Source organism: Agelaius tricolor, unplaced genomic scaffold (assembly GCF_023055355.1).
Source record: "Agelaius tricolor isolate 1412-34295 unplaced genomic scaffold, bAgeTri1.0.p SCAF_6, whole genome shotgun sequence".
Lineage (NCBI taxonomy): Eukaryota > Metazoa > Chordata > Aves > Passeriformes > Icteridae > Agelaius > Agelaius tricolor.
Genome location: NW_027269266.1, coordinates 52185696 through 52287288, shown reverse-complemented (window position 1 = coordinate 52287288; position 101593 = coordinate 52185696). Strand labels below are relative to the sequence as shown.

At 38.7% G+C, this 101593-nt stretch overlaps 3 protein-coding genes across 4 annotated transcripts; 2 read left to right on the top strand and 1 right to left on the bottom strand.

The window, feature by feature from the left end:
- The first annotated feature begins 36349 nt into the window (after positions 1 to 36349).
- YAE1 (YAE1 maturation factor of ABCE1) lies at positions 36350 to 43927 on the top strand. 2 transcript variants are annotated; one of them, XM_071429813.1, is made up of 4 exons: positions 36350 to 36485; positions 37324 to 37626; positions 39229 to 39350; positions 39800 to 43927. In XM_071429813.1, the coding sequence occupies exons 2-4, from the start codon at positions 37510 to 37512 to the stop codon at positions 40221 to 40223; spliced, it is 663 nt and encodes a 220-aa protein (XP_071285914.1). In that variant the 5' UTR covers positions 36350 to 36485; positions 37324 to 37509; the 3' UTR covers positions 40224 to 43927. The 2 variants fall into 2 exon arrangements, with proteins under 2 accessions (XP_071285914.1, XP_071285915.1); XM_071429814.1 differs by lacking the exon at positions 36350 to 36485 and adding an exon at positions 36521 to 36793.
- LOC139591358 (mediator of RNA polymerase II transcription subunit 1-like) lies at positions 42583 to 66752 on the bottom strand. The gene is made up of 17 exons (XM_071429919.1): positions 66734 to 66752; positions 57447 to 57550; positions 56203 to 56287; positions 55794 to 55848; positions 55238 to 55370; positions 54134 to 54162; positions 50422 to 50493; positions 50253 to 50327; positions 49025 to 49095; positions 48582 to 48647; positions 48073 to 48181; positions 47246 to 47370; positions 46769 to 46881; positions 44876 to 45071; positions 44468 to 44563; positions 43919 to 44027; positions 42583 to 42850 (listed from the first exon to the last, which is right to left on the bottom strand). The coding sequence occupies exons 1-17, from the start codon at positions 66750 to 66752 to the stop codon at positions 42583 to 42585; spliced, it is 1725 nt and encodes a 574-aa protein (XP_071286020.1).
- Positions 66753 to 70247: 3495 nt separating this feature from the next.
- RALA (RAS like proto-oncogene A) lies at positions 70248 to 100912 on the top strand. Its single transcript, XM_071429812.1, has 5 exons — positions 70248 to 70406; positions 89548 to 89702; positions 90516 to 90724; positions 94122 to 94296; positions 98963 to 100912. The coding sequence occupies exons 2-5, from the start codon at positions 89589 to 89591 to the stop codon at positions 99083 to 99085; spliced, it is 621 nt and encodes a 206-aa protein (XP_071285913.1). The 5' UTR covers positions 70248 to 70406; positions 89548 to 89588; the 3' UTR covers positions 99086 to 100912.
- The last annotated feature ends 681 nt before the right edge of the window (positions 100913 to 101593 follow it).

Genomic DNA, 101593 nt, shown 5'->3' with positions numbered 1-101593 from the left:
TAGGGAAGCTTTGAAGAACATACTATTAGCTGACAGATTTTAAAACTTTTCCTTGCATTAGTAATTATATTTTTTAATTATTTTCACTTTAATTCTTACCAGTGTAGGAAACAGCATAGCTTGATAGCTCAACCTTCTCATTTTTAATAACTAACAACACTCTCTGACAAAAATAGAGAGGGAATCATGCAGGGAATTAATGAAATAGGGGTAGAATTCTCACAGGTGGGGGTATGCACTTTCAGGTTTCATATCACAATGCATTGAGTTTACACGCCTATTTCTATGGAGATATTGCAAAAATTAGAATTTGAAACAGAAATTACAACAGTTTAAAATAACTACAAGTACAGTTTTCCAAGCAGCTTGGAAAAAAAGCTGTTTTAAATAACAGTTTTAAATAATGCAGCAAATGATACTTTTTAAAATATTTATGGGAAAAGCATGTCCATTGTTCATAGAGCTACCTTCTTCAGATAAAGAAGCTGAAATAGTAGTATCAAAATGCATTAAAAACACCTGTAATATGGGAATGTAAGTTCCACATTCTCAAAAAACCAAAGGAGGAATTCCATTATGAAGCAATATCTGATAATTAAGTGAGAGTGGTTCATGTGTGATTCTTCTTTAGGAAGGAAAAACATAACATTTAGATCAATTCAGCTGGGTCCCACTGACAATACTGAGGGATTACCACTGCATTTCATTTTGGGTGACTGTTCATTCTGAGCAAACAGCAAGGGAAATTGTATACCCTTGTTTAATTGCACCAATGGTAGGCATTTCAGTGAAAAGACTTGTGTAAATGAGTTAGGCAGATTTGCTCAGAAGTAGAAGGCTCATCAGGTATGGTGGACAGATGTTTCATATTTTGCCCTTACTTATTTTTGCAAAAACCTCTAGGAAGAGAACTGAAGCAGAGACTATGAGCACTTTAACCAAGGTCTCTGTAACTGAGTTGATGATTCCAGTAAGTCTATATCTCTTTCTCCAGGGAAAGAGATGTGGCCGAAGTATTTATTATATGGGCTCCAAGGACTGCCAAGAAGAGCAGCTCCAGTGCTGGCATAATCTGCAATGAAACACTCCTGTGTGGTGCACAGGACAGGCTCCCAAACTAGGGAAAACTCAGGAGAAGATGAGAAAGCCACAGGAGCCCACAGCTTGCATGACAGCAACAGAAATTACTGGAGTGGGGCCAGGAGCAACAGCAGCCAAGCCACCACACAGCTCAACCAGGGAGCCCTGCTACCCACCCAGCAGAAAGCCATGGTCTCTCTAAGCTCAGCATCCACCACAGCTTGTCCCAGTCTCTCTGCAAGCCTCTCAATGTCCCTGGGCCTTACCCGGGTCGGCAGAGAGTGGGGGGGGTGACCCCACCACGGCCGACTGCGGGGAGACACTCTCTGTGCCCCGAGGGTGCTGAGGGCACTCAGGCTGGTTGCCTTCGTTGCAGCAGAGACGACCGAGACGTCGGTGGAAGAGGAAAGGGGCCGACTCCCAGCAGGGGGTATTCCAAGGTTTTATTAAGGAGTCCCGAGCGAGCTCCTATACCTCAGGGGGTTCCTGCCGAGAGCGCTGGGGGAAGTCTGGAGCTCACATTTAAAGGGGGGAGGAAACTAACATAGATAAAATCCTACTGACCAATAGGTATCTCTGGGGGATGGGTGCTGGGGGGACAGACATACAAAACAGCGTATGGGGCAGGACTTGGGGGGTTGACCCTTGGCCCCTGGCTAATCACTCGACAACTTGGACCGAAACTTCTAGGTAGGGGGCTGGGATGTCGAGGTGACTGGCAGAGAGCCAGGGTGGGGGTTTTGGAGATCTTATCCCAGGAAAGGGATAACACAAAAGGAGGGGGGGGTGCAGTCTGGGATAAACCATTTGAGAAAAACATGGGAATACAAAACCAACTACTTCAAGGTATTACAAAATATAAGAACGCACTACAACAACAGCTGACCCAGCTTCCCAGACAGACCTCAGTGAGAACATGCTGCCACTTTGACAGCAGTACTGGCCAGCAACAGTGAGCACCTCTGTGGAACAGGTAGAGGGACTCCTTCACTTAGTGCAAGAGCTCTGAGAGGAGGTCAGTAAATTGAAGATTATCTGAGAATGATAGAGAGACAGACCACTCAAATTACACCCTACCTTCCCTGAGACAGGCTTGACAACAGACAGGATGCATGACACAGGTCCTCTTTCCACCTGGCTGAACACAGTGACAGAAGGTAGACAGGCAATGGCAACAAGCTCCTGCCCAGCACAGCAGGCACATCTCAGAATGCCCCACCATCCCAGGTGCCCTGGCATAACAGGCAAGAGGCTCTGCATGTGCAACCAAACAATAACAAGGAGGATGATTCACCTGGCATGGAGGTGTCAGTGAGGTTAAACTGGTCTATGTCCTGCATCAAGCTTGCTTCAGTAAAGAAAAACAGCTCAGTCACAGTCATAGTAGATGCCCTTCTGAAGGGATGAGGATGCTCAACATGCAGAGCAGACTTTTTAGGGGAGTCTGTTGTCTCCCCAGGGACCCAGGGTTAAAGATGCAAAGAGAAAGTTCCCCACTTTGGTACAACACTCAGGTTATTACTCATTATTGACTTTTCAGGTAGGCAGCAATGAAGTTGCAACAAGAAACCCAAGGCAAATCAAGAGAGGTTTCAGGGCCTTGGGACATCTGGTTAAGGAATCAGGATCACAAGTAACATTCTCAGTTTCATGGTATGATGAGGGAAGAAATAGGATTAATAGATCAATTCCTGGCTCTGAGCGTGATGTCACCGACAGAATTCTGGGGTTTTGGATCATGGGTCAGTCTACACAACACCAGGGCCTGCTGATGACAGATGAATTTCAATGGGGAAAAAGGATCTTTGTGAAGGAGTTAGCAGAACTCACTGAAAGAGCTTTTAATGGATCTGAAGGGGAAGAGGGGTAAATCCAGGCTCAATAGAGATAACCCTGTGAGCAGCACACCAAAGTTTGAAGGATGGTATGCTAGTGAGATCCTTCAGTCCTCTGTATCAGTGGAGGTTGGGTGTGGTGATTCATGTAATAGCAAAGTCACAAGGGTTCTTGATGTATTAGAAACCACAGAAATGCATCTGAATTGTCACGCAGGAATTAGAGTTTCTCTCACATAAAAGGCAGTGAGCTCAATAGCCCAACTGGACTGTATCTACAACAATGCATGGAGCACAGACAAAATCCAGGAGATGGAAGTGCAGCAGGAAAACTTTGTGCAGCGATGCAGTTGATTCACCTTCCCTGGAGGTATTTAAAAGACGTGTGTACAGTGCTTAGAGGCATAGTTTAGTGGTGGATTTGGCAGTGCTGGGTTAATGACTGGACTCAAAGATCTTAAAGGCTTTGCCCAACCTAAATGATTCTATGATTCTATGATTGAACATTCATTTGGAAATTATTCATTTTCATTCTCATCATTCCATATCTTCTGTTTCATTTTGTTTAGTACACATACTTTTTTTTTCTGGTCAATGAACCTGTTTTACTAGAAACTAGTGAGTACATGAGAAATTAACGCCATAGTTAAAGCCTTCCGGTCTCTGGCTTCAAGTTCAAATGCTGAAAAATATTTAAGGCAACTTTCCTCATAAAATTTAGCACTCAAGTGCCTTTGAGAATCTTGACCAGACACACTAATTATTTTTCCTAGTGATTGTTTCTAGGCAATCTCTGAAAAAAACTGCTTATCTACTCTGTAGAGACACTGTGAGAATCGACTGATCACTTTTTAAAATTCTATAAACTTTAACAAAAACTACTACAAAAGGACTAAATAAGGAAAAATTACAGCACTTGAAGCCCCCATGACTACCAGCCATGTGGTCTTCTTCAAAATGGATGCTCTGCCTTTTATACCTCTAGCCCCTCCTAAAGTCTTGTCAGCCGACACCTTCCTTGCCATCCAGTGGTGGAGATCACTTTCTTACATTTTGGTTGTAGGTCAGGTGTTACTATAGTAACAAGCCAACCCTCCCCAAATGCCCCAACTACCAAGGTCATCCTGTGATAACCATGCAAGGGGGAAGGCATGTTACAGTAACATAACCATACATCTACGAAACTTCTCTTAACATACACATAATGTTCATCCATTAATTGTGAGAGCCAACCATCTCATTACTCATCCATGACAACACTAATAGGAAATTCAAAGAATTAGTACTTGCTCAGAGTGGGAAAGAATAGAGCAAGAACTCAGTTCCTTCCTGCTCTCAATTTCACCAGATTTTTTTTTCCAATGTAATGCAATTGATTTTAATACCACAGTGTTGTGGTTGAACCCCAGCCATCAGCCAAGCCCCACTCACTCACTTCCCACCATTAGGATAAGGGAGAGAATTGGAAGGGTAAAAGCTGGAAAACTCATGGGTTGAGATAAAGACAGTTTAATAGGGAAAGCAAAAGCTGTGCACACAAACAAACCAAAACCAGGAATTATTTCACTGCATGCAGGTGTTCAGTCACCTCCAGGAATCAGGACCTCTCACATGCAACAGCTACTTTGGAAGACAAGTGAAATCACTCCAAGCATTCCTCCTTCTTCCATCTTGCTCCCAGTTTATATACTGCAAATTATGTCATATGGTCTGGAATATCCCTTTTGTCATTTGTGGTCACCTGTCCCAGCTGTGTCTCCTCCCAGCCTCCCATGCACCCCCAACTTCCTCACCAGTATGGCAGTAAGAGAAGCAGAAAAGACCTTGGCTTTGTGTAAGCCCTGGCCAGCAATAACCAAAACATCTCTATATTATCAACCTTGTGTTCAGCACAAATCCAAAACACAGTGCCACACTAGCCACTGTGAAGAAAATTAACTCTACCCCAGCCCAAACCAGTACACACAGAAATGAAATTACTTTTCTACTCACATCACAGAGCTGAGTCCTGCCTACATACTGTATGGAAATCCAGGTAACCTGTGAAGCTCCACTGTTGAAAGCTCAGATATTTGTATTTCTTCTATTCATGGCTTTAGCTGTTCTGACCACTGTCATAGAAGTGAAGATGTGTTAGATGTTACTATGTTTTTTAAAAAGAAAAAAATTCCCTAGGCTTAAAAACAATAGTATCTAAGTGGTACAAATTACCATCCCAGCCATTCACACCTTACCGAGGTAATGAAGTGGAACCAAAGTTGCCATCTGCTACCGTTTGGCTCCAGACAGTTTTCTGCATGACTAATTTAACTGGTCCACAGCACATCTGTTTTTCCTGTGATCTGTGATGTCTGTAATTGTCCACTGCAAAAATATAAAAGCATTATTTTAAGATGACAATTGAGATTTTGCAGCAGATTACTGGAGTCAGTGGAAGCTGGCAGGGCATCTCTGAGATGACAACAATTTCCTGGCTGGCATCTTGGAAGAACTGAGTGTCCATGTTTCAATAAGACACTGTGGTCTCAGCCTTATAGGCTGGAGAATTAAAATTTGTAGTGATTCTAGAGCTTAACATATTCCTTAGGTTCGTGTTTTTCCAATGGGCTAATGTTTGTCACAGCAGAGTTCAGTTTTAATAGTGTGCTAATAGCAACTCATTATCATAAAACACTCTCAGGAAGAAGTCAGAACTATTAGTAAGATTTAGATATCTAAGCAGAGTCAGAAGAAATTTTAATTCATCAGCTTTTAATGTTTTTTTTTTAAGAAAAGGTTTTACCTTATTAATAAAGGATATTTTCATGTTATGTTTCAAAACCCCTCCCTGCTGTAAAAAATTTCTGTGGCTATAATAGGGAATTCCTTTTGATATGGGATTGGTTTTGGAGGGAATGTTTGATTTTGTTTGCTTGTTTTACCAATATGGATGCTGGGAGGGGTGAGGTGGTGGTAGTGGTGGTGTGGTATACAGAGAATGAGAGGTTTAAAGTAGTGGATTTGCAGGGATTTATGAGGTCCTCTTAGAGGAGAGGTATTGCCTTTCACACTTACAGATTTATTTTTTTCCAAAGATAGGAAATGATCTTTCTTTTCAGAGGCAAAATATATTTCCAGGAATCTCAGCAATGGCCTGATTTGCACAGGTAAAGCTGAATCTATGAGAAAAATCACATTGACAACACATCTTTGCCCATCTACATATGTTAGGCATCCACTTTAATCAAAAAAAATAAAATTTGGACCAAAGCTGAGAATTAATGATTTCAGTATGGCTGTATTACTAAAGAAAACATCATATAATAAATAAAATATTTGGTCTTGTTCACTGCAGAAAGTACATGCTATATTATACAGGTGTCTGTGACTAATTCACTTCTCTCAGATAAATATATAGGCAATGAGGCAATGTTTGTCTTATTCACTGTAACAAGGGAGAACCAAGTAAGTTTGAAAATGGAAATAACTATAGCCATTCCCGTAGATGAGTTTCTTGTAGCAATGGGTAAAATGGGTAACATGTAAGTTTCTTTTTCATGTACATGCATGAAAATTGCTAAGGGAAGTTAAACTGAGGGGATCAAATCTTAGTAATTTTTTATGTCTGCTTTAGACTGGTTTTCACAGGATAGGTCCAGTGGGGTGTAAATTTCATCTGTCTTTTAACTGGTGGAAATCAGAAATGTTAGATCATTGTTAGTATGGGAAACAGAGTATCTGTGAGGAGGCCCTGCTTAGAACACTGAAAGAATAGCGCAGAACTATTTTTTGTCAAATAAATTGTTTGGGTGTTTTGGTTTAGGGTAAATTTGGGAGAAAATTTTTAGACGTATTTTTTAGAAAGTAAATTTAAGTGGCTTTTTTTAAGTTGATCTGGGAAAAGATTTTTTGGAGAAAAGTGGAAAAAATTGGTTATTTAATAGGTATTTATTAGTATAAAAAATTAGTAATATAATAAAACTTTTATCTGCTTTGAAGAGATAATAATTGTAGAAAACTTATTTCCTGGTTTGTATTTTGACTTATTTAGTTTTTTATTAGGTTTTTGGGGTTGGAAATGTTGTGGCCCAGGCCTGGCCAGGTGGGTCATAGATGTGAGTTGTTGGTGTTTTTTTGGGTTTTTAGTTTAGAGTAGGTTTAAATAGTTCTAAGAAAAGAAAAAATATAGTTTAGGGAATTTTTTGTTATAACTAGTTAAAAATTAATTAAAAGTAAAGGAGAACTCTGTTTTGGTTTTTGTTTGTTTGTAGATAATAGTTTAGGAGTAAGAATGTGGAGGAGTGAGTGTAGCATTTGAAAATAAATTGTGTACTTTTTTTCTTTTATTTTTGCTTTTAGAACTAATTTTAAAGGTGTAAAATTTATTTTTGAGTCACATAGATGAATGGGGATATAATTTATTATTATAAAATTATTTTTGGCGATTTCATTTTTATTTTTATATTGTTAGCTTATTATTAAAATTATTATATATTTTAATTTCATAAATATATATATGTTGTATATAGTTATATATAGATAATGACAGTAATATTTAGTAAATAGTGAAATTTATATACAGTTTAATTTAATAATTAGATTTTTTTAGGTATGTATTGTTTTGGGATTTTTTGTATTCTTTATTATGTGTAATTTTGTTTTTAAGTAAAGATAATTTTGTGGATGGGTTCATTTGTATTTGAGTTAGAATTGATTTAGATTTTTTTTTAGTACATTTTTTATATGCACTATTGGGATTTTGTTTTTATTTATTGTATGTAGGGGTTTAGATTGGGTAGGGTTTGTTTGGTTGGTGGAGCCTTGGGTGTTAACTAACTAGGTGTCTTTTGTTAGATGTTGGTTTTAATTTTTGAAAGATTTTTTATTTAGGTGGTTTTTCATAGTTTATTGGGTTTTTTACTTCATTAGTAGTTGGTGTATGTAGGGGATATGGTACACTTATTTAATGTTATGTTTTTTAGCTTAGGTGTTGATAAGGCTGTTTTTGAAATGAGTCTTATTTTTTGATTTAATTTTTTTAGGGGCATTATGCTTCTAAAGGATTTGGTTTTTTAGGCTTAGGATGTGTTAGGTGTTATGGGCCATAGCATGAGGTATAGAGTAGGTTTTTAGTTATTTAGTGGTGGTTTTTATTATTGTGAGTATGTAGTATTTGCTTTGGTGAGTTTGAGGCAGTGTGATGTAGTTAATTTGTTAGGCTTTTTTATATTTATATTTTGATTATTCTTTGTTATATGGGTTTTAATTACTTGGCTTGTTTGATGTTATTGTATGTTTTATGTATCCTACATTTATACCACATTTATACTGCATACATTTTATTTATGGATGATTTAAGAAATATTGTTTATTGTTACATTTACTTTTTGGGTTTGTCCTTATTTATAGGTGGTATTTTTACTTTGATGATTTGAGGTATTATGGGCTTATTGAGCTAGGAAACCCCAGTACTCCCTACCAAAAGTAGCGAAAATATTTTAGAGGAAAAAGTAGACAAAAGTTCTGGGATTTGGCCACAAGGAAAACCTGAGTGACCATTAGGAAGAACTAGCTCCAATTGAGTGCTGGGCTCACAATTAAAAAGACAGTAGTGAGATGAAAAATGGGAAAAATATCGAGGATTTAAGTGACTGATTAAAGAGGAAGGGTTGTCTGAACAATGCTTGCAAAAACATTGTATACTTTTAGGAAAGGAAAAACATTCATTTGTGAGATAGCTTCTGTACCAGAGTAGGCGAGCCAGCTGTCTTATTTTCCAGCACTAGCTTCTATGGCTCAAAGTAGAGTTTGCAGTACAGGAATTGAATAGAAACCCCAAATTAAAGCAGGTGTTAAATGACAAGGGAACAAAACACTTCTGAGGATTATTTAAAACTTATGTAGAACATATATTGTATCATATATTTTACAAATAGGCTTGCATGAATACCACAGCAGGATTTGTTTGACCACAAAAAGGAGAAACAGCACACCTAATTTCCAAGCAGATACTGGTAGCTTCAGAAGCTATATAGAGGACATCATCTTGTTACAATATAAATCTTTGCCCCCCACCCACTGATGCTCCTTGTTCCAGTAATCATTTGTAGTGAAATTCCAGGGAGAACAACTAATAGAGTCACAGCAGTACACCTGCATTATAACAGGAGGGGACTGCGATTACTGGAGGAGAATTTAAACAACTCAGGATTATGTGGTAACCTAGCTGCTCTAGTTCACAAAAAGACCTCAGTGGACTTAGGTAATTTTTTTAAATCACCCACCACCCACAGCATTCTTCAGTTCTCTGTGTAGAATAATGCACTGTTGGCTCATGAAAAAAAGGAAAATGACTGATACTCCCCCAATTAGAGGGTATGACTGTCACTTTTGCCATCCACTGATATCCAGTATAACAAGAATATCAATATGACTTCAATTGAACTATCACACTGTGTATGTGGGCAGATTAAGCAGTAATAAGAAACACTGGATGACATTAGGTAGGGTTTGTTCTGCCTATGTTATGGAATATTGGAAGGGGGCAGCTGTTCAATCAATACTTGTTTTTTCCAGAACCTGTTGACTGGGAAAGATGCAAGAGGCATTTTTAAAGATATAAAATGTAGGGGAGCAAGTCTATACTTGCTAGTCTTAATGTCATGTTATCCATAGTTAAAGCTGGACTAATAGTGCTGCATATAAATGGATGTTTCCACCTCTTCTTATGAATGTAAACATAGGTTATCTCAGTAGGCTACAACTAAAAATTCCTCTTTTCACCTCTCCAAAAAAAAAAAAAAAAAGAAAGACCTCATTGGAATAGATGATGAGCAGACTAATGTACCTGACTTGAACACAGACATTAATAGGCATGTTCTCAGTACATTTCCTACAAGATCTGGTGAAATTTTTGTGAAAAATCAAAAATTAAAACTATATTGCAGATATTCTTTTAACTGAAGCACTATCACCTGCTAATATGAGGTAAAATTGACGTATGGCTGATTCTATACTTCAGCTTTATTCTTGAGTTCTTAAGTGCATATAAATGGAAAGATCATGACCTAATGCTGATCAATATATATATAAATTGACTCATGTCTAATGCAAGTCTAATGCAGTCTAAAAATCAAGGTTGGAAGGCAAAAAATGTTTTTTTAGGGGCAGAATGCAGAAGCTTAAATTTGTCATAGATAGAGCTAAGTCATTTGAAAAATGTACCTATAAAGGAATGTGAGCAGAACAATGAGATAGAATTTAGAACAGACAATAGAAGCATACCTTTATTTTCCTTTTAGATTTGATATTGAAATGAATGGATGGCATAATAAGCAAATTCTTGTCATGTCTAACTAGATATACAACTGTGTCATGCAAATTTTCATAACAAGGTCTTATCCAGAGTAAGGCAAAGCTGGATTTCTGACTGCTCATTTGGTAGCCATGAAAGGCCTTGATAGATTTCAGTTCTTTCTGAGACAGTTTTCTATCAAAAAAAAAAACTGATAAAGGAAAAAAAGCCCTCTGATTCTACTTACCAAGCCTCATAATTTCTCCATACATGTAAGACTTTCCAACTCAATGGCTTTATAATTTCTACAATGTCAAGGATATATCAGAACACTGTATATACCCTGGTATTTTCTTCTTCCACAGTAGCCTATCAAGAGCTACTGAAAGATAATGAACCATTTCTGTGTTGAGCTAGGAACAAAACATATAGAGGTGCTATGGCTTTCCACATTCTTGAATCTTTCTGTAGGGCTGTCAGATGAAAGAAGATTTGAAATCACAGCCCTTAAAAGGCTTTTCTAAAGTATTTATTATTATTATTATTATTATTATTATTATTATTATTATTATCATTATTCCTGAATTCTTAGAGATTTCCTGCCATTCCCAAAATTTAACATTGTCATTCCTTAAGCAATATTGTTGTCAGCAGAGATTTGGATCCAAAGAAAATCAGAAGCAAAAATAATATCAAGGTTTTCTTCAGGTCAGTCTTCTAGATGATCAAAGGAAATTATTATGTGGTAAATAAGCATGAAAGCCACCATTCAAGAAGAGACTATTTGGCAGCTTAGGACTGAACTAGATGTTTATGTTTATAGAGAGGTTGATAAAAACCATCCTGGAACTGTTCCCTAGCTATTTTCCTACCCTTGCTCCTTTGTATCTGTTTATGAAGTTATGTGATAGCATTACACATATTAAATGTGTTTTAGTTTACCATTGACATGATGACAACCAAGAGCTCTTCTCTGATTAGCAAGATGGATTGGGAATGCACTCATGTGGCTTCTCTGTGCTGAAAGTCACAATCTCATCTTGCAGAATCTCTTTATGAGCTGCTGCTGAATTCATCTTTCCAACCCTTATTTAGGGCTCTGTGTATCTTGCAGATTAGATGCAATTCTCTCTCCATAATTCAGAATTTCAAGGAATCTTTGCACCATCTTTTTTATCTCTCAGAGAGAGATGTTAGTGATACCTTCAGCTTTATTGTGATCTACATGTACATTTCTTCCACCATACAGGATTTAAGTTTCCTTTAGTTTAGTTCTGATTCTCTCTGTGCCTCCAGCTATGTTCAGCTAGTGTTTTTCCCAGATCAAAACGTCATTCCATTAAACCTTCATGCCTTCCATCCCATCAAAATATTGATGAATTTTCCCAGAAAACACCCTGGGAGCTGAACACATGCCAGTTCCACTTGCTGTTTTTGCTGGACCAAACTTTGAGCTCTGCATAACTTTCTGCCTCAGGTGACTCTTAGTGATTTAGATTTTCTTATGTCTTCAAGTTCAGAGCACTGACCATCCTCCATAGTATTATTGTGGACTGGTTGAATTTCTTTTCCTGGTGAGCTCAAAATATTTCATGAGGATTTAATTCTGATTTTTTTCTGTAGTAGCTCCCAGAATTTTTTATTCCACTCACAGACTCACCTCCTGCTGGGAACATATCTAGTCCTTAAAAATTGCTCTTAGGTCTCAGTTCTGGTTTCATCTCTCTGGTTTCATCTTCAGTTTTTATTTTTCATTGTTTGCAGCTATCTGGTACCATACTCTTCAAATTTCCTTATAACAGTTGTAGGATTTCTTTCCTTTTGTCTAAATTACATTGAAATTATTAGGCACATAGAGGACTTCAAAGACAACTATTCTAGAAATAGGGCAACCTTCTAAATCATTTTCTCTGTTGCTGGCATCCTAATACAGATGCTTGCAAGCACAGCGTGACAGGCTATTTAAAACTTCCTGTGAGTTTTCCAAATCTCCTGAGAGTTTTGGCTCCAATGAAGCTTTTAGTTACTTTAATCTTTCACTCCAGCTCTTTTCTTGTTCCATTTTACAAAGACCAGGAGGTGATCAGCAACCATTCAGAGCCTACCATTCCCACTAGAGTTCTGCTTTATTTGATTGTTCTTGCCCGCTGCTTTGTGGACAGTCAGAGGGAGAAAAGAAGCAAGTACTCTTACCATATGCCATGAAGGAACACACAACTGCCAGTGTGAAGGAAGAGGTGACAAAACTTACTGTGAACTCTGAAAAGAAGCAGGCAAGGAATCGCAGCTCTCAGTGGGTGAGGGAAAGGGCAGGTGCTCAGCCCTGGCTCTGACTCAATGCCCTCAAATCACTAAAGCATGCAGATCTTGGTGTCTCTTGTTTCATGTACATCAGATCATTTCTTATCTGAAAGACACAAGATTTGCAATCCATGCTCTCGTCAAAAGAGCCAGATATTTAGCTGCTACCAGCAGGCTCCTGTGGGTTCTAATAGCCCTGATCAGCTTCTCTCCACACCCTTGGACCATTGGTCCAGGAGCCTTAGCTCAGTTCAGCTCATCACACCCACTTGTAGCATAGGCTGAGTCACAGGAGTGCCTGTCTCTAACCTTGAGTCTGGCCTTGTTTCCTGGTTGAAGCTAGGATGTGTGTTGTAGGTAGCTGCCATCTAGTCCCATGTTCTGGGTGAACTTGGGACCCTCAGTGCAGCCTTGTTTACAGGCCTTCTCCAGTCAGACCCTGGACATGGCTGATTTCCTCACTATGCCACAGGCTGTTGATAGACCCTGTATCAAACCTCCAGCTTTGCTCCTTTAGTTTGAGCCCTGTGGGATGGTACCCTGTCGGCGAGATGCTGTCCTGCTCTGGGGTCAGCCATTGCTCCTGGCTTGGCTCCTGTCATGATTTAGCCCTGTTCATGTTGTTCCCCAACAGGTACAATCTCTTCTCTCCCTGCAGAGAAGAACAGCCTTACAACATGAAGGCTCTCGATGAAACAAATTGTACAGATAAGTCAATGCAAGGAGTTTTATCTCTTATTACATGACTTTACTTATCCTGGATCTATGCAGGTGCCATACAATGCAAATTTTCATCTGTGCTTTTTCCATAAAAAGATCTAAACTTGCCACATTAAGTGACCCATAGCCAGACTGGCTGGTCTATACTTTCCCACCATTATATTGGAGGGGAATATGTCCTAAACATGTTCAGCTCAAACACTTCCCAGATGACGAGCATTGAGCTGAGATATAACAAAAATCAAACTAGCAGAGGGCTTAGTCAAAGGAATCAGGAAGGCAGGAAAAGTTCTGTGACAACTTTCTCCAATCCAAAACTGTATTCTGAAGTCCCTAGAGAAAACTGTCAAAGCTCACTCCACAAGCACGGAAAGGGATGAAAGCAAGCCGCTGTCCCTAATGTAACAGCATCTGCAGAAACAAGGCTAACAGTTGAGAACAGCTGAGAGAAAAGACAAATAATATGTAACAGTTTCTTCTAAATGTAGTGGGGAATGATGTTGCAGTACACAGACTTCACCTATAACAATGTCCCGGGTAAGACTCCTGCTGGCATGGGTGTTTGCCCAGCAGGGAGAAGTCACAAGCAGTTAAAAAGCTGTGCAAAAAAGGGAAGAAAATTACACTTCTAATTTCAAATATCATGTCTGAACATTTAGTTACAGAGCTACCAGAAATAACAGTACACATAGTGTACTGTTTCCATAGCAGTGGAATTCTGCATTTAAACACATGATTTTCTGCTAATAGGGGTCTACAAGGAAGTTTCCTATGACATGTAATTAAAAGCAGTCAGCCAGGTAGACTGCTCTTCCAATTAAGAAATTTTACACGAGGTTTACTTCAAAGCCATGTGAAAAACTTCAGTGAATGCCAAAGGAATTCATAAATATTTTCCAGTTTGTTTCTAATGTAAGAATGTATGACTGATTACCTCCAATATTGTTGCATCAACATAAGGCACAGGAATTTTCAGTTGATGATAAAATGTTTTAATATTTCTCTAAATCATTGGTTGCTTCAGTATTTTATCATAAACAACAAAACTTGATCAAAGAATGATATTGGTAGTTTTAGTTTGTGATATTTCCCTATGTGTTTGTTCTCTAGTTGAGAAGTTTGTGAAATTCAAACTTTTCTGTTTCCTCTTTAAGTTAGTACTCACCTGAAAGAAAGTTTTAATTCTTACTTTGTAAAATAGACATTGAATTTTCTGTGAGTGATTTTGTTTAGGAGCAGAATTATAAACAGTTCTGGTTTAGGGCAAAAGTACTGAAAATGTTGCTGTACCTCTGTTTTGATTTATTTTTTAAATGCAGATAAAAACAGACAAAAACACCCCAATCACCACTAATGCAATCTATATATTACTTTTGTTGGAGTCAATAGATGTTAAATAATTGTAATCTATTAGCACTGTTAATAGATCAGTCTGTGTTTTACAGTTCTGCTCTTATAGGCAAATAAATGGAAGATAAAGCATTGTAACTGTTGCACTGACTGAATGCATTTCTGAATTATTCAAGTTAAACTCAAGGTTTCATGCCTTTCCTTGTCACTGCCTATGTCAATGATCTATTGAGTACTACTAGAAAAAGAGGAAAATTATTAATTTTTAATTGACTTATTTATTTTAAGTTACTATGAAACAACATTGGCTGATTGGGTGGTTTTGTCCCCTCCACTGGTTTTCTTTATAAAGACTCTCATCCCAATGTTTTGGATATAAATACCCCAATTTTAGTATATAAAGGTATTTTTATGCATGTCTACATGGCATAACATTTTTAGCAGTTACTAAAAGCTGCATTTTTTGCTGCTGAGGTTTTTCTACACTGTAGTCCACAGAAATAATCTCTGTCTCTTAAATTGTAACACATTATTCTACCCCATGTAAAGGCTGAGGACTAGCGTAATTCCATGGGAACTCAGTGAAGAGCTCAACATAGGGTCCTCTAAAGTGCAAATTAAAACCTGATTTTTAATGTGGTCACACAAATTAAAAATCAAAGTATTACATTATTTTGTGAAACTGAGTAAAGAGCAAAACTATACTTTGTATTACACTAGAGATCAGGTGCCTGAAGAGACAGGAAATAAGCACTGTGCTAATATGGGTGAAACAGCAATACTTTTATAATTGATATGATTGATTTGTTATTCTCCTATGTACCATGGAAACAGACAGAAGAACATGTGTGTAAGTGCAAGAGACATGGAGACGAAAATTCCCCTTTTTTTAACCAGATTTGAAGGCAAGAAACTTCTAATTCTTGTCCACTTTTTTTTTTTTTTTGCTTGTTTGTTTTGTTTCTTCTTTTTTTTCACAGGTAAAAATTCACATTGAGACTGAGATTACTATTTTTCTCATAATATCTCCCAGATGAAGTTTTAACACAAGACCAAAATTAGGGAACAGAGAGGCCTTCTTTGAATTGTTCTGACCCTGTTAACACATTTTTCTGGGATATAAAATACATACATAAATTATTGGTATAAAATAGCTTAGCATTTCTTCCAGTTTCTGAGTGCAACCATTTTAGTCTGAAATTATATATTATTATGTTATTATCTATTATATATATTATATCAGGTCTATAATCTGAAAGTATAGACCTTTCTTACACAGAGAAGAGGAAAATCTCAGTGTGTTTTCCTCACTCTTCAGCAGCAATTGCAGAGAACTGGAGTCCAGACAGAGCATAATCCCAAGTCCTATAGCATCACCTGCTGTTCATAATATAGATATCAAAAAATAAATTCTGTTTAGTTTAGTTTAGTAGGGGAAAAAAGCCCATACTTAAGGCCTGTATGAACAGGAGTCTGCATTATTGTGAGGCTGGAGTGCAGAAAGTTTGACACTTTGAAAGTCCAGGGTTTTGTAGGCTAGACTTCCAGCCATGGCTTGGGTAAGGCTGATGCACTGTGTAAATAAAAGTTCTTCATCCCTGAGCTGAAGGAACTGTAGTATCTGGTCTGCTCTCTGCCTCCTCCACCATGTTATTGTGAGGAATGATCACTCTGGGATCTTTCTGTCCACAAAGTATTCAGTGGTAGAAGCAGTAGTCTAAGTCTCAACGTCTTGAGGTGGATTCTACTTGCCGTGGCTGACAGTCCTCATGATCTAGATAAAAAGCTTTGTTTCTTTTTGTGTTCTCTTCTCTGTAAAATGTAAAGTAGGCAATGCTTGGACTTGGAAGATCTACAGTTCCAAGCTCCATCATTTACCAGCTGCTTAATTTTGGGCACTGTCTAGTTCCCCAGTTTCCTAAGTGTAAGACATGACCAACAGTTTCTACTTTGCTAAGAATAATTCAGCTATGCATTGGCCTTTTGCTAACTCTCTGGAAGTTATGACATGTCAAAGACTGAGATGCTTAGGTAGCCAGGTGCTGAAGAAATCTACCTGCATTTGATTGAAGAATCTATACAGTTGGATACATTTCAGCTTTGTCACTGCAGAAAGCCCTCCCTACACCCGGGATACATGAAAGGCCTCAGACTACATTATGTTCAGTAGCAATTGAGGACAATGAACCCATGAGATGGGTGAGAAAGACCTAACCTAATGAACACTGTTGTATTGCACCACAGAGATTCTGTGAAAAAATGTTAAATGCAATGGTTCTTATAATGTAATGAATTAATGTGTGTACTTGAGTAAATTTTCTCTTTTTAAGAGACATGTAGGATAAATTTAGACAAATAAGACATGCTACATTTCTGCTTTCAAAGACATTCCTTGCACTCTTACATGAATTGCTGTATTTCACTAGGTTTCATTTCTTCACGGCACATTGACAGTGATCTTCCCATTAGTATTGCCTGTTCAGTGGTTTTAAAATGAAAATAAGAGTCTTTGCATTTATTGTTGCTGTTATGCCACTAACTAGGGGTTAAACTACAAAATTAAATATTCTTGCTGGATCCTGCTAGTTAGTATCAAAAGACCTTAATGTTTTTAGTCTGTAGGTGCTACCTGATGTCAGTACTCCATAGTCAACACCCAGGAACAGTTGTACAGAATCAAAGTTATGATGTCATCCATTTCCATACGATGTCAGCAGTCCTGCTGTTAGCTACAGTAAGAGATGCTGGAAGCATCTTTGTGTACCAAAGAATCTGTGAAGTCTCTAATATTGCATACTTGTATTTTATGATGGTGCTGGAGGTCAGGTAAATGGTGGCAGAACAACATACAGTATTACTGATTTGAGGAGGTGGGCCCAAGATAACCTAAGCTATCAAATATTAGGCCTCTGTGGGGCATTAAAATATTAAAGTAAAAAAAAGATTAATCAATGATAGATTCAAGCATCTTAGTTATCTTGGTGATCTTCATTATACTATTATACTTTATTATACTATCACTATGGTGATCTTTATTATACTATTTCTGAAGTAATATTCTGCTTTCATGAACACTGAAGGTATCAAACAAGATTATTTTTTAGCCATGGCTATTTTAGTCAAAGGGGATTCACTTGAAAAGCTTCTTCACAGTGATTTTTCTTAAGGCCAGCTTAGGAAATCCCACAGCTGGGCTGTTTGGGGTTTTTTTGTTGAACCCTTAAATTTTCATCTTAATACTGCATTTGCTACCATACAAATACAGTTATGTAAATCTTTTCTTGGGTCTCCAAGTCCTTCATTGTACACTCGAATTGTCAAAGAGCTTAGCACTCTGTCATTGACCCATGTCCTCATTTTTGATTATCCTTAGTGCACTTGTATTATATTGTTAAAACACAGGGCAGTTACTACAGGTATAATGAAGGAGTGTGGAAAAAGAAAAAAAAAATTAATAATCTTACAGCAAATATATTTGGGCTCATGATAAACATTATGTATTTTGGGTATTCTGCTGGGAAAAGGGATCCCCTGAGCAGTGTTGATCCAGGCCACTCTCCTCTGCATGGCAGGCCAGGGATAGGCCCCTGAGGCCAGGACCCTGGGCAATGTAAAGCCACAGAGCTGCAGGTCCCTCCAGGCTACACAGATGAGCCCCATTTAGATCCTCTGGGGGGATAGAATTCCTGCCATTTGGTGACCTGCAACCAGAGGTCAGCCATTGCCTTAATATCAGTCCAAGTCCATTTTAGCAGGATTTAACCTGAACCATGAAAACATAATTCATTTCTTGCAGCTTCACAGGCTCTCTGGCATTGTGTTCATGTACCTATTACTATTTTCTAAGTCATTAAAACAATCTTTGTTTCTTAAATGACAGCAGGAGACTTTGATTCTCTCCTTCCACCTGTGAACATAAAAGAACATAAAATAGGCATGATTCTCTTCCTTTACTGAAAATCATGATCTACAGACAATCACTCTGCAGTCATTCCCCACTCTTAATATACCACTTGTCTTTATTCAATCCAGCACCTGATCCCCAGCAGTACAGGATGCAATTTCATATTCCAAACAGATTTCTTCCACTCTGCAAGTACACGTGCAGCACACACATATGGCTCACTGGCGTTTTCATATCAGGAATCTTCTCTTTCTTCAGCAGTAATGGGTTCAAGCAAGCTCCTACATCCAAATAACACAAGGTTCTCCTTTTGTCCTCATGAATTTCAACTAGTGTGTGTTGCTTTGAACTTGAATAAAGAAACAGGGAAAACAGAGCTACAGACCAGCATACCTAAAACAGACCTGTCCTTTTTCACCTAAAACAAAAAAACTTTATTAGAACCTGTCAGATATAGACAGACAGATTCAGGAGATTACAGCTTCATAGGTCAGTAGGAGGGAGCAGCAGTAATAAAAAAGACAGATGACCTGTGGTACTCCTGATAGTTGCTGCTATATCAACAGAGGTGCAAGTGTTTGCACCACATCTGGGCAGCTGATACCATTGTTCTGGAGGCATTGACTGAATGATGAGTGACACCTCCCTAGACAATGCACTGTGGGGCATACGTGGGGACAAATGTTGCTCCCCATAAAGTCTCCCTCTCACACAGGGCTGCCTTATCCTTTGTGGTCCAGCAGGGACCTCTTTGCTGCTATAACCCTACATGTAAAAAAACTTGTTACAGCAAACATTATGCAGTCTCTTACTGATAAGACCAGTCTCTTTCATGCTCAGTTAGAGCATTTTTGTTATGCCAAGAGTTCTGAGAGACACACTGTAATCAAAGAGTCTTGACAGAAACTTCTCCTTTAATAATGATCTTGCTTCCTTTTTTCTGCTCTCCTACAATGAAAGAAGTGACATTTTTCCTTAATAAGAAGGACTGGAGGCACTGAATACCACAGTACGCTGCTGCTGTTTCAGTGCAAGCTTTGTCTCATTGACAGTTGCTGTCACAAGCATCAATAATTTAAAGCCACAGACACTGTGAAATTGTAAATAATTTAAAAATGTAATTCATGTCCATTCTTATTGGTGCAGCTCAGTCAAGATCCCAACATTTTTATACCTGTGTTTATACTAAGGAGCAGACACAATAAGCAGCCTGTAGCAGTTCCCTCAAAACAGCTCCTATTATTTTTATTTAGTTAACATTTAAATATTATGTACTTGAGAGCAGAAACTCTAAGATACTGTAGCATATTGAAACAGCAGGTTCTGAAGCTCATTCAGTCAAAGGTTCCCCAGAAGAATGGGAATATTACTAACTCATAGAAAACCCCTAAATAAATACTAATTTTACACACACATGCCAAAAATCCCACAATAAAAGCAAGCAAGAAAAAAAAAACAAAAAAACAAAGAAAGAAACAAACCAAAACAAAACCCCAAATCTAGAGTTCTCACTGCTTGCCAGAATGTTATACAAAAATATACCAAGTCAAAGGATGACTAAGATGTGCTGCACCCAATAATTCTTCCTCAAAGGAACATTAAAATAAGCAAAACCTAAAAAATACCCAACAAAACCCCAACCCACAAACAACAACAATAAAAAATAATTCTAAAGTTACCAGCTCTCTTGAAAAAGCTACACAGGTTTTTTTTCCTCTCCACAGAATTAAGAAATATTGGTTGCAAAGACACTTTGTAAAGTTCTGCTTAAGGAAAACTTCCTGACGAGGACTCTTTTGAACAAATTTCGATTCCTTTCCTGATGTGAAGCATTCATTAATTAGATTCTAATTACTTATCAGGGTTAAAAGTGATGGAGCTAGGCAAGTCTCCTAAGTGACATGTGCCTCAGAACCACAGGCATTACAGTATTATTGAGATTTTTGAGGGGTTACGTCTTATTTGTAAAAGGAAACATCAAGAATAAGTGCAGTTACGCTCATGAGAATATTTCTGTCACCAATGTAATTTGCATGCATTAATATTTTTGCCCTTACATGTAAAGTTACTGAGTAAGGTTGTTGAACTCGTTACTCAATTACATTAGTTTTCAAATTAAAATTATGGAAGTCTTCTAATGTGAGCCTCATATAGGGTTTGGGCTTGTTTGTTGTTTTGGTTTTTGTTTTTCTTGTCTTTCAATAAAGGAAGAAAAAGTTGTGAATTTGTCTAAATGTTGATGCTATTGCTTTAATTAACTGTCCTGGGGAGTGGGAAACCTTGTCTCTGGCAGAAAGTCTTTGGTGCATCTCTCTTTAGCAGCAACAGTTAAGTTACTGTGTCTGCAAAAATAAATGTGACTCATATGCTGACTAGCTATGAAAAAGGTAAAACAGTTACAAGGGCACAAGAAATACCTAGATTCAGAGAGAAATAAAAAGGCTTCACAGTTTCTAAAGAAGAAAAGAAAATATTCAAGATATTCAATATTCTTTGTTTTCTACAAACTTTTTCCAAGCTCTTTTCATTCCACTTGTTCTCCCAGCACCTTATGAAGAAAGCTTTCTCTTTTCATCAGTAACATCTCAATCCTAAAGAAGAGCTTCCCTAAAGCCAACTTAGGAGGGTCTAGTTAGATAATGGGGATGTTTTTCATCCTGATATAACTGATTGGTTTTCTTACATTTTTTAAGCAATCTGTCCTTGGTTGCTCTTACTGCAATTTAATCTGTTGCCTGGCCTATTCTAACCAGGCTGTTGTCATTCTGGCAGAAGTCAGTTATAATTTTAAGCACACAAACATACAGTAAGATTACCATCATCCAACTTCATTTTTTTATCCATTCAAACTTCCCTGAAGTAAATGTTCCTAGCTATTTCATTGCTTGTGCCTAGACTTTTTTGTTCAGTTTATGTGAGCAAATGCAGGTTTACCTCTGAGTTAATAACCTTGAGCACCTTTAGAGTCATGGAGAAAAAATAGACACAATTTTGAAACATATATCTGTGTCAAAAATCATGCCTTTAAAGTGTCTTATTTATACCCAATATCTATAAGGGGAGCAAAGTATGACTTCTTCAGATGTGTAAATATCTATACAGAAGAAACATAAAGGTGTATATTGTAAGCCATATCATACCTCTGCCACTCTGAAAAACATGGAGATCTTCCCTGGGGCAGAATAAGAACCATGCCTTAGATGTGGCCTTTAAACATAGGCAGAGCCCAATATGATTCCCAATGCCACTCATACTTCTAGTTTAGCCAGAGTGAAACTTTGCATAACAAAGTTAAACACATTTCTACAGCAGATGGACAGCTTGGCTTGTGTCCAGCTTTTCATCCACCAGAACCCCAAGTCCTTCTCATCATCATCATAGTTGCTCTCACCAAGTTCTTCTCCTAGTCTGGACTCATGTCTGGGATTGCCCTGAGCCAGATGTAGCACTTTGCATTTGGATTTGTTGAACTAAATGAAATTCCTATGGGCCCACTTCTCAAGTTCATCCACGTCCCATGGATGGCATCCCATCCTTCTGTTGTGACAACGACACTGCTCAGCTTCATGGATCCTTAACTTGTTGAGGGTGCACTCGATCTCACTATTTCATTGATAAAAATATTAAAGAGCACCATCCCAAGACAGAGCCCTGGCGGACCACTCACCGCTGACGTCTTCCTGGGCATAGAGCCATTGACCCCAACTCTCTGGTTACATCCATTCCTTATCCACTGAAAAGTCCATCCATCAAATCCATGTCTCTCCAATTAGGAGATAAGGATGTCTTGTGCCACAATGTCAAACGCCTTACAGAAATCTTGATAGATGACATCTGTTGGTCTTCTGTTGTTGACTGTTGACATCACTCCATCATAGGATTGGTCCTGACCACCATACTGGTCAGGCAACTTTTCCTAGCATTCACTGGTGCTTCATCCTGTGCCTTTAATACACCTAAAGTCCAACACTCTATGCCTAGAATAGAAACATGCTGCTCCTTAATATTTTCAGTCACTTCTCTGGGTCTTATCTGACTTATATATTAAGAAGCAAGGGTGAAAGATAAATGGACAAAGAGCAGGATCAAGACAGGCAAGTTCAGAGCTGGAGGCATCAGGTTAAGAATCCTGAGAAAAATGTTTTTTTACCTGAGAAACATGAGAAACTTCATCTTCATAGGTAGAGAATGTGCAGTGAAATCCATTATATTTTATGCTTGTTTACGTACTAGAGTAATTTTTCCACTTCCAAAACTTCAATAAATAACAGTACTTACCTAACAAGAACATTGCTTTCCAGAAAGTTATTTCAAGTAAGCAGACAAATCTTTATCTTTTTCATACATATTGTGACTATGACACCTACAGGCCAGAGGCGAGCTGTGCAAGAGAGTGAAAGTTATTTTTAGAAGAAAAAAAATTGTTGCCCACTCCAACACAAGAAAAAACATTTATGATGAAGTATATACCACTCCAGTTATTGAGCTAATAACAGTGCTGAATTCATATGCTTTTATTTCTTTTAATTTGAAGTGGAGCAAACAACTGCTTTCCTAAATCTCTCCAAGGATATCTTTAATAACATTGCTGTAGATTAGTGAGAAAGAACTTTACAATAGGGTTGTGTAATTCCTGAAAAGTATACATTGTTCCATATAAGAAAGCACAGAACATCAAATATAGTGCTTTTCACTAATGGCTAATTGAAAGGTTACTGCCCAAAGAGAACTGTGACAGTTTTTATCTTCAAACTGAAAGAGGCTAGGAAAAAAAAGAGTTTTAACAGGGTCAGGGACGCTGTAATTTATGTTTGCCACTGGGTCCCACAAAAAACAATGAATTTAAGTTGCCTTGGGCTGCTGAGGCATGGTGTTCAACCCAGCTGTGATTACAGCTTTGGTAGTGACTCTACAAAATGAAAATTTGTTCAGGAGAACTTGACCATATGGGGACAGAGGCAAAGTGTCAAAACAAAATAAAGAAATTGAAAAGGCATGATAAAATTTTTATCTGCCGAGGGACAGAAAGTTCACCAGTCTTTTTTTTCCCCTGTGATCTCCTTAAACATGTCACATTACTGGGAAAACTGCTTGGATGATACATTACATCCAAAATATTAACTTGAGTTAACACCAGTCACTAATACATATGGCTCTTTATAATGTACAGTACAGACACAACAGTCTTAATCAGGCATCTGAGCTGCTGCCCAACACTTTTGCTCTTTTTGTTGTGTATGGCAATTATCTGGTGTCTGTTTTCAGGGTTTCCAGATCTTCCAGTCTTTGTTTTGTCCTCCTCTTCTTCCTTTCATAGAACAATTTCTGATTCTTCTTAGGTACCCCTCAGTACTTCCCAATGGTAAAAACCATATCCTGACAGAGAAAATAGGAAGTTTATTTCAATCTACTCTGGGAAAGAAGTGGAGACTACAGTCAAGACTATTTATTATAGTGAGAGACTTCTAACCATGACAGCTATTAATATTGCCATTACCAAAGACAGATTGAATGATTGGATATCTTTCGCCACCAACTTCATCTACGATCTTCTCTGGTTACTCTGGATTTAATTTGGCTTACCAGAAAACAATTTTCCTCTTCTAGTCTACACCAAGTAATTGGTACCACAGCCCCCTTTTATTCATTGTTAAACTTTAACAAATTGCTATATATAGATATAACTAATTCTTGTTTGTATTGTGTCTTTTGAGACAATGGTCCATGGCCTCAAACTCAATTTACTTTAGCTTTCCTTCAGCATCTTTTCTTGAGACTTACAGATTCACAGTTGAAGAAAAATAATTCAGTTAGCTTTAAGACAGAAACAAAGGACTTTTTCAACTAGTATTTTTGTCTTCCAGGTTTACTAAGATTATTATTTGTTTTTATTCTCACTATATATATTTATGTAGCTGTGTTAATTATATTTTGGGTTGACTTTGCATGAAGGGCATATCTCTGATTATTAGCTGAATTTTGCAAGATTAACAGACCCAGGAATTTTTTCTGTCTGTTTCTACATCTGTATATGGAAGGATTATAATTTCTAGCAAGGTGTCCTTTTGCTGGAAATTTGTCAAAAGCTCTTCCAGTATCCTCTGTGGGAAAAATCTTTTTGAGGACATATGACCCAGCTTCTGATAATAAAGCTTCAGCCACTAAAGATTGAGAAGGACTACTCCATTATCTGAAATTATGAAAGATTTCTCACATGGATTCCAAAATTTTTGTGTGTCTTTACTATTCCAGGAAGTGATTGGAAAAGGAAGGGGGAGGGGGTGGGATGGAAGGATCAGTATTGCCAGGGGAAACAATACTATAATGTCAGTGTCCCCTCCTGTAAATGAAGGGGTGAAATTTGTTTCTCATACAAGAAGCCACCTTGCTTCAACCAGTTCTCACCTCAATATTGAGGGCTGAGCCTTGGCTCAGTGGATCTAATACAAATCAGTCTTCTCTTCTGAGGTGGAGAGACTGAAAGAATTAGGCAGATATTGCTTCTTATACAGTTCCTGTATTATGCTTATAATCCAAAGTTAGGTACTTAGGGCATTTCTGTGTAAATTTCTCAGGCAATGAGATTTTAAAGACCTGTGAAGAAGAAAAGAAGTCTTGCTACTAAAAAAAATCTTAGAAAAGGATCTACTTTAGCTTCTTTCCTAACTTTAAATTCCCAAATTCAACTCTAGGAACACACTAAGATACACATTTTGCTTGAAAATCTTATCCCTAGAGCCAAAATTCAGATCAGTTCAGGTTTTTCTCTTACACTACTATTTACAATCATAATGTGCTTTCTTTATGCTTAGCAATCAATTGTCTGTGATGTTTAATATTGCTCAGTTTCTTCTTTCACATCTTCATCATACAGACACTCAAATCTGAGATAGAAAAAGAAATTCCTAAGAAATACTATGACAAATGAAGACCATCTGGTAGGCATAAACATAAATGAGATGCAAACCAAAAATCTCATTAAACATTGAATCAATCCAGTACACATGCAAAGTCTCAAGACAACAGAATTATTTTGCAGTGAGTCATGCGTACCAGTGGGGTACTATGCAGAGTGTGATTAATTTTCACAGTCTAATGAATTTCCCCACAAAAAAAGAGTCGGTCCAAATTTATTTTGCAGTATCAGTCTTAAATTTCATTCATTTATTTACTCTAAAGTACATTTGTTGTGATTTTTATTAATGACACTATACTGGGAAATATGTTTCATAAGCCTAAACATATTCTCATTATTTTAGTTTCAGAATCTGAAAAGTTACTTGTTTTCTGTTACAGAGTGGGAAAATGCATACAGCAAGAAGAGAGTAACATATTTAAGTTAAGGCCACTACTTCCGATCCAGCAAATTGGCCATAAAATTGGACAGAAGGTTCTTTTTGTTGCAGACATAAAATGCTACTGAACATTTTAACAGTTCACACCTTAACATCGAGGACTACTTGGCTGGGGCACATGGGTTGAAATCCTGCATACTGAGTCAATTGTTCAATCGATGTCAGCAAAGTTGCATCCAAGGCCCATGTCTCAGTACTATACCTTGCAGCTTGAAAACAGGGCAGGAGAGATAGCAAAGGGATGGCTGGACTTTTTGCAAGTCTGCTAAGAGCCAGGGGAAGGGAGAACCTCATATGTAAATAAGGTTTAGCAACCAGCAGCTAATCTGTCAAATAAAGGGTTTATTCTCACTTTAAAGAATTTTTCTGACTTCCACTCCTGATATTCATTCAAATTATGGACCATCCACTGATCTTCCATTTTCTCTTAATCGGCATAAATAAAACTTTTCAAATCAAGAGTTTAAACCAAAGAAAGCCCATAAAACTCCCCTTGCAGAAAAAACAAAACCAAACCAAAACCAAAACCAAAACCAAAAACCACAAAAACAGGAACAAAACCAAAAACAAAACCAAAAACATAAACAGAAACAAAAACAAACCACCTCAGCAGAATGGATTAAATTTCAGGTGCATGCCAAATTACACAAAATTTTAAATTATTTATTGATATTTAATGAATGAGGGACACTCACTATTACATAATTTAGTAGCAGAGTGTTCTTTTGCATGACTTTAGATTCTGTAGATAGTACCTCTACTTTTCTCCCCCCCCCCGCCCCCCCCAAAATACTTAGGAAATGTCCACTGAACGGAGTAGAAATAGAACATCTTATGAACTCCCTCATTTTTTGATTGGGTTCAGCTACTTTGAATCTACTAAGTTCTAGCCATATGGCAACATGGGATCCAAGCCCTCAGTGGTTCTTGAGACTGTCTTTCCTCTCAGCTAGTGGTAATGTGGGGGATTAGTCCTTTTCTAAGTTCTCAGCTACAGAAGTCACAATGAATGTTTCATCTTACAAATAGTTCTCTCACCACGCTCAATAGCATCTGTCAAAGCCACATCATATACATAGCACCTGCTGTGAAAACCTCCTAGCTTTTACCAGGTTTTTGATGCATTTTAGAAATGTGGTAAACTATAAGTGTGGAATAAATTATCGGTTTCTTAGTGCTTATGCTAGAGTTCATAATTGTCTAATTCGACAATACCATCTCTACCTCAGCTGAGCTCTAAGGCTTTGTGGTCCTCACAATTACTATCTCATAAATATCAAGGAGTGCTAAAGAAGAGGATATGTCCTGTGAACAGGAGAGAGATACAAAAATGCCGGGTTTTGGGGGTTCATTTTACCACACAGTCTGCACTATGCTAAAAGGAGCATTCAGTTGTGTATTCACTATTAAAAATACCACCTGTACGACAGGAAAATATTACCACATCCTTCTCCTAACACTTTTCCCCATAAAATTGCATTTATCTGGTGGCTACATTCCATGTTCTGTGCCCTCCCATATAATTCATTGTATTCTCTACACATAATATTTGCTTTTATTTTCCCACGTGAAGCAAGATTTTTCCCAGTCTGCCCTCTTTCTCTCTTTATTTTATGCCACATCAGTTCTTCTGTACTAATTCCAAACACTCTTTGGTCCCCATTCTTATGGAAGGATCAATGGGTACCAGTGGCCCTTCATCACTTTCATTGTTTCCCAGTCTCTGGTTAGAGCTCATTGCATGATTCTTGCAAATGATGCATTACAGAAATTCTCATCCTTTAGTACTAAAATAAATTATTCATGTTCTTTATAAAAAGAGCATTTTTATTGCTGCTGATTAAATAATATGCCAAAAATATATAGTCTGCAATATATTTTGCCCATCAATCATTCCATGAATTATTAAGAAATATTTGTATTAGGATGTCTCTGGAACTGGTTCTTTGGAGTCAGAGAGATAGATAAATATCCTTTTAACATAGAATCTTGGACTGGGAGATGTGGGAGGTGGTGTTGGTTCCTTGCTGTAGGTATTATGGAAAATACCGAAGAGCTAAAAAAAAAGAAAATATGCTTTTCTTGTAATTACAGGGTGATTTCTTCTTTCCCCTTCCTTTCAGAGAGGGAAGGCACTGCAGTTCAGTAATGAATTTGTTGTACACTGAATCCAGACTGAATCTCCAGGAGAGGGAGACAATGAATAGGCCAGTAGAAAGGATTGAATGCTGATGTCAATTAGACTGAAACCATGAAATAAATGAGGGGCTTCAGTAGTTGTTCTTCATAGCCACTTCAGTTTAGTATGCAAGGGAATGCTTCTGTTTTATTGCAATAGTAAATTTCAGAGCCCGGAGAAAGAGAGAATATTGGCGTTTCAATCAGGGCAGCTTCACACACATGCAGCCCACTCAACTCAGTGTTGAAAGCTTTATGAAGGCGAGCCTGTAGGATGTCCAAGAGATTACTTACAAGATTCTAAAGGATGGATTTTTACAAAATCCTTATAACACTGCCTGGTGCCCTTGTTGAAGTGAATTTGAAATACACTCGTGAGCTCCTCAGAGTCTGCAGACAATACTCATAAGTATCAGTGTGTACATGCCTACCTACATTTAATACAACAAACAGACAAATGCTTGTTTCAGATACAGTGATAAGGTGTCAATATTTGAGATTTTTTTAAAAATCTATGGTGCTTGTAAGGGCTACTAATAATTTTCATTACCCCATCAATCAATCAGGAAGTGAGCTTTGTCTCTGTTGTTTTAGCTTCTGAAAGGAAGCTGGAAGCATTACACAGGAATATGGCAGTAGCAACCACAAACAAGACAAGGTTTTATGGTCTCAAGGAATCACAGACTACACCATCTTATGTCTTAATATATTCTGAGGACCTACTTGAGAAGCTAATATTGCATGAGGAGACAATGTAACCCTTAGCACTATATACTCATTCATGCTAGAAAAAAAAAGGAAACTATTCTACTTGTGCTAAAATGATTCTCAGAGGACATGAAGATTTTCCTTGGCCAAATTATTAAATAACAATCTCTTTAATAAACTGTAAATTACTTTGCCAAACATTGTGATAAAGGGTGCTCCTCAACAGAATCCGATAATAGACACACACAAAAAAATTTTAATTAGTTACTTAATTCAGAAAAATATTCCAAATGTGAAATTTTTATAGAGTCCTGGGAACAGGAGTGACAGTTAATTTAAGTTTATACCATGTTTATAAATAACAAGACTGGACCTTGATATTAATATTCCGCAGAAAGGTAATATTTATAAACCTAACAATATGCAATGTGATCAGTTTGCAACTGCTACATCATTAAAATTATAGCACAGTTCCCATTTTTCACCTGAGTTATGTATCTGAACAAAGCTTCTTCGAGAGATTGATGCCTGTAAGTGAGTTAGAAAGAGAAATTACTGGAATCTGGGTGAAGGAAGGAATAAAATTAAGTAACCCATTTCTATAGAGAGCTTTTTGTCATCTCTGAGCACAAATTGCCTCAAATCAGTTTCCCTTATATTTCATCTCCTGTAACTTGGAGTTCCTGACATGTTACAATGGAATTTGATTTCTTGCCTTCACATGGTGCTGAATTCGTTCTGGTTATTCTGGTTTTGCTTATGTAATTGCTGCATTATTTGTAAAATTGTTTAGTTGCAATTAGTCAGCTGATGCACTGAGTCAGTAGTAAAATACAATCCAATTTTGCAGATGTAACCTCATTTATTTCACAAAAAACAAGTATAGTTCATAACTCTTTTTTCTAGTTCTTTGAAGAACTTTGAAGCTCTTTATTGCTATTTAAAATATAAGCCAAGCCTGCATGGCGTGCCTCACTGAGCCACTCATTGCTGCTTTTGAATGAGCAAAAAAAGGATTTTCTCAGTGTAAGTTGGGGTGACAGAAACTGACTACAACAATTCAATGAAAAAAAAAGTACCTAATGTTACTTGTTTACATGGCAGTTGATTGTTGGGTCAAATTAACTGCATTTGCTTGTTCCTGAGCAAGATACTGTGGCAAAGTTTGGGCAGGTAACTGCATGTAAATTTACATAGTTAAGTCCTGTGAAATAAATCTAGAGTAGATGTGAGAAACCTTGCTCAGTCTCTTCCAGATTAGTGAGTAATGCTCAAGACATGTCCATGGAACATTTCATCTTGTTTAAATGACAAAGACCTTGTCCATTTGGCTGCATGGCACCTGCACTTGCTCTTCAAGATAGCACCTTCCACTGACACCAATGATAATTGTAAAAGAGGAGCACTGTACTCAGAGATCTGAGAAAATAACCCATGGAAGTGATAAAATCCCATTCAAGGGAAGGCAGGAGAATAAATCCCTATTTAGCTACTATCTGAATGCTATCACCTTCAGGTAGTTGAGCATAACTCAGAGCCAGAAGCATACTTGCTCTTCCAGCACTGGTTAAGAGGATAGGACTAAGAATGGGAGAAGAAAAGGAGCTAAGAGAAAGGAAAGTCACTGCCCAATTGCCCTGCCAGGGATGGTGCAGTAATGTCAAACACATCATTTTGCTGTGGCAGCAGTTTTAAGGTAAAAATGGACAAAAGGGGCATAAACATTTTTCCATGCCCAGCATTATACTGTCCTGGACAATTGTTTTTGTCTCAGCTAGCAGGGCCATCATCTGGGACCTTAGGTAGCCATTTACAGGTGACAATGGCTTTGCAAGAGACTGTAGCTCCCTGTAGAAGGGAGTCCCAAGAGGCCCAGCAATGCCAGCTCACTTTCTTCCTTAGCTGAGGTATAAGTTGCCCAGCAGCCTTTGTTCAAGCACAGTCAGCCAACCAATTATATGCTGCAGATATGGCATACATGCTGTTCTGGAATTGCTCACAATCCACATGTAACTCAAAAGTCACCATTTAACCACCCTTGTCATAACCTCAACCTTTCTGAAACTGTGCATTGCCACTGAAACAATTGTTTTCTCCTGGTTTCAGGTGCTAAGAAAATCAGTGCACTCCACAAGTTTTATGACTTCTAGCAGTTCTATTCACTTCAGACAATTGGATCAGCATTGTACAGCTGCTATTCCTGCAGTTTGTCAGCATTTGCCTGAGTTTATACAAGCGATAACAGAGAGAGCAATTTGTCTCTTTGCCAAAAGAAAAGAGCTGGCATTTCTCTCCTGTGGAAGAAATGAAGTGTGACAAAAATTCTGCGAAATTTGAATAGAGATGCAATTCGCTGGGGAAATCCATAAGCGGAATACAGCATTCTTCTTGGGCCAATTTCATTTACAGTAAACATTTGCATATTATGATCAAGTATTATGCAAACAAAAAAGGCAGCTCTGCATAAAAAAAAAATCTTACTTAAGGATATCTGAGTCAGAAAGCTTTGGAGTCCTGATTTATTATGATCCAAACCCAGTGAGACTCATCTCTAATATTACAATTTCAGTAGATACATGATTCAGTTACACAACTAAAATGTAGAACTTATTTCATTTTCTTGCCCTCACTGACATAACCTTTTTCTGTTCATGGGGAATTTCACACTGTAAAAAGCTCATTGTCAACAGATTGAAGACAATTAGGAATATTCCTTCCTTATTTCTCTGTTGTGTATTCTAAAAATAATAGTGTAGTCCCATACTACACTCTGTTCTGTCAACATTAATTTTGAGCTGTGATGTGTATACAGCTCATTTTTATCTCAGTTATACTATCTTTTTTGTAGTGTTAGAATTGTTATCAAAACTCCAGAATTAAAATATGGGGTACTTCTAGGGACAACAAATTTTTCTTATTTGAGGAGCAAACTATGGAAAATGACAGAAGAGAATTGTTTTGGTGCTAATAAAGTGTACCTTTTGCTCTGCTTAGTATGCAGTAGCGCAGAGTACAGTTTTCCAGACTGCAAGCCCTGAGGACATTCAAAGAAGTCTGGGGAAAGCAGGGGAGACAAAAATACTCCTTTGCTTTGCCACTTCCACTCACAATTGAGCTTAAGCCCAGCTGCTGGCAGTTCATGAAATAGACAGGAAAGGTTTCTTTGTGAGGATCTGAAATGGTAATGATTCTGCAAATAAGAAAACTGTCCTGTTGTAATATTTAACTATCAAAATTCTGTTGCTTTGGTTATACTGGTGAAGTAAGAGGTAGAAAAAGTATCTTCTCCCTTGAAAATACTTGTGTAAGAAGTAATGGCAAAAGAGCTACTAAGACTCCTGTGGTGCTTGGAAGTAAATGTTAGACATTCACCTTTGATACATTCTTTTCCATATTCTTCCATTTTCTTCTCACGTTAAATGTGACATTTTGACCCAAAGAGTTGTTGCTGCAATATTATTGTATACTATTAAAGAAGAGAGAAGTGATTTCACAAAAGCAGAGAAGTAATTCATATGTATTAGTTACCTTCATCAGAAGAGGGTGACAGGGATTCACTAGTAAATTGTATTAATACCCTGCATGAGAGGTATTACAGGAAAATACAGAAGTGTAGGTTTATTACCATGCCCTGGTAATACTCATTGATCCTAGAAGTTTATTTTAATCCTCTTCTTCAATTTAGGGGCATTATAGTCTCCTATGCTGTGAGCTGCAATATTTAAAACCTCATTAAGCCTATGACCTTGCATTTAACCTGTTTGCTCACTGTTTCATTCTCTGTGGTAGCAAAGTATGTGCTGTAGGTCACTGTATTATTATTGAAATTTAGCCAGCAGTGCACAACCCCATGAATGGAGAAAAGATGCACAGATCCAAGATCAGGACAGAGACAGAGAGGTGAGTATGTCTTTCTTGATGCTGTTGTAGGCAGTCCTACCAATGCCCTCTTATCATGATATTAATAGAAAAGAGCCTAGAATTTGACTAGGCAGTAGAGACAGATACCTGGAAAAGACTACAGACCTGACCATAGAATATGTACACATTTTGGGAGAGACTTATGGTTTAAGGCTCTTGAGAAACATTGTGTAATGTTTGGTGACAACGCATATACCATCTTTATTAAATATTGACAGTTTCCATTTTCCTTACATTTTGATAGCTTGTTCTTTTTCATTATGTTTTTATCTTGTTTTCTATAGAAGACAAGTAAACATTTAAATGTTTAAATGATTTAAATGTTGGTGAAATTTATCCAAATACCATTTAAGAACTGTGATTTCTTAAAAGAATTATATTACTCCCAAAGTTGGGGTCAATGAAACATGGCTCTGTCAGTCCATAAGCAGTGCATGACTGAAGAACAATTTACAGTATAAATAGTCCTCTGCCTTGGGTCTTTTCACAAGGCTTTATTCAATTCTGCCAGAGACAACATCACACAGCAACAGAAGTTGTTGTAGTGAGAATGAAAGGAACCTGCCCCACAGAGTGGCCCATATACAAGTCCTGGCCAAGGTAATCAACCACCCTTCAAAAAAGTTTGAATTCTTGAGGCATCTGCATTATGACAAAATCTAATGGATGCTCCCACCCATTTCTGTTTGAGAGACAAAGCTGTATAATAATGATCTGAATAGGAGCAATGCTTTATCTGAAGTATTATATACAGTAAAAATGGCGCAAAGGTGCAAAGGTGCAAAAACCACCCTATGACAATATGCTAATATGGTTCACTTTTGGGGATCACTCGGGGCTGATTGCTTAATGGCAAACCATACTGCTAAGATGAAGCTGGCAGAATTCCTGTGTAATGATCTCCTGAAATCTCTTGTTACTACTAAGCTCTGACTGTGTACTGACCCCTCTAGAAGCTCTCCCAGCACACCAGGAAAGCGGGAAGTAACTGCTGAGACATGCATGTTCATGTTCCAGAAGTATCTTTGCTACATCAGATACCCTAAGCCTAAAATTAGCCCAGTTTTAAACTTAGATATGGCACTGGCAAACCTTACAATGTGTCATTGTAGTAAACCCCATAGATTTAGGAAAAGCACCATGGAGGATATGAACAATAGGAATGCTGAAACAGCAAAAGAAAATTCCTGTTTCCCTGTCCTCCACCCTTAACCTATCTCTGTAACCCTATAAGGCAATGTCATGTTAACCCCTTACCTATTGGTCAAGCTTGGATCCTTTCCAACCCTATAAAAGAAGCATACTGTACTCCATTAGGGGAGAAAGAAGAAGAGCAGAGACCCTTCACAGACCTCCCCAAATAAAGCCATCTCCGTGGAACAGCCTGCGCCTTCTCCTTCTCCTCTCTCTCCGTCTGCTGCAGCCTCAAGCCCAGGGCACCACTACCTAGCAAGCAAAGCTGAAATCCTCAGAGCTTGTAATCACTATAGAGCTGATAATCACCATGCTTTCTAGATGGTAGCCCCGCGGCGTTGGCATGAGCGAGCTAGCCTCGGGCACCCGGTCCCTACTCAGGGACTGAGCTCCTGAGCCCTATTGCTCTGCTTTATAATAACACCAAATGAGAGGTTATTAGGTCACAAGTCAACTACTTTGCTTTTCAGGCAACTTTATTGTGCAAAAATATCAGAACTGGCTTTTAGCCAGTGAAATATTGCTCTCCTGTTTTGATCTTCTGTTATATATCTTGACAGTGTCACCATAAAACACAGACACTGTCCCATTTAGAACACACATAAGTGTGGAAAACATCCACACCCCGACGCATCACACCTCACCCTCAATCCCAGCACTCCTGTCCAGGCCACCATCAACATAGAATCAATTGTCTTCAAGTTGCAACTGTACTTCATATCCCAACAATGTTGCTCTATATATACAATGATTCACCTAATTACTCAGCCACAACTAATAACAGAAAGATTTCTTTTTTTTTTCCCCTCACAATTATAAAGACTCATTCTTAAACATCTGTGTGGGATGATCAACTTTGTTAAATTTAAGACATTTAAACTTATAGTGTGAATATGGGAAACTCATAGCTTCCCTGAGCCATGACCTGTGTATCTTTTCCAGAAGAGCAAGAGGCTGATGAGACAGAGCAGAAGATGATAGGCAAAGGGTTAACCCAAGTTTAACAGTGCTGTTGCCAGATGAAGAATTGTTTCCACCTGGTGAATTTTTGCTGAGTGTCAATGTGACCAGTTAAAGTTTTTGTTGCCAGAAGGGATTTATAGATTTATAGTTATGTTGTACCCCCTCATGTGGTTATCAAGGGACAGCTACAATTGGGACATCTGGGAGGGCTGGCTTGTCACTATGGCAACATCTGACCTTCAATCAGGATTTGAGGAAGAGATCTCTACCACTGGACAGTGAAGAAGGGGTTGATGGACCGAACTTTAGGAGGGGTTAAAGGGTTAAAAAGGAAAAAACCTCCATTGTAAGGGGAGCTGAGCACATGGCGGAGAAAATATTTTGCTCCCAGTGCCATAACCTTTTTTCTTTATTCAGTCATCTGTTGTATTTTGGTAAGGTTTAATAAACCTTCCTAAACTATGAAAAGTGAGTAGCTATTTCTCACAGTGGGCCAGGAAATCAGCAATCATTGACATGTGTAGTAACTGCTGAGGAACAGATAGGCAGTTGTGGCCATCCAGAAGCACCGGTGTCATTTTGACACCTGACACACGAATTTCTAGACATATTTGGTTACTTGGCTACTCCTACCTCAGCATTCAACCATCAGCGAGCATCCAAGATGGGCCAGAAGCAGGAGGACAGGCTCTCTGCAGACCAGAAGGGCTGATGGAATGGGGGTGCAGCGGCTGCACAGTTTGCAGCGCACGCTCGTGCGTCTCCCTGCAGAGCTCAGACAGGCCCTGCTGCTGTCCATGCAGCGTCCCAAGCCCAGCTGTAAGGAATGTCACCAGCCACCCCTGGGACAGGAAACGGGACACCCAACACGTGTAAGTGGCTGTGGGGAGTGTGGTCCCACGGGGAATTGGGGAATCGGGGAGTCGGCCTCTCGGATGTTCCGGCTGCCAGGGGCCCGCAGGGCACTCAGCGCACGGCGGCGTTTACTGAACAGTCTCTGGCAATTTGGACAAGCAGGCACGTGAATTCAAGCTTGATGTACTGTGTCTTCATGAAGATTAATCAGCTTTAAACTTATGCTCATAAGCCAAATGCAGCATGCACCAACATTATTGTACTTATGTTTCATTTATGTCAACAGGATATTCCTGTTTTCTCTAGTCAAAGTCAGCAATGATACACTTGACTCCTGCTGGCATCTTTCATATTAAAAAGGATTTCTCATTGTACTACCTGGGTCTTATACAGTATAGCTTAAGGCCGTGCTTCACATAAAGTGCTTGACGATTCTGAAGTCAACAAGGCAGATTTTTTTTCTAAAGTCCACCGTTTATAACTGAAAAGACGATGAAACCTTTGTGCCCCGAGGAATGCGTTGACCTAGGGTTGTCCGGCGGTCACTGTGGGAGGCCGAGGCAGCCACATGCCGCTCCCTCCTGAGAACGCCGGTGATGTTGGAATAAGAGCATCCCGACTGCGGCAGCAGCTCCCGCCCCGTTGCCGCCCGGCGGCCCCGGGCAGGACCGGGCAGGGCAGGGCTGAGCCACTGGAGGGAGCTGCGCCCTCACTCAAGATGGCGCCTCCAGTGTCTCCGACGGGCTCTGACGTCATGGCTGTCGCTGCCCAATTACTTCCGCCGGCGTCCTTTTGCCTTCAGTGTAGATGGCCGAGCGCGGCGCGGGGTGCCGGCGGCTGCGCTGAGGGTCAGTGTGCGGGGCCGGGCTGGCGGCGGTGGCTGTGCGAGCAGCGCGGAACGGCGAGGCGAGGGGAGGCAGCGTCTGAGGCCGGGCGGGGCAGAAGGAAGGCTCCTCGGAGCGCGGCCTCTTCTGGCCAGCTGGGCACATGCGCGGCCGTGAAATGGCGGCCGGGCCCGGCCCTGCCTGCGGCCCGGGCCGGCTGTGGGGTTGGGCGATGCCCCGCTTGCCCACCGCAGGCTGCAGGACCCCAGCCGGTTGTGTCCCAGAGCCCTGGGTTCTCTGAGAGCCGCCGGTGTCTCCGCAAGGAAGTGTCGGTGTGTTCTAACAATTTAGAGGCAAATGAATTAGTTGTAGGACGCTTCTCAAAGTTTTCGTCATAGGGAAAGATTAAATAACCCAAAAATTTCGCCTTTCCACTGCAGCAGCACTTGCTAATTCTTTATTCAAAATAGAAAGGACTGCTTCTGTTTTATAAGATAGTTAAGTATTTGGCATAATCAGAAAACTGTAAATCAAAGGTGAAAGTACTTCCCAGTTATTAACTGCAAATATTAACCTGCGTGCAGTAAATTGTGTACACAGTGCAAATACACAAAGTTGTGTGTATACATACAGCTTGTTTTAGAGCACCACGTGGCGGCTGTATGGGATTGTTTGTCAGCCGCTGTTGGAAGTCATAAGGTTGTTTCTGCCAGCTGTCCTTGTACTGGCAGTATTCATAAATGCTGCGTTGGCATCCATATGTGTGTCAGTGCCGTAAGCTGGGGAGGAACTATCATAAGTTGCCCTAATATATCTCAGAAGTTACTTTACGAACTATGATCTGACTTCCTTTTCTTGACAGATGCACCCCAATGGCACACAGCACCGAGTTCCCATGTACAGCTTGAATAATCAGCTCCATATCTGGCTTCTCTTCAGAGCTCACAGTTTTTTGCCAACTTCTAATCTGACACTTCACCAGAAGCACTTCTGAGAGTTTCTAAGTGGTTTTTTACCACATAAACAGGGGTCATAGGGCACTGCTATTATGTCCTGGGTACAAGTAGCAGTCAGCCAATCCAGTGAGGATATATTTGATGAAGATGCAGATGAAATGTATCTACTACAGAAGGAATGGAACAGCACTATGACAAAGAGATTGAAGGTATTTTTTTAAAAATTATTTAATACACTTTTTAGTATTTTAGATTTACTGACATTTAACTTAATATACATGTGAATGACTTAAAGGGAAAAGTAAAACTAGCTGCTTAAAAGTTATTGTGGTGTACTTTCTTCTGAATATCAAGAAAATATGGCAGAAATGTACATAAACACTACTTAGTAGTCACCAGAGGAAAGTACTGTTCTGCCTAAAGACATTGACTCCTTCTGCACAACCATGTCCATTTATAAAAGGCAGTACTGAATTGTGATGCAAGCTACTTGCTTTGTACTTGTAGGTATACCCCTATTAAATGTAGGCCAACAGAGCTGAACAGTGCTAATAAAGAAATGTGAGACGTTTTGGGTTTTGAGTAGAGTTGCTTATCAGTCAGAATGTAGGATGTGTAACCCCACGTGCAACCACACTTGGGCGTTGTGGTCTGTGTAGATCTTTGGTTGATGTATTCTCCAAGTGAAATACCCATTTTCTGAAAGCTGGTTTCCACAGCCCTTGCCGTTCTGCAGGGAACAAAGCAAGTTCATAAACAGATGAGTTTGACAGATACTGTGTCATGCAGAGTGGGCCTCCTCGGCTCACAATTGAGCAGCATTTGGCTGAAGAGCATGGATGAAAACAGTTGTGTAGGCAGTTGATGAGGAATGGTATTACAGCAGACCCAGTGTAGTTTCCTTCATCTGAGTTCCATGAAATGACTGGTTTTCTTAAGGAACTGTTTAGTGTTCTTACAGAAATCCCTCTGGTATTTTTGAGTAGATACTGCAAAATTACGAGGTGTTATTGAAGTTAAGAGTTGTATGTTGGGCAAAATAAATTTTTGTGTTCCAGACCGCTTTTCTAGCAAGCCCACCATGAGCAAATAGGAGTTTTCACTTTTGTAGCTTGTAATTTTGATATGAAAAGAGTTAGGAATTATTCTAATAATCTTGTAATGTTGTTATAATATAAAGAAAGTAATTTGCATTACAATCATTAGCTGTTTACTTAAAGAAAGCAGTCCCCATGTTAAGTGTATTTATATATGACTCAGTCGATCACCAATCACCGTCTCTTTTTCTGGTATAACTCTTGAATGGAGTGAGGTCCAGCAAATAAAGGAGCAATGCTCAGCAGTTAATTTTGTGAAAATAAATGGATTCCATGTAGATGGATTACAGAGAGTACCTCTGCTAAAGGGGAAGATTGGCAGCCTGCATATCTTTTTAGATAGAAGTACCACATACACTTCTTTTTTTTAAGTCCATTTCTCACAAAGCAGTTGATAATCATTAAAAGCAAACATGGGTGTTTTTTTTTGATCTTTCTAAAAGAAGTTTCCCTCTTTTCTCACTTTCTGGGAATCCTTTTGGGAAAAGTAAAAAGCTGCATCTTACAGGTCAGTAAATCATAGTATATTGCAACAAGCATGTTTTGGTTTGGCAGTGGGGGTGTAGCAGTGAAGGATGTTCAGATATAGAAGCTGTAACTTAGGAGATGTGATACTTGTTTAAACTTTTTTTATTATTATCGTTATGTATTTGTTGGAGGTCCATTTTGTCATGTTGTGACATTGAGCAACCTTTTTCACTGCTTTTGTTACAGGAAGGCTATAGGGATGGAATTGAGGCTGGGAAAGAACTTGCACTCCAGACAGGCTTTAATCAAGGTTACAGACACGGTGCCGAGCTGATGATTAAATGTGGCCAGTTCAAAGGAACCCTGAAGTAGGTTACAAACTCCTTAAGGTCAAGTATATGTGGAGGGTATGTAGCAGGGGAACACACATACAGGTTTTTGTTTGTTTTAATTAAAAAACAAAACCAACCAAACAAAAAACAAACAAACCCCCCCCCCAAAAAAAAACCCCACATTTTGAAACTGTCCGAAGTGAGCAGCCTGAGAATTCCCACATCTTGAGAACAGGGAATGCCTGCCTGGGTGTAGAAGTATAATTTCTAAAAATTCTCTTTCAGTTATTCTTCCAAAATTGTCTGAATCTATGTATTTAAGCTTAATACTTAGTTCTACTGCCTGAATTTTCCATAAATCGTGAATTATACATAAATGTATTTATGATGCATAGATATCTTGTCACATTGCTGTCTATCTACCTCCACCAAGCGGAGATCTACGTAGATAAATATAATCACTTTTGTTGTTGTTCACTTTTCAGTGCTCTGTTATCCTGGTGTCATTTTAATGGACATGATTCTGCTCTAAGTATGATAAATAATCTTCTTGATATGGTTGGAAAGCATGAAGATGATGTGCTTAAGTATCTGAATTCTACTGAAGAACAGCCACATCTTGGACACATTTTAGACTCGGTTCAGGACATGGACCTTAATCACACAGCTGGGACAGAGTACAGGGAAGTTAAAGATGGAAAACACAATGACTGTAGCAGCTCCCGTGAAAACATTTGTAGGAATAATGGTGAGGTTGGTTCCTTGCAGTCTGAATGCAGCAAGGCAAACCTCTGCACAGATCCTGAAAAGTCAACCCTTGCTTGGGTTAAAATGCAGACTGTTTGGTTAGTAGAGCAACTGGGCTTATCACTGGATGTACTCCATCATGTCCAGCAACTGGAACATTAGTTTTTCTGTCTCATGGTACTTAAAACTATCACAGTGGATTTTGATTCTTAGTTTGTGGGCCATGTACAGGCTGATGCATCACTTTTGCTTTAGGAAAATCTAATTTGGATGCTTTATAGTAGAAGTCATTTTTGTAAATCCTCGCCATGATTTTGGCTCTGGGCAAAACCCTTCACTTTCAACTTTAAAAGTAACATTCACAGAAAGGGACAGTAACTTTAAAGCTTTACAAAGAGTTGCTAAACATGTTTCTGTTTTGTGTCAGGAGGTCCCATTTCACCCTCTTTTTTTTCTTGGCAGTAGCTTGGAAATGAGGCGGGTCCATTAAATAACCCCTCTAAATTGGTCCCCTGCAATATCAAAAGAATAACTGCTCAGTGCTCTGGAAATGGTCAGTGTTTTTGCAAAATAAGCTGCTGTTGATGATATGCTGTGTGCAAAATAGAACATGATATGCTGCTGATTCCTAGAGTGCTGTGACTCTCTAGTCATGTTTTGTCAAATTCTATGTGTTATCTTTTCTACCCATGATGCAATGCACTTTCATGGTTAAAAACTATTTTTCCCTCCTTGTATAGTTATATTTGTCACTTTTGCTGAAAACATACCATTTTCCTCAAATACAGAATTGCTGACAATTCACTGTTTTACTTTTAGACATCTACTCTTACCATGTCAGACCACACTAAACATGCTTCCAGTCTAATGAACATCCTTTTGTTATTTTTGTATTTATTTTGTCAGTCCATCTAGCCTGAACTCTTTCCCGCATTCCAATAATGTTTTTCTCAAACTCTTCAAGGAAGCCAAGCTTATTCACTACCTTTTAGAAACACATCAGCCACACATGCCTATTTCTGATCATTTTGTATTTCAGTAACTATTCTATATTTGACTTGCTTTCCCATTGCTTCCCTTCACTGTAGCTGTAAATTGCTCTGTTCAGGAAGTTTTTTCTTTGTAAATGCCTCTGTTTTACATTAATTAAACTGATTTATAGTAAGTTCCCAGCTTACTTGTTGGAAGTTTCCTGTAACTTGTTCATATTGGAGACAAAGGAAGTCCAGACCTAGGCAAAGTAAGATTTTGAACAGTAAACTGTAATTAAAAAAAAAAAAAAAAACACACAAAGCCATTTCATACTTAAAGGCAGAAAAAATCTAAGGCAAAAATTCCTTGTTTTTCAGAGCCTGAGTTTATACAACATTCTTACTAAAGACTCCATTACCCTGTTAGTGTTGACAGACTGTAATTTTGGTTTCCTTTCTGTACCGCTTCTTCTTTAGTGGTAATCAGAACTGCAGTTCAGAGTCTTAGATTGAATGCATTTATGAAATAGTGTACAAAGGAGTGTCTGTATTAATTGTGTATATACAAAAATCGTTCAAGTATTATTTAGCATAATATTGACAGGGATAAACATTACTTTTCTTCAAATGCCTGCATTGTGTTATAGACTGTATCATGTAAAACACAGATTTCTTCCATATTCTGGTAGAATATGGTGCAAAAAGTGTTGGAATATATATATAATTTTCCTAACTAATTTTTAATTAGTTGTTTTATCTAATTGTAAGCAGTGCCCACTTTTAGCCAACACCAGTTAAGTTTCTTCACAGACCTACTTTGATCATTAAATCACTGAAGCCTTGAGTTTGTTAAAACTAAGCCTGACTATCTTCAATGAACAAAGCAAAGGAATTTGAAGATTGGGCATCTGGGATCTTAAATTTATGGCCCTTCAAGGACATTAGAGTAACCAGAAGATATGGAGGAGATTAAGGCCTGGAAAGTTGGAGAAAAAGATAAAAGAAGGAATAAAGGATGTGGACCAGATTAGCATGAAGAGAAAGAAATAAATAACTAATAGGGGGTAGAATACTAATTAATGAAGAGAATTATGTAAATTAAACCAATGAACATTAATGTCTTAGTTCACAAAAAATGCATAAATAAGCAAAAAAGTTTTGTATCGGGATCAGCATTGAAGCTGGAACTTTGTCAGGAACACATATCTCTTGACCAAGAATAAAGTAATGCCTTACCTTCTAACAATAAAAAAGACAGTGTTAGAGGGAATCTTGTTTACCACTACAATTTTTTAGGCTTTCAGTAACAAGACAAAATAAAAGTTAATAGAACAGTGTTAGACTTTACAGATTTGGATGTTTTAAAATGCAGATTCAAGGGAATTACTTTCCCATATTTAAAAGTTTGCAAAGAGGAGATACCATTCACAAATTACTAAGTAGGCTTCATTTTTGTTTATAAAACCATCAGGTTTTTTGTTTGTTACATCAGCTTCAGTACTAGCTAAGGAATTACTTTTCTACACAAGGTTTCAGTGCATAGTGAGGGGTTACTTTTTTTCCATGTTATCACCTAGAGTTTCCGGTTTGGCTGTAGAGAGATTTTCTTCTGTACTCTCTGTATCATTTGGCTTATCTTTCACTGCCCAGTCTTGCTGACTAGCACCAGAAGGGCTTTCTTTGAGACTGTCAGAATCTGTAGTTTGCTCCAGTTGTGGTTCAGGCTGTTCTGTGTCCATATCTTGTGTTTCACTGTCAGCTTTCACCTTGGCAGCATTCCTGAAAACAGCTCTCATGACAACTGGGACTGACATGCAACTGAAGAAGGAAATGACATATTAGTCACAACTACAGACATTATACGATGTTCTTTAAAGTACTTCTGTTTTTTTAAACTGTGGCTGACACCTGAATGAAAACCAGCATTAACTCCATTCTGGTTTTGTCTTGTACAACCTGGTGTTACTTTGTAACCATAATACAAACTACATGTGCTGTACCAGAAATATATTCATAACACTGAAATTTAGTGCTGAGTCTTTGAAGTTAGGTGTGCACAGAAGCTTTGACTGAAATGTGGGAGGTCTTTCAGTCTGGTCAATCTGGTAAACAAAAAAAGTCATAAGGGTACTTCTAGTGAAAACCAAAACTAAGAATATTGAAATATATTAATTCGTCTTGAGTTTTGTAATTGTAACCTTCATGTTTTGTGTAACACAGGTACAGAAGGTGTCTTTTCTAAAACACTGTCTATACTGGAGGTATTTTCCCACTCTTAACCTGGTTCCAAAAATAGTACCTTATTTAAATTCAGGTTCAAAATCCAACCTGCATTGGTTTTGTTGTCATCAAACAGATAATAGATGTGTACTAGCTTATGCCAAATCACTTAGTGCTCTTAGACTGTTCTGAATCAGTTTGTCTAGCCTATGTTCATGTATCACAACAACTCACTCTCTTGGAATTTGTTCAGAAAACAAGCCAGAGTCAGTGTTGTAGACATGCCATATATAACTGACTTTCTGAAGAGAAGCACTGATTGCTGTTAGGTAGATGTGTAAAAAGACCTTTCCATGCTATTCGAAGTTACACTAGTCATGAGACTGTCATCAGCTAGAGTCTTCAGAAAAGCGTCTTCATAAAAAGTAAAACTCTTTACTCAATAGTCTTTCCTTGCTTCCACATGCTTTCTACTAGAAATATTTCATCACTGTTAATGTTTAAAATTTTTGAAAGAGATACTTAAGACACTGAAATAACTTATTCCCATTATTGTATTACAGCATTTTACTAAAGTGAAGTTTTCCAGTTGCTGCGTTCATGGCATTATGAATGCACATGATATTTCCATTTGATGGACATCTGTTAGGAAATAAAAGTACTTACCGTTTCACAGCTCTTGCTATGAAGTCATCAGTAGAATTTAGAGTTGGATCTTGAGGATTTAAATGAAGGTGACATTTGACTTCTCTAGAGCTTATAACATCAATTACCACTAAGGAGGAACAGAACAAGAAAAATCTTTGGTTTGAAATACTTACAAACATCAAAAAACATCCTTTCATTTTGATGCTTGAAGAGATGTAAGACTGAAGACAGTGGAAAGAGGTTTGCAGCAATATATTTGCATGAGTTGCTTTTCCTTAATAGACTTAAATCAGAAATAGTGGAAATTGCAATTTATTAATTAAATGCAGGCCAAGACAAAACAGGACTTTAATATTTGCATTTACTTTCTGTATTATTCTGAGTACAAAACACCTTCTAGTAAGCAGTTTATACACAAGTGCATGCACTTGGTGTTTTTCCTGGGCTGAACGCTGCTGAGTGGCCCTTAGACTGTTTGTAACTGAGAAACATAGTGCAAGAGCCTAGGTAGAACCAAGTCCCCTGTCAGCTCAGTAAAGAGGACAGTAGCAATTATTCCATACATACCACAGGCTAAATTCTCTTTCACAGGATGAAGGAAAAAGACAGAAAAGCTGGTGTTCTTGTGTGGTACCACTTCAAAGTAAAGCAGTTCTGAATCATCTAAAAATAAAAATACTGTTTAGTGATATCCACCACTGAAGCTGGGTTCTTTTTGGCTGAATTACATGCCAGAATTTTAAAAATACTGATTCAATAGTCTAATTTTTCATGACTTTGACAACTTAATTTATGTACATAGAATGAGCATAGAATATTTGTAAAAATCAATACAGTGTTAAGAATTTTTTATCATTTACTGTACTCCACAAGTAATGACAGTTTTGGCAAGGGAGTAGTAAAATCTGTCAACACCCAATTTAGAAACTAGTTTGTCTCTAATACTGTGCCATCACTTCCAGCCACACAATTTACCTTCATTTATATGCTTCTCAGAGACACAGCTGCTAATAAGAGTGTTATATGCCACTTGATGTCGAAGAATCTCTATTACATCAGGCACACACTTTGGATGGCTAAATGGGATTTTACTGACCAAGGCTCCTGCTAAAACTGATTTTTCTGAGCCCTTGTTTATGAAGTAACAGTGCTTTGGATGATCTGGAAGAGACTAAGCAACAAATAATGGTGATGTTTCAAGGACTGAAAACAGGAAAGTAAAGCTTGATGTTATCAGGGAATTGTACAATCTACAACAAAAATATTTTTGAAAGATACATTTCTAGCATGTCCATGGTACCTATGCATTTCTAGTACAATCCTTAGTGGAAGCTAAATGAGATCCACTCTCCCTCCCAAATACATCCAAATTAGGCAAATATACCCAGAGCCAAGTGGTCAGGAGTTCAAGTGTCATCAGTTCTTCCAAATACTTTTCAGAGCCCTATAGGCTATAAAAATGTTAGTGACCAAAATAATAATATCAGTAATGCTGCTTGACAGTGGCTTAAACAGGATAGCAGTTTTGCTGCAAATCTCTTCTGGACATCAGATGTTGTTCCAACCTCCATCACTACTACTTTTTCTTTGGAGAGATATGTTTGGCTGGAATACCTCCTGATGATTCACTTGAAGATGAGGAGGAAATAGTAAGAAAAATTTACCACCTGTCCATGTTAACAGTGATTCTATGACAAAATTAGAAATTGAGTATGGTATTATCTACTTCAGGATGCCAAATGGAATGTCCCCTTAAGAACAGGGCAGGGCAGTTAATGAGGAGGACCTACATTAACAAAGGCTAAAGAGCTTTTCCTTGTGTGTTCATGGATCAAACATATTTTCCCTACACCCATTTCAAGGTTAGAATGCAATTTAGTAATTCTAGAAATAAAATCTTAAAACTCAGAAGCAAAACCTCCCACCAAGTACAAATATTTTAGGGAATTGTTGAAAAGTTACAGAGCCTTTCATGTGCATCTAATAGAATTGAAAGATTAATTCCATCTTACAGAAGAAAAGAGCTATGCCAAACATTATTTTAGCATGGTGCAAATTTACTACTACCTTCTGTACCACCACCTCAAGGTCCAAGAACTAAGCAGGCAATGAGCTCTACAAACACTAGTAGTAGAACAGAAAAAAAGTACCCTCTTCTTTTGCTGCCATGAATTGCAAAATTAATGTTTCCTAGCAAATAAAAAAGTAGATCTTTGAAGCTTGTCGTGTAGTTGCCCTGTACATAAATCTGGCAGAACCATCTTAGCTGCAGCTTTCTGTTCTAAAACTTTACATCCAATGCAGCCTAAGCAACTGTATTTCAATAATGCAGTAATTAAAAGGAAAGCTCTCTTGAAACAACCTTGTCTCTAGATAGCAGTTGGCATCACTGTTGTAACACTTTATATTTTTCTTCCTGCTAGTCCCTTTAAGAGAAATCAATAGTCCCACTGTTACCTAATTAAGAAACCCCTTTTGTTAAAACAGTGTGACATGCAGCATGATAAAGATCTTCAAAAATCTAGGTAAGTATCTTCTTGGGACTTGCTCCTCACACCAGTCAACAAGTTTCTTTTTTTAAGGCATTAATGATAAAGTTCTGAGCAATTTTTAGAAGAGTAAATATTTGGGTTACACAGAAAAATTAGCATGACTTCAGCAGCCAAGCACACAGTGTTTTATTAATGAGCATGAGAAGCTCACTTACATGAAAGGCTCTAATACTGCTTCGTAAATTGAGCTATTTCCTAAAGAGCACTTTTGTTGGGATTCTGGGAAACCTACATTGTTTGCTTATGGGAAAATGGTAATTCAGTATATATATCTTGCACAACAGCACAGTGTGTATCACATGGACACTATACTTACCACAAAGAAACAAGATTTATTTGTAGACAAGTCTTCACTGCATTTTTCTTTAAGAGTAGACTGAACAATTAGCTCATACAGTGGAGCTAGTTTCAAGCCAGAAATCTGAATTCCTGAAACCAGGTCATTATTTTATTAGCAATTAGGTTAAGACAGTAGGTTATGAAAGCTACTATTAAAAACAAACCAAATATTTTGAAAAGATAAAAATACTGATTTGCTTTCTTATTCCCCTTTTTTGCTACTGGGAATTTGAGGTAGAGTGTTTAACTTTGCCTTTGTCACATCTTTCTTAGAATTTTTCTGTTAGAGTTTTTCGTAGAGTTTTTCTGTTTTGTTACACTTGGACTGGTAGAACAGAATATGTTCTGCCCAAGAAGCAAATTCTTCTTGCAACTTTAACATGGGGAAGCAAAAAGCAAATAAGCAATGCATACTCACAGAAGTACTTAGTGTTAAAAAACAATTATAACATGCCTGTGAGCTTCTGTATCTCTTCAATACTGGATGAAGACATTGGAACAGGCTGATGAAACTTCAGAACAAAATGAGCTGGCAAATCCATGCTGAGTTCATCAGTCAGTTGCAAAAAAACAGGGTTGCTAGGAAAAAAATTGTCAGAATGAAAGGCTTTCTACAGAAATTGCCATAACAAGGACTCTAAATGCAAGGCCACTGTTAGATCCCTATAAGTTTATGATGTTCCATACATTTTCTGACTTGAGAAGTGTTTTGCTTTATAAATGCAACTTTATTAGTTTAAAACATGGTTAATGTGAAAACTGACAGAAAGGAAAAGTGAGACCCAGAAACTGAGTGGTGTTTTTTACAAATAATTTTAAAGTATTTTAGTTTGGAAAGTTACTTCAGACTTCCCCTCCAGACAACACTGAGGTAGAGAGAGATGAGGTGTCAGTTCCCATAGTGGGATGACAAACTATTTTGTGTATTTTAGGTGTAATATCTTTCAGCATATGCTTTCTTTACTGTGAATCTATGAAGGACTTGCTTGTTGAATACTAGGAAGTTCAGTAATACTGTTCCAGTGCCTCTTTCTGGCCTCAAATCTATGAATAAATTCATAGTTCAATGCAACTGACACAGTTAAATATCAACACAATACCTTTGAAGTCCATTTGGGAAAACTGTAAAAGCCACAGATTATAGATGGTGTAGCTGTGGAGCACAAAGCCATAAATAAAACAGAACTTCTGTTTCAGCAGAGGCTAAATATAAGTTATGTGGAAGTCAGTGGCAGGGACTTGTAAATCCATTTCTGTATTGACAAGTGTCCAGAGCCTCACCTGTCCTCTCCAGCTTGAGGATCTATAATTAATGGAGAAAGAGGCAGTTTGTGGAGTGTATCTGTACCTTCAACAGTTACAACTGTTTTTGTTCCACATACCTGGGAACCTTAGGGAGAAATAGAATGGCATTATTTTCCTTAATTTAGTGTATATTAATCCTATGCATACAAAATATACAATGGTAAGGACTTGGAAGGTCAAGTCAAGCTGACAGCCACAGTGGTGTGGGCAGTGAAGAGAAGCCTACATTGACCACACCCAAAAGGCCAAAGTTGCCCAAAGATGATAGCAGCAATAGCTGAATCAACAACCAAGACATGGAAAGTAGTTTCCTGATGGACATTAAAACTGTGCTGAAATGCATCACATTTGGTTCTACTAAACTAGAATTTTAAATTTTAATTCTGAGTTTTCATTAATTAACTTTGCTTAATGAAACAGGTAGCATTGAAAAACTCTTGTTAGCTATTTCTGCTGAAACAGCAGAATAGCTGAAATAGCTTTACCATTATTTAGTTCTTCTTCCAAAACTTGATAGGGAGAAATGTAAAATTCAATGTTCATTGGGGTGCCTGAGGAATAAAAAAAATAATGGTTACTACACAGGTCAGTAGAGGAAATATGTTGGGTGCCTTGACACAAAGATGAAAAAACCAACACTGTAGATGGTCAGAGGGGATTCCTTGTAAGAGTACATCTCTACTTACAATATCTGTTCAATATTGTTCTGTATATCTGTATGTTATCTGAGATTACAGGTACAGTAAATCCCTACAGCAGATTTTATTTATAGCAGAGGATCTTTCCTGTACACAAAGATCAACTCAGTAGTGTGTTTTGATTACAATTCTTTAAATTCAGACCCTGGAAAAGAAAAAAAAAAAAAGGCGGGGGGGGGGGGAAAATGAAAATGGGGGGGGGAAAGGGAAAAAAAAGGAAAAAAAATCACCTCCAGTTCTTGGCACCAGGTGTCCTACTTTTCCATTAAGTACTTCAGTAATTCTGTTTAGATCCTGTGTTCTATTTCAAAACACATCTTAATTAGTGTTTCCTGCATTGCAGTGCTAGCTAGGCTAATGTAATTTCTAATTTGTATCCTTAATCAAAAGAAGACAATGTTTTCTTGGAAGTAGATTGTATGTCCAGCTTCCAAAAGACCACAACTCCACACATGCATTACTTCTGGGACTTGGGCTTTCACTTTCCCCATATCTGAGCTCTTTCATGTTGCACTTTGGTGTGCTATTCACCAGAAATAAAGGGGGTCAAAAATATTAGAGTGGCAACTGGTTGAGCAAAGAATGAAGAAATAGCCTGGTTAACTAACTTGGACAGAACCATTCTCTGACTTAAAGTGTGTTCATATAGGTAAATATATACAGCCATACATTTACATAGCTGTGTACTAACTCTGCATAGATGGGACAAGTAATCAGTTTAACTTATAAATAATATTTACTGAGATATCTGTGACCAGTGGGGATATAGTACATTAGTTCATAGTGTTATTATGCTTCATAAGGGAAAACTGCAAAAATAATCCAAGAGGGTGTTTCAAGTTACAGGAGGCCATACCTGCCAAGGTATGTGCGTATGTAACTTAATAGGCAAGGTATCAGAGAAGATATATCAAAAATCCAGAAGGAAAGCACTGCCCTCAACTCTTCTTTATTGAAAACAATGAAAATCCTTGTACAATTACCAGAAGGTTTAGGAAACTGTTCCCTATCTATCTGTAATCCTACTCTATGAAAGAACAAATGAGAAAAGGAAGGAGAAAAGCTGGCATCCACACCTCCTGATCTTAAACCTGAGGACAAAATGAGACCCAAACAGCAGAACTCCAAAAAGTCTATTTTACTTCTGCCACGGGGAGATCTAAACATGACTGCTGACTTTCAGACACACTGTTTGCTCCCAGTGGGTGGTCATGTGCACACACCCTCAAGCTTTGTAACCAACCAGTTTCCCAGGAAGTCCCTGAGATAAAGCACAGGAGTTCAACAGATTAACTAGTTTGCTCGTCTGGGGTTGACAAAGGCTTCAGGCTTCCCAGTGAGAGAAAACTCATTAGCCTTCCACATCCTGCTCTATAATTAGATCAGTTAACTTGTTCTTTAGTGAAATGAAGGGGTGTGGGTAGAGGCAAAGGGACAAAGACATAGACTGTAAGTTACCTGTGAAGAAGTGACATTAAATAAAGGTCTTTTTCAAGGGCCTGCAAAGCAAGATATCCCTTAGCTTTCATTTCACTGGGAGAGAGAAAAGACAATTTATTATTTTTGTAAGTAAACAAAAGTTAGGCTATGAATTTCAAAAGTTTTTGAGTAAAAAAATAACTGCAACCTGTTTCCTGGAATTTGATACATATTTGACAGGTCTTCTAGAATCTTGCCAAAGGCATCATAGTTCTTCATCCTAAAAAAAATGAAATAATGACTATCACTAGTAAATGAGATAGAAAATAACTCTTTTATACACAACTTAATAGAAAAGGCACCATTTCAGAGTGACAGTGGCCCCCTCTTTGTCAGATCAAGTAGCAGTACTGATTTAAATTTTCTTAGAAGATACCAGAAAATGTGAACCTTTGGTTTTGTTGCAAGCACTGTAATTATAGCTGAAACTGGCACTGAAGTAGGCACTACTGAAAGCAATAATTGTACGTGAAACACAAATATGACAGCTCATCAGCTGCAAAACACTTTTCCTGATGTTCCAATAAAGCTAATCATGTAGTACTACCTCCCTAAGACCTTGCATGCATACATTGATCTTAAAATATCAAAATTGTATTAATGCCGCACTTCACAGCACCATGTGAGAGAGACAGACCTTAAATATAACTGATAGATACATCAGTCAAAAAAAAAGAAAAGGAAAAAAAAAAGGGACAAGTGCCTTGGTTTGTAAATGAATGGTTCAGACTGCTCAAACCCCAGAACTGCTGTGGATTTCAACTTGGTGAGGCAGTGTGGAGCAGTGTTCAGACTAACCCACCTGTGCTTAAGTAGATTTTATGTGAGTTTTATAAGCCTTACTAGACTCTGGTGCTGCAGTCACACAGACAGCTCTGTGACTGCAGTGTGAAAGATGTGACCCATCTTTCCTATGCAGATGTGGCAGTAGTGTGGATCAGCAGAGACAAAATAAGCCTGCCTGAACTTTTACACTGGGACAAACTCTTTCAAACCTGGAACCTAAACAAGTCACTCAGCTCTCCTCTGTCTCTTTCCAGCTAGACTAATGCGGAAGCAGGGAAAAAGGAGGGAAGCACGCATGTGTGGTACAGGAACAGACACAGTACTAGCCTATGCATTAGCTGGCTGGTTCTTAAAATCTTAATTTTATAGTTACTTTGAGACTCATGGGAAATATTACACATATAACAAACTGCCTTACAACCAAATAAAATACTACACCCAGAGGTGTAGAAGGGATACCCATGCTTTGCAACAAATCTTAACAAAGCCAGGAAGGCAGAAAAGTAGCACCCACAGTACCAATGGTAACTCAAGAGCCAAACTGCTGGCATTAACATCACTGGAAGTCAAAAACCTAGGAAAATGTAAGTTCAAGTTTTAAGTCATAGCTGTTTACACTCATAAAGCTAATATAACTTCATTTCTGAGGAAGAAAGGGGGCTGAAAAAACTGATGATGAATAATACAAAAGAGAGATTAAACACTGTCCTGGTTTGAGAGGAAGTGAGTTTTTTGGGATGCTGTGATCAAACCAATAGATACTCAGATTTGAATATTGGCACCTGGTGTGGCCACTGAGGACATGGATACGCCTCTGAGAACACAGGGGGTTAAAAGCAGAGAACTCTCAGGAAAACTTTCTCTCTCATAGAAGCACTGACGTTGCGCCAGCATCAAACTGTGACAGGTGCTGTCCGTGAAAGAGGTCAGACCTCCCCTACCCGGCTGCGGGCTGGGCAGGGGAGGGGAAGCCATGCGGCTGGGTGAGGTAGGCCAGGCCCTGAGGATGGAAGGGTGGAGGAGCACCAAGAGGCATCGGGCAGCCACCCCACCCCCCCCCCCCACCCCCCAGGGGGGAGAGAGAGAGAGAGCGCTGGTGTCTGTGCTTGTGCCACTTTGAAACTTGATAGCATGGCCAGCCGAGAAGGAGAAGGGGGGGTGTGGTGAGAAGGTGCCTGGCAGGGCAGCCATGGGAGTTCTGGACAGGCAGCGCCTGAGATTTTTAACCCTTTCCTTGGATGATGGAAACCTTACAAATGCTGATCCTCCTGGAGTTTGAATGAGAAGAGAGATAGAGATGAGATAAGAGGAAATGGGCCACAAGAGAAGTGGTGAAGAATCTTGGGTAGGCGGAGGTGATGGAGTGGCCTTTGGCTGGACTTTTCTTGTATAGCCATGGACAGAACCATTTTTCCTGTGACACAGAGACTGCATTTAGGGGGTGGCAATGGCTCGGAGCCAAGAGAGTGCAGTGATGTTATGTGAAGGAGTGCGTGAACAGAGATGACGGGTGAGGAGGGTGGTGGTGCCCTCCGTCTTCGGGGATGAAGAAGATCTCTGTTCTCGAGACCCCTCGGCCCCAGGGGGGTGAATTTGGGGGGGACAGGTGTCCTGAAAGTGAGAGACTGTGCTTTTCTTGGAACTGGGCAAAGCACCCTTAAGAGGAGAACCCTAGAAGCAGCTCTGGTTCATGCACAGTGGTGAGAGCACTGGGCATGGAAGGAAGATGTCATGATGGCAAATGATCTCCAGGCGGTGCCATGTGTGACATGGAAACACAAGAGGTCTCAACTGTGTTTCCAGGGGAAATCTATGACACAACAGGGACTCCTCACTCCTTGATGAACTGAGAATTGATTATCTAAAGGGTGGTGATGGACTGAGAGTTGGTGATCTGAGGGATGGATGTATTGGAAATTTGGTGGGGGGAGGACGAATGCTTTTGGAAGGTTTTCATCCTTTCTGTGTGTTTCTTTTTACATATAGTTGTAGGTTAATAAAGTTTTCTCTTCTTTATTCCTAAGTTGGAGCCTGCGTTGCGCTATTCCTGGTCACATCTCACAGCAGACACCAAGGAGAATGTATTTTCATGGGGGCACTGGTATTGCGCCAGCGTCAAACCGTGACAAACACTAAAGGTCAATGATTATACTTTCTCTTTTTACCTTCCCTATCTACTATTTGGCCACAGGATTAAAGAATCCAATTTCCTAAATATACTCATTATTATTAAAATCTGGAACCTTGATCACATCCACTGAAGAACCTGTAAAATAGACTTTTAAAGTGGTGGCCTGACCTGGAACAGCAACTATTCAAACAGAACAAAAATTGGTAATAATAAATATATATATATAGTGCCCTACTGCTACATGATAAAATTAGGGTCACATCTCCCCCTATGTATTTGCAAAGAAACTCAGGCCATGTGATACCATCTTGCTTTCATTGCTTTGAGAGAAGCCTGAAGGACATGCAGTTAAAGTATTTGCATAAGGACAATACGAGGGCTATTTAGTATTTGATGGAAGGAGGACAGGAAAAGTAATGCCTAGTTTGTATGTGTAAATCTGCCAGTTCTGAATTGTCATCATCAGTCCATTACCAAAACTATGGGTCCAAGTAGCTCTATAATTCTTACAATCAAGACAGAGGGCAGTATTCCAAGGCTGTGTTTGACTGGCAGCTAGAACCAACATCTTGGGGATTACTCTTTACCCTTGCTCCATTGAAGCAGATGCATTCGATGGAATAACTTGAGAATAAATAATGCCTGGAGTATCTTTACAAAATTATATTTGCTGCAGTTTTAGCCTGAATTTACAAATTCAAAGCAGATAATAATAGTTACAAAGACAACCAACTTCCAATATGGAGGATTGGAACCAACTTCCCACAAAAAATGGAATCCAAAACAGTGTCAGTTCTATTGTCTTCTGGATTCATGTTATTGTACCCTGATCCTTTTTCCTTTTTCTTTTTTTTTTTTCCCCTCTTCAGTTTTTACCCTGGAATGGTTCTAGCATGAGGAATTCCTTTCCATTCAACATGAAACCCTATATGTGATTCTTTACCTTAGAAGCTGGACCAAATCATCACAAACCTACAGGAATAAGAGACAGGAGTTTCATCTTTCTTGCAATTTGTCACATGTTCTATAAGCACTTCATTAGTAATTATAATCTTGATCCCCATTACTTTTAAGTAGCTGTATGGTTAGCATAAAAAAAATCCCCAACACTCAAAACCAAGACAGTGCAACAGTTAAAAAATATTACTATAATAATTGGAAGAACAAAAGCTCTGTGAAAGAGGATAAAATTAACAGAAATATTTTGTTGATAACTCTTTCAGAAAAAAATGCATCTTGGCCAGTTTTTCTTTTACTGGTTGTGTTTTCTTTTACTAGAATTCTCTGAATGTGCATTTTCATTCTAATGATATTGTCCAGCACTCACTGATCAACAGACCTGTGCAGGTTAAATGAACAAATTGAAATTTCAGGGCTGATTTCAACTAAAAATAATGGACAAAATTAACTCCAAAGTAATAATTGTAATAATGTAATCATTTGGATACTTAGTGACAAAAAACAGAGTTTATGTTCCCCAACTCCCCCGCAACAGTTGGTTGTTATATCTTGGACCTGAAGGGTTGTCTGTAATTCTGTAACAACTGCAGAACATGATATGTGAACTTCAGGTTGATATTCTGTAAATAATTTAATAGAAATTTTGCCCGAAAAACATCCCCACTAGTAGAAATACATATACTCCTAAAGAAGGCAGAATGAAAAACAGAATAGCTCCAACACATCCACTGAGTATATATATTGCACTACACCTTGGTAGGAAAATATTTTAAGCCCCTGTTATTTACTGTATACTGGTAACATTGAAGCATGAAAATAAAAATATTTATGCATGATACCACAAAATTCTTGGAAGGTGAGTCTGTCAGCTGACTTTTACTGTAATACTTAGCACTAGAGTATTTAGTATCTGTAACCAAGTTGTAAGTTTAGGTGAGAAATTCAGATGCCTAAAGAGGTAGCTAGTGTCATGAACAGGCTTGCATGTGTGACAAGACCAAAAGGAAGTCAAAACCTTTCTGACATGACAGCTGGAAGCCAGGTGGGAGACTACAGGGTCATAAGAGACAGAGAAAATTAATTTTACCACAGGAGCTTCTTCAAAGTGAGCCAGCTTTACATCCATCACATCTCCATCCTTCTCCAGCTGAACTTCTACATAAAACATCATTGATGTTATGTAGCAGGTGGTCCCACTGGGGCTAACATGAACAGTAAGTCTGAGAAGGATGAGAAAAAGAAAAAAAAGCTTGTATATATAAAAATTCTGTCACTTAAAAAAGGAAATAAGTATAGTTCACTTGGTCATGGGAAGAGACACCAGGGATGCTTCAAAAATAACTCTTCCTTGGCTCAGCTTCTGAAAACTATCCAACCAGGCATGTACTTGTGCTCTGCTGTTTGCATTATCATGTTGGTCAGCTCAAAACTATTAACCTTGGTCTGTAGCTTTGGGACGTCGGCATTTATACCCTCTCTTTACCCAAAAACCTTCTCCACAAAGGGCTAATCAAAATAGGCAAATACACTCCTTTAGAACACTGAGCTAAAAAATAACATTGTTGACAAGCCATCCAGATGGCATTCCTCTCTGGACTTGAGGCCATGCCTGCTCATTTGCATTTATTCATAAACAAACTTACCCTTTTTGTCTGGATAAACGTTCCAACACGTTCATCACAGAAAACATGGATTTAGCTGCAAAAACCAGAAAGGCAATTTAATCAAACTGCAATGATCAAGAAGTAGAACCAGTATTTTCTTGCTTTAAAGAGTATGATTTAGGTAATAAGAAAATAGTACCTCTTGAATGACTTGTTATTAATGACAACTATTATGACTAGTAAGTGCTGTGCTGTGTAGAAAATATTCTCAGGCTTTAAGACTACTATAGCCTGAAGGTTTAGCCCAAAGATGAGTTGCAAGTCTCTTGTCTCTTATCCACCTCTGTGTACATTTGACCTCTTTGTGAAGAACATCAGTAGAGAAGGATTGGTAGATTCCACACAATATTTTTAAAAATGTACTTTGAGTTATCCAACAGCTCATTACCATTTAGTGTCCTCTCTATCTTCTCCATGCATGAAAGCAATAGACCGTCTGGAGCACTACTGACAGGCTTTCGCAGTGGGTTCTCCTAGCACATTTGTGAAAACAAGAGACAAAGAAAGATTCCTTAAATTACTAGCTAAGAGACAGAGCACACAGATGCCCCATACAACAAACCTCTGTTTATTTGTTTTTGTCAAACACAGAGGTTACCTACGATTGGAGCTATCTCTGAAATGGCTGCACTGAATGGATTTGTCAAGATATTATTGTGCAGTAATTACATACCAGATGCCTTTGGAGCAAGGACTGGCTTTCCATTCCCCTGTCTTTCGAGCTGTTCACTAGATGTGTCAGCTAATTTCATTGTGAAGCTAGAGATAAACTAAGAAAATACTTCTGGTTTTATTTTAGAAAAAATCTGCCTGAGTGAATAGAAGAAATCAGTAAGTGCCACTGGAGTACTTGGTGAGATTAGAATACAAGTTTCAGCTTGTGAAGCCATTCACTTCAGTAGCAAGCAAACTCTCCCAGGTTCTCTTCAAGCTCTTGCCTGAAAACTTCTCGAATTCCACATTTCAAATAACAAAGAACACTCACCGATGAAGAGTTTTCACTTTGTTCAAATTCAGGATATTGTTTTCAGAGTAAGGCTTGAGTTAAGCATTAAGAAGCATGGAAACAAATTGGAATTTTTATACTGAGCTCACAGCAGTTGTGCTAATCTGCTCTTTACGACAATCATTCTTAAATTAGCTACTGGAAGGGCAAGAAGCATGGAATGGTATATTACAGCAGCAGAAAGTCTAGATAGCAGATATCAGACCAGTTTCTAAAATACAATATTTCCTCCCAGTCCTATAGGCAATAAATTCTCTTTACATACTATGAATATAGTAATGATAGTGAATGTAACCTCAGCTGGTAGACAATCAGCACTAACTCCTGAATAGTTAAAACAATGTTAAAACAATGTTAAAACAAGTTAAAACAATGCAAGAAACAACACCTAAAGTGTTAAAATTATACAGGAAACTTTATAAACCATTGTCCTAAGAAAAATGGGGAGCCAGGCTATACTAGGCACCAGGTTTTTCTGAGGATTATCTTTTGGTTGGTTTTGGATTGCATGGGGTTTTTTGGTTGGTTGGCTTTGCTTGTTTTTGAAAGTCAAGCAATTTTTTAACTACCTTGGAAAAATATTCTTATACCACATATCCTTCTCTCACCTAACCTGTGATTCTTACCATGCAAAAATAAACAAGTTTCAGAGTTTCAGTCCATGGCCTTTGTTGGTATTTTAAACGCAACTGTTCCATTAAAGCATTTGTAGAAATAGCTGTCACAACACCTGAAAAACATGTCAAAATGTTCTAAATATAATGGCAACCAGAAATGCTGGAGGAGGACAAATGTAGAACCTTGCTAAGGTCATAGATGTTATACTTCAAAGAAGGAATAAAAAAATGTTTTACTGGAATTTTGCACATACAAACATTAATTTTTGTAAGACTTTGACAGAAAAAGAGCAGGGGGAGATTTGTATAGGCAAGTATTCTCAATATTAAATACAGATATGCAGCCAAATCTTCAGTTTGTTAAACCATTAGGCTTTCTTTACCTATGCACAATTTCTTATGTGTATTCCTTATAAATACCAAGGCTTTGCCACTTGTATCCAGATACACCCACCTAGAGCTCATTAAAGCTCACTTTAATTAGAGATAAAAAATAAGAGATAATTTTTTATGATGAGGGTGTTAAGACATTGGAACAAGTTGCTCAAATAAGTGGTGCATGCCCCCTCCCTGCAAACATTCAGGGTCAGATTGGACAGGGCTCTGAACAACCTGATCTAGTTGAAGATGTCCCTGCTTATTGCAGGAGGGTTGGAGTAGATGGTCTTTAAGGGTCCCTTCCAACCCAAATTATCCTGCACTTTTGCAGAGGATAATCTCAATGAAGTGGTGAAACTTTTTTTTGTTTTGTTTTTGGGGATGGCAAGGAATGAGAATGAGGCTGGGAGAAGGAATATATTCAGTCCTTCATCTATCTCCCTATAAATATTCTTTCTGGCCTAACACAGAATCCAGATGTACAAAGAAAGTTTTTTGCTGAGGTGTGATACTTCCATAACCATTACCTCCATCAGGAGAAAAACAGGAGTGAATTTCCTAATACATCAGTCTGAGACAGGTAGGAAGACTCCAATGTTATTATTAAGAAGAAATTGAGTCCTGCAAGATGCCACCCACTTTGCTCTGCCCCAGAGCCAAAAGAAATACTACAAAGGGCTTCTTTGACTTAGTGGGAACAACAGCTGCAGAGATCTGGCCCCTTTGAGCCAGAGGCACTACATGGGAAAAGACAGATGGACTAGGAGAGGGATGGCCTTTTGCATACACCAAGGAGGGATAGTGAGAATGGACTGGCAGCTTCTTCCACCTTCAGGGAGGATGACAGAGCAGCAACCACAGTTCCCTATAAATCAGGCCACTTCATCCAGCTGGAGGAAGAGGGAGCAGTGGACCCCAACCAGCTCTTGCAAGCACACTTGCTGGGAACATGCCCCCACTCTCCCATGCCTTCATGCTGATAGAAGGGCTGCAACCCACCAACCCTGTATCTCCATTCACACTGCAAGAAACCAAGGCTCCTATTTGTAGCAGCTGCAACACAGCACCCATAGGTGCTGTGCAAGGCAAAAGTCTTGCTCCTTCAAAAAACTGGTCCCCAGGGATTTATGTTTGAATTTGGGGCTTGATAAGCACAGCAACATCACCTCTGCTACTTTTTACAAGAGGTATCCTGTTAGCCCTGTTCTTCCATATCTAAAGCATAATGTCTATCCCCATCTTTTAAGAAGGTGTAGTATTCTCAGAGACTGAACTTAACTGGGAACAAAAGCAGGGGGAGGTATGATAGTAAAAATCACTCAGCAAAACAGGAAAGCACTCCAAAAGGGGGAGTTTGTCTTGCTTTTTAGTGGAGGGAGTTAAAAAACAGTATCAATAATGTTTTCATTGTATTTCTACAAAAATGTGTATATTTTGTGGCCACATTTCAGGTTGCAGTCTGCTTGTACATAGGAATCAGTGCACAATGGCGATGCGAGGTTCAAGGGTTAATCCTGGACCTTTGCACAGGCACTAGCTCGAAATGTGGTTACTTGGGAATGTCCAGGTCTACAGCAAGAAGAGCATATCTCCTACATAACCCCTGGGTGGCACTGTTTCAGGATACCTTACAGCAAACCTTCTGCTTCCAGCTATTATCCGTCATGCTGCAGTACTTGAAGTAGTCTCATACCACATAAAATAGAGTATTTTTGACTTGTATGTAGGAACCTGAGTAGAAACTGCATAGTTCATTGGCCTCAATAAGATTACAGAAAAAAAATGGCATGGGCCTAGGAATTCCAGGAGAAGTATATGTCAAAAAGTGGTATTTGTCTCCAGACAGGTGTCAAGCATACTAATTAGAGAAAGTCAATGCAGCTGAGTGAGTTAAATATATTTGCACTTCAGCTTTTACAAAGGAGGTGAAATGTGATGAAGTAAATGGATAATGTAATTCCACACTTGTGGTAAATCACACTTCTGTAAAATTATTCGTTTGGTGTATGGTATTAAATACTAATTTACTTTTTAACCTGACATTAGCAGTCAACACAGGTATAATCATAGCTATAATAATAAGCTTTACCTGTTAATTGGTGCATGAATTTAAAAACATGTTTTCAGCATTTCTAGGGAGTCATTTTAGCTTAGGTTTGTTTGAACAACCTATTGAAATGTTTTCTGCTGAGCAAGAACATGTAGGTTGCCTCAGTCCAGATCACAGGAATGGGTATGTGCAAATATGACATACCACAGCTTGGTAGTGCTTAATTCTTTTATGGCATTTTTCATAAATGTTTGTCCAGAGCTCTTTGGAGTCTCTGTGATCTTGATACTAACTCCAGTGGTTTGATCATGTCCTGAATAAGCAGAAAAGTAAATTATTTGCTGATTATCTTGAAGAGAACACTTCCAAAATAACAGAAGGAAACATGGCTTACCTGATCTGCATAATAGCTGCTTTGCAAATAAACAGAGGACTTCGAGTTTAGTTAGCCACAGTAAAGTATGGCTGATAGGCCTAAAATACACTTTAACTTTTAAACAAAAAAAGCCATTTCCATTGTGCTCAAATGTATGTATTTAGGTAAATAAAAAATGTATGTTTTTAGGAAAAATGGTAAATTTGTACCATTTTTCCAGGATAGAAATAGTGCCAGATTTTCATAACAAGACAAATATTCCAAGACAATTATTAGTCTTCACATAAAATTGCAGGATTGGAAAAAAATCACATATGAGAAACAGAAGCTTAAGTATTGTCAGAAAGTTCCTCACAACAAGGTGCTGTTACAGTATTCAGAACTGTCGTATTGAATTACTGCACTCGAGAGAAGAGTTAAGAGTGATTAATAATTAAAAATGGTCTAATTATAGCTTCTCAGGCATATTAAATACACAAATGTTTAACTGGGTCAGTTCGTGAAATAAAAAAAAAACCCAACAACTGGACATGCATTATCATGAGTATAGAAAATAATCGGAATTACCGCATGAATCCTACATGCCCACCTGCTCTGGATTACTCTCTCTGACTGTTCATCAAAAAGTGCTTCTGAAAGAATCTTTCATGTGCTTAAGTTACTTAATAAGTTTTCCCCAGATTAAACCCTCTTTTGCTCTCAAATAATTGCAGGTTATCTTATTCCCTTTTAAAAGGTAAAACAGGTATGCTTCTTCGGGCACCTTTTGAGAAATTAATTATTATTACTACTTGGTTGATTTTTGTCATGGTTGTCTGCATCTTGCTAAATTCCTGACTTTTTAATATGCTTCACAATGCATTGCCTGGGCACATTGTGATTCATATGAAAATGGCATTTTGTAATTTCATAGTTCTAACATTTCTGAAAATTTTTCCATTTCTTTGAATGGTAATTTTTCTGAGAAAGAATCAACGTATTGCTCATTCATATTCTTGCATTAATTCAATTATTTTTTTCAGTGAAGATACTCTAGATTTATTATAGAACATAAGAAACCTTGGCTTACTTTTTATGTAATGGATGCATTTTAGTGACATCATTTCAGAAAATATTCCAGTATTCCATAATCAGTGCATTATTGGTGGGGTTTTTTGTTTCTGGTTTCTTTTGGCACACTGGGAGTTGCTTTTTTTCTATTATTCCTATATTCAGTCTTGATTCTTTTTCATTTAAAGCATAAAATAAAAATAAATCACCAGCAATACATCTTAATGGGCCTGCATCCAGCATTTTATTGGAATTGCATCTTTCCAGAAGCCCTCAGCAGAACTGCTGACCAGAGAAAACAGCAGCTACATAACAGCCTACAGTAAGTCTAAATACAGAACTGGGGCCTTGGGCACTCAGTGAAAACCAGTGGTTCCAGTTAGAACTGCATGATGTGTAAGAGATGTTGCTGTAATTATGAAGTCAGAGCTAAAACTGTGTTCTTTCACAAAGTGCCATGGGATTTTGAGTGATCAGCAATGACAGCTATAAAATGGGAACATGAATCAGTGTTTACAAAAAATGATGAGCATTCAAATAATTCCTTTATCTATCCTAGGTGCTCTTCCATCTAAGGCAGGATGGAAGCGTTGCTTAGCTTTTATGACCTATAGTTTAGTCTGATATGGTCTATAGTTTATGGCTTTACAACCCATAAAAACTACAATATGCTTTGCCATCTTTCATTCAGTCTCTACATCCTCTCCTCATTTACACAGTGTGAATATTTAGCTCCTAAGAGTAACATCAGAATGTTAGTGGCTGCATTTTATTTCACTACAGCCATATAGACTGGGCCAGTTTTACTTGACAACACTGAATAGCACCTCTGGCACTTAGTCTGAGACACTTAACATTGGCAGCATTTGACTGTTCCCTGCTTCTTCACTGAAAGTGATTAAAATTCTTCAAAGCCAAAGGCTGTATAAACAAACATCAGAAAAATAGGTTCATAGCAAATTACTGTGGATATAGAAACATATTGACACAGACAGGGCATATCTTTTCCTCATAGTCAAGATATGGCAAACATTTGATTTGTGCTTGACATTAGCATTTTGATCTCCAAGTAGTTATTGTATAAATCTTTTTCCAACGGCCCTAGATCCATGTAACCACAATTTAAATAACCTCATGAAAGAACATGTGAGGGCTGCCTTCACGTGTGTGCATTTGCCCTTTACAGGGTTTCATAGGACACCATGATTGCTATTCAGAAATGAACATTTTTGCTTTTTCTACATCTCTTATATTCTCAAGAGTCTTGTGATCATTTTTATAACTAAAATCAGGTGTTGCACCATCATTCATGTTCTTTACTGACATCAGTCAGCATGAAATCAATGGAACTAATCACTTGAGAGCTGCCACAGCTCTCCCTGAAGAGAGAGATAAAGTGAATGTAGCTGGCACATAATTTGCACAAAATGGCAAAATTAGTAATACCCATACTATGCTGAAGGACTACATTGAAAATGTTACTGGTAGATGAGGATGGAGGAGGAGGGAAGGAGAAGTGGGAGCTAAGAATTAGTTGAGGAGCTGAAAATAGTGATGAGCACTGGGGAGATCACTGAGGTAGAGAAGAGGTGTAGTACAGAAAGACAATAATTCTACTTAAAGGAGCTTTCCACCAGCATGCCTCAAAGCTAACCACACAGGAGCCAGCTTATTATCTTGTTTTTCCATACTGGGATGCAGAGAGATGCGGAGAGGAAGTGACTCCTGAAATACTGGCCACAGAACTAGAAACCAGACTGCAATTTACCTGACTCTATTCTAGCACATCCTTAGCGCACAGAAGAAAGAAGGAAACTAGCAATGAAAGAAAGAGGTGGAGAAAGGGACTAGAAAATCACAAGAAAAAGGCATGAAAAGAAACATGATATAAGTATGAAGCCATATAAAGTATGAAAACCAGAATTAATAGAAAAAGGATATGAAAAGCAGAAAATACATAAGAAGGAAAATATTAAATAATTATATAGACAACACCAAAATCTGAAAACGATACAAAATTTTGTGTTATTTTAATAACAGAAAAGTGAGATGAGTTTAGGTCTACTTTAAGCTATTTTAAACCAATATTCGTTTGGAGACGATTGTTCAGCTTAAGGGTTCTGATTGAATATATACAAGGATATGGATTATATAACATGCAGACTAAAAAAGAAACAGTGCTCAGTGGCAAATACTGATTTCAATAAAATAGCATGTGGGAAGGACGCATTTTTCAGGAAAGGCAATACCATAAAGGAGCTCAACCCCAACAAATGCCAATTGAAGATATTACAGTGGTGCTATGCAGACAGGAACTCCATATAAAGTACACATTTTACGTCATTCTATGTTGGTTAAACAATTTGACACTGTTTTTCGTATCTTATGTTTTAAAACTGAAACTAATTAAACTATGAAGGCTTGTTATAAATACATGCAATACACATTCAATTATACATTTTAGTGCTTTTATATTTTTAGACACCAGCTAATTCCTTAATGACATTCTTAAAAATGTTTAGTCCATTCTTATGTATTATGAACCAACTTTGCTGTAACCCTCAACTCTCAGATTTCCAGATTCCTAGTCATCTACTAGAATGATATAGTTTGTCTTAGCTCTGTTGAACGACAAGATGAATGACTGCAAACTCATCATTACTCATTAATTCCTTGTTATACAAGTCACTTAACCTCACTTTCTCTATAGGGATGATGCATTTGGGGATGAACTTTTTGAAATTGGTAAGAAAGCTGTAGGTGTTAAGAACCATGACTAGCTCAGATGGAGTACTGAGAATATTGTCATTTGGACAGGTAATAGAGCGAAGGAAATACAAGAATCTTATTGCCCAAAATCTTATTACAGTCATACCACTATGTTTTTTTAGGGTGTATATATTTGTTCGCAAGTGTAGGGATACACATGTGACAGGTTTGGAGTCAGCCACAGATGATGCGAAGCTTCTGGGAAGCTGATAGATTATGTCCTTGCACTGGGCAAGGAAAATATGTCCACAAAATGTCCACACAGCCTCTGTGTGTGTTGATTTATAGCATCCAAAATCTGTACTGCATTGCATATTTATTTATCTGTGCACATCACAAAAACATTCCCCAGGTTGTATGTGCTGAAAAAAGCATAAAGAAAGGTTGTGCATTTCTGAAAATTTTGTGTAATTTTCAGAAAGACTGTGTCTACAGAGCTTGACCTCTAATTGTAAAAGGCAGATAAAAGCTGGGATGGGAAATGGAGGGACTGGCCAAGATCAGAGCAAATTAGCGACACTGTGAGGGTATGCTCTGGTTTAACACCAGCTGGCAAGTAAGTATCTTGCAGCCCCTCACTCACTCCCCTGCAGTAGGGGGGGGGGGGGGGGGGGGGGGGGGAGGGCAGGGAGAACCAGAAGGTGAGAAGGCTCCAGGGTTGAGATAAAGACAGTTTAATAGGGAAAGCAAGAGCCACGCGCTGCGAGCAAAGGAAAACAAGGAATTAATTCACCACTTCCCATGGGCAGGCAGGTGTTCAGCCACCTCCAGAACAGCAGAGCTCCACCATGTGTTACTTGGGAAGAGAAATGCCATCACTCCAAATATCCCCACTCTTCCTTCTTCTTCTCCCACTTTTTATGTATGGCTGAGCATGACACTATAAGGTATAGGTCATACTGCATATCTCTTTGGACAGTTGTGGCCAGCTGTCCCAGCTGTGTCCCCTCCCAGCTTCTTGTGTGCCCCCGGTCTCCTCCCTGGTGAGACAGTGTGAGAAAAGGCCTTGAGGCTGTATAAGCACTGCTCAGCAGTAACTAAAACATCCCAGTGTTATCAACAGTGTTTCCAGCATAAATCCCAAGCATAGCCCCACACTATCTACTGCAAAGCAAATCAACTCTACCCCAGCCAAAACCAGCACAGAGTAGAACTAGGATTATATGAATTCCAATCCAGTAGTCTGTCATTTAAGACCTGGAGTTGTACTGCCTAACAGCAGGCACCAAAATAAACTTTGTGATATCAGATTTTCCTGCTAGTTTTCAGAGAGAAACAGGCCCACTCAGAGGGAGATCTGACCACCTCCCAACCAGTAGATGCACCACTGCCTCAAGGCAGCCATCACTCATTTGTGTAAAGTGGGAGCCACATCCCAAATCTGTCCTTACGCGTGCCAGTTATATACCTCAAGAGTATATGTCCTTAAAACCTGACTATTCCTTACAGAACAGCACAGAAAAGCACACAGTTACAAACTTGAGAAGTATGAGTATGTTAATAACTAGTCAAGTAATTGTTTAGCATATTCTTCACACATTGTTACTTATGTTTTCCCACAGCTTATGTGTTTTTTTTATGTTACTTATGTTTTCCCACAGCTAGTACAAATTGAAGGTGGATGAAAGCTTCTAGCACTTTCCTTTTTTTGGGGGTTGATTCTGGTCAGAATACATGTGGATTTGGGCTAGGTGATTTCTTTTCAACTGGCCTGCTACTTAGAAACTCCATTGATTCACAAATACATTTTATGCATCTTTACACACTGGTAATAAAACGTTGTCTAATAAATTTTAATTTCTTCTCTCTAAAAGAGAAGAAATTAACCATAATACCAGGAAATCCTACCTCCATGTATTGATTTGAGTTCAGCAATACTTCACAACACAAAAGCCCATACACCCACAGACCCAGCAGATGCCAACGTAATCAATTCTGGGCTGTAATAGGAGGGTGCCCTCAAGAACCAGTAAGTGGTTTTGTTCATTTACTCTTTTGTCCCTTCGAAAAATTAAGTCTCTTTCACCCTGGAAGATTTATTGAGCGCTTGAAGGAAGAATGGATGTTTTATGCATGATAAGATGGTTTTCCAAAGAATGTGGTTCATTTATTCATGTCAACAGAAATCTAAGATAAAATTACAGTGTTAAATTATGCATAGTTTATATATAAATTGTGTGCTACTAAATGTGTTCCAACGGGAACAAGTACTTTTTGCTCTGTGGGAATGGAAGTTGCACATCAATGTTTTTCCCAAAGCTTCAGACATGTTTTGTCTGACATGTCCACTGTATCTTTAGCTTTTTAAGATAAATGAAATATTTGTCAGTTGATTTCTTCATTGTATTAAGGTACATAATGCAAGTACTATTAGCACACAATTAATTACATCTCTACTTAATTATTCTTCATCATTTTTCCCTTCAAGAATTTTATGTGCAGCACTGAAATAGCACATATGCTAATACATAACAAAGGACATTCATTATCTACACCTTTTATAACCACATTGCAAATGTCTACTACACAGCCTGTATGGTTTTAGGTACCTGTTGTAGCATTTGAACACCAGAGAGCAATTCAAACCTCTTGTTGCCTTGGGCTGTGTCTTGTACAGACAATGGAGTGAAGTAGCTGCAATACCTACTCTCCTCTGACCAGTTGCTCCCTTACACGGATGAGCCACAGTCATGCCGTAAAATATTCCAGGTGCACCAGAGATGCTCTCACTATGGTCACTTGTTAGCAACTGAATAGGAATTATTAATGTAGTGCATTTTCATATAAATACTTCTTTTAATTTTGGGTTAAAGAGTTTATTTTTTCCACTTGGTTTATGTAAGGTGCCATAGGACAGATCCAAGCAAAAAATGGAAGGTGTACTATAAACTGTTTTTTTCACTGAAAAGTGAAGAGCAGGTTCAAGACCACCTGATGAAACTGAATAGCCACAAGTCTGTGGGGCTTGATGAGATGCATCCCAGGGTCCTGAGGGGAGTGATTGATGCTATTAAGACATATTTGGAAAACCCTGGCAGTCAGGTGAAGTGCTCAGTGACTGGAAAAAGAGAAACATCATTCCTATTTAAAAAAGGGGAGAAAGGACAACCCAGGGAAGAACATACCAGAGACCTTCCCCTTCCTGGAAAGACTGTGGAGCAGATATTCATGGAAAAATGTTAAGCACATACAATACAAGGAGATGACCCAAGACAGCCAATATGGCTTCACTGAGGGCAAATCATGCCTGACCAATGTGGTGGCCTTCCATGATGGAGTGACAGTAACAGTTGACAAACAAAGATTGACAGATGTCAATTACCTAGACTCCCGTAAGCTGGTCCCACATGACATCCTTATCTCCAAACTGAAAACATAGATTTGATGTATAGAATATTCAGTGCATAAGGAATTGGCTGGATGGATGCAGCCAGAGTTGTGGTAAGTGCTCTTATGTCCAGGTGGACGCTGGTGATGTGTTGTGTCCCTCAGGAGCCTGTCTTGGTACCAGGGCCCTTTAATACCTTTATCAATGACACTGTCAGTGGGATTGAGTGCACCCCAATAAGTCTGCAGACCCATGAAGCTGAATGGTGCAGTTGGCACAACAGAAAGAAGAGATCATATCCAGGTGGGCAAACTTGAGAAGTGAGCCCATAGGAACCTCAAGTTCAACAAATCCAGGTGCAAAGTGCTGCACCTGGGTCAAGGCAATGCCAGACGTGAGTCCAGACTGGGAGAAGAATTTTTTGAGAACAATTGAGCTGAGAAGGACTTAGAGAGTTCACTTGCAGCCCAGAAGGCAAATGGTATCCTGGGCTGTATTAAAAGAGGGGTAGCCAGCAAATCAAGGCAGGTGATTATCCCCCTCCACTCTGCCCTCATGGGACCCAAAGTGGAGCGCTGTGTTTTCAGGTATACAGTCTTAGCATAAGAAAGATGTGGACCTGTCAGATAGAGTCCATGAAAATGGTCAGAGGACTGAAGCATCTCTCCTACAAAGGCTGAGAGAACTCAGGTTGTTCAGCCTGGAGAAGAGAAGGTTCTGGCAAGAGCTCATTGAGGCCTTCCAATACCTAAAGGGTAAAAAGAGCAATGTCTTGTATGAGCATATTAGGGATAGGACACGGAGTAAATGGTTGTAAACTAAAAAATTAGATTTAGATTAGAGCTTAGGAAGAAATTCTTTATTTTGAGGGTGGTGAGGCACTGGAACAGGTTGCCCAAAGATACTGTGTATGCCCCATCCCTGGAAAAGGCCAGCCTAGATGGGGCTCTGAGCAATGTGATCTAGTGGGTGTCATCTTGCCCTTGACAGGGAGTTTGGAATTAGATGATCTCTTCCAACCCAAACCATTCTATGCAAAGGGGCATTTCCAGAGAGTGAAACAGCTGTTACCAACATCTGGGTAAGTACACTAGATGTCTTACAGGGCAAAGGTTATTTTGGACTAGCTCTAATATTGAAGGAATGGCTGCAGACATCAGTATTAATGAGACCTTAACTAATACTCACCCACTCTTTTGCAACAGAGGCATTCTGGAATAAGTATGAAAAAGTAATACAGCACAGAGATACTCAAAGGGCTGCTGAAGTTGAGCCAGGATTTCTTGAGGACTCCTGAATCATTATTTGTACAGGATCATGCAAAGACTCTTCCAACCTTTTTGTGGTCTCATGAAAAGTCTAATCATAGATACCATGAAAACTTTTCCATTTCATGAAATATCAAAAATGTTCTATTTTGGACATTTGGTTGACTCAGTGTTACTAGCTTTCCTTTCCTCTCCTCCTTTTTTCCCTGCCCTCTCCATTTAACAGAATCCAATAATTCTTTGTGTAAATGGACGTACTTTGATATTTTAATCAGAATTAATTGCATCTGGATTGCTATCAGTTTCTCAAACTCTCAGGAATTTGCAAAAATTAGCTTATGTTGAAATGTGAGACCAACAAAATGAAATTCTAGAGGAATATGGACTAAACACTGGCTAAATTATGTCAAAATGTCAAGATGTCAAAAATTTCAGAAAACAGAGCACAGAGAACAATGAAGATTTTAAAGTGCACCTGCTTTGCAAGCAAAGTGCAATGGCTCCATGAGGTGAACACTGAGGTCAAAATTTTCATCTCAGGTGATAAAATCTGGAATTTCCAGACTTGGAAACTACCTTCAGCCAAACACTTATGTGGAGGAGGGGATGCTTCAAAACAATTTGTATTGTCTGTGAATGGTTATAGTGTGAAAAACAAAGACACACACTGAGCCGTCAGTTTTGATATAAGCATATTATGCTTAGGTTTCATTACATCATTTACACCATGAGTTTAAATCATGTTGTGTTTGCACAAAGCTCCTCTTGATGTCCACAATTTTGCAGTAAAAGATACAGTTATTAAGGCACTCTTGTTATTATTATTTGAATGATTGCAGTTAACATGGAAATGCTCGTATCTCCCTGTTCTGTTTGGCATCTGTAAAATCCTCCATGCATGGAATGGTCCATTACTATATAAAAGAAAAACTCTTAAGAGGTTCACTGCTTCATGTTCCCTTCTGCCAGTGACCGTTTTCCTTAAACTCAGTATATTAAATGCTTTCTCAACTTACACTTGTGCCCTGAGGAAAGCTCCACGAAAAATAATTGTGTTTATAAACCTAGTGACAGATGTCGGGAATTTATCTCCTTACCATGGCAGGACACGCCCCCTCTATTCTCCAGATGGGGGATTAGCTGGGAAGAAGGAGGGACAGACATCGAGCTACAATGTTTTCTCACTATCTCCCTTAAGAGTTTCGGCTGAAACAAAGGAGGAGATGCAGAAATGGACAGCAGCTCTGCCGTTTGAGGCTCGGAGTTACGGTGCCGCGGGACAAGGGGGACACGACTCCACACCGGAATGACCCGCCCGGGGAAGGCGCCAGCGCCGGCCCGCCCGTTACCCGCCCCCGCCCCCGCCCCCGCCGCGCCCCGCCCGGCCCGGCCCCGCACGCGCCTCAGACGGAAGCAGCCGCCCCTTTCCGGGAACCGGGCCCGGCCGTGGCCCACCCCGCCCCGCTCCGCTCCGCCGGCACTGCGCCTGCGCACCTCGGCGCCTGACAGCGCCCTCCGCCCTCGGGGCGGGGACGGCGGGGCCGCACCCGGTGACGACGCTGCGGCCCCTGCGGCGGCGCTCCCGGCCCCGCCCCACCCCGGCCGGGCCCGCCCTCCGCCCCGGGCCGCGCGCGCGCCGCCGGCCGTGCGCGCGGAGGCGGCGCCAGGGCCTCACCTCGCGCGCTCCGCCCCTCCCCGCGCGCTCCTCGAGCGGGCAGCGGTGCGCGCGCCGCCGGCACCACCGCCGCAGGTGAGATGGGGGCGCGCGGCCGGGCCGGACCGGGCCAGACCAGACCAGATCAGACCAGACCAGGGTGAAGCCGCCGCCACTGCGGCCGCCGGGGCTGGGGCCGGGGGGACCGCAAGGACCCGGCTCCGCCGGCGTCGGGGGAGCTCTCCGGTGTGGGGGAAGCTGCCGTGCGGGCGGGGGCTTCCGGCGGCTCCTTACCCGCCGCTTTGCGCCGCCCGGGAATTAGCGTCGGGGTGCGGCTGCCGCCTCGCCGTCCCCGGCTGGCGGTGTGCGCCTGGCGGCCCCACCCCGGGGTATTGGGGACGGGCGGGCGGCGCCCCGAACCTCCTGCAGGGGCCTGGTGGCCGCTCCCTGAAGGTTACGGGCGTCGACCTTGGCGACCTCCGGCCGCAGCCCGCCCGGGCGCGGGAACAGCGGGGAGGGGGCGGTGGGGCCGCGGCGGGGTCCGGCCGCCTGTTGCGGCGGGGGGCGGGTGCGGCTTCCCGGGGCTGCGGGGCGCCGGCGGGCGCCGCCCGTACCTGCGGAGGGCGGGGCGCGGCCGCACCCTGAACAAAAGGGCCGCGCCCCGGGGCTGGCGGGGAAGGGGGTCGGGGCGCTCGCCCGGCGGGACCGGGCGGCGGCGATTTCTGCCCCGGCTGGGTGCCGGAGACCCTGTGCGTGTGTGTGTCCGCTGCGGTTTCTAGGGTGAGTAAGAACAGGGCTTCTGTAACATTTAATAGCTGCCCGCTTTCATGCGCTGGGCTTTTCTGTAGTCACTGATAACTAGATCTTGTGTTTGCTTGTGACACAAGGAAGAAGTACGAAGTATGCTATTAAGTTCCCCAAATGAAAGAGCCTTTCGATGCTCACCTATTTGGTTAGGCATGCGATTTGGTGTTTGCTGTTGGGTTTCGTTTAAATGGAAGTTAATAGCTTCAGCTCCTCCTTAATTGAGTCTTTAAAATGAAAATGTTAAGTGGGCCATGAGTATCCCGAGAGCCACCTGAAGAGCGATCTGTGTGTTTGTTTTGTAGCATCCCCAAACGGTCCTGGCAGGAAGACTGCCAAAATGTTTTTATTTCATACTCAAAATGACCCTGATATTTTGTTTCATGCTTGCATTTCCAGTTCTTATTGGAAAGAGACTTGCATTCTGCACTGCAAAACATTACACTTCTGTAAGTCCAAGCAATATGTGCCTCTGCTTGGCATTTCAGTTCACATACAGTTTTATGTTCAGATCTCTCCATAACCTATCAGTTGTTCTTTGTCTTTTCCACTGAAAGTTAAACTGAAAAGAGAGGAGTTCCTGAGAGAGGGGCTGCACTGGGAGAAGATCCTGCTCTTCTGTTAGTTTTAAGAGTAATTAGTAGTGATTATACCTGGATTTTTAATTAAAAATCCACTTATTTTTGGCTGACTTGTTAATCTAATAGCATGTACCTCAACATTTAAGTCCTGAGAAACTGTGAGCATTCTTAATAGAGTGAAGAATAACTGCTTGATATGTCAATCTCTGATGTAGATTTAAATCCTTCACTCTCTGCTTGCATGACAGTTTGTCAAATGTTTTTTTGTGGAAGCCTCTAAATGGTGGAAATTTGAGAAATTGATAGTGCTAGTCATGTTTACCCTTTATTCTTTTCTACAGAAATAGGAGAATATGACATAGTGTTGCACAAAAATATCAAAAAAAGCCTTCAGTCCACTGCATGAGAAGTCAGCTGTGAGGTTAAATAAGCTGTGTTGCTGGATAGTGAGTATACTACTCCACTATTGCAAATTCCTTGATCTCAGTCTTTCCTTTTTAGTGCTCTTTCGAATTTGAGTGAGGGAAAGATTACAGACATCCTAAGGTGAAGTATTTTGAGTTGAGTGTTCTTTGACATTGTTGTAATAATGTTGTCTTTTTTTTTTTTTTTGGACCTTAAGGAATCTTTAGCAATGAAAGTGAAAACTGGAATGTGTCCTAGCTGTGTGTCCTTTGTAAACTCTGTCACCTGTGGTCACGTACTCTTAGATAAATAACCCATAGAAATAGTAGCCTAGTGAGGGGAAGGGATGGGCTTGGGGAAGTGGGGCAGGGAGAGATGTGGCTGCGAGGATAAGGCAGTGCTGGATAAAGGTGACCAAGGAGGAGCACAAGACTGTTAAATAAGTGTAGTTGGAGAACTTGCAGTGGTCCATATGTGTTCTGTATTCAGACTGACTTCTAGTTCCCATAAGAACAGTTGTGTTCTTAGCCTCAGTTACTACTAAGTCATGCACCAATATCCCTGTATCTACTTTTTCTGAGGGATTACCCTGAAACAAAGGTGTTCCATCTAAGAAGTGGTTTTGCTCCTGTTAAATTTCAAGTGTATCTGATTTGGAAGAAGATAATTGATGAGGCAAAAGATGCTGCTATCTTAGAAACTGATATATGGCAGTCTCGGATATCAAAGGATACTGTAGATACAGTGTCTTCTTATGTGAAAAGTTGTTTAGGCACTTCATTTCAGCCAACTGACAACAGCATTTTTTTTACTGCAGTTTCACAACTGAAGAAGAAATAATTATATGAGAAAAATCTTTTAACTTTGTGATTAGATTTGGCTGCTTTGCTGTCCTAGCAAGTAGTGTAGGATGTAGTGGTCCTGGGAATCAGTGGCTGATGTCTTCTAGACAGGGAACACCCCACCCCCTTGAAAGTGCTTATAGCCAGCTTCCAGTAAACTTCTAATGGCTCCAAGCTATGGAAATTACTTTGCATCTAAATTGAAATCTGTTTTATGTGAACAAGGTAGTTTGGTAGGCTAGTGACAGCATTCTTGTGAACATATTGTAGGCTGCCTGCCTCAAACACACAATTACAGGACAACCGTGTTAAGCTTCCTTTCTACCTTAGGAAGAATTTATGTGAGGAACCAAGTAAATAGAACAGTTCGTATTATGTATGTCCACTAAATGTTCTGCAAATTTTGCATTTTATAACTTGCTAAGTAGGGAAGAAACTGTTACATTTTATTAGTCTGTTGCAGTACTTAAAATCAGCTCTCAGGATAGTTATAAAAAGTTTTTTTTAAGGCTTACTGTCTGCAGAATCTGAAAATGGTCATAGTCATTGTGGATATAAATAACTTAGAGTTGCTTTATAGCAAATGTACCTTGCAGACTAGGGGACTATTGAATCCTGTTTTGCTACTCGTCCTGTTTTCTTAACTATTGTGAGTCAGAGCACCTAAAGCCCAAGGATTTATCAGTGGTTACAGCTGCTTGTTGAATCACTATGGTAGTTGTGCAAACCATAATCATCAGGTTAGGCTTATAGGTTAGAGCTATAAAAAAAATCTGAAAAAAAAAAATCTGAAAAAAAATCTGTGGTTCCCATAGAAAAAACAGTGAGATTGAAAGGTAGGAATAAGTTGGAAAGAAATGTAGTGTAGATTAGGTAATGCTGCCTTAGAATGAACCAGTGAGAGAATGCATTGCCTTTGCCCAGAGGAGGGGCTTAGTATTTACTAGTCATATTTTGTTTGGGATTCAGTTTGTCTCTGTCAAAATTTCCAGCACCTTTGGGACAATAGATTGGCAACACTGAAGTGTCCAGGCTTTGCACAGAGGGGTAATAATGGAGAAAGGTGTGTTGAAGATGTTAAATGACATGGGCAGTTACTACAGAGAATTCAAAGTAAGCTATGCTGTAATCAGTTTGTAACGGAGAGGAGCCAAGAACGTAAAGAAGGTAGAACAAACAAGAGATGTAGAATTGGTTGCATGGTAACTCAGCAGTTGTTACTTTAGTGGAATTGATGATGCTTATTTTGTGATGTTGGCTCCTTAGTTGAAGTAATTATAATGTACATTGAATTCCTACCAGTAAAGTTCATGCATTGTATGTATGCATAATGCATTGTATTTTTCTCTATAATAGTGTGTTTACATCATTTGATGCAAGAGTGTGGAAATGTCTGTTGCAGTGGCCCACAAGGTTTCATTAAAAATTGGCATGTAAATATACTGTACCAGCAAACAAGTATTTCTGCAAATTATGGAAAATGCTATTTATGAAGGTGCTTTGCACCTGTGCTTAGTAGGTAGGCAGTAGGGATCAGCCATGCATTCAGGCCTTGGTACCTGTTTCATCTTATGGTCTGAAACACTAATTTAATAGCCTTCTGTACTACTGTAAGACTTGATCTTTAACTCCGATCCTTGTTTCTGAGAGTCTGAGAATGCTGTATGCATAGCACCTACATACAGGCAGCCAGAAATGTTTTTGTCAACATGAAATAGATTGCAGTAAACATGGAAGTCTTGTAAAAATGAAACATCTGTGAAGAAAGTAAAAAGCCAACTATGTGTGGAACAGTCCATCTCTTTACTAGTACTCCCATTCAAGCCTGTCAGGCAGTGTAGAGTAAAGGAGGTTTGTCATTTCAAGATGTAGCAGAGTAGTCCTGTTGGTATAGCTGAGTGTCCTGACAAGGCTTTTAACACAGAAGTAGTTAATGCCAGCAACACTTTGCCCTCTGGGATTTATTTCAGATCTCAAAATAGAAGAAATTATACAGACAGGAAAACAATGTTAATGTGCCAGACATTAACATCTGTGGGCATGCTGTGTCAGTCACAAAACCCACACTTGATGGGTGAGGTCATGCAATATGAGATGTTTGAGTAGATGGACCCGAAGGCCTTACTCAAAGCAACTCATCATTAACCATCTGTCCCTGTTACCTTTGGAGATCAAAGTAAGCAAAATCAGTGAATCCAGTCACTGAATCCAAGTGTCTGTGTGTGAAAGAGCTATTTTGGGATGACGCCTCTAAATCATAAAGTTCTTGCACACTTAAACACCTGAATTAATTTTACCTATTTAGTGTAACATGCACATAAGCTTCGTTCCAATCCTCAGAACACTTGTATTTTAAGAAATAACACTGCACACTCATGAGAACTGATTTTTGTAAGGTCAAAATGTATAATGTCCAAATTAAGAGTTCATTGCCATGCTTCAGTGACTGGTCAGTAGAGTCATGACTGGTAGCCTAGTGCAGTTTATCGCAACTTGAAGTCTCTGATTTTTTTAATAAATTAACATTTTTTAAGTTGTTACTGATTTGAAAATGAATGTGAAATTTATTTTGCATTGATGTAGTTTACATATTGAAGTCAATGATACAGCATGGGCCTTTATGAGTGTGATTTATTAAAGCATCTTTCTTTACTGGTCCAGATTGCATATTTTTTGTCTGTTGCTGATTAGACCTGATGGCTTTGAGGTTCCAGGCTTCATATTCAGTAGAAGTAAAGCATATAATAAATCAGGTAAACTTAACCTAGAAAGAAAGCACTGTGTTCGGGATCCCTTCTCTATACAGTCTAGTATTATCACTCAGAATTTAAGGAGCAGATGCATTAGACTAAGTATCAGAAACTGCTTTCAGTTCAGCAAGTTTACCATCTAAAATGTTACTAAATGGTTAGTATTGTAAGGAAGAAAATATAGCTACAGGTAATATTCATCATTAATTCCAGGTCTTCTGGAACATCTCAGAGTACCCTACCCTGTAGGAAGAGACTCACTAATTTGAGATGTGTGAAATGAATAGGAGTACTTGATTGTTTTTCCCTATTTAATGAAGACTGTGTTAAGAAAAATAATGAAAAGGTACTCATGAAGAACAAGAAGGCTGCTCATCTGAATTATTAATTTGGTTTGCATCAGTTTTTGCACTCAATTTTTTTTAGTGTATAGTGTAACATGAAGGACTTTTAGAAAAAAATCATGATAATAACTTGGATCTTAAGTCATGATTTAAACTTTTTATCTTTGTTCTTCTGCTTTTAGGGGAAAATACTCAGTTTGGACCGCTATATATTCCATATCTTAAATGCCTCTGTGCTTTGGTAAGAAATCCCATCGCAGGCATTGCCAACTGGTTTTTCTTGAGTTGAGAGCATGGGAAGTCATAATTTATAGGTTGATGATGCTGGAGAGGTCAGTAGCTGATTCACAAAATATTTTAGGAAGGCATGTGTGTGTGTATACCCATGTAACTGTCTCCCTGTGGATCACTAATTTTGGCCATGTAGTTACTAGTTTACTGATGGGCTTAAAGTGACAATTACATTTAAAGATTGTATAGTGGAGCCACTCACAAAAATGCTGGAATTTCTCGGCTCTTCTTTGCCCCAGAACCAGAGTGAGATATGAAATGTTTCGGTTTGGAATAATTCTGAAACCTTAGGAGGTCTGGATTTTTGAGAAACTTCTTCACTGTCCTGCCTCTTTAATGTTGTTCATTGGATCTTAATGAGAAAGTTGTTTCTTTTTAGGTAACTTTGTTTAGTACATGTTGAACTTCAGTAGAAGAGCATCTTTTTCTAAAAGTTACGTGAAAGTTAAGCTGTATCTGTTGTATTTGCTGTCTTGAGAAGTTTGAATTTTATAGCTCTTGCAGTCAAAGCGGATAGAGGAATGAAGTAAACTAACTTAAATATTCTCTGCAAGATGTATGAGTTAGAACTGAGACCATGTTTATAACAAGCAGAGTTTGTGATTTTTTTCAGATTGGAGTATTTTGAAGAGCATTGTAAAAGCAGCCTTAAGATCTAATGATCTTAAGAGTAGCTTGGAAAATATGAGGAAAACAGTCTGTTATTTGAGGAGTAAAGTTCGTGTAATCTTTCTAATAAGTTTTACTACAGTTTTAGGAGAGAAGAGTTTTTTTTACGAGTATGGGGAAAAATATGTTTCTCTGAGGGAAAACTGAAACAGAAACAATCTTGTAGCCAAGTACTAGGATTTCTTTTAAGATAGTATGAACAATGAAGTACAATATGATAAAATATTGAAACCTAACCCAGTCAGAATGTCATAGATGGTCAGGGGTTTGAAGGAGATATTAAAACTGGAACGTAATTCCAGTTTTACTACAAACTAAGACAAGTCATACTATCATCTATGAACAACAGGAATGGGTTTTAATAATGCTAAGTTTTCCAGACTTTATGCAGGACTCTGACTGCATGTGCATTAAGGTAAAAGAAATAAACCCCTCAAGGAGAAAAGCAGTAAAATTAGCTTCTGACTCTGTGGTGAACTGATGCTAATACAAGTACTGCCACTGGATTGAAAGCTTGCAAGTGACCAGCTGAAAAGAAGGTGTTTTCATAAGTCAGAGGTAGTAAAGGTTTCTTAGGCCAGAGAAAGCCATGCAACATTGAAAAGGTATTAGATCAATTACTTCTCACAAGAATTTGAAAGGTTCTCTGTACAGAAAGGAAAGCAGTTCACACTTGGTACTGTTTAACATTGCAACATGTGTTAAATTAGAATTAAATTAGTTAAATGTTGATAAAGATACTGGATTTCACTGTAGACAGACTTCTGTAGTAGTTTTTCTGTGGAGAGACTGGCCTTTAAAATAACCTGAGTTTGACCACTGCTGGAATGCCTTTAGCTTTTGCATTCCATGTTAGGTCAGAGGAAGAGAGACTCACTTGAGATCCATCCACCTTAATGGTGCCTTTTCTGAGAGTCTTTGCCTTTGGAGTATGATTAAAAAACTAATTTTTGTTTATCAGAAGTTTTTGATAGCTGCTTCACTTGGTTCCCCAGATAGACAGAAATGAATGTTATGCTTGCTCCTGTGTTCTGAAATTGATCTATGATTTTAGCATACGTTGCTTTGGAAAGAACGTTTTTTAGATAGCCTGTTCTGCTAAAACTTGGAACTTATGCACATTCTTGTAAAGTCATTTAACAGTTCCAAGTTACTTTGTGCATTGTAAGAGCTGTAAGAATTGAAACAGGAGCAAAAAGCAATTTTTAAGTTTGTGAACATTCAGTTTGAAAATCCCTTCAGTGGTACTGCAAGAAAAGTGTGATCAGTATTTTAAGCAGGAAATGATGAAAACCACCTTGCACTGGCACTTGATGTGAAAATTGTTAAATTGACATGAATGTTAATAATTTCATATTAATTTAATGAACTGAATGCCCTCTGTTTCTAGCCATTGCAAATTTAATGCCCATAATATGTGAAATAGCCATGAAAGTCTATCGTGTATCGTGATTGGCAAGCATATATTGAACTAAAAGACAATTCATTGCCCAACTGGGTCCTTTGGGTCTATTAGATTAACTCTATCAATTTATCAAATCATATATCTAAGAATTTTAGGATAAATGGCATCTAAAAATGGGGAGAGATCCACCTTACAGTGTTTCAGCTTTATGTGTATTGTATTACTGTGCAATATCAGATCTATAACCACTTGTGTTCTTGAATCACCTATTCAAAAGGTTTTTGTGTATTTGCAAACCAGTCTCATTCAGTGAGTTGTGCCTATGAAATCATTTTTCTCTGAATAAAACAGAAAAATTATGATTTTAGGAGGAGAAATTTGTACTGCATAGGATATAAACAGGAGACATTACTGGAACAAAATACGGCTGCAAAAGTAATGCTCTTGCAATAATACTACAAAAAAACCCCAACTTGTGCATTTCTAATTAGATGGTAAAACAGATGGCAAAGTCATAAAATGAATGAAGTAACTTATTTTGCTAAGTCAGATTTCACTGAAGAAATTTGCTGCAGCTGCATGGTTCCTTAGAGGAATAAAAGGAAAATTTTGAAGTGCAAAATCCAACATGCTCATATTTCATTAGATTCCATTTGGCTGGTGTATTGGTGCAGTCTGCCTGTGGGAGAGAGAATGCTTGCTTGTATTTGTGAAGAGGAGACAGAGAACTTGGTAGTACCTGCTTCTTGCTGTCTCTCGTTAATGCCCTGCATTCAGTCCTGTGCACTTGTACCATTTGTGCTGTGGCCTTTGATGTAAATGTGCTTGTGCCTGCTGGAGCACTCGTTTCCTGCATCCTTCATTATTAGAAGCTGTTTTATTAGCCTGAGATGTGAAAGATAATGTATTGCAGTATTCCTACTCAGTTTTTGCTGAAACTTCATTCACCTAGGCACTGACTTATGGAAGAAGGCAGTGCCTGCCTTGAAAATGCATTATTTGAAAGCTTAGACTTTTTCTTTGTCAAGAATTTCATAGGAGTGTTACTCAAACAAGGCTCCTGTGTTTGTTCTGTCTGTACTAATACTTGAAAGAATTTAAGGGTGTTCATGTGAGTTTTCACCATAGTACTGTTATGACTGGCTAACAAGGAAAAGTAGTTGTTTGAGCAGGATAAATTCCCTGAGCTATCAGCATCAGAACTTTTCTTGGTGTGACAAGAGAAGCCTGCAAAACAACAAGGCTGCTTCTACCAGATGAAGTCCTAACCTATAGAAGGGATGCTGTCTGCATCCCTTCTATAGATTCCATAAGATTGTTAGGTGCAGTCTGCCATGAGCCTAATGACTATTTTGCTTTGCAGATACCATTTGTTTCTAGATTTCTCTGTCAAGAGTTAGCTTTCCTGCCTGTAGAGCAGTGAAACTGTCTGGGCGCAGTTTTATGTTTAGTCAATATGGATCTTGATTGTCATTCATTCTGGCTGTAAAAATGACCATGCAAATATATGCTGTTTCTAGAAAATGCACATCTGACATTCTGAACTTCTAAAGGAAGACTAGGGTTTTTAACAGTTAGAAAGATAGATGGGTTAGAGGAAAACCTATTTTTTCCAAGAATGTCTTGGAAAGCTACCTTCAGACATTTCTTAAAGAATTTACTTCATCAAGCCAAGTCAACATTTAAATCTTCCTAAAATTTCTATAGTCTATATCAAAGTGTAAATGTACAGGGGCAGAAAGGACACACTAATGTGATTGAGATTGCTTTTGAAATACGATTGACCAAAAATCCCTGAATTTTTGATACTGAATATGCTGTGGACAAGTTTTGAATGCAGTGCTCTTGAACTGCTTTTAGTAGTGCACTGCTGAAGCTCATGCTGCAAGCTCTCAAGCTCTGACATAGTGCCTTCAAGGAAACTGCATTCTTGTTGCTGTCTAGAACAGCTGGAAGCAGCAGCCCTGTGCAAGTGTCAGCGAAGCCTAGTTTATCATTAATCAAAAGTTAGCTTCCAGATGTGCTTTCTTGTACTTGAAACATAGGATAAGAATGGCTGTATCTTGTATATCTTAGGTGACACTAACTTGTGTCCTTAAAATGTTTCACTGAGTTCTTATTGGAACAGCACTAGTTAAGAGCCTGAGCTGTTGATTCTGCATTACTAAAATTCATCCTTGTAGGCTCTATGTTGACTCTTACATTTTGGAGGGGATGGGGGTTGGGAAGAGTGTCTTTGTTCTATATCAAATGCATCTCCCATGAATGTAAATTGACTTTTGATTATGGATAACTGATGTGGGAGGCTCTTCCACAGATGTCCCTCTCATCTGTTTCAGCCTTTCATGGTAAAAAATCAGCTGTAGTACCTTAGTACCTGTTTGTCTGCCTTCCCTCTGAATCCATACAAGTCTGTGGATAGCTTTGACAGGCTAGTGGTCTGTAGTTGTAATTGTTCATTATTCTGTTGTGTCTGCTGCGGCTGTTAATTCTTTCCTCATGGTGTATAATCTTAAAACAATACAAAACAAATGTCTTCTGTTAATATGCTAGATTACAGATCTTCATGTTTATAAATTGAATATGGAAGAAGACATGACCCTTACCCTTTGGGTTAAAGCACTTCAGCACTGTCAGCCTCAGAAAGCTAAGTGCCCTCAATGATTACAATAGACTGAGAGAGGGCACCAGCCACATACTGAACTTGTAGAAGCAGGCACAGTATTCTAGACTCTAATGTAAATGTGTATATTATCAAAATTATTTCACAGTGTAACTTTAGTCTGTTGAACTATGAAAGCAACCTTTAACCTCGTGTTAACCTTGGTGGTGGGCTTGAGTTTGCTGCTCTTCCTACTCATATTTGGATCAGTCCAGATATGTGGATATGACAGTCTGGTCAGAGAGAGAGAAAGCTAAATAAGCTTTCCCATGAATTGGAGTGGGAAGCTTTAGGGACCTGGAGAGAAAGAATGATAATCAAATGATAAACAATCTGCAGGTGGTGTTTTTAACGAGTTGTTTTTCTCATAAAGTGGGTGTCTTCTTAATTAGCCAGTCATGTGACATGTGTTGATTAAATGACCAATCAGGTCCACCTGTGGCAAACCAGTGTATGAAAGAGGAGGTCTGAATAAATGCAGGGCTTCTAGCCTCTTAGCTTTCTGATCTGGAACTCTGTCATCTATTCCTGATTTGGTGGTGACACAGATAAACCATTGCAAGTATCTAGAATTCTTCCCAGTGTTTTGTAATAACCATCACATAACTTGAAAAAAGTGAGATATCTTTAACAGGTGCTGGGCTATGGTTGAGGAGCCCTAGAACACTTGCATTGTTTTGCCACAGTGTTTATAGGCTGGAAGTGTCGTGGTTTTGCTCTCCCTCTGCTCAGCTATGTGTTGTTCTGGGCTGTCTTTGGTACCAGAAGACTTGATTAGGTAACATATCTGTTCAAAAAACAGTATAGATTAGTTTTTGTCTGGAGCAATTTCTTAAGTGGTTTATCACCTAATAGTTGCACCAGTGCTATTGGGAGAAACGACGTGGGAATATCAGACAGAGTGTTGGAGGTTCAGTTTGTATCAGCGTTGCAGGTACACACACTTGGGCTCAAGGGCTGTATGTTTTGTCAGCTGTTTATGTGGACAGTGATGTAGCTGCTTCATTTTCTTTTCAGTACACTACAGGGTTTGAAATCTTAAGACTTTCATTTTGTTCTAGACTGTTTCTGTTGTTCAGTTTGTCAGGGTTTTCATGTGCTGCTCCGTGTGGGTTTCAAGAAAGTTTCTTATGAAAGTACTTACCCAGAAGTCATCTTGCAGGAAGCTGAAGAGGCCTTTTAGTAAGAAAATGCTGAAATGATTACTTAAAGCATAAGAAGTACCTATCTGTTCTCAGTTCAGAAAGTGCAATCTAGTTCATGGCCATGCCCAGAAGTTGGCACTAAGGCCCTGTGGAGCCTCTGGGAGACTCTTGGAAGTCTGTGAACTTGTTTCTTGTGTTTTAGTGACTTCTTGTTGGAGAAATTGCAATTCTTCTGATGACGTCTTAGGACTCTAAAGCTGTGGGCATGTGGGAACTAGTATTCTTTATAACAACACAATGGAATTTATAGGATGGATGGGCCTCTGTTACTGGGTGAAGAGCTCACTGGTTGACTTTTCCAGTTTAAGTGCCTGGGTATGGTTATGATTTGAAGTACTTGTCTCAAGGAGCTGGGAAATTCGGGCCTTTTGCCTGAGGAAATTTGCTTCTGCTGACAGATAGAACTGAAGTCAGTCTTCTACCCTTTACTTTCGTTAGTTTATGTGTAGTCAGTCACCATAGTAAATATGTTCTGTGGGTGTGGGAGGCATAAGCACCTGCTAAGGTGTGCCCTAGAAAGCTTTGGAAAGAAGGATTCTTACGAAACCTTGAATGCAATTTAGGTGCTTGTTAAACTCATGGGAAGCTTCATATTTAATTCCTAGTTCAACATGTTTATGTCAAAGGATCATTTTCAAGACATAGGGAAATACTTGCTGTGAAAGTTTCTAACTTGTTATGAGGCTGAGTTTCAGGAGGCCTGTTTCATTATCTAATGAGATTACTCATTACTAAGATAGGTTTGAACATTTGGATTCCTTCTTCTCTTTCTCTAGTCTACTATTTAAAGTTTGTAGTGATTATTTAACATTTGAAATACTTGTTTTACCTGAATAAAATACTGATATTACTTTGTGCAGAGTTTGGATATTGTGCATTGAAACTGTAATAAAACACCATCAGACTTGATGACACAATAATAATGCTGATCTAACTTTTAAAACTTCCTTATTCTCTAGTTCTTAAAGCAGCTGGTATCGTGTTCCATCTGTGTCCTCACATATCCTATCAATCTCTGGGTCATGGAGTGTTTCTGCTGATCTGGTTTGAATGTTGTAATTGGAACCAGATGCTGGGAGGGTTAGATTCTGCTTGCCTGGAGTTGCTTCCCTCCTTTTCCAGGAATGCTTTTGCTGCAGAAATATCTGAATCATTTGTGAGGAGTCTTCCAGATATTTGGCACTTAGTATGCTAGTGCTATTTTCAAACAATGCATTCTCAAGTATACTTTTGCTCTTGTTAACCAAACTGAAACTATGGGACTCAATAAACAAGTAACTGGTTGAATTTGTGATATTTTCACAACAGATAAGATTATATTGCTTCATGGTCCTTGGATGTGAAATATGTTGCCACTTTTCAAAATTCTTGTTCCTGTGCTTTTTCTTAGAAAATTGAATTTGGAGCTTGTAGGTCACATAAGGCAACAGAGTTTTGATACACTTCAGGAAATTACAAAACTTTGGAGAATTTTTTAACTCACTTTAGCAAATAATTACCATAGATTTTCACTTCAGTGAAATAAGTTGTGGATTGTGTTTCTAGAGGTGATAAATACTAAGTGTAAAGTGCAGAGTTGTGCAGGCATTAATTTCTTCAAGTAAAAAAAGTTATTTGTTTAGAGCAATATGAGTTTCCACTGTAAAATTTTCTTTAATTATTCACTAAGTAATTGATAATTTTTGCCTCTCTGGAAGTATTTTGGTCAAAGCATATTAAGTAGTTCTTAATATTGTGCAGGCAGCTCACATACTGCAGTTAAATTATTCCTGTTCCTTCAAATGTATCAAGTTCTAGCTCTGTTGAACAGAGTAAAGGCGGGTGCAATAATGTATCAGCTAGCAGTTGTAATTGATGCTTATTATATAAAGCAGTCTTCAGGGAAGAAACTTACTCATCTTAAAAGTGAGTGGGTAATGAGGTTAATATGACAGACTTTCAAATCTTTATGTAATCTTCTCTTAAAGGAAAGGAAATGAACTAGGATTTAGTTTTGATGTATTAGTTTTATGTAGGCTATAAAGTTGACAATAAATTGTTTTGCAATTGATGAAAGGCACCAGTATCTCCACTTATTAACTAGAATCAACTATGCTAACTGTACCAGCTATCTGTAAATACAAGCTATGTTTAACTAGACCCCTTCAAACAAATGTCTGCAGCAAATCAAAGTCCGCCTGTTAAGGACAACTGCATATTCACAAGGCCTGCATTCAGCTTTATGCATAGTAGTGAAGAAGATGCCAGCTGAACTTGTGCCTGTAATGATGCGACTTTGGTGTAATGCTTTTCTTTTACTGGTCTGTTCTCATTTACATTGCATTTACAAGACTCCAAGGAATTAAAATGAAGGGAATAGCTTCTAGACTTCTTTTGGTCACCTTGTCTAAGACAATGAGACTGATCATATGCTTTGTTCTTTGTTAGCTTTTGGCCTCTTGGCCAGTTTTGGGTACATTTTGACAGAGATGTAGGTATCTTGGATATGATTGTTTCTGTACATTTCTTCAGTATTTGGTGCTGGCTAAATATGGGGAATTCTGTACCCTGTGATCCACAGTGAAGGAAAGAAAGCAATCTAAATTGGTTGTCTTTTGGCCTTTTTGGATGGTATGCAGCTGTTCTGTTGGCCACTTTTTTGCTCTCCTTTAGTGTATGAACCTTGGGATTATTGTACTGGGGAGGAATGTAGAGGACAAATGGAATGGATATTAAGGAAGCATGCTTTGATTGGTTTGGAGCAAGTTATTCTGTAAGAAAAAGCCAACTGAAGAATAGGACAGCTTAAGAAGAGTCATCTCAGTTGAGTAAGGGATAAAACACATAAGATTTTTTTGCCCATAAGTATATTTTTATCTCCATTTATTTGGCTGAAATAGTAAATAGGAGGACAAAATAAAGACTAATAGAGAGAGACCAAGGATTCCTGCTTTTTGGTTTTTTTCTTTCCTAACTTGTATTTGCAAAATTTTCTCCCTGAAAATATTGTCCCTGGAGATCAAAACTGCTTTTTGACTTGGCACCTGATTATCTCTCTTACTCTTTTGGAGCTGGAGGTAACCATTCTGTGTTTGAAGACTTTATGCAGAAGTTAACACGATACTGTGTCTAAGTTGCGTTACACTATCCAGTTTGCTCGTCTAGTGGGTGGAGCTGCATGTTGTGTTTAAATCCATGGGGGACTAGAGGTAACATTGTAATTTTTGTGCAGATGACCTGTGCGGGCTGTAATGTATAAAAGTTTCTGAGAAGTATTGATACAGGTAGAAGCCAATCACTCAAGACAAGCAGCAGCTTTACAACTCCAGGTGGAAGTTCCTTGATGATCTTAATAATGTAAAAATAACTTTAAAAGTTATTTTGCTACCTACTCTTATTTCCTTTGATCAGATTTCTGGACTGTTGGACAAGACACTGTCTTGTCCAATATCACTGATGCTAACATGAATTATAGTTCCTACTCCTGCAGTTCTTAGTTAATCTAATTGCTTGCTAGCCTGACTCAAAAAAAAAAAAAAATCCTAGCTCCAATTGGAAAACTGCCATTAAATGGAGCACAGAATCATGGGTGTGTTTATCTGCAAGCAGGCAATAAAACAGCTGTAGGAGCTTTGAGAACTGCTTACTTTGTCTGAGCAGTCAGAAATTCATTTGTTTGTGTCTTTATCTGCTCAAATATGTTGGAAAAGGGCAGCTTCCTAGGAGTTTATCTGCAGTAGAGGTGAGGACTGATCCATAGCATGGTGGTTAGACAATGTTCTTGCCCTTCTGAATGAAGACACTGCAATACATTGCTGAGCCAGTTAAGCTTTTGCTTCCATTCCAACTTATTGAACCACATGAAGAACTGTTTAAGAATAAACTTTTGTATATGTTACCATCTGAATTGATGTGCTGGGATTTCCAATGGGTGTGATAAAAAGCTGACTTGTATAAATGGATAATGTAGCTGTTGACAACACTGTGCTTGGCTCTTTGTGAACATCTTTCTTCTGTAGGTGACGTAGGATTTGACTGTAGGATAATCCTGTGTTTATCTTCTGACCTGCAAGTAATTTTGCACTTATTAAGCAAAATTAAGCAACGCCATGGTATGCTTTTTTGAGCTTCATACAGCAGGGTTCTTGCCATAATCTCTGTCTGTTTTATCATAATTATAAAGTAGGACAGTTCGGTAACTAGATATGACCCAAATTGAAACTTCTTATAGAAATAAGTCAGGCTACATAAATTACAGGCAGAAAGTCTTTGCATGAAACTTTATCTCAGGTGCTTTACTGTTAAAATTGGAATCTAGGTTCTTCTTTGTTTTTCAAAGCACACTGAAACAGGTAGAATTGTGCCAATAGCTTAGAACTTATCCATTTCAAGGTCTTTCTTCTCTCTGGCACAATATTTGCTCTGAAGCAGTCTCTTCGGATTAAGTGTTGTTTGCACAGTATCATATTGTATTGTACTTGCATTGCTTGTAACTTATTTCTCTCTCTTTCCACATTGTCTACTACTCAACAGACCTAAGTTTTTGCCAGCATTATATCTTTATTGGCTTGTGAAGAACTTGGAAGTAAACTGACATCCCTGAGCCACTCTCCTACTCCAAAAGGTGGCATAGTTTTTATGACAAGCTTATCTTGAAGATTTCAAGTCTGTGGTAGTGTGAAGTTTTCCTATTTTCAGTATCTTAATGGAATGTTGTTTACTGACAATTATTTGTCAGGATCAAATTGGAAATGGAAATGTTTTGGGTTTTTTATGGGTCAGCTATTGCAGAGAGTACAAAAAGTGGTAACTTGTTTGTCACACTGGGACACTACTTGTTAAATTGTAAGTGGAAGTAAAATATGAATTTTCACATTGCTCAATCTACTTAAAGACTGGAGATTAATTTGCACCAAAATTACAGTGAAATATTGCTACTGTGCATTGAAATTTTTTTCAGACTGTAGTATTGTTAGCCCAAACTCACCCGAGTGAGGTCCTGCTGGGTTCATTTGGACTTGTTCCAGTATTGGAGTACTTACAGAAGAATAGTCTATTTTCATGCTTAGTAAGCTTAGAGTAGGTCACATCCAGGTGGATATTGTAATTTAGCATTTGCAAACTGAGCTGTTGTCAGTTGATAGTGGAATTCAGATGAATTTTCTTTCTTACTTGTCTGACATACATACTAAGAAGCATGATTTTCAGGACGTGTTATTCCTTTTAAGAGAAAAGTGCACAAAGAAAAACAATGTAGTAGGTTGAAAGCGTGACTTGGAACTGTTTATTTATATATGTTCCTTGTACTCCCTCTTGAGTAAAAAGAAAGAAATGGTTCTTTTTAAGCCAAAACAGAAATGTTTGCTGTTTTCCATCTCCTTTTAAAAAGAACTTGTACCATGATACTAGTTGTATTTCTCTGCTATATCTCTGTACTGAGTATAGCACCTTACTTATGCTTATTTTGCTTAGATAATCTTTCCAGGGAAAATAATTACTTTTCAGTTGCATTTTCAGAATTCTTTGACAGTAGAATGGGTAGCTGTGCTGATGTGATCTCAAGAGTTTTCCATATAGTTTGGATTTAGCTTGGTAGGCAGATTAGTCCCACTGCTTGCTCACTCCCCCTGCCACTGGTGGGAGGGGGGAGAGAATTGAAAGGGTAAAAGAAAGAAAACTTGTGGGTTGAAATAATGATAACTTAGTAAATCTCTTTTAAAAAGGAAAACAAACCCAAGAAAAGTTATTAAAAGAAAATTTGCTTACTGCTAGCTGACCAACGCCCAGCAGTTCCTGAGCAATGGCAGTGTTGACAAACTTCAAACCTCTCTGACAACTTTTATTGCTAGGCTGTGGCATGGTGATATCCCTTTGGTGGTCCAGCCGTAGCTCTCCTAGCTGCTTGCTCATCCCCAGCCTGCTTGTTGGCATGGCAGTGTGAGAACCTTGATGGTGTGTATTTATTTTACTTCCATGAAGGATTGGCTTCATCTCCGATGAAGCTTTAGTCATGGTGCTTTTATACTACCTGCATCACTGCTAACAGAGCCTTAGTGCATGGCCTCAAATAGGGTTTTTGATACAGGTTTGAAGAAAGTTGTCGTGCTTCACATTCTGATTTTTTAGGCTGCACAGAAGGGTAATTCATTATGCAGTAGGATGTAATTTTAGTGTGACGTTATCAAATAATCATGATGGCTAAAGGTAACAAGGTAATCATGATAAGTTACTATGCTGCATTATTATCTGGTAGTTACATAACTGAGCCATGTGAATGTGCTGTTTTTGAGTTTTTAATTAAAATATGAAAATTACATTTGGTTTTCCATTGCTACCATAAATCTTCCTTGTATTTATATATGTAATCTAGGTGTCATTGTCTCTTTTGGAGTTCAGACCTTGTTTTGACCTGAAGTCTGTGGATGAGAGCACATTCTGTCACTGTAGGGGGACTTCCCTGTGTTTTAAGAACTGTGCAAGCATTCACAAATACAGTTTTATTACTATTGAGATAGGTAGAGAATGAAACAAAAGTGTGGGGAAAATAGAGATCCACTAAAACTATAGCACGCGTGATTTTTTTTAAAGTTAATGGAGTTGCTACTTTTTGTGCTTGTGGTATTCTCATACATTAAACTATGTGAATTAGCTGTCATAGAGCCCCTTGGTGTTGGTGAGATGCAGAGATTTGTGTTTAAACAAGCAGTCACAGGACTGAGACAACTACTCCAAATTTACCAAATAATTACATTTGTAGGCAAGTTGAATCTTTCCACTCTGTCTAAACTAGATTGTTATTTTGGTTTCTGACTTACTGAAACTGGGTATTTTTAGATCTTAAGTTTGCTTGCTTTTCCTGTAAAAGTACTCTAGCTAATCCTTGCTGCTGTATGTTAGTGCTTGCCATTTAAACTGGAAATCCCTTCAAAAGTCAGTTTCCTTCCCCTCCAGCTGTCAAATCATGTTTTCTTATATGGTGTTGATTCACTGTGGCTTCCTTTTTCAATTCTTATAGTAAACTATCAAGAATTCTTGACACCTACTGTACCACTAAAAGAAAATACTACATACTAAAATGCTGCTTCCAAATGGTGAACGATTTCTTTGCTTAATTAAAAAAAAAAAAGAGATGAGCTCAATATAACTTGTGGAATGGTTTCCAGTGAAAGAGCGGGTAGCTTTCACTAAAGCAGAACTGAAATTAAGTCATTAAATATGTAGGAATTTGAAAAAAATCCATTTTATCAGTTCATGTGGGAGAAGGAAAAGAAAATTAACAAAGAAATATTTTTTCTTCTAGATTTTTCCATTTGATACCTGTGAATTTTCTGCAATCCAAAGATGGCAGCAAATAAACCTAAAGGACAGAATTCATTGGCTTTGCACAAAGTCATCATGGTGGGAAGTGGTGGTGTAGGAAAATCTGCTTTAACACTACAGTTTATGTATGATGAGGTAAGAGTCTGTCATAGAAATTATCTCAGGAGGTACCTGCTACATAGTGTTGTTTAAGTTACATTTGTAGAATTATTTTCTGAAAGGGTCTAAATGTAAGTGATGTGGTATGAAATTCAGCAGTTAAGTGTGACAAAAACATGTTTTGAGATTACTGATTTGCTCTCTAAAGGTACCTGTGAAGGTAAAATTTGGCATTTTTCAGACTTCTCACCTGTTAGATACTCTGTCATATTATTGGAATATTTTTGCATTGATCACTAGACTTAGAACTTGGTTATTATAGCTCAAAGCTTCTTCACTTAGGTGAGTTGCATGACACCTGAAACAGCCAGTTTCTTCCATGTTTTTTGTGCTGGTGTTGAGGACAGGAAAGAAAATCAGTTTCTCTTTTCCTTTTTTTTCCAGTGGAAGTCATCCCTTTTTGTTAAAAGTCCGAAGCTAAGCATTCAGTGTACTTTAAAAGTAGATACTAAATTTATCTAAAGTCAAGATTACCTGATTTCATAATAGAACGCAGATAGACGTTGTGCTTGAACCAGAACAAGTTTGGGCCATGCAAACACTGATATTTTTGAAATTACCTCTACATTTCCTTGTAATGGCTGAGGAAAGCAAAAACCTAAAAACTGTTTGGGCTGATGAAGAGTCTGCTTTAACTATGAGTTGCTTGAGTACTTCACAGGCCTAAATGCACCATGCTTAGTTATTAGTCACAGTTCTCATTTCATGTTTGCTATATCCAGATGCACAAACAGAAGCAAGTTTCTTATACAGGCATGATTTTACATCATGAAGGGGTTTTTTTTCTAGTTTGTTGAAGACTATGAGCCCACCAAAGCAGATAGCTACAGGAAAAAGGTGGTTCTGGATGGGGAAGAAGTCCAAATTGATATATTGGATACAGCAGGGCAGGAGGACTATGCTGCAATTAGAGACAACTACTTCCGAAGTGGAGAAGGTTTTCTTTGCGTCTTCTCTATTACAGAGCTGGAATCCTTTGCAGCAACTGCAGACTTCAGGTAAGTTACAAGGCAAGAGAATCACTCTAATTACACTGAGATGATTGAAAGTGATTTTTTTGTGTGTGTGTTTTGTAATTTCCTTTTGGTGGTCCAGACTGGATTGCAGCTCTTACTGTTGTCACATGTTTTGAACAGAAGCCTAGCCAGGCCTTTGCTATCTGTAGAACTTTAGATGTCTTAGCTGCTATGTTTTGGAATACCAGAAAGGCTATTGCCACAGAACAGACACACAGCAACATTCAGAAGATAGCTGCCTCACCATGGTCTCAACCACAGACTGCATCATATTAAAACTCTTATGATAGTTATAGAATATTATACGGGCAGGAGTATATTGCAGGTGTTTAATTCCAGTTGAGAGAGAAAACATTTCAATAACTCATTACTGTATTTTTAAAAAAGACAAAAGATAATAGAAAACAGTTTTACCAGTTCAAAGTGTAGTGAAATAAGAAATATTTAAAATAAAATTAAGGAAATAAATATAAAAAGGAGTTATCTGCATCCCAATGAAATTAGTCTTCTTGGAGATGCTCTCACAGTGCAAGTTAGATGCTCTAACTTAATTAGCATTAAGTAGCAGCATATGTTTAATATCTAAGGGAGGAGGAAGAGGTATGGAGAGGGGAGAAAAATTTTTCATCTTCTGGTGTTTTTAATTTCTGTTTCTATATATCTGTATTTCTATATTTTGAGAGAGTGAAGAGCAGGTCTTTTTTGTTTGCAGGCTAATGCTGAGTACTGTCAGTCATGGAGGACAGTTTAGTACAGTTCAGTTCCCCTAGAGTGCAAAATAACATATTCAACTGTGTTTAAATCATGACAATGCTTCGAAGTATATAATCTTTGGCCTTAGAAAATGACAATACTGCAATGACAATAGTTTTAAATACTTGAAAATTTGTTTGTTAAAATTTGAGCTTGCTTTCAGTAGAATTGTTCTGGCTCTCATAATGTGGATTTTTTTAAAGTTCTCAATTTCAAACTGGCACATCATTAATTAGATATTTCTTGTCTAGCCTTCAGAAGGGGCTCAAAGGACAATATGAATATCATCATCTGAATTGCTGTTAGGTTAACTTTTTACATTTTTGTGAAAATGTAAAAGTTTGTTTGGCATCTGTGGTGGTCTATCCCAGGTACCCACCAAAGCCCCTCTATATCTTCCATGCTCAGCTGGACAGGGAAGAGAAAATACAATGAAAGACTGATGAGTTTAGGACAGGAAGAGTTCACTTACTGATTGCCATCACAGGTAAAACAGACACCGCTTAGGGAAAGGAATTGAATTTATTGCCAATCAAAATCAGAGCAGAAGAATGAGAAGCAAAGTAGCCTTAAAAATGCCTTCCACTCCACCCCTCCCTCCTTGCTGGGCTCTATCTTCTCCTTCCCAGTGGTGCAGAGAGACAGGAAATGGAGATTACAATCAGTCCATCACACATTGTTCCTGCGGTTTCATCTTCCTCAGGGAGAGGAGTCCTTCTCTTGCTCCAGTGGGGAGTCTCTCCCATGGGAGACAATTTTCCATCAACTTTTCCACTGTCAGTCCTTCCCACAAGCTGCAGCTCATTACCTACTCTAGCATGGGTGGTTTTCTATGGGCTGCAGTACTTCAGCAACAAACTGCTCCAGTATAGGTGCCCCACAATTCCTGCTTGTAAACCTACTTTAGCATGGATCCCTCTCTCCAGGGCCCCAAAGATCCTTGCCAAGAACATACCCAGCATGAGTGTCCTCCATGGACTGCAGAGGAATCCCACCTCTGATGCCTGGAGCACTTCCTCCCCCTTCTCACTGAGCTTAGTATCTATGTAGCTGTTCCTCTCACATATTCTCACTCCTTTCCTCTCTGAGTGCAATTGTATCTGTGCAGTATTACTTTTAAATAAGTTACTACAGAGGTCTTACTACCTACCATTGGCTTGGTCTTGGCCAGCAGTGGGTCTCTCCCAGAGCCAGCTGGCATTGGTTCTGCCAGTAATGGACATTGGACAAGCTTCTGGCAGCTTCTCACAGAAGCCACATCTGTAGACCCACCACTAACAAAACCTTGTCACGCTAACCCAGTATAGCATTGCCTGGATAACTAGTGTTGGAAGATACTAGTTTTTACCAGAAGTCTTATTTACACAGGTACTGCCATGATGCACTGAGTTTTCATCTGGTCACCTTCCTAATCCCCTGGCTATTCAAACTACTTTTGGATAGCTGCAGACTCTGTTTAAACATTTGCACTGGTATTTGTGTGGAAGGGGAGAAATGTTGGTTTTTAATTATACCTCATACTAAATGTGGTGTCACAGTCTGCCTCAAGTGCACAGTTAAAAAAAAATTATGGACTAACTACAATTTCTCAGCTCTGTGAGTAGGCTTCCTGCACAAGACTGCATGCTATTCAGAGCCTTTTGTAATGTGGGCATCCTGCTGTATACTAAATCAAGGCCCATTAGTATATTGATTACTTAACTGTCTTCAACTTCTCTCCCTTCAACTTTAAATTTGGTCTCACCTCAGCCATCAAAAGATATTTATTTCTCTGTGCTTTTTGTCAGTCTTTCAGGAATTGCTCTGTGATAAAGGGCTACATTTCACAACTAACTTTATACTCCTTTTTTCATAGACAAAATACAGAATGTTCTTCTGAGACAACTCTTCTTCCTGATAGTATTAATGCATTTTCAATTAGAAGAAAACTTTCATTATTTTTTTAAGTGTTGAAGGCTTGAGTACCAAACTATTTGTGGTATTGAGTTTTATTTATAGTTTTAAACTTGTCATTTTAGCAGTTAAAAAGGTAGCAGGTTCTGTCCTTAAAAATCTAATGTATATACAGTTGTGTCTGTACACAGGTACGTGTACAGACATACCTGTATATATTCAAATTAAGATCTCTGGAGAAATTGAATATAATTGACTTGAGAAAGATTCCTGAAAGGAAGAGATTTTCTCTTGATGTGCTATGGACCATTTCATCAGCTCCAAAATGACACATTTTGTTAGGAAAGAATCAGCTGTTAATCTGAAGCTTGGATAGCTTAAAAATGACCATCAAAAACAGTAACGTAATGGTAGATGCTCGCAAATAACACTGTTCATGGAAATTAATTATTAATATAAATTATCACCTAAACCAGTCCTGTTCTATTTTTTTCATTTTCTACTGACTCAACTGCTTCCTTCCTCAAGGACTAGCTGTCTGTCTCTGTCTTCATTCTGTAAAATGTCATAATGAGGTTTAAGACTTTCCTGTTATATAAACTACATAATAGGAATAAGTGGCTTTTCACTGTAAGATGTGAAAATATTTAGTTTGAGTTCTTCTTTATGTGTTCTAAGAATGGTACTCTATGCAAAGCTTAATTTTTTTCCTTTTTTTTTTCTTCTTCTCTAGGGAGCAAATCTTAAGAGTAAAAGAAGATGAGAATGTTCCTTTTTTGCTAGTTGGTAATAAATCAGATTTGGAAGATAAAAGGCAAGTTTCTGTAGAGGAAGCAAAAAACAGAGCTGATCAGTGGAATGTTAATTATGTGGAAACTTCTGCAAAAACACGAGCTAATGTTGACAAGGTAATAACTGGCCTCTTAAACAATCTGTTAATCAGTTTTTATTTTATCCTTCTTTTTCATGCATCATACTCCTTATGTTCTTAATTTTAGCAATAATTTTGTGGAATTTTAATCAAATACTTCTCTTCCTTAGCTTGCCAGGAGTGCATGACTAGGTGACTCCTTGTAGAACAGTGAAAATGTTAGGCGTAACACATTTATTCCATTCTAAACTGTCGTGAACGGCGGAGGAATTGCAGCACACAATATGCATGGATGACAAATCCCCAAGTTTATTGAAAACTCACACATATTTATATTGGTGTTAATGAAGCAATGAAGCTTATATTGCAAAAGCTGAGCTCATTATTGGTTAAAGCACACTTAGATCAACCACACCTACTTCTATCTTCTAATAATTATTTTGCTTCTATGTTTGCATTCTTCTAGCTTCTCTACCTAAGATATCTACATTTTCTGGCAAGCGATTTTCTCCCCCGTCTTCCCGTTTCAGAGAAGGTCACTATGACCTTTGTCAGTGATTGGACACTGGTTTCACAATCCCAGCTTGTTTCCCCTATCCTTATCCATCGGTATCACATCGAAATGTCCTTTCTCAGCTAACCAATTATCCAAAAAGCTCTCTACACTAAACTGCAAGGAATCATTATTATCCAAGACATATAAGACATTATAAAATTTTCTTGAGTCAGCTCTTTTGGCCCAGACTTCATACTGCATTTTCTGTAACTAGAGGAGAGTCTGCTTCTGAACAGTGAAGAATACTTCCTGATCCTCATTATAAAAGCTAATAAGGGGGAGGGATTTGAGCCTTCCCCTACCCTCATTTAACCATCTGCCTCTTTGTATGTTGTTTTGATGAAGACTGGATGAACCCAAAAAGCTATGAAAAGCCCAAAAATGCCTCATGAGTTTTCAGAGATAAAACCTGGTTCAGAACCTCATAAGTTAAAGAGAATACTTTTCTCCAAGAAAAGAAAATCCTGCTTAGTTGCAAGTGCTTCAGCAAGAATGCAAGGTCTTGCAATTCAGAATAACTGTCAGCCTTGCAGACTGTAAGAGTCACAGTTGTGTGGCAAAAGAAATAAGTAGGTTTAATGCAATGTGCCAGCCTTTCAGAGCTGTTGACAAAGTTGATCCCCCCTTGAATCACAGGTTTGTGCTGGAAGGAACCTTAAAGATAATCTAGTTCCAACTGCCCTGCCATGGGCAGGGATACCAACCATTTGATCGGGTTACTGAAGGCCCCATCCAACCAGGCCTTGAACAATTCCAGAGTTAGGGCATCCACAACTTCTCTGGGCAACCCTTTCCAGTGCCTCACTGCCCTCACAGTAAAGAATTTTTTTACAATTAATCATTTAAATCTCCCCCCTTTTAGTTCAAAATTGTTCCCACAAGGGTCTTACCACAAGCTGCCCACATGAAAAGATGCTTTCTGTCTTTTTTTATACACCTTCTTTAAGAACTGAAAGGCTGCAGTAAGGTCTTCCTGGAGCATTCTCTTCTTCAGTATGAACAACACCAGCTTTCTTAGCTTGTCTTCATAGCAGAACTGCTCCAGCCCACTGAGCATCTTTGTGGCCTCCTCTGGACCCACTCCAAGAGATTCATGTTTTTTCTTGTGCTGAGGACCCCAGACCTGGGCACAGCACTGCAGGTGGGGTCTCATGAGAGAGTAGAAGGGGACAATCACCTACCTTGACCTGTTGGCCAATCCTCTTTTACTGCAACCCAGGATACCGCTGGGCTGTGAGTGCACATTGCCAGGTCATGACCAGCTTTTTATCCATGAAAGCCCACAAGTCCTTGTCTATAAGGCTACTCTCAACAAGTTCATCTCCCAGTCTGTACTGATGTCTGGGTTTGCCCTGATCCAGATGTGCATCTTGAATTTGGTGAAAAATTCTCTAATGTAAATCCATATATATGAGCTGTCAATTGCAGCAGGAGAGCTGTAATGCAAATTCTCTTTTGCAATAACTGTTGGTTGTGTCCTGTCAGTTATCTTACTGAAGAAACTGATTTTTCAGTACTATAGTGATTTACCCTACAGAAAAGCAAAGAGTTCTTAATCAAGTACAGCAGAACTCATCCTCATTGTTGAATAAAGCCCTAATTTTTTTGTTGTTATAAAAACTAACACATCTTTTAGTTTTGGTATATAAATGCAGTTAACAGCCATCTATTACAGTTGTAAAAATCCAGTTCTTCAAATCCACTTCATTATAGTTTAGCAGCTGGGGAAAAAAAGTGCATATAATATATATTTTCAGTAGCTCTTGGATCAATAGCCTTTGCACATACATAGAGCTGATGGCATAATGGATCCACATATTAGCATGTGTCATATAGATTTGGCAGGCCATAAATGAGACCTTGTTGGCACCAGTGAATACTGTGTATTCTTAGTTGCTTGAAGCATATGAAGTTTTGGAGTTTGCTGCACAAGCTTGGGGTTACTATTGTAATCTGGTCTCTCTGAATTCCAGAATAATGATTTTACTCACTTGAAAAAACACAGCCAGCCTCCACTCATTTTGGCAAAGGTGACCCACTAAACATTTTCTCAGAAGGTTATGTATCCCAGACAGCTAAATACTGTTGTACAGTTATCAGTACTAAAGCAAGCTGACAGTTGCATCTTGCCATTAGCACAGATTTAAATACAAGCAACTTAGCACACATTTAGAAATCTAAAGGCAATCTCATTTCTTGATGGAAATGTTTAGTTCCATTGATTTTCCTTGGATTTGATGTGATGAAGGTTGATTCTTTTCCTGCAGTGTAATAAAAATCTACTGAGCTCTGTAGAGGAGCTTTTCAGCCCATGCGCTGTCCATGTTTCACAGAAATGGATCAAATCCCTTGACATAGATGTATTGCTTAGTTCAAATTTCAAAGTATCACAGACTATTCCAAGTTGGAAGGGACCCACAAGAATCATTGAGTCCAACCCTTAGATGAATGACCCATATAGGGATCAAACCCATGACCTTGGTGTTATTAACATCATGCTCTGACCAACTGAGTTCATCTCAGGGCTGAAAAGGGAACCCTAGAGCACTTGGTATTCCCAGGTAGTCTCCCATTCAAGTACTAGCCAGGCCTGATCCTGTGTAGCTTCCAAGTCAGATGAGATTCAGCATTCTCAGGCTGATAGGGTATCTAAAGACTCTCTCCTGAGAGAAAAGTTTCTGAATTGCTTAGCTGATTTCCTACAGTAAAATTATAAAGATGTATACATACTGTTTGCTGTAACATTCTGTAAATCAAGTAAGGATCGGCTGTTGAAATTAGTAAAGTAGCTTTAAGTAGTCCAATCATAAAGCTTTAACTGTCTGTCAGTAGAATCTCTCTTACCTGAGTCAGTGGTGTATCTCCAACTTTGTCCTAAACCATTTGATGAAAGTGAACTTTATGTGTACTTTAAGATTGTAATATGGTAGCTGCAGCTGAGATTCTGATGTAAGAAATTGTATTGGTATTACCAATATTTCCGGACAGGACGTGCCTTGGCTTGTCTGGCCCCAGCAGCTGAACCAAATAGCGGCAACTGTGGTGTTTCATCCCAGAGACATTTTTGGCTACCTGTAGGTTGCAGCTGGGCACGTGGAGACTAATCCAGACATGCCAGGGCTCCAGTGGTGGTGGGGTGGAGCTTCCTCTCAGGTTTCCCTCTGCCAGAGAAGCTTTAAGGGTGGTAGTGAATGAAAGGAGTTGGTTCTGCTGGAGGGTTTTGATCCAGAGCTTTTATTCTGGCCCACAGGCCTCTGAATCTAGCAACTCCTCCAACCAAACTCCCGGACCGGACCATGTGGTCGCTCACCCTTTTACCCAGGGGAGGGGGGAGGAGGGAAGGGATAGGAAGCCCACCAACCAGGTACAGGAAAGGAGGTCTCAAGGGACAAAGGACATCTGGATGGCCCAATGCTCCCCCAGGGGTAGAGGGCATATTTTGAATCTGCCCAATCACTCTGTGCCCTTCTGGAATTCCAGGTTTGACAGACAGTGCTCGACAGGGGTCAGGGTGAGGAAAGGAGAGGTGATTGACACACCTGGGAGGGAATCTTCATGGGGTAAACCATGAAATCACACTGCAACAAAATTATGTAGTTGTATATTTGAAGACTTTGCTTTAAAGGAAATGCTGGGTTTGTTTTTTTCTCTAGTCACTTTGTGCTTAGACTTGCATTATGGAACATACCATACAACATAGATGCATTTCAGTCTATGCTACTGCTCCATTAATAAGTTTCTAAAATTGGATGTTGAACTTTTCAGCCTTTGCAGCTGATGACTTAAAATATTCAAAAGGTAAACTGATTTCCGTAAGTTTCCTCAGTAATATGTACATACAATGTCTGCAAATCTTGGCTGGTGATGAGACCCTTCTTTCAATTCTTGTTTAAAATTGCCTGAAGGATTCATAAGTGAATATCAGAAGACAAGGGAACATTATGGGGCTGTGAAAAACAAGCAGGATTGCATCATATCAACTTGACCTTCAAAACCTGTGACAGATTTTTTGAATTAATATTTGTTTGGTCAACCTGATTGCATGTAATTGATTCTATTCACAACAACTGAAGTGGATGTCGGTGATAGCTTAAATTAACACGTCTGTCATTTGTTTTTGCATTTATCGTTTTATATCTTTTTTCAGGTGTTTTTTGATTTAATGAGAGAAATTAGAGCCAGAAAAATGGAAGACAGCAAAGAAAAGAACGGGAAGAAGAAAAGAAAAAGCCTAGCTAAGAGAATCAGAGAAAGATGTTGCATTTTATAATCAAAAGCTTGGATTCCTTTCCTACCCTGACCATACTAATAAAAACCATAATTTATAAGCATGCCATTGAAGGCTGAAGTGACTGAAATTACCCTAACATGTTGGAAAATGTAATGTACCACTAAAAGCATGATTTGGAGCGGCACTGAAAGTCAAATTCACTGAAAAAAAATTATGTGGCTTCAAGAGAAGCAAAGTTCAGTCCATTTCATATTTGCCTACCTTCTCACCTTTCTTCTGAATGTAGTGTTTCATAGGTAGTCTTTTCTTTAATAGTGAACAAGAGGGGCAAAGTATTACTTTGTGGTTTCTTATAAAGCATACTTTTTTATCACTGGTATTTGTCAATTCATCTTGTCTTTTGTTGCCTTGAAAATTACAATTGTGAACATGATACCTAACAAAGCAGTATGCAGCTGTTTTGCCATGGAGTTATGCAAATTAAAAAAGAATAATGTATATGTGAACGGCTATGTTGAGGAAATCTATATGTGGTTCTGCATTACCTGATTAACTTAGAAGAGCGATGTAATCTTTTACATTGAAACATTTGAATATGCCTTAATTTTAAAACCCAAACATAGCAGGTTGCTTAATCAAGGGTGTATTTTCAACTCTGTTGCATGGAGACTGTCCCTATGCATCAGTGCAAGACTGCCCTCTCTGTGGAGCGCAGTTACTTGGATGATTTCACTCACTAGCTGTCTGCTAGCAGTGTTTGTTCTTTAAATGTGTGCCATACTCTGGTAATGTGAATAATACAGAGCATATTCTATCATCTGTGACTTGGTAGACAATATGGTATCTTAAAACTAAAAGGTCAGAATACACATAAGACTGAAGTCATAAGCCTATGGCACATAAAAGCCTGGAATTGTTGTTTAAAATTTAACATGCTGGTACCTTGAAACTTCCCTTTTGCACATAGATTTTTGTCTAGATGTTCCTTGGGTTTTAACTCCCTGGAATTGGGTGGAGTGGGGCTGATCTAGTAGCGCTTACATGTTTTGAGTTAAGATGTTGTCTGGGAAATTCTGGTTAATTTCTTTTATGTTCCTAATACTTAGCTATTGGAACATGGTGTGTTATGCTGAAGCTCTTTGCAGGTTTTGTACCGTTTAGTCTATGTTGATTTTCAAATGGGGAACAGTGTAGCTACTTTTTCTACTTAATGTTGATATCAAACAATCAAATGTGCTTTGCAATACAGAAACCTTTAACATGCACATCCAAAATCCCCAAACAAAACATACTGCCTCAGTTGCTTCAGAACAAGAAGAATACTAGCACATGGTCAGTGTGCTATATCTTAACTAAAAATATACCAGAATGTTTGAGGGTTTTGGACTCGTCTGGGGTGAGACAGCCTAGATCAATTCCACAAACTGTTATACTTTTTATACATGTATAAGCCTATAACTGACAGTTTAAAATGTGCTCAAGAAAACTAGGTAACAAATATTTAACTTTAATGCTAACAGATGTTTTAGGGACTCAAGTCTTAGGAGTTACATTTGTCATGTTCAATATTTATCAGTAGGAATTTTGTATGTGCATTTAGTAGACTGCCAAGTGCAGAATAAAAGTTACTCATGTAACTGGCAAATATAAGCCAGTCTTCATCTTACTGTGTACTCATTTGGGTCTATCTAGCCAGGGAGTCTAACCACTAACATTGTGACTTTGCTTTGGAACCTGTATACTGGGAACTGAGGTGTTATGAAGCCACTGGACACACAAAACTTGTCTTGGCTGATGCCTTATCCTGTCCTTTTATTTGCTATTTGAGCCATTGAAAGATGAATAAACTTCCATTTTTCTAAAATACTTGTGCAGTGTTAATTGATAACTGTATTACTCATAAACATTGCTACGTCTAACACCAATTGTTGAGCAGTTAAACCTAAGTACCCTAGAAGACTGGTTTATGTGCATGAAGAAAATTGTACATTAAACTAAATTAGCCTGGTAAAAAGCCACTTTTTAAAAGCTATGTATGTGCTGCCTTCTCTCCATAGGTAATTTGCTTAGATGCTACAAGACTACCTGAAAATGGGCAACAAACTGAGGTAAGCTTGTTCCAAAATTACTTTTAGAAAAGAATGGAAAGCGAGATTTTAAAAAAATAACAAACAACAGCAACAACTAAAAACCCCGAACAAACAAAACCCTAAATAAAAAAATGGACAACCTACATAACTTCTAATAAAATAAAAATGCCTTCTAAGTAATTTTCTTTTGGCACACTCAAGGAGAACCGAAGTGAGCTTCCTCAACCTGCAGGGAATACAGCTTGCATCATGTATTACAAGATTTGGGTATATCTTGAGAGAGTCATCCAAAGTGAGTGTTACATTTGCATCATAGGAGGAGTGTTTTGTTTAGCCTACTTGAGTGACTGAAATTCCTAGGTCTAGCTGCTCTGAGTCCTTCTGTGCCTGAGGGCACTTTTTATCCCCTATTTCTTCAAGAAGCTGAGGACACTCTCTTCTCTGGCAAGATCAAAGC

Bases quoted from the DNA above. Each gene is read 5' to 3' on its own strand.
- YAE1 (XM_071429813.1), top strand. From the start codon at position 37,510: ATGTCCTGGGTACAAGTAGCAGTCAGCCAATCCAGTGAGGATATATTT. The intron at 37,627-39,228 runs GTATTTTTTTAA...CTTTTGTTACAG, and splicing joins CTATGACAAAGAGATTGAAG to GAAGGCTATAGGGATGGAAT. The intron at 39,351-39,799 runs GTAGGTTACAAA...TTCACTTTTCAG, and splicing joins CAGTTCAAAGGAACCCTGAA to TGCTCTGTTATCCTGGTGTC.
- LOC139591358 (XM_071429919.1), bottom strand. The intron at 54,163-55,237 runs GTAAAATTAATT...TTATTCCTGTAG, and splicing joins ACTTTGAAGAAGCTCCTGTG to GTTTGTGATGATTTGGTCCA. The intron at 50,328-50,421 runs GTTGCAGTTATT...TCTCTCTCCCAG, and splicing joins TATCAAATTCCAGGAAACAG to TGAAATGAAAGCTAAGGGAT.
- RALA (XM_071429812.1), top strand. From the start codon at position 89,589: ATGGCAGCAAATAAACCTAAAGGACAGAATTCATTGGCTTTGCACAAA. The intron at 89,703-90,515 runs GTAAGAGTCTGT...TTTTTTTTCTAG, and splicing joins TACAGTTTATGTATGATGAG to TTTGTTGAAGACTATGAGCC. The intron at 90,725-94,121 runs GTAAGTTACAAG...CTTCTTCTCTAG, and splicing joins GCAGCAACTGCAGACTTCAG to GGAGCAAATCTTAAGAGTAA.